A 144,179-nucleotide genomic window follows, 5' to 3' on the forward strand; every position below is an offset into this window, starting at 1 on the left:
TCTTGCTCTATTCCACAGCTTGCCTGGCTGTGACCCCTCCGTTCTGCTTCCCTGGGTCCCTGGAGATGGTAGTTACACGCTTCCTCGCCTAACCATTGGTTGAGATGGAGGAACGCTTTCCTCTTCCTACGTGGCTCACAGCATCATCCTTTATCTTCACTGCAAAAATGGCTATGATTACAGACTTGAGCTGCCATGCCCATTTTCTTTAGAACTCTAAGCGTACTATGTTGTATAAGTCCTCCAAAATGACCGTCACCAGACTGTTTGACAACCAGACATCCAAAGATATGCTGCTAAGAGTTTAAGATCAATGAGTTTAGATGAGAGTTTAAGTTCAATTAGTTGACGGTGGTAAAAACCAAAATACTTCTACAAGATTTAAAAATAAAACAGAATATACTGGGCTTTTTTTTTTCAGGCTTAAATCCATAGGTGCTGATCCAAGGTACTTAAAGTTCACTCCCAGCCCTCATTTTTATTCAGTCACTGCTTTTCTTTCTTTCTTTTCTATTTTTTTTTTTTTTTGGTCATGGGACTTGAAATCTTGGCTTGGGTGCTGTTCCAGAACTCTTCAGCTCAAGGCTAGCACTCTACCACTTGAGCCACAGCACCACTTCTAGTGCTCTGGTGATTCATTGGAGATGAGTCTCATGGACCTTCTTGCCTGGGCTGGCTTTGAACCTCGATCCTCAGATCTCAGCCTCCTGAGTAGCGAGGATTACAGGCGGGAGCCCCTGGCACCGGCTTCAATCACTAGTGTTCCTGGGGAGTGTTGGATTCAAAATCAATGGGTGAAGTGGAATTCTAGTGCGCTGAAAGCGGGTGCTAAATGGGCCTGGTCTACACGGGCAGGGGTGTGGAGCACTGGCTCCAGCCAGATCAAAGGGGGCTGGGGGGCCTTCTGCTCAGCACGACAGCATAGCCCTCAGGTGTGGGCTATCACAGGGTAGCAAGCAGACAGTGTTTCCCCTATTTCAGCATGTACAGCCAAGGGTCTCGTCAAGAGAAGACTCCAGTCAGCAAGTGTGGGTGCGAGGTGGGAATTCTGCGGCTCTCACAACGCCAGGCCGCCCTGCTCCTGGCTCCTGCCCGCCACTCTGCGCGGTCGAGACTAAGTGCAGGGGCCGCGGGGCTTCCCTCGTGGAAGGGCGCTGGAGGCCTGCGCTCTGCCATCGAGTCCTGTGCTGGGCCGCTGCGGGGAAACCTCCCCGTGAGCTCGCATCTACTCCGCGAAGCAGCAGGCCGGGGCAGGAGGAGACGGGCTGGTCTCTTCAGAGCTGTGGCTTGTGAAGCTGTGGTCTTCTCCACTTCCCTTCGTGCACCGTTAGAGGAGATCAGGAGGACGTTCCAGCACACTGCCTTATTCCCAAACCTAAACCCTTGCTCAGTTGTACCTTGCATTCTCTGGGCCGACAGGAGAGTTCTTTTTTTTTAATATCAATGTCCACACGTGTCCTCCACAGTCTTCAAACTCCTCAGATGTGTTTTTCACGGCAAGGAAAGCGCTCATGAATACGGCCACGCCCGTAGGGTCACCTGCGTCTCAAATAAAAACAGCGCTCCTGCTGTTTCCCATTTTCCAGGGAGGCTGCGATGTTCTTTTTTTAATTTTTATTAATTGGACATAAATTTTTTTACAAGGTGTTGTGCAAAGAGGGTGCAGTTACATAGTAGGGCAGTGTGTACATTTCTTGTGATATCTTACGACCTGTTTTTCTATCCCTTGTCTAGGTCAGGTTGACATATATACAATATACAATGTATCAAGAACATATACAGTATTCACAGACTTGGTCTCTACTGTCTCTCCATCTCCCTTTGTTAACAGTCATATATCAGGGAGATCATGCCCCTTTGTTTTCTGTGTTTTAGGCTTGTCTCACTCAACATTATTTGTTCGAGTTCTGACCATTTCCCTGTGAAGAACAATATTTCACCATTCCTAATCACTATGTAGTATTCCATTGTGTATAAGTACCATATTTTTTGGATCCATTCGTCTGTGGAGGGGCATCTGGGTTGTTCCCATATTTTGGCTATTGTGAATTGTGCCGTGATAAACATGGAAGTACAAATGCCTTTTTGATATCTTGGATTTTGCTGTTTAGGATAGATGCCTAGGAGTGGTATGGCTGGGTCATAGGGTAGGTCTATATTGAGCTTTTTGAGAAACCTCCATACTGTTCTCCAAAGTGGTTGTACTAATTTGCACTCCCACCAACAATGGAGAAGGGTTCCTCTTTCCCCACAGCCCCTCCAGCATTTGTTGTTTCCTGAGTTCAGAGTATAGGCCATTCTAACTGGGGTGAGGTGGTATCTCAGCGTTGTTTTTATTTGCATTTCCTTTACTAGCAGGGATGTTGAGCATTTCCTCATATGTTTCTTTGCCATTTTTATATCTTCTCTTGTGAAGTCTCTCTTTAGCTCTTTTGCCCATTTCCTAATAGGTTTATTGGGCTTGGAGGGGCTTAGTTTTTTGAGTTCTCTGTAGATGACCGATATCAGGCCTTTGTCTGTTGCTGTGCTGGTAAATATCCTTTCCCATATGGTTGGCTGTCTTTCTATTTTGGTGGCTATGTCCTTAGCTGTGCAGAAACTTTTTAATTTGTAGTAGTCCCATTTGTCGAGTCTTTCCCCTATTTGTTGTGCCCCTGGGACTCTATTCAGGAAGTTCCTTCCTGTGCCTATAAGTTCTAGTGTCTTTCCTACTCTGTCCTTCAGTAGTTTCAAGGATTCAGGTCTGATGTTGAGGTCCTTGATCCATTTTGAGTTGATCTTGGTGCATGGTGATAGGCTTGGGTCTACTTTGAGTTTTCTGCATATGGCTGCCCAGTTCTCCCAGCACCAGTAGTTGAAGAGGCTATGTTTATTCCATTGTATGTCTTTAGCTCCTTTGTCGAATATCAGTTGGCTGTAAGAGTGCGGTTTTATTTCTGGGTCTTCAATTCTAATCCATTGGTCTTCCGATCTATTTTTATACCAATACCATGCTGTTTTTGTTATGATGGCCTTGTAGTAGAGCTTGAAGTCAGGTATTGTGATATCTCCTGCACTGCTTTTTTTGCCTAGAATTGCTTTGGCTATTCTAGGTTTTTTGCTGTTCCATATGAATTTATGGATTGGTTTCTCTATTTCAGTGAAGAATGTGGCTGGGATTTTGATAGGTATTGCATTGAATTTGTATAACAATTTGGGCAATATGGCCATTTTCACTATATTGATTCTGCCTACCCATGAGCATGGGAGGTCTTTCCATCTCCTTGTGTCTTCTTTGATTTCCCTTATTAGATTTTTGTAGTTTTCATTGAATAGGTCCGTCACGTCCTTGGTTAAGTTGATCCCTAGGTACTTTATTCTTTTTTTGGCTACTGTAAATGGAATTGTTTCCATAATTTCCTTTTCTGTTTGTCTATTGCTGGTGTACAGAAAAGCTGCTGACTTTTGTGGATTGATTTTGTATCCTGCTACTTTGCCAAATTGGTTTATTAGGTGTAGGAGTTTGGGTACTGAGTTTTTTGGGTGCGATGTTCTTTAATGGAGGGCGATCCGTTCATCGGGCCAGTCTCGCACACACGTGTGCACTGCTGCTCTGGTGACAGTAGCTCCAAATCGCACTCGGCAGGGGAAACGGAACCCCTTCTCTCCTGAGCATCCTTCCATTCCCCAGGGGCTCCAGACTCGGGCGGGGCCCAGGCCAGGCCCACTGGGGAGCCTCACCCAATCCCACGCCCGCCTGCTCTTCCCAGGGTCCCGCCTCTCCCCTCCACCAAGTATTTTGACATGTCCCCCTTCTCTCACACGTTCCCCCTACCCAGTAGCTCGAGCTTTCCCCCACAAAATCCTACTCATTTTTCAAAACTCATGGAAAATACACGTTCCTGCTGGAAGTCCTCCTGACTCGGCTACCAGCTCTCCACACAGCTCGCCCTGCCTCGGACCTTCTGCACGATGCCTTCCCCACACGGCTTGCCTGGCTCCTCCTATGCAGTACTGGACATTACATGTGTCTTCATGATCCTTGTAGTTCCCAAAGTGCTTTTTACAGTTCCGCATATGTGCTGAAGAAATGAACAAACGAACGAACGAATGGAAAATAGAGCTGCAGTACTCATCTATGGATTAAAATGCTCAGAAACTGCAGGCATTTAGGGCTGGCTTAGTAGTAGAGGGCTTGCCTAGCATGCATGAAGCCCTGGGTTCGATTCCTCAGCAACACATAAAGAGAAACCGCCAGAAGCGGCGCTGCGGCTCAAGTGGTAGCGTTAGCCCTGAGCAAAAAGCAGCTCAGGGACAGTGCTCAGGCCCTGAGTTCATCAAGCCCCAGCACTGTCCAAAACAAAACAAAACAAAGCAACCTGCAGGCATTTAAAAAACATTTTATTAGTACCATCTACTGTTTAGTTAGGGGAAATTTATTTTTGTTTTGTTTTGTTTTTTTGCCAGTCCTGGGGCTTGAACTCAGGGCCTGAGCACTGTCCCTGGCTTCTTTTTTTTTTTGCTCAAGGCTAGCACTCTACCACTTGAGCCACAGCGCCACTTCCGGCTTTTTCTATATATGTGGTGCTGAGGAATGGAACCCAGGGCTTCATGCACACAAGGCGAGCACTTTACTAGGAAGCCATATTCCTGTGATTCATTATTCTCTTTAGTTTGGAGGGCTAAGGAAAATCTATCTGGTAAGTGGTTTTACTTGGTAGATAGCAAGCTACAGGAAGGAATGGCAGAGAACAGGGAGAACTTGTGACTTACTAGGTCATGATAAATAGTGTAACTAGAAGTCGTTCCAAGTTCGCGTATTATACTGTTAGGAAAGTTACCTGTGTGAAATTTAGAATATACAAAGATATAACACATTTAATATCTTAAAATTACAAAATAGCATGGGCTTCATAGTTTGTTTCTGCCTAGGGTTGGTATTTTAAGAAGTCTGTAGATCCACACATGGCTTGGCGTGGTAGCTCAGGCCTATGGTCCCACTGACTTAGGAGGCAGAGATTGGGGCAGGATGATGTTCACAAGATGCCATCTCAGCCAATGGGCAGGGACGGTGGGGCAGGAACACTGGGAAGCACCAATAGGAGGCCCACAGCCTCGCTGGCTGAGGGCATAAAGCGAGACTCTCTTGACAGTCACCAATGCCAAAGGGTCTGGACGAGTGGCTCAAGAGGTAGAGCACCTGCCCAGGAAGAGGTGTGAGGTCCTGAGTTCAATCCCCAGTATCACAGATGCTGCCTTAGGGATGAACCATGACTGGGCTGGGAAGGTGGCTTAGTGGTAGAGTATTTGCCTAGCATGCATGAAGCCCTGGGTTCCATTCCTCAGTACCACATAGACAAAAAAGCCAGAAGTGGCGCTGTGGCTCAAGTGGTAGAGTGCTAGCCTTGAGCAAAAAGAAGTCAGGGACAGTGCTCAGGCCCTGAGTTCAAGCCCCAGGACTGCCAAAAAGAAAAGGAAAGAAAAGAAAAGACCATGATTATTACAGTTTGGGGACCATTACAAGTGTTCTGTACAAGATATATCATTTTAACATGAAATTGAAAAATCCCAATAATTTATAATCATTGTAGACTTTGTGAACTTTGGTCACACACTGAATTGATTCCCTGTTCCATAAGATAGCATACAGTGATTAGGATAATGACTTGCAGATATTTACCCTTTAGAACACCAAACTGAGCAATAATATTACAACAGTTAAGACTTTTAAAAGACTAAGCTTGAAAAACTTGTTCTAACAAAAATAAATCATCTATGATTGATCCATAGCATTAAAAAACCCCGAATATTAAAACATCATACTCTTCCATAATTTTGATATTAATATCTCTTCTGATCCATTCTATTGCCATAAAGTAAAAACTTTAACTATTTCTGACCAACTATAAGCAATGCTTTTTAAGCCGGAGACAGGCTCTCATTCTATAACCCAGGCTAGCCCCAGACTTGAGATTCTCCTCCTTCAGGCTCCTGAGTGCTGTAATTAGAGACATATACCACTGTGCTCAGCTAATTCAGTAAGATTTCAAAAACTTGCCTGAGGAATCTGTGTTAACTATACAAGGTTTTTATTAGTTTTTCTACCCATGCCAGTTCAAGAAGAAAAACATAGGGTTGTAAATCTCTGAGAAGACTTTCTATAGTGTCCTGTAAGTCCTTCCTTGGGGCTACTAAAGGCCCAAGTTCACAGAGCGTTAAAAGTATTAGACATGATATCCATTATGTACAAGTCAGAGCTTTACTTTTACTTTGGCATAGTATTTTCTACTGCCTTCGCATTCCAATAGTGTTTCAAAAAGACGTTTACCATCACTGAGAAAGTCAAGGGCAGTCTGAGTGTGTTTTAACCTCTAAGTTACATGTTTCAATTCTACTTGAAAAAGTCTTCCTCCAAACACATAAGCACATAGCTTAGTCTGTACATACAAATGGTAAATATTGCCTACTTACCCATTCACTTCTGTGACACATTTGTGGAAAATAACAGAGCCTCACTATAGACTATGATTCTATTTTCAGAGTGATTATGTACAGAATTGCTCATTGTCAAGCTAGAGTCAAACAGCAAACGGAGAGGTCTTGTGATGCAAGTTTCCACCTCCCTTCACTAAAGCTCACATGTGTTTTCTTTATCAATTTAAAAATGCCTGTAATTTAGAAAGATGAAGAACCCTCTTGTGCCTCCAAGGCTCCCAAGGAATGACAAGCTCATGAGAAAGCAAGTGTCATGAGACTCTTCAGTGTAGCCACTGGCTTGCCCTCAGCCTCTTCCACAACAGTGTAACTTAAACAATGGATGAGAGACAAAGAAAATCCAGTGCCAGGTGGCCTGCTAGCATTGTACAAGGCAGCTTTGGGGTGGGGGCGGGGTACACCAATGAACACTGCTTGTTTGGATAGACATGCTTTTATTTTAGAGTTCATCAGAAAAGATGTAACTAGGCAATCAGACTTGTTGCCAAAAGTTATGCTTCCTCAAGTAAAATTTCCATCTTACACAAATTGAAAAGAGCATGTACTTAAAAAACATCAATCCAGTGCAGGTGCTGTTGACAGAAGTGACAAGGGAGGCTTGGGAAGGAAGCTCGGGGGACTGTGCGGCCATGGCTCCGACCAGCTGGACTACCGTAACCAAGTCGCAGCCAGTTCTGGGCATCTCCCCCCCCCCCCCCCCCCCGTAGAGGGTGGCCCAGCCCTGCTCCCGTGCTGCGGTGCACCCTCATGCCCCGCCATCACAAGAGACGACCATCGACAGAAAACACCACCCCGGACACCTCTCCTAAACTAGCCGGGGAAATCAGTGGACCTATTAGCCATTTTAACTTTTTTCTTTTTTTTTGTACCAGTCCTGGAGCTTAAACAGGACCTGGGTGATGTCTCTGAGCTTTTGTGCTCATGGCTACAAGTGAGCCACTTTTGACTTTTTGGTGGCTAATTGGAGATAAGAGTCCCATGGACTTTCCTGCTTGGGCTGGCTTGGAGTTGCGCACCTCAGATATCAGCTTCCTGTGTAGCTATGGTTACAGATGGGAGCCACTGGTGCCCAGCTTGATTTAAAGCACTCATTAAACCTTTGAAAGATTCGAGATAAACTTAAGTTTTGCTTGGCAATATGTATATATATATTGTTGGGTGTGGGGCTTGAACTCTGGGCCAAGGCACTGACTGTCCCTGAGCTCTTCAGCTCAAGGCTAGTGCCCTTCCACTTTAAGCCATAGCACCACTTCTGGTTTTCTGGTGATTAACTGGAAATGTGAGTCTCACCAACTTTCCTGCCTGGGCTGGCTTTGAACTGTGACCCACAGATCTTAGCCTCCTGAGAAGCTAGGATTACAGATGTGAGCCCCTGGTGCCTGGATTGACAATATATTTTTTTAACATAGGAAAGGACACTAGGTACTTTGAATTTTTTTTTTTAACATAGGAAAGGATATCAGGTACTTTGAATTCTCTCACCAATAGCATAGCAAAATGGAGAGAATTTTATGTGTCACTTGTGTTAGTTATTTCCAGGCAAGCACATGGAGGTTGAATGTCTGTGATACAGTCAGATGAAGGATTTAATTAATATCAGTCATTTGTTTAAAGAAAAATATACTTCTATTAGATGGAGAAAAATATAGGTGAATATTGTTTTAAGAAAAGCAGAGGAGGGCAGGGAATGTGGCTTAGCAGTAGAGTGCTTGCCTTGCATGCATGAAGCCCTGGGTTTGATTCCTCAGGACCACATACACAGAAAAAGCTGGAGTGGCGCTGTGGCTCAAGTGGCAGAGTGCTTGTCTTGAGCAAAAAGAAGCCAGGGGCAGTGCATAGGCCCTGAGTTCAATCCCCAGGACTGGAAAAAGAAAAAAAAAAAAAACCAAAATAAACAAAAACAGAAACCAGAGGAATCTGAGCTTTAAGGCCATTTAAAATGGCGGATCAGGCTTCTGGTTTTAATTTCATTGTGAAAATCGAAACTGCATTAATCAGTTATCTTTTTCGGAGGTAATAAACTGAATTCAAAATTAGCACTCTGGTCTTTTATTAAGATATATCAAATTAGTTCTCTTCCTAACGGCGGAAGAATACAAGTTCTAGCCATATCCTGCTTGGTTGCAATGCCCAAAAAAGCATGCAATGGAGAAAACCCTAAGTAATATTTTCTAAAATAATCTTCAGTCAAGCACCAGTGGCTCACACCTGCAATCCTAGCTACTCAGGAGGCTGAGATCTGAGGATCGCAGTTGGAAGCCAGCCTGAAGAAACTCCGTGAGACTCTTATCTCCAATTAACCACCAAAAAAGCCTGAAACAGAGCTGTGGCCCAAGTGGTAGAGCGCCAGCCTCGCGTGAGACGGTCAAGGCCCTGAGTTCAAGCCCCAGGAGTGGCACAGAATGGAAGGAAATGAGCTCCGGGCTGTGTGAAGCACTGCTTGAGCTGCAGATGGTCTTCCCGGGGCCGGCCTCGGCCGCCCTGGCCCCCGGACCATCGCCAGCACCTCGCACCTCACCTCCACGGGGGCGCCCCGAAAAGCAGCTTCTGATGGTGGCAGCCGACGGATCCTGGGGATCCTGGAAACGAGCCCTTTGGGGCATTCACTAAATAAGGACTACTTTGCTTTTCTATCTGGAATATTGCTTTATCTAGTGAGCAAACAAGGGAACAGACACCCACAGGACCAAGCTCCTCTGTCTGTGCGTGTGGGGTGGGGGTGGGGGACCTGCTATGGTCCCCCAGGCCTCCGGGGCGGGAGTGGGGGGGGGGTGGCGCGGGCCTCGCTGGTTTCCTTGCTTTCCATCCCGCGCTCCTGGTGACCGTGAGTGGCGGCCGGGGCGCGGGGCGCGGGGCGCGGGGCGCGCGGCGGGCGGGGTCAGCGCTGGCTCAGCCTCCTCCGGAGGATCGCGGCCAGCCTCTGCCGGGCGTCGCCCTGGGACGGGGCGGAGGCCCGGCCTCGGGGCCGGTGCGCGGGCGGCGGCGGCGGCGGCAGGGCCGGCAGGCCTCCGTGCGGGTGCGGGCCCGGGGTGGCGGGGGTGGTGTCCGAGCTGGGTCTCCGGGGCGGCCTCTCTCCCCGGGCGGCCGCGGCGGAGGCGGAGGCGGGCAGGGAGGTGCTGGGGCCCGGGGGGCCCGGGGGGCCCGGGGGGCCGAGGCCCGGAGGCGGGCTTCCGCGCAGCCTCCTGAGCCCCAGGAGCTGCTCGCGGGCCCGGCCCAGCGCCTCCGTCAGCTCCAGGCGCTCCTCGCACTCCCTGCGCACGGTGTCCTGGAGCAGCGCGTTCTGAAAGACAGGGGAGGGAGGCGGGGGGTCTGCCTCGAGCCGGCCGGGGAGCCCCCCCCCCGTGCCCGGGCGCCCGCCCCGGACCTCTGCCCCACCGCGCCCACCGGCGTGGCGGCCCCAGCCCCGAACCCTCCCCGTCGTCGGGACGCTGGGATCTGGAGTTCGAAGCCAGGCTGGCGAAGCCGGGAAAGGAGGCCCCGGTGGCAGAGCGCCGGCCTTGAGCAGAGGGAAGCCAGGGCACGGAATAACATGAAACGCGGGGTGTGGCCCGGGCCAGCGGGAGGCGAGCCCGGGGCGGCGGGGCGGCGGGGCGGCGGGGTCACCCGCCCAAGCCCGGAGCGGCAGGGCGGCCTCGGGGGCTGTTCGCAGTTATGGAGCGCGGTGTGTTTTCTATACACTCGCGAGCGCCCTTGCCACCGGGCCACCTTCCCAGCCCCCAGCGGGTCATGGCTGTAACTTCACGGTTACAGCACAGGCACACGGTGCGCTCCGAGCGCACCTCTCATCGGGCTTCCGCCTCCCCAGGCTCTGGCACTTTCCATCACCCTGCCTGGCCGTTGGAGATCACCGACACGGGCAAGCTGAGTCACAGGGCGGGGGGGAGAGTGGGTAGGACTCCGCGGAAGTGGTACAATCCGTTATTTGTAAGGCGTTTGCTCGGTGGGCCTGGGTCGTTGGGTGAAGTCACCGTTCCATCCCTGCGTCCGTCAGGCTTCGTAGGGAACGTTGAGCTCGGGGTTGGCCCGGGAGTCCCAGCGGTCGTGTAGGATGTGGACCGCCGAGCTCGGCGGGTCAACAGCTCCAGGTGCTCTCCTCATACCGGAACACACCTGGAGCTGCCGTGCTCCAGGGTTCGCCGGCCGGGAGTGCATATCCGTCAGGTACGGCCAAGGCCATTCCCAAGCGGGAAACCCTTGGTCAGGGGGTTGTGGACTAATCTGCTGTCAGTGGAACTAAGAATCAGGGAAAGCACCTGCTTCTGATAGTTGAGATTCTCGTGCTTATAGACAGAACTTTATTCAGTTTCAAATCTGGAAGTTAGAGGACTACGGAGCAATTCTAGATTAGCACGGCAATTTTCTATAAAACCAGCTGTATGTGGGGGCCAAAGCCTCATCAATTATGTATAGTGTTTCCATACAAAACAATCCACTTGTTTACATATTAAAAACAATCACGGGTTAATTACTTGCTCCGGTTATTATTTTTGGAGTAAATGGAGATTACTGGTGTGTGTGGCTCTTTCTCCACCCCAAATTCTTGTCAGCAAGGTTGGGGGGCCATGCTCAGGGTCAGAGAGGAAGATGACTCAGGTGCTAGGTTAGGTGCTGTGGTGCTTACTGCGCTCAGCTCAGCGGGGCCAGCTGGGCGGCCGAGGTGAGCGCAGCTCTGGGAGCTGGTGCCTGCCTCCAGGGCCCCGCCTCCTGCAGGGCTAGCCGAGTACCAAGCCCGCCCAAGCAGAAAGGTCCATGAGACTCTTATCTCTAATCAAGAAGCAAAAAGCCACAAGGAGCTCAAGTGGTAGAGGAGTGCCAGCCTGAGTAAAAAAATTTTTTAAAAAATCTACTAGTGCCCAGGCGCTGAGTTTAAGCCCCAGGACCAGTACTTAAAAAAAAAAAAAGCAAAATCCACAGGGTACTGTTTTAGTGGTACAGCAAGCTAACGAAGTGTGAGGTGATCAGCTTTAAGTGCTGTCACCGGATTAGTATAAAAATACCTTTGATTAAGAACACTATGAGAAGGGGCTGGGAATATGGCCTAGTGACAAGAGTGCTTGCCTTGTATACATAAAGCCCTGGGTTCGATTCCTCAGCACCACATATACAGGAAAATCCAGAGGTGGCTCAAGCGGCAGAGTGCTAACCTTGAGCAAAAAGAAGCCAGGGACATTGCTCAGGCCCCGAGTTCAAAGCCCAGGACTGGAAAAAAAAAAGAACACTATGAGGAGTTAATTTTACTGGAATATATAAAATAAAAAATGGACAATGATGGGGTGGTTTCATGAAAAGACAGTTTGATACCTCTGAGAGGACAAGAACCCTCATTAAAAAGCAAAAGGAAGGAAGGAAGGAAGGAAGGAAGGAAGGAAGGAAGGAAGGAAGGAAGGAAGGAAGGAAGGAAGGGAGGGAGGGAGGAAGGGAGGGAGGGAGGAAGAAAGGAAGGAAGGCAGGCAGGCAGGCAGGCAAACCCAATCAGCTTACTAAAGGAAACTCAGGCCTCCACGTACAGGAAAGGCGCCTGACAGGAGACACCCACAAGGTAAGTCACTGAAGAACGGCTTGGTCAAGTGGCAGGAGAAAATGCACAGGTGGAGCAGTGACAGACACCCCAGAGAGCAAGCACAAGAGGAGTGCCCTGCAGGAGGACTCCAGGCTCTGCCCTGGGGGGTCCAAATCTATCATGGGGTCCTCACACCACACGGGGGGTGCTGACCGCGCTGTGTGGGCCAGCTGCTCACGCGCTAACCCCTGTTCAAGGCTATTAGCGTTCAGAACAGAGGATTCATTCTCTCTTCTGTTACTTTGTGAATAGGAGGATCCAAAGTTGAGACTTTCATTTTTGTCTGTGCTCACACGGGATGAGCTCTCTGGGGACTCTGATCATGTCTCCCTGCCCCCTGCCACCATTTCGTCCTTCGGTAACATCTAGATTACAGCTCAGTTTTGTCCCCCAGGCAGTTTGCTACTGTTTCTTCCATCTCAGGGTCAGCAATGGACATGAAAAGCTTGACCACTTCAGAAAAGGACTTGTGGACTTGTCAGTAGACAGGAGTGGAGAATTCCATCATATGGGAAATGATTCCTCCGTCACTTGTGGTTAGCTTGTTCTCGGCCATGTACACAAGAGGAAGGCTGAGTGGCACAGGATTCCAGTATGTATGCACTCAACAACATGCAAACACGTGATGGTATAACTTTGAAAGATGAAAGCTTGTTGACAAACATGAGCATAATAAGTGAAACCATAGTACTCTATGTGTTTTAGACAAAACTGTCTTTGGCTGGGGTTCATCATGGCACCATGGAAGTCAAAATTAAACGAGAGGCCTGAGTCTGGAGAGAAAGACTCTGAGGTTTCCCAGGTGGAATGAACGGAGCATGAGGCACGTGTTGGCACAGGGTGACAGAGGTTGTAGGTGCTCAGATCTGCAGTTAGGTTCGGGAGGAGTTTGGCAGCCCCTGATGCTAGAGTTTGACTTTACTCTGAGCACCAGATGGGAGGCATTGGAAGGTCTGTTTCAAGCAGGTGGCTGGTGTGATCCAATCTGCTGGATGGAAAGTTCTCTTTTCCAGCTCTGGGAACGAATGTGGAGCGGGGTGAGGTGGGAGGCAGGAGGACAGTATGGGCCCAGGCTGCCCCAGGGGAGTTCCCATCTGCCCTGCGTCCGGCGTGAGGTGGACCCGAGGCCTCTCGCCCGGCCCCGGGGCCCTTGCACTCCGCACACAGGTGGCGAGCGTCCCCTGTACCTACCTCTGTAACATTTCAGATAAAAGCCACTGTAAACGAGCTTAAAATATGGCCTAATTGCACTCCCACTGAGTAGGTAAATGTCAAAACGAAAATATAAATTAGCTCACCATCTGTTTTACATTTCTAATATTAAGAGATGGCCAATTTTCCCCAATCTCTGCAGAGTCAGAGTGGTTTATTTTTATGTTTGTTTTCATTGTTATCCTTCAAGACAGCTGGGTTGCTCTAAGTTCTGGAAGCAGTGAAAGAAGTACGGGAAGGCTTTGCTGGGTAACCTGATCATTCTGAAGGTGAGACTCCCGCTGTATTTGGCACCGTGTGGGTGGCTGAGCCAGGAGGTGCTCCGTGAAGGAGGCTCGTGCCTGCCCTGCGGCCGTCATCGAGTGGTCAGACTGCAGTTTCCATCCATCCTGACTGGACGGCACCCAGGGGAGTGGGTGGCCAGCCAGCTGGTTGGGGGGCTGTAGGAAAGGCACGAAAAGCAGAAGCACATGGCGGAGTTATTAGTAAGGGGGGCCCAGCTCCCGTTCCAAGGCTGCTTCTGCTCGCTTCGTCTGTTCAGCCTCAAGCTGCCGAAGACATGCACAAGGCACAGTGAGAACCTCGACACGTTTCTGGGAGAGAAGACGGCCAGCATGTTGTTCTTCAAACTGTAATTCTGTGCTTGCAAACATAATGAAGCCAAGTACAGCAGACATAATGAAACAAAAGCTGTAGAAATGGACGCCCAACCCTCTGACTGGGCTACAGTTGGCATTCGTGAGGATTAGCATTACCCAAAGGATCAGGGTTAAGGACTGAGGTTTGAATGAGGCATGAGAATGAGTTAGAATGAATACGAGGGTGAGTTTAGGATTTGAGTTAGGCTTCAGTGTCAGTTAAGGTTAGGGTTGGGGTTAGAATTAGGGGCAGCACTAGGGTAGGGAATAAGATTAGAGTTTATCAGTAGTTTGGGTTGGTGTTAGACATTATGGTCTGGATTAGTTGTAGGTTTAGGTTAGGACTAGGATTAAGGTGAGATTTAGAGTTAGGATTTATATGGGACAAGGATAAGGCGAGAATTAGGCATTAGGCTCAGAGTTACATTAGGTTTAGGCTGTGGGATCTGAGCTTTAGTTTTCAAATTAGAGTTAAGGTTGGATTATCATTAGGAATAAGGTTAGGAGTATCAGAGATTAGGGTGGGAGTTAGATCAGGAACAGGCTTAAGGTTGACCCGTGGTTAGGGTTAAGGGCACAATTAGGTGTTAGTTTGTATCTTTTACTTCTGAGTTCTTCTATTTCTTATTTGTTTCTGTTCTTCAAAAATTAGAAATAATTATCAAGTATTTGGCGATTCTTGACTGTTCAACAGAGAATCCTCAGGATCTGACCTAAAGTTCAGTGTGTACCTGGATAAGGTTTACGGCCGTTCTTCCAGGGTGTGGAGAACGGCTGTGGTGCAGCCATTTCCTGGAGATCACTAAGTGGTCGGTATACATTGAAAGGTCTTTTCTCTTGAGGCAGTTCATTTTCCCAGAGAAGGCACTTCCAGTTTCTTGCTACTGATACATTAGCCTGAGTGATGGCATTCTGAATGGGAGAGTAGAATGGGGGTGCATTTAGTACAGGTGTTAACCCCGGCTCTTGTTGTGTTACACACTTGGCTGTCTTAGGTCCTCCAGCCTGGTGACTCCCAGTCAAGGTTACTGGCGAACCGCCATGCCCTGCCTGAGAGTGGGCGGGGCTGCTGGGGAAGGGAGGCACGTGGGCCTCTGTGTGTCTTTCGCAGTCCTCCTGGCCTTCCTGTGCTGTGTCACATGCTCAGGTTTGCGTCTCTGGGCCCTCACCCTCTCCCTCCACACACATTACTTCTTCAGCTTCGTTACCACTCAGCCATCTTGCTTTCCGTTTTCCAACCTCTTTTTCATCAAGTGTCCACTCCTCTCTTGCTTTCTCTGTCCTTAGAAACGTGTTCAGTTTTGTGAATTTATGGCCATTTCATGGTGATGACATGAAGTAAACCTATGGGTTCCATTTTCCATGTTTACCTGAGAGCATGCTGGGGCTTGAACTCAGCACCTTCATTCTTGCTTAGCTTCTTCCCCTAAGGCTGGTTGCTCTGCTACTTGTAGCTTGCACTTCCAGTGTCCGAGTAGCTTTCACCTTCCGTTAGATAGGCTGCAGAAACTGGAGAGATTAAACTCCTGTTCCTTTCTTCCTGTGTGGGGTTTTGTCTGTTTCCTTTCTCACTTTGCAGCTCAGCCTGTCCTTGAGTCTACTTTAGAGTCTAGTTTAACTTCATACTTGATGTTCCTGCCTCGGCCTCCCAAGTGCTGGGGTTATAAGTGTGTACTACCACCATGCTCCACTCTGTGGTCTTAAAACAGCTTCCTTGGAGCTGTTTTGTTTAGTTTTGAATTTATCCATACTCTTCCTCTGGACCCAGGTCATTGAGAGCAGGGTTATAATTGGGTTATAATTAAGAATCTCTTGATAGGATCCCCAGAAAACACAGACTCCAAGAGCCTGGGGGTTCCATTCGAATTTGGCTGTAAGGATCATACGCTATTTTCAGAGGTAGTACCTTCTCACTTCTGATTCCTTTCTGCTTTTCACCACGTGAGTCTCTTCTGAAGGGAGAGCTTTGCTGGGCATGTTGTTTATGCTTCTACCTCCACTACTCCTGGATTTTCCATTTTCTCCTCCCAGTGACTGCAGCTTTTCCTACCCAACCCTGTTCTGGGGGTTGTAGCAACAATCAGTGCTTGACATTCAGAGCTTTAGCCCCCCTCCTACCCTGGAGAACTCTCTTCTACAATTTAAAACCAAGTCCATCCCTCTTTCCTTGAGAGGGATGAGGACCTCCCTCCTCCAGATTAGTTTATTAATTCATCCTCCTTCTAATGGGAACTTGCTTTCCCCTTGCTTTATTCAGAACCTGAAAAACTTCAAAGAGTATAGATATAGGATGAAAATAAGTAGTGGTTTTCACTTCATGTCTTCTACATATAGCCTCTATTCTTTCTGGTTCGTAAGTCCTCTCACTTTTATTGGCTCATTTCCTATTTTTATGAGCCTGTTCTGGTCTTTGGCATGCCTCATCATTTACTTACATTTTAGTTCCAGTTATTTAATATTAAGGTGATATTTTGGAAACTTCTAATGGAAAATCTAGTGTGGGGGGCTGGGAATGTAGCTTAGCGGTTGAGAGCTTTTCTAGAATGTATAAAGCCCTGGGTTCGATTCCTCAAAACCACATAAACAGAAAAAGCTGGAAGTGACGCTGTGGCTCAAATGGTAGAGTGCTAGCCTTGAGTAAAAGGAAGCTCAGGGACAGTGCTCAGGCCCTGAGTCCAAGCACCAGGACTGGCAAAAAACCCAAACAAACAAAACCTACTGTGCTCCTTCCCTGGGTATGCCTCCAAAGCATATCCATAATTAGCTTTAAAAAAATTACAAGATGACATTTTTCTATATTTAGTGATAATCCACAATTGATTGTACATTGTACGGTTGCTCATTTTATTTTATGGTTATTTTAAATTTTATGTGTGTGGGGGTGTGTGTGTGAATTCATATTGGAGTTTGAACTCCAGGCTTCATGCTTGCTAGTCAAGCCATCGTCCATGTTTGTAGCCCCTTTGCTGGTAGAATCTCATGTTTTTTGTCCAAACCAAGCTTGGACTTCAATCCTCCTATTTACACCTCCCTTTGTGATTGGATGCAGGGATACACACTATCATACCTAGCTTACTGGTTAAGATGAAGGTCTTGGTAGCTTCTTGCCTGGGATGATTTTGAACCCTGATCCTCCTAATCTCCTCCCCTAGTAGCTGTGATCACAGGTGTGAGCCACTGCTCCAGGGCTTGTTCAACTACAAAGTAAGAAGAAAATAAATAATGGAGGCCAGGAGGTGTTGTGGGATAAGCCTGAGGCCACCTTGAAACTTAGAAGCAGAATCTTTTTTTTTTTTTAATGAAAAAATTTTTTTTTTGGCCAGTCCTGGGCCTTGGACTCAGGGACTGAGCACTGCCCCTGGCTTCTTCCCACTCAAGGCTAGCACTCTGCCACCTGAGCCACAGCGCCCCTTCTGGCCATTTTCCATATATGTGGTGCTGGGGAATCAAACCGAGAGCTTCATGTGTAGGAGGCAAGCACTCTTGCCACTAGGCAATATTCCCAGCCCCAGAAGCAGAATCTTGAGAGCTCCGATTTCCCGAAGGAAGACCCATTACCCCACAGAGATGCACATTTGAATCTTGGCTATACCATACTGCACTATCTTAGGAAAATTACTCAGCTTTGTTAAGTCAGTTCCTCACCTGTAACATGCAAATATTTCTAATTGTACAGAGTTGTGTTAGGCATTGTTCTTCATCCAGTGTTTTTCCCCCATTCCCTATTTCATCTTATATTTATAATTCTTTGTAATAGTTTCACTTCATATTTATAATGATGAAACAAATTTTCTATTTTTGTCAGTAATCTAAATATAGCAAGAATATGACATATTTATTGCTAGTATCTCCCATGTATTTCTTCACTGAGATGTCAATAAAACCAACAAAAACATTACTTATCACTAGCATTCAGAATAGCTCCTTTGGGCTGGGAATATGGCCTAGTGGCAAGAGTGCTTGCCTCATATACATGAAGCCCTGGGTTCAATTCCTCAGCACCACATATATAGAAAAGGCCAGAGTGGCGCTGTGGCTCAAGTGGCAGAGTGCTAGCCTTGAGCAAAAAGAAGCCAGGGGCAGTGCTCAGGCCCTGAGTCCAAGGGCCAGGACTAGCAAAAATAAATAAATAAATAAATAAATAAATAAATAAATAAAAATAAAAGACAGAATAGCTCCTTTATCTCTATTCACTACATTGTTATAAACAGGGTCACATTTTATAATCTAAGGTTGGTAATTAAAGAACAAAGTAATTGTTCCACTGTTCCTAAACTGCCTAGCATTTCACAAATAAGAGTTAGGAAAAGAAATGAAAAATCTGTGTGACTAGGACTCTTTACATATTTATGTCTTATTCGCCTTAACATTAAATCTTTGCCAAAGGAACTTTTAGAGCTCAGGTGCATGAATTAAAAAAGAAACATGGACAATATAAAGATAATTTGACTTTTGTAAAAAAAGAAAAAAGCTTTGTTTGCTTGTGTGCCTGTCCTGGGGCTTGAACTCATGGCCTTGGCACTATCCCTGAGCATCTTTGCTCTAGGATAGCATTCTACCACTTGAGCTGGCACCTCTACTTCTGGCTTTTTTTGTTTTTCTTTGGTGGTTGACTTGACATAAGAGTTTCATGGGCTTTCCTGCTGGGGCTGGCTTTGAACTTTAATCCTTGGATCTGAGGCTCCTGAGTGAGAGCCAGCAGTGTCCAGCTTACAGGTCTTAAGTGGTCCTTGGCAACACGGAGCTGGGCACTGAGACAGCATTGGTGTATACAGTTGAACATCCTGGCTTTGTACAAGGCAGGCCAGGTCCACAGAGATTAAATGGTGCCCAGAGAGAGCCAGGATGTGGTTTCCGGTCTCTAACAAACAGCCCAGGACTCTTTCCAGGCCACCACACTGCCTTTCGTGTGTGTGTGTGTGTGTGTGTGTGTGTGTGTGTGTGTGTGTTGTGTGTGTGTGTGTGTGTGCAAAGGGACGATGGTTTGCTCCTTACCTCTTCCTGGGATTGGTTAAACTGCTGCATCAGCTGTGTTTGAGCCAACATCACTCTCTCCAGCTCCTCTGACTTCTGTTTCATTTCCTTCTTCAAGCTTTCTGAAACTCTATCATGACAGTCAATTTGCTTCTTCAAGCGTGATTCAAATTCTGCAACCACATTTTTAAGGGTTTCAATTTCTTTTTGTTTTGACTTAGATTTTTCTGCATATTGCCGGTGGGACTCATGCAGTTTTTCTTCAAGGGTGCTCACTTCCAGCCTCAAGTCTTTTGTAGCACCTGCGATTAAGTCAGATATCTGTAAGACAAATTTCATATTAGTTTGTAGGTCACCGTTTCTAAGTAACTACAGAGCTGTTATGGTTCTTAAGCAATTTGTTTTTAGTAAACCAGTGTGTTTTTCTAACTAGGTGAAAATAAATACTAGGCCATACCCAGGGTTTCAGGGGTTTCTTCTTAAAAGTTAACAGAGAATTTTATTTTTTCACCTAAAATGGAAATTGCATTAATCACTTTAGCACCTTTGGAAACAAACAAATCTCTATGACTATCTTGAGCTGCCAAGAATGGCTCAAGTCTTGTCAAGTAGATCGGGGGCCTGGCCTGTCCTAATTAGGCTGGCTGTGGTATCTCAAAACGCCTGATGTTTGGAGACCTAAGGAGTGTTCTACAGTGAGACTCCACTCATATCATACCAATAAGCTAATTTTCCTGTGGCATCATTGGGTTTCTTTCATGTATGTCCTGGATGGAGGGGACCCAAGCACTTCCTGTTTCCTGAAGAGCCCTGTCAAACAGAATTTTTTTGAAATGATAGAACTATCCTGCACTATCCAACACGGTGGCCACTATCCCTTGATGGCCACTGGCTATATGAAATGATAGCAACCACAGTCTCTGTAAAAATAAAAGCCTGAGGCTGGGAATGTGGCTTAGTGGTAGAGTGCTTGCCTAGCACGCATGAAGCCCTGGGTTCCATTCCTCAGTACCACACAAACAGAAAAAGCTAGACGTGGCACTGCGGCTCAAGAGGTAAAGTGCAAGCCCTGAATTCAAGCCGTAGGACTGGCAATCAATCAATCATCAACCAATCAATCAATAAAAGCCAAAGCCAGGCAGCAGAGGCTTATGCCTGTAATCCTAGCTACTCAGAAAGCTGAGACCAGAGAATTGCAGTTCAAAACCAGCCAGAGCAGGAATCTGTGAGACGTTTATCTCCAATTAACCACCGAAAAATCTTGAAGTGGAACTGTGTTGCAAGTACTAGAGTGCTAGCCTTACGCAAAAGAAGCTCCAGAAACAGTGTTCAGGCCCTGAGTTCAAGCCCCAACATTGGCACAAAAAGGAAAATAAAATAAAAGCCAAAGTTATATCTAATTTCCTTGGTGTAAACACTCCTTCCACGGCTTTGGATGCAACACCACCAGTGACTGGAAAGAGATGCTGGGACAGGCTCTGAAAAGCCATTACCAGCCACTAAGTACTCAAATTGGGAGTTAAGTTGAATGGATTTCGTGGACATACATGCCAGGTATGGATACCATAATGATGTTGCTATACAAGGCAATAGGAGAATACTATGAACATGGGTTGCTTTGCTTGGTTGTACTTCTAGGTAAATGAGAGAGGAAGAAAAGCTTTTCCTCGTGGCATGAAGGGAACATTTCCCTTTTAGAAAAGATTTCTCTTCCTCCTTACAAAACAAAACAAAGAACAGAAGAATAACAGCGTTCGTTCTGATGAAGCTTATCCTTATTATTGATGCTGCAGTTATTGTTGTTACAAATATTAGCATAACAAGAACCTGGTCCGCGAAGGATCTGGAAAACACTTGGAGACCAAAGCTCTGAGGACTTTTTGAGCTTATTACTTAAAAAAGAATTATGTATTCAAAATTTATTTCAAATGTTCAATTTACATAAAGAACAGCTTTTGGGAGAACTCTATTCACCACAGTGAGTCACTTTACAGATTAATATTCTATTATTTCCAGCTAATTCAGGGGGGAAGGTGGCCACTGCGAGGTGAACAGTAGCCCTGGCCCTGGGGGAGGGGCTGTGCAGAGCCGCAAATATGTTTCTAGTTTGGTGTATGTGTGTGTATTTTTTTAAAAAGGAGTCAACGTTTAAAATCCAGGGGATTTTACTTGCAAAATTTGGACTTAGGACTTCTCTTGAGCGATCATATGACCTTGTCTGCACTTCCCTGCCCATGGGATCCTGAACCGAGACTACAGCCAGTCACGAGGGAAGGGGGACAAGGGGAGCTGCAAGTGAGAGGCGAGGACCTGGCTAGGGTCGGCCAGAACTTCAGGTCAGCCAAGGCCCAAGCTATTGCACATGGTCTGCCATCTCATTTGAGAAAAATCACAGATTCAAAGGTAAAATGATCAAGAATGTTAAGGCAGCAGCTGCACAGCATTAAGTTCAAGGCAGGAGGCCTTTCTGACCCGGGGGCCCTGTGCTACTACTCTGGTCATATACTAGGGTAACCGGGTGGTTGGTCCTACTTAATTATTGCTTTCAGTGAACCACGGAAATGGCTGAGCCGTATCTCCTTCACACAAGCACAGGGTATTAGGTTCATCTGATTAACATAGGCACTTAGTGAGTTTATTCAAAATATGGTTTCTCTAGTAAGACTTGACTGATACACATACATATTCTACACTTATCTGCTGGGAAAACATAATAAGCTGAGCATCAAGCACCAGTGGCTCACGCCTGTAATCCTAGCTACTCAAGAGGCAGAGATCTGAAGATCATAGGTCTAAGATAGCCTCATAAGAAAGTCTTTGAGACTCTTATACTCGGATGAAGCCAATAGTGGAACTGTGGCTCATTTGGTAGAGTGCTAGCCTTGAGCACAAAAGCTCAGGGACAGTGCCCTGGCCCTGAGTTCAAGCCCCAGGACTGGCATACATACATACATACACACATACATACACACATACATACATACATACATACATACACACACACACATACACACACACACACACACACACACACACACACCTAGAGACCCACTAATGTCTGGAGTACCACAAGTTTATATCCTAGCACTCAGGAGGCTGAGACCCAAGGTTTGTGAGTTTGAGGCCAGCCTGGGCTACATAGTTAGATGATGTCTCATAAAATAAGCAAACAAAACAGGCAACAACATCATCAGAGAGATTTTAACAGATAGATGTATCATTACATCTACAGAATATTTTTCTTCATTCAAAAAAGGTTTTGAGTCCAGTACTGGTGGCTCATGCCTGCAATTCTAGTTATTCAGGAGGCTGAGATCTGAGGATCACAGCTGAAAGCTAGCCTGGACAGGAAAGTCTGTGAAACTCATCTCCAATTAGCTACCGAAAGCAAGCCTGAAATGGAGGTCTGGCTCAAGGGGTTGAGTGCTAGCCTTGAGCAAAGCTCAGGTACAACACCTAGACCCTGAGGTTCAGGCCTCAGGGTGGGCACCACGAGAGAGAGAGAGAGAGAGAGAGAGAGAGAGAGAGAGAGAGAGAGAGAGAAAGGGAGAGGGGGGAGAGGGAGGGGGAGAGGGAGGAAGGGAGGGAGGGAGGGGGAGAAGAAAGGAAGGAAGGAAGGAAGGAAGGAAGGAAGGAAGGAAAGAAAGAAAAGAAAGAAAGAAAGAAAGGAAGGAAGGAAGGAAGGGAGAAAGAAAGAAAGGAAGGAAGAAGGAAAGAAATGCTTTATTGGGAAATGTAAAACATCTTACCAGCTGGATATTATTATTCTGGATATGAGGTGTTGTCAGATTAGCCATGCTGCTTATTAGTCATTAATTTATGCTGCTCTAAAGGTAAGTTTATTTTAGTAAAAGCAAATAAATCCATTCATAGCTGAATTACACATTTATGTCACTCAACTCCATCACCCATGCTGGAGAATAGCCAAACTTGTTTACCTGTGTGGCTAAATCATGGCTTAACAACCGTGAGGACAGCTACTGGTGATAGATACTGCCATGTTCTTAAGAGGAAATGCCAGCATCTGTAATTCCAAACACATTACATACGATGGACATAACTACAGACCTTTGCCTGCAGTTCTTCTTGTTCTTTCTTATACTTTTTGAGTATTTCCTGGTGCTTTTCCTTTTCAATATCGAGTTCCAGCTTTGCCTCTTCCTTAAAGCGAAGAGCTTGCTCCTGGAATTCAACCAGATGTTGGGCTCGCTCCTTGGCGAGTTCAGCTTCAATCTAAGAATGTCATTAAATACACATTTAAAATTCATTCTCATTCTTGAATTAAAAAATAAACATTAACTGTTTAATTAAACGATTTAAATTTTTTGGTATTAAGAATATTTGACTGTAGAATGCGTGCCAGAAAACTGACTTTGGTCTAAGTATTCCAAGACCTAAAACCTTTATTTATTTATTTGTTTATTAATTGAACACAAATTTTTTTACAAGGTGTTGTGCAAAAAGGGTACAGTTACATAGTAGGGCAGTGTGTACATTTCTTGTGATATCTTACGTCCTGTTTTTCTATCCCTTCTCTAGGTCAGGTAGACATCTATACAATATACAATGTATCAAGAACATATACAGTATTCACAGACTTGGTCTCTACTGTCTCTCCATCTCCCTTTGTTAACAGTCATATATCAGGGAGATCATGCCCCTTTGTCCTAAAACCTTCTTGAATCTGAAAAATCAGTAGAGAAATTGGGACTGTATTACGACAGTTTTCAGAAATACTAAAAGCTGGGTAACTTATATTTAAATGACTAAAAGATTAGTTATCTATACTGTAAACTCAGTCCTCAGCAACAATCCTTAAGCACACACACACACACATTTTGAAGTGGTAGACTAAGTTCAGCTGAAAATTCAGAGGAGATATAAAGTATGAAAGTTGACTTTTCAAATGATGGAAGACACAGATTACCTTTTTAAATGGGACTGAAGCTGGAAAGATGAGTAAAAGATCCCACAGACAGTGACACACACACATCTATAGTTTGACTCAGACAGAATCAGTGGGCAGAAGGGCTTTAGAAATTCCCTGGTTCGACCTTGCACGCTGTGTGAATCATAGGAAGAGTAAACAAGAATTCTGGTTTGAGAAGGAGTGGAGTTCATTAAATCCTGCCTCGGCCGCTTGCTAACCTGGTGATGATGAGTTAGTGACCGCGTGCTCTCTTTGTGGCACTGGGATTAAGTCCCTGGGGCTCAACTAGATCTCCAGAGCTCTCTGTGAGCAGTAAAGGGGGAAAAGCAACTGTGGGTTCAAGTAGGAGCAGGAATGCAGTAGTCAGATAGCAACTCCAGGTACCAACCGCTCAGTCCAGCCCGTGGAGTTCATACAAAAGCTGTCTGCTGTGTACCTCACACCTCTAGATGCTGCAACCCACTCCTCCCCACAGGACTTTCCATCCAAGACAACACTAAGCACTAGGCGGTGTTTCCTTGCCTTGAGCCAACATCTTCCACTATGTGGTTTCCAACCATTGGTTTTTGTCTCTGCCTACTAGAGCAAGGCGGAGAACAAATTTGTGAGCAGGGTGTGGTGGTGTTCAGCTGTAATCCCAGCCTTCAGGAGGCAGAGACTGCCTCCGCTACCCAGCAAGACCTTGTTAGTGACACACAGAGAGGAGGGGAAGGCAAAGGAATTTGGTTTATACTCATCACAAAACGCTATGAAAGGGCCCCAGTCACTGAGCCGCCGCCGAGGACTTAGCTGCCTCCCCCGTGGGCCCCCTCACTTCCAGACGCTCCCCCTCCCCCCATCTCCCGCAGCTGCCTTCCGCAGGCCGTTTCCACCGAGGAAAAGGAATCGTATCCTGTGTCCGCTATCCAGAACCCCCACTCTTTCCACCCCTTTGCTGATGCTGGCGCTGAGCATTATATCCATGTAAGAATTCAACAGAGAAACGGCAGGAAGACCCTGACTACTGTCCAAGGGATCGCGGATGCTTACGATTAAAAGAAACTAGTGAAGGCGTTTAAGAAGAAATTTGCCTGCAATGGTACTGTAACTGAGCATCCACAATATGGAGAGTTCAGCTACTGGGTGATCAGCACAAAAACATATGCCAGTTCCTGGTAGAGATTGGACTGGCTAAGGACGATCAGCTGAAGGTTCATGGGTTTTACCATGTGTCTCATTGAAGCTTAAGTGAGAATTTCCTTGCAATGAATACAAGTTCCCTCCTGTCCCTTGTCACAAGTTTAAAAACCTCACAGCTTGTATAATGTAACCATTTGGGGTCTGCTTTTAACTTGGACTAGTGTAACTCCATGCAATAAACTGAAAAGAACCAAATTTAAAAAAAAAACAACACTATGAAAGCTCTCTCAAGTTAAATTTTGGGGTTGGCTTGATTAAAGGTGACTGATGATCTTTTGCAACATGACAGTTGTTCAGATAAGCTGTTCTCTGACTGCTAAAGACCGAGGAAGCCTTAGGGGTGCTGGCAAAAAGAATATCAGACCCTTGCTTCCACTGGCCTGTGGCGATGATTCCAGAGTGGCCACACATCCCCACCCAGAAGCCTTCCCTTCATTGGAACACCATCAACTACCCACCCAGTCCTCCCAGCTAGCATCCTACCCCACTAGCTTTCATCTTCCCCCACCTATGCTCCACACCTATCCCAAGATGCCTGAGTCCATCCACTTCTCCACCTCTGTCCTCCCACCGCCCCACGTCTGCCCATCAGCAACCCCTGACCAGCCTTCTTACTTCCAAGCTCCAATCTGTGCTACACAATGTTCTCAGTCATTTCTCAGTACATTACTAAAAAGTCTTTTAAATGGGCCACTGCCAGCCCCATGTGACACCTGCGTGTGAAATGACAAACACCCTTTCCTTAGACCAAAACCATCTCATGCCAGGTAGGGGACAAGGTGCCCAGAGGACAGGCTGTGTTCCAGCTCCCTCCGCACGCTGGCCAGGCTCTGCAACCCCAACGCCAGCACGGCCTGCCGGGCTCCTCCAGCCTGACCTCCTCTGCTCTGCCCGTTCATCAGGCTGACCCGCAGCCCTGCTGGGCAGACAGCATGGTTACATAGCATGATTACATGCATGATTTTAAATATGAAATGGTGCCATCGATACTGTGTTAGTCATATACTTATAACATACATTGAAAAACACATATCCACAAGTAACTTCATCCCTGACAAATTTTATATTTTTAATGTTATTACTCTTTGCTTCATTAATAGACTTGCTCTTCCACTTGAAAAGGAATTGGAGGGTTGTTGTTTTTTTCCGGGGAGGGGGGACTCCTTTCAAATTAGGAATTTTCTATTTCTTGAAGTAAACTTTTTTCCCTTGCATTTTCACCACCAATCCAGTAAGTAAGGTTTGTTTTTTTATATAATTTAAAATGAGGCCAATTAGTGCAATTCTAAAATGTTTCTAAACGTAATATCTTGATAATCTATGAAAATGCTTAGTTGGAATTTGTCTCTTGCACTAAAAAGTAACAGTCAAGAAGTGAAGTGGTCATTATGTAAGCAGTCTGGTTACAGAAGATTTTTAATTACAAAATTTTAACTAAACAGTAACAGCATTATGCACTTGGAACCATTTTTCAAGGTTCATCATGCACATTAATTTTCTCTCGTTGCATCCAAGCACTACTTGAAATCAACAAAGATCACTGACAATTAGTAAATATAGTTATTTTAAAATGTGCCATCCTTGTTGCATAGCAACTATTTGGTCCTATTATGTGCTTCTTACATATTCTAAAATAATTAAGCACAGACACAAACTGCCATTCACTTTTTAAATGTTAAAAGCATTTAAGTTATGAAATTTATTCTAATATGTGTATTATATATTTGCAAAGAGAACATTTCAGTCCTACGCAAAGGCACAGTGACCCAAGAAAGAGCCTACAATGTCATATTAGTGATTCTTTTTTCTCACGAGAGGACTTTTAGGGAACTTTTTATTCAGATTCTCAATAGCTGACACAGCTAAGACATAATTATCATTCCCTGGCTTCACTAATCTGAAACTTGATTTACTGCTGGCAAAATGATGACATTTATTAACAAGTCATGTCCTTTCAGCAAACTGAAATGTCCATTTGTATTATAGAAATTATACATGCCAAAAGACATCTGTGATATAATTGATTAGAAAGAACTTCAGAAATATTACAAGTTATTGTTTCATCTTCAATTATCTGAGCATAAAGCATGAACACAAAAGCTTTTATAGGGCCAGATGCTAGCATGAGCTCGATCTACTCTGTATTCGAAACGCAACAATGAACAGGAATACTAGAGTGGGTGATACTGTTCTCAAAGACCTCTTCTCCAGGAAAGAAAACCATAACGGTGTTCATGTGGACATGGGGACTTATAGTCAAGCAAAGGCAGGAAAGGTCACTCTCCTGGTTGAACAGGAAGAGGGTAGGAGTTTGAGATAAGGAGAAACTGTTAAATCTCTATCCAGGTTGAAGCTATCTGAGAAATTTCCAAGTCAAAAGATGGACATTTACAGTATCCTGTGATATATATTCACAAACAAATTTCCAAAAGGTACCTTTAATTTTCAGTCCCTTAAAGAGTAAGCAGGAAAGACTATTCTACTAGACTTTCACCAAGGTATCAAAAAGTCCTAGTAACTGGATGGGTTAAAAGATAAGTCTCTTGTTTTGAATTATTAAGTTGATGGTCTTTTTGAATTCTTAAACATGGATTGACAGGGATGGGGGGAAGAATAAGAACAGACCAGATAACCGAGTGTACTTAAAATGCATAAAAATTAGAATTAAAGCAGCATGGGGCTTAGAGAAGGAAAAGGCCTGAGCTATACAGCAAGGTATAAACTAGGTACAGCAACTTCCCCACATTCTAACATTTTACTTTACAGAGATCATTTTTTATTATAGTTTGCACACTCAAAGGGATAGGTATTGCTTTGCAAACGACTGGTATAGGTATTTTGATGACTAGAAACAGAAATGATGAATTTAGAGCTGACTGAGCCAGCAACAATGACGAAAAGGTCTCCATCTGCTGGATGGCAGAGAGAGAGAGAGAGAGAGAGAGAGAGGATTCCCCAGGGAGATGTCAGTAGAAGGGAGGACACTGCTTGCTGCAGTTACTGAATTTGGGCCTCAAGGGGAAGAATCTGATGATAAGTACGTTGTCTAGCCAAAAGTCTGAATATCAGTTCTAGAGAAAAGTTGGAGAGATAATAAGAAAATATTTGGCTGGGGTTGTAGCTTGGCAGAGCACTTGCCTAGCAGGTACAAGACCCTGGTTCAATACCCAGCACTATAAGAAATAAACAGAAGAGAAAAGCCAGAGCTGGATGTAGATACACACTGGGGACAAGAAGAGTGGGGAAGGCTGTGACTCTGTGTGCTGGACAGGCCTGGTCACTCAGCAGTCCTACAAGTTTGCAGCAGGGAGGAGCTAAATATCACTGAGGCATGACTGGACCTGTGTGTGAGGTCTAGATGGTAGGGAGTAATGATTTTAAAAGTATGACTTGAAGGGCTGGGAATATGGCCTAGTGGTAGAGTGCTTGCTCTGCACACATGAAGCCCTGGGTTCGAGTCCCCAACACCACATATGTAGAAAAAGCCAGAAGTGGCGCCCTGGCTTATGTGGTAGAGTGCTAGCCTTGAGCAGAAAGAAGCCAGGGACAGTGCTCAGGCCCTGAGTTCAAGCCCCAGGACTGGCATAAAAAAGAAGTATGACTTGAGTATTAACAGCCATATTTCTAGTATGACTATATTATGACTGTGTAATATGTATTAAGTATTTGGATATTAAATAACAATTAGTTGTATTTTTTAAATACTACTATTTAAAGTTATTAAAGTAGTAATAATGCATTGTTGAATCTTTGTAGATAATGGCAAGCTAAATGTTCATTTTACCGTTGCAGAGTAAACATGTCAGAAGTTCTTAGCTGATTATTTTCAGTCATTTTTTATTCTCTTACATTATCTCTTTAGAAGTAGAGAGGTATAAGAATTAATAGTCTCTTGCTTTTAAGAATGTAATAAAATGTAAGATTTTGGTGGGAGAAAAGGAAACATCTGAAAGTTAAAATTTCATTTCTCAATGAAATTGATTTTATAAGATTTCAAAATTTGTGTTTATTTTTTATTTCCCACTACATAGCTAATATTAGAATATTTGGTGCTAGAAATTTCAGAAAGAAGCACAAGTGTGCACAGAAGTAAAGGACAGTATGTGAATGGTTCTGGCAAGTGGACCGGAGTCTGGAAAGCAAGGAAGCCAGGTGCCCGGCAAGGCCGCGCTGCCGTTACCTTTTCCCTCCAGTTATCATCGCTCAGCAGCTTCTGTCTAAGGGTTTCCTGCAGCTGCCCAATGCTTTTCTGGTGGGAAAGCAGCATCAATTCCCTGAAAACCATAAACCCAACATATGAGTCAAGACTCGCCCCTAACCCTCTTCTAAACTTGCACTTCCTGGCTCAGAGAACATTCTTGTACACCCTAGCCTGCTTATTCTCACTAGCAATATATATTAGCTACTATATATTATCTTATTGGTTAACAGCAACTTGCAGACATGGGAAGTGGCTTTTTTGGGGGTGACTTTGTCTTAGTTATTACTACGTTATTATTTTTGTATGAAATAATATTAACAAATGTGGAATCACAAATATAAATGATATTGTGGGTTGCGATTCAAAAAAAATGATGACGAAGCCAGGTGCTGGTGGCTCACGCCTGTAATCCTAGCTACTCGTAGGAGGCCAGACTAGGCAGGAAAATCTGTGAGACTCTTATTTCCAATAAACTACCAAAGAGCTGGAAGTAGAGCTGTGGCTCAAAGGGTAGAGTGCCAACCTTGAGCAAAAGAAGCTCAGGGCTCTAAGCCCTGAGTTCAATTACCAAGACCAGCACAAAAAGTAAATTTAAAAAAATTTAAACTTGATGACTAAATTCGAACACTAGACAATCATTTGTTTGTAAAAAAAAACAAAGAAAACAGGTTGGGATACACCCAAGTTCAATGAATATTCAGTGTTGCTAAGTTTTTTTCTTCTACTGATCTCAAATACTGATACAGGGTAATATCAGGAGTTAAATGGAATACAAACTGTAAGAAATTAGGAAAGGGAACAGAAGTAACATTTTCATCTATGTAAAAGGATTAAAAAAAAAACAATAGGGTCTCTCTTGCCTTTACCTCTCAAGGGCTGGGATTACAGGACATAAATGGATCGCTAAGACTAGTATATGTTACTCTAGGTAGAAATAAGGATGAGAGATTCACGAGAACATTTCACAGGGACACTGAAATGAAGACCTTAAATAACACTGGCAGTGGTAAAAGCACGTGCTGCTCAGGTCTTCATCCTCCTTGGAGAGCCTCTGTACTCATTTTCTATGTGAGGATACTTCTCCAGGGCTTATTCCTTCTTCCTGTTCCTGCATTTTCCTTCACCCCTCCATTCCTTTTAATATGAACCCCTTCTCTCTAATTTGATTTCCATTGATAACTGTTTATTGGGCATCACGACCTAATCATGATCTATCAACACCAAGTATTTCACACTTCAAAAACCAAATTTACATTGGGCATGTTAACACCAGCCAGTAATCCTAGACTTCATGAGGCTGACACACATAAATTCCACACCAGCCTAGGCTACCTAGTAAGAATATCTAAAAAAAAAAATCATCTCCTGCAATCTTTCTTTTATACACTGATCGTTTTCAATGGTGAAAACCTTGGGCTTGAAACTTTCAAATCATCTTTGACTTGCCTTTCTCTCTGTACTGTAGTATTCATTCAACAAAAATAGGTCAGAAAACAAGTAACAAGTTAAAAAGACAACTGAAATTATATTGGGTATCTTTTTTAACCATAGTACAATAAAACAAGAAATTAAGAAAACTTTTAAAAGTATACAAAAATACATGGACATTATACCACTCACAAGTGAACAACCAATGGACTAAGGAAGAAATGAAGAAGGAAAAATTTATTTCTTGTAACAAATTAAAACAAAGAATATACCAAAATCTATGAAACACTGTAAAACAGAGTAACAGGATAAACTAATCAATGTCTACATTATAAAAAAAAAAGGATGCCAAATAACCCAATGCTGTATCTCAAGGAACTAAAAACAAATAAAATAAAATACTTAAAAATTGAAAAGAACTTTTTCAAGAAGGTCAAAAAATTGATAAACTCCTAACATCTCATAATAAGAGAAAGAAAGAAAAAATTCAAATAAAATCAGATATGACAAAGATGACATTACAGCTGACCTCACATGAATACAAAGGCTCATCTGAGAATTGGATTTATTTGTGGACATATACATCTCACCAAGATTGAATCATAAAGAAATGGGACACTTGAACAGAACAATTGAAAGTAATCAGATTGAATCAGAAAGAAAAGGTCTCCCATCAAGGAAAAGCTCAGGACCAGATGGCTTCACTGTTGAGTTCTACCCAACATGTAAAGAACTCATACTAATTCTTCCTAAATTATGCCAAAATAAACTGAAGAGGAGGGAACTTTCCCCAATACATTCTACAAGGCCAGCATTATCCTGAACCAAAGCCAGACAAGGACACAAGAAAAATAGAATGCTATAGGCCCATATCCTTAATAAACACAGATTCAAAAACCCTCAACAAACTATTAGCAAGCTGAATCAAATGGCACTTTAAAAAGATCATTTCCCGTGCTGGAGCAGGATTCATCCAAGGGAGCAGGATAATTTGACATATGCAAACCAGTAAACACAGACCACAGCAACAGAAGGGACCAAACCATTAGATTGTCTCAACAGATACAGAAAGGCATTTAGTGGAGTTCAGCATCCCTTCATGATAACACTGAACATATTAGGTATGGGAAGAACTTATATCAACACAATAAAGGATAGATGTATGTACACTGAATGAGAAGCAGCAGAAAACTGTAAAAATCTGGAATAAGACAAGGATCCTGCTAACACATATTTTTTTTTTTAAAATAGCATGGTTAATATGTTAGAGGAAAAAGACTGACTTACATGACGGATGAAATTTAAAAGTAACTAGAATGGGTGATAGTGAAAAGTACAACTGAAATAAAAAAAAAACAGAGAATGTCTTCATGAAATGATTACTCACAGCTGAAGAGTTGAAAGATGAGAACAGAAAATGATAACATAAAATGTGGAAAATATACAAGAAAATTCAAGCATGAGGAACAGAATTAAAAGAAATATCAGTTCATCATTTCAGAAACAGAGGTGTCAGGGTGAGGGAGAAATAGTATTTGGAAAGAATAGTCCAGACTGATGAAAAAAAAACAAAAAACCGCTAACCTGCAAATCTGCAAATCCACGAATTCTGGATTGCAAACTCTGCAATCAAAAAAAAACACAAAAACCCAAGATCAATAAAACCAAATTCCCTACCTAAGCACCTCATTTGTGAAGCTAAAGAGCAACAAAGTTACAGAGATCTTAAAAGCTGACTAAGGTCCTGAAAATTTACTCTTAACAGAAATAAAAGATGGCAAGAACAGAACAGAGTAGAACAGTCCTTTGGGAAAATACAATCTCCTAAAATTAATATTGAACAAAGCTATGTTTCAGAATGAAGCCGGAGCCTCATGTAAAAACACTTCTAGCAGAGACTAGCATGTTGGGTGTGTCTCCCGACAGCTGCGGCGAGGTCCCAGATTGCAATCTCCGCGTCAGGATTTTATGCTCCGCATTTACCATCCAACAATTTCTAAGATTTTTTTTTTCCTTTGCATTTGTTTTTAAAGTGCAGCCTGACAGATCCCTCAGGCGGGGAGCCTCTCCCCTGTCAGGATACTACTCCTGCCACGCCCTCCACTCCCTGGGCTGTTCTCTGCCCCCTCCCTGCCTTTGCAAGCGCCTGATGTCACCCCTGCTTCGGTGCAAGCAAGGCCTGGCTTTGGGAGAGCCGGTACCTCTCAGGGCTTACCCTCACCCTGTCATCGTCCCATGTCTGAGGGCACATGACAATAAACAGAACAGAAGACTATTGTGACAAGCTGAAAGAGACTGTCAAAGAGAGGAAAAGGATTCTTTCCAGCTTTTTCTGTTACTATGTTTTGGCCTCTATCAGTTGTCAGAGGAGGGGAGGTTCCCTGCTGCATCGCCACATGTGTGCACTGTATTCCAATCAATTTCACCCCCTCGAACCCACTCCCTGCGCCCATCTCTCTAAGAAATAGCACCCCCGGCAGGTTCCCCTCGTTTTCAATTGTTGTGAATTTCTTTCCAGCTTTTTGAATGAAGGGGTCAGGCATTTTCGTTTGGCACTTGGCCCCGATAATTACATACTCTGCCTTGTCGATAGGTGAGTGTAAACTCATAGTCTGTGTAAAACATCTTGATTATGTGCAACTGAGGGCTAGCAAAAAGATAGCAGGAAAAAAACTTGACAAAAGCATAGGCTGCCTGTCAGGAGGGTAGCTATAAAAGCTCAAGGCATGTTCTTTGATTCGTGCATTATTCAAAAAGAACTTGATGCTAAGAGGTTAATTTTAGACTTGAGTATGCATAGTAAAATTTCAGAGTAACTACTGAAAGGATAGAAATATTACTACCAGTATTATACTATTGTGTGGACATGTCTTTTTGTTTCTTTTGGGTAAACATGTAGGAGTGACATAGCTGGAGAGGGGCATTTATTTTTTACATACATGTCTTTTCTTTTTTGCTTTATTTTTCATATTTAGTTCACCCCCCCCTCCCCTGGTCCTGCCTGGGCTTGAAACTCAGGGCTTGGGCACTGTCCCTGAGCTTCTTTTTCTCAAGGTAGCACTTTACTGCTTGAGCCACAGATGCACTTCTAGCTTTTTGTAATTTATTGGAGGTAAGAGTCCCATGGACTTCCCTGCCCTCACTGGCTTCAAATCACAATCCTCAGCTCTCAGCCTCCTGAGTAGCTATATTTACAGGAGTGAGCCACCAATGCCCACTTCACACTTAGCTTTTAAAGACACCTGTAAGCCATTTTCCAAAGAAACCACACAAGTTTATATTCTGTTCAGCAGGTGTGAGAGTTCCAGTTCCCCTTATCCTCTCCAACACTTGGTAATGTCCAACTTTTTAATTCAGACACTCTAAAAGTACATAATGATATCTCTTGATCTGCATTTCCCTGATGACTGATAATATTGGGCACATTTTAATGTGCTGATTGGATGTCTATGAAGTTGATTTTAAGTGTCTGCTGAAATCTTTTGCTCATTTTTAAAATCAGGCTGTTTATGTTCCTATGGCTAAATTTTGAAAGTTATTTATAGCTCTGGAAACATGATCTTCATTAGCTATATCTTTGCAAATATACTGTTATAGTCTATGCTTGTCTTTCACTTGTGAACAAGCTTTTCATTGTGATGAGGTCACTCAAATGTCTGATATAACACAAGAACTATGAGTAAATAAATTTATGTTATCTTAAGCAGCTAAATACATGGTCATTTGTAATAACACCAATAGGAAACTAATATAACAACATAACTTCAACTAGATGCACTGTTAGACTTATACTCATAAATCTGATCAGGACAAAGAACAGCAACAAATAGAAATAATGAAGCACTTCAATTAAAGTAGTAGTTACTGTCAAAATGCCCAGATCAGAGAATAGATGTAGCTGGCATGTGTTTATTACAAGTGGGCAGAGCGCAGAGTCCTGGCAATTTGGTGCAATCTATTTCTTCTCCTTTTCTCCCCCTCATCCCTGTTTTGGACTCATTTGATCATGTAAGGCAGATTTCCAATTTGAAAGAAGACCTTACCAATAAGAAATTCAAATGAGAATTTCTAGATTGTGCCTGTGAGTACATTAGAAGTTACCTTTCCTACACAGTAGATGGCCCTGAATATCTGAGATGTCAGTATAATTTTGAAGGGCCCAGGACAAAGCACCACTTTATGTTACTCTTTAGAACAGAAACTAAACTGTTAAGTCTGGTGGATTATGGCAGCTAAAACAGAGCAGGCCAGGGTCAGACAAAGTCAATGAAGTGATTGTTAGTCATCGAGTTTTCAAAGACTTAAGAAGTCTGTTAAGATATTATCACAAGGTAGAAGATATTTTAAGTGAATTGCCAGAATATATGATTTTACATCTGTGATGGTAATTTATTGACCGTATGGGAGGGACTGTGACATTGCTTTGGTTCCTTGCTGGGCCTCTTTTACTGACTCTGATAATGTTTTACTGTACCTGCTTAATGGGACAAGCAGAAAGAATAATTATAAGTGACATTATGAGCTTTCCTCATTTTTTTTTTTTTTTGGCCAGTCCTGGGCCTTGGACTCAGGGCCTGAGCACTGTCCCTGGCTTCTTCCCGCTCAAGGCTAGCACTCTGCCACTTGAGCCACAGCGCCGCTTCTGGCCGTTTTCTGTATATGTGGTGCTGGGGAATCGAACCTAGAGCCTCGTGTATCCGAGGCAGGCACTCTTGCCACTAGGCTATATCCCCAGCCCCCCTCATTTTTTTTTTGTCAGTTGTGGAGCTTGAACTCAGGGCCTGGGTGTTGTCCTGAGCTCTTTTGCTCAAGGCTAGTGCTCTACCACTTGTGCCACAGATCCACTTCTGGCTTCTTGTGGTTAATTGGAGGTAAAGGTTTCATGCCCTTTCCTGCCTGAGCTGGCTTTTGAAATGTGATTCTCAATTCTCAGCCTCCTGAGAGGCCAGGATTATAGGCGTGAGCCACCAATGCCTGGCTACTCTCCTTATTCTTGATTAGCACTGAATTGGACAATGAGTGATGCAGACAGAGATGATTTTATGGGTGAAAAAGATCACCCTGATTCCCAAAGTAAACACTGCATGTGCGCAGTACTTCCATGAAAGTGCTCAAATACCAGTTATTTTTACAAAGCCACTTTGAGACAGTGACAGGAGAAAAAATCTTGTATGGGAAGGAAGTTAAAAGAGAAATGACTATGTGGGATTTTTTTTTGGTTAAAAATTTAGAGGAATTATGAGGAATAAGATTCATTATAAAAGCTCAGTCCATGTTATACCAGTCCATGTTATATCTTTCAGTACCAGTTCTGAGATGCTAATGCTTTGAAATGATAGGAAACAAAACAGCTTTCAGCCTTAAATAGGAATTTTACTCAGAATCAGATAGATTACCACTACATTCTGGGAGTTTGTGCTTTATTCCCAGCTCTGATTTTTTTTTTTTTTTTTTTAGGCAAGTCAGCAGTTCTCTGAGCCTAAAGAAAAGCTAGAAGGAGCTTCATGTTTTCAAATCCTGTAGCCAGTTCCTTAATTAGAATTAAATTCACTTCCTTCAATCCATCCATCTTGCCAATACATCAGTGCTTTCTATGTGCCAAGCACTGTTTTAGACTCAAGGCATACTTGTGGTTCTTTCTGGTCATTCCCTAGAAATGTGTTCACACAATGCCCACATTCTTAGAGGAAACAATGACAGAATAGAGAAAGACTCTCCCAGGTGACATGAGTCACAGTGCTGAGCCAGCCCAAGCTCCCGCAGGCCTGGAGCTCTCTCTGCGCGCCATGTCATGCTGCCTTGTTTTGCACAGACCTCAGAGGGAGCTTCTCTGCAAGCTCATCAAGTTGCTTTTCTATTAGCGTTTTTTGAGTTAACATAATAGGCAAATTAGGATAGACTTGCAATTAAGAGTATTTATTAAAAATGTTTTTAAAAATTGTTAGGCCAAAAAGAAAATGAGAATTTTTTTGCATGCAAAAAAAATCTAGATTTCCTTAATTATAGCTAAAAACATAACTTCAAACAAATGTCAAACCATAATGCCAAAATAACAGATTTAAATCCTGTTCCATGAGTTGTTCTTTTAGAGATGTCTTCACGTTGTCAATCAAAGGGATAATTTTGACTTTGCCACAACCTAAGCCTGCACCGAAAGCTGGGGGTGTGTGATACGATGAGAGGCTGGGGAGGGCGCTGTTCCCAAAGCCCATGATAGACAGCAAACCAGAGGAAGAGGCGATTCTTAGAAGAAAGCAATCTGATTAAGTTTCATTAGTTTAGACAGTACTTGAAGTCCTTCATTTGGTACTGTTCTTCTTTTGTTGGTTTTGTTTTGTTTGCCAGTCCTGGGCCTTGAACTCAGGACCTGAGCACTGTCCCTGGCTTCTTTTTGCTCAAGGCTAGCACTCTACTCCTTGCGCCACAGAGCCATTTCTGGCTTTTTTCTGTATATGTGGTGCTGAGGAATGGAACCCAGGGCTTCGGGTATACGAGGCAAGCTCTCTACCCCTAGGCCATCTTCCCAGCCCCTGGTACTATTCTAAACCAGCCAAACAGCACCCAAGGTGAATGACTGCATGCATTCACCTTCACGCTAAATGCACACAGCAGATAACTTCAAATTCAAGTTACTGAATATCTATAAGGACATAAAAATTAATAAGATATGTGCTTTGAGGGGTGACTAACCTAGAGAATGATGAAGAGGCAAACAGTACACTCTGAGTGTCTGCAGCCTAAAGCACATCAGTATTCACCAGCTGTTATTAATTGCCCATCTTACGTCTAAGGAAAGGGAGTCCTCCAGTGGTTATGTTACCTGGGCTTGACCCTGGTTGGGCTACTCCTCTATTGGCCTAATTTTGTAAGCCACACTATGGGATGGCAGAGCCCTGAATTCTTTTTGTTGTTGTTGTTGTTGTTGTTATGTCTAATATTAGATATAGCTAGCCACTTCTCATTACCTCTGTATTCTTTGATAACATGATAAGCTGCAGTAAAGTAACAAAACACAAAGCATTTTTTTCCTTTAGAACGTGGTTGTCAATGTTTCTATTCTGTTTCCAACATGGAGACACAGCTATTCTTCTGATTTTGCTGAGGCACTAGAGAGAAGACATCTCTCATATTTACTGAGTAAACAGAAGAGTCTCTAGCCATGAAAGGGCAGGGTGGGAGCCTCCTAAACACTCCTAAACACACTTGAGAGAGAGAAGACACAAGTCACACCAAGAAGCTGACCAAACAGTCCTTCAATAAACATGGAGGAAATGACGCTAGCTGTGCAGATGGAAACACGAAGTAGAAGACCCAACATTACACAGCGGGGGTTCTGTCCTGCCTTTGTCAGTTATGTGACCCTGAGCCAGAAGTTTAGCCTTGGTTCACCTGACTGTTCTCGTGTATGACACCAAGAAAATGACACCTGCTCTAGTGCCTTTGTGCAGGTCCAAACACGGAGTGCTGAATTAGTGAAAGTGCTCCCCTTGTCTGGGGGCAGGTCTCTGGACACGAGGCAGGCAAGGCACACCATCACAAGAAAACAAGCCCCTCCTCCTGAAGGCTGCCTGTCCATAGGCTCCCCACGCCACGAGGGACATCTTGCACGGGCCAAGTCAAGACAAGCTAACACAGTGTCTGCCAGTAGCACTATGAGGACTCTGATGACTGTGCAATGTGGGGATGGTGTGAGAAAGCTTGAGACATAGATGGAAAGGTGGGAAGAGAAAAGGAGGAAAAAGGGATTCACCATGTTTACATAGTATCTGGCACATAAAAAATGCTCGGTGAAAAATCCTGTGCCTTTCTTTCATAGATGATATGCAGCTGGTTTGAATCTTTTAGACTCAGGGTCATTATCATGGCATCAGTTAGTAGCCCACATTACAAATATAGAGAGCCCACTCTCAGGGTATTGGCGGGCACAGGGCTGATTGGATAAATAACCCAAAGCAAATGATTGATTGCTTCCTTCTCACTCAACAAATATTCATGTGCTAGGCTCTAGGATATAGTAGAGACCAAGATAGACAAAATCTGAAAGCAGCCTGGAACATGAAAAGAGGAATGTTTATGTCTAAAAGAAATGCTACAACCATATAACTGTGACAAGTACATCTTAATCTTCACTGTGTATCAGATACCACTTCAGTAATTTGAGCACCATCAGATGAGAAAGTAATGTCACACCTGTTTCTGCACAGATGAAAAGATAGAGAGCAAAGGAGCAGGGACAGGATACAAGAAAATGAAGAATGGAAAAAGGAGAGGAAGCAAGAGGGCATTCTGTGGTACAGCCATTTCCTAGTAGCTGACTAAAGCTGCCCTTCTCATATGGTGCTCATAACACAGGAATGACTCTAATCATAAGAAAAATAAAAACAGCTAAACATATTGATTCAAGTGGGAGTGCTGTTTCAGAGTGACCTTGAAGAAAGCCCTACATTTTTCTACTGATGCAACTGAGCTCCAATACATTTATAAAACCCTCTTCCTCAGATTGCAGCCAGAGGCAGACAATAATTCTTCCAGAATTCCTTGATGAAGGGTAAAAAAATATGAAATATCCAAATTATAGTCATGAAATATTAGAACTTGAAAAAGTGATGATAGGAAGAAGAAAAATAAGCAGAACTCATCCCATTCTATCTACACAGAGAATACAAAATAAGCATTCTTGGCCTTACAGAAAAAAATGTTCCTCTAAAATATAATAATTCTGAAAGAATTATTGGTAAGTTTTCAATAATGACTCCTAAATTATCAATAGATGTAAGTAGAACAATCTCTCTTTTTTCGGTGCTGTTACTGGGACTTAGACTCAGGGTCTTGCACTTTCAGATTTTTTTGCTCATAGGTGGTATTCTGCCACTTGAGTCTCTAGTGTAGCATTTTGCTGGTTAATTGGTGGTAAGAGTCTCATGGATTTGTCTGCCTGACCTGCCTTTGAACTCCTGAGTAACTAGGATAGTAGGCATGAGCCACTAGGAGCTAGCTGCTTGGAATAATCATTTAACGAATAACAGATTTTTAAAACCAACAAAACAAACAAAATTTATGTGGTTATCAGATGTGTATTTTAAATAGAAAGGATTAAAAAGGAATGAGTCAAGACATACTAAGTTAATGAGAATTAAAAGAAAGAAAGCAGACTTGAAAAGTTATTAGAAACCTGATTGACTGAATAAAAATATTTTGGAAAAATATTTTGGCCAATATGCTTGTTGACATCACTGAAGGAGGTATCTTTGCTTGTGGCAGATTCTTAAAGTGATGTGCTGAGACAGGAGGAGGAGGGAAGAAAAGTAGGAGCCAAGAAAAAGAAAGAGGGGGCATAAAAAGGATTTCTTCTACCTTTCTATCAAAGATGTGTTTTTCTTTTCTGTTGAAAACTAATAGACTTCAGCAATCACTTGCCAAATGTGTGAATCCAAGTATTCACACGTGGTCTGCCTTCTTTCAATAGAAATCTAATGCCAAATGCAATCTGAATTCCATCTCGGCTGTCACTAACTGTGGTGTTTCAACAAATGATTTGGTCAATGTGGCGTCTGGGTTCATCACTTGAAAATTAGGTGATGAAGTACAGTGGCTGTAGGTGAAATAAATCTTTAACTCTGTGTTATTATAATACACAGGACATTGATGTTTTGAATATATATGGAATACTGAATTAAACATAAAATACTTTTGTAAGACTGCACCTTTCATTTTTCAGGGTTAAAACTTCTTCCTTAGTCTGAGTCAGAAGACCTTTGGTTATCTCTAGTTCATTTTCTGCATGGTTAGTTCGTCTTTTCAGGTCATCTTCTTGATTTTCCTTTGCAGTCAGCTCTTCCTGTAAAGTTTTATACAACTGTTGACAAGACATTAAAGAGTCTTCTTTTTCTTTAAGTAGCCTACTGTGCCTTAAAAAGAAAAGAATAGAAAAATAACTCTGCCAGCATGTATTAGATACTATGTTCTTATATTGTGATTTTATACTTCTATGGAAAGCTCATTTAGACTATAGACTGTAACTGTACTTTTTAAAATGAAAGCTGTTGAGGACATAGATAGATTTGTGATGTTAAATTTTCTGTCCGAGCACAGGCAAAAGCGATGAACAATGCCAAGTCATTGAAAGTTTGAGTTAGGGGTGGCCTATGTAAATAAGAAAATTCAAAAAGTGAAGTGCAAATAGTTGCAGTATATACCGTGACTCAGATATGATAGATTCAAACTTCAGTTTTCTAAGTTCTCTTTGACAGTCATCAGCTTCATTAGATTTAGTCCTAAAATAACAAAAATATGCCAAATTACTTAAAAAGTATGTTTTTCTAAATCACTGCTTTACTCATCCATAGACTTTCTCAGCATCTTAAACTATGATTCCTTTAAAGAAATGAACACTCAATCCACCTCAAAAAAGGCAGTATTAGCTTCCACCACACTTCTCTGTATTTAAATAAAGAATACACTCTAGACAACATTAAAAACAAAACAAAAAATCCTATCTAAAGGTATTGGAAAGTAGCCAAGAGCAGGAAGCTTCTCAAGGAAGCCTGGTCCCTGAGTGAGGTGCTAGCAGAGAACCAGGTTATTTTTTAGATTACTTGAAGCTTGAGGGCAGGTCTTAGTGGGCAGCATGCAGGGGAATGTAAACTCCGGTAGGAAACTCCTGTCTTTCTGGCCCAAACAATGAGGACAGTGTTTGGAGCAGCCACAGCTGCTGGAAAGTGAAAGGTTACCCCTGAATAGAAGGGAATCCATACACACACACACACACACACACACACACACACACACACACGCACACATGCGCGCGTGTGTGTATATATATATATATATGAGGCCCTGAGTTATATATATATATAATGTATATAATATGATATGTAATATAGATATATATGTAATATATAAGAATGAGGCCCCAAGCTATATATTTAATATAATATCTTATAAGTCTGAGTCTCATGCACACTTATATACATACACATTATAATCCTCCTATTTATGCCTCCTTCAAAGCTGGAATTACAGGTGTGCACCACCATGTTTATTCTAAATACAAATTCTGCTGAGTCCTGAATTCCAGGTGCACAGAGAAGATTCCAAGAATCCTAAAGACAAAAGAACTAAACTACTGGGGCTGGGAATGTGGCCTAGTGGTACAGTGCTCGCCTACCATGCATGAAGCCCTGGGTTTGATTCCTCAGCACCACATACACAGAAAAAGCCAGAAGTGGTGCTGTGGCTCAAAAGGTAGAGTGCTAGCTTTGAGCAAAAAGAAGCTAGGGAAACTGCTCAGGTCCTGAGTTCAAGCCCTAGGACAAGCAAAACAAACAAACAAAAATTAACTAAACTACACTGAGCTGCTGTCCTAGAGACAGAGTTTCAAGTTAACCACTTGCTTAAAACCACACTACCCCCAGCCCAATAGTATTTTATAGAAAAATAACAGAACCAGAGTTTCTATAACGTAATATTCACAATGTTTAGAATATGGCAAAAGTTATTTGTCATATAAAGGAAGAAAAATGTGTAACTCATTCTAAAGAGAAAGATGAATTGCACTCGCAATCTGACTTGAATGGAAATGCCTTTGTACACTTCTTAAAATTAAAAATGTATCTTCGCTAGACTTCTTATGAGCTAAACAGAACAAAACTCCTCCATTAAATTTGTTGAAAAATTCAGTGATACTGGCCCAAGTGATGAAACTGAACATCACTAGGCAGGCAGGTGGTTGTCATGTGCTTCTAGATGTGTCACAGCAAGCAAGAAAGACGTGTCATCACTGTGGGAACCCTGAAAGCAACAATCTAAAACATGGCACATTGGCCTAGGGGTTATTTTAAATGAAGGACTCTCCGACAACAGCAGATGCTAGAAGAGACTTTCCCTTTGCTATTCCCTTATCTACTTAAAGACTGGACCTGCCAAAGAAGGAAAACATTGCCCTTGGTCACTTGTGCAAGTTTTCATTAACCAAATCTGGACAGATTTTGTCACAAGCTACAGCAGCATCCAATTCAGTTCACAAAGCGAATCACGTATTAGGACTCTACCATTTGTTCAGAACTCTATCCTCCTGTACTGCAGGGACAATGCCAGAAGGACATCATTCAGTGAACTGCTAAACTGAAATATGGGTATGAGATTCAAGTACATGTAAATTAATGACACTGATGAGTCAACTGTAGTTATATAAAATATGAGGTGGTCATGTTATTTATAACTAATCCTCAAATTGCTCAAGAGAAAAACTTAGTGTGTGTGTTTGAGTGTGAGTATGTACGTGACAAATAAAAGTGCTTTGAGATTGAGCAGCCCCACCATAAATTCCAAGATATGTTTAGACCCATACTTGTTTTCCCCAACCAAAAGCAGGATTTCCTTGTAGTGCTTATTTTACATCTTCAATCATGGCCACATGCTAAGGAGCCTGCCATCCCAAGAACTTCGCTTTCAGAAGGTTAAGACAGTCCTTTCTTTGGTCTACTCTTCACTACCCAATTGTTAGCTTCCCCTTGCTAGGATGGAAGGAACTGGAAAGAACAGAAAGCATGCCTGAGTCTCTTTAAGCTTGACATTCTTTCTTCCTTTCTTTTTTTTTTTCTTTATTGTCAAAGTGAAGTTCAGAGGGGCTACAGTTTCATATGTAAGGGAAGTACATTTCTTATCCAACTTGTTACCTCCTCCCTCATTTTCCCCCGTCTCCCCCTTCCTCAGTTCCCTCCCCACCATGAGTTGTAGAATTGTTTTATACCAAGTGGTTTTGTAAGTATCATCTTTCTTTACTCCCAAAAAGCTTCATCCTTTCTCTTTGACTTCTGTGACTACCCTTTAGATAGGGCTCTGCTGCTGCTGCCAGTTACAGCCAAGGAAATAACATGAAATGACTAATTTGAAAGTCACTGGTGTATGTGTTTCTCTTCTTTCATAAGAAATAGCCATTGTTGAACCATCTCCTGGATAGTTCCACTTTGCTATCTAAAATATAACTCAACACCAACAGATCAAAAGCATTGTTTGTGTGTATGTTAATAGTATAAATACAATTTTCTATAATTAGAATATAGCCCTAGTTCTTCTAAACATAATCTAATTTGAACTTTTGTTCTCTTTTCTAAAGAATTTTACTTATTTTATAATTATCTTTAAGTAGTTGGGACAAAGGAGTTGCCATTTAACAAAGTAATTTATGAACACAATCTATCTTGATCAATCCTCCCACCTACTAAATCTCTTTTGCAACTTTCCCACTTCAGCACAGTAATAACAGTAATACTATACCTTAAACAGTCTTCCTCAATGCAGACCTTACTCCTAATTTACAACTGGAAGAATAGAGCACAAAGTAAGTAACTTGCCTAAGGTGACAGAACTACTAAGCAGTGATTCTGGGAATCTAAATTTGGAGGCTAGGCCTCTCAACTGAAAACCTCAGGCTCTGTGGCTGTTCCTGTTCCTTTCCAGCCTCCTTCCCCATACAAAATCCTGGCTGGCACCCACTTGCATGAAGCACGGTTTCTGCTCACTATCCTTCATTTCCAGTCTGTTCTCTAAGCAGCAGCCACCTGAAGCTGAGAGCACAGATCACTTTCTTGCCTGAAAACCCTTCCCAACTTCCTGTTGCTCTCCTCCCGACACACTGGTGGAGGAAACCTTGACCACAACCTTAGTGTTCAGCAACACACTTAGTAGTTTAGTGTTGAGGCTGGCAGTGCTAAAACCAAGGTGTCACCAGGGCTATTTCTTCAAGAGGCAGGGAGGCTTTCCTTGCACCTTGAAGCTAGTAGAGATCATTTGTTTCTTAACTGCAGCTCCTCCTCTCTGCCAATGACACCATTCTGTCCTCTTCTTCCGTCCTCACATCTGCTTCCATGATTTAACCCCTTGACGCCCTCCTGTTAGGACCTTAGGGTTAGCACTGGGGACACCTGCACAATCCAGGAAAATTCCCCCATCTGAAAGTCCTTCATTTAATCCCATCATCAAGTGCCCTGTGCCATATAAGGAACCTACCGACAGATCTTGGGCACCAGGACATTCAAATCTTTGGGGCACCCTTATTCTGTCTATTATAGCTGGGCTCACACCTCTTTAACTTGTAAAACTCCTTACCAAGAATGTGGAGCCTGTCCTTGATCTCCCTTCTTTCAGATGTTGGCATCTTAGCATGGCTAGCTCTGGGCTGTCGCTCAGATGTTGAAGGTCATCTGCTCAGGGATGTCATTTGCTCATTCTACCAAAAGTCTGGACTTTCTGCTGACCGTTCACCTTCTACTGTTGCTAGTTTTGACTTTGCAGCTCTTAGTATTACCTAAAAGTACCCAAGTAGCTCTGTGGGAGTTTGCCACTCCAATATCCAGTGCATGGACACAGCAATGCTGGCACACAATGGGCTACGTTTGTTTGAATGAGTCAAGCAAAGCTGGCCTATTCAAGTTAGGCTCGTGTGACCAGCAGAGCTACCGTTAACACTGGAATGGCACTAGACCACCTGTGTGTGCCAGACAAAAAAAAAGCCTCTAAGTGAAAAGACACAAGAAGAAAACCAAAACATTGATATTTACATCTCAATAACAGAGAATGTTTCAAGTCCATATCTCACGTGTGCGTGTGTGTAAGCGCACACATACACACACTGTGGAAATGATATACGTGTATATAATTTCATATCTACATGAAAGCAATAAGTACATTTCATATTCTCTATATATGTATATACATACATGTAAAATCAATAAAATTGCATTTCACAGCCTTGATGGCTTTTACTTTTTCCTAAATTGGAATTTTACATGCATAAACAGCTTCATCAGGAACTTTTCAGAGCATCACTAATGCTCTGCCACTGAGCAACCACTCTTGGCTTACTAGTTTTCCTTCTGGCCCCGAGTCCCCATTATCATCTGCTCTCAGGCTTTTACTGGGCCTAAGTTCACTGCAGGTCTGGTCCCCTTACCAGTGATTCCTTTAGGAGACGGTATATGAAGAGTTCTAACCAAGAGATGTAAGAGAGGGCTGCTTGGTGGCCCTGGGCTATTTTTTAAAATTAATTAATGAATTGATTTTTGCTAGTCCTGGGCCTTGGACTCAGGGCCTGAGCACTGTCCCTGGCTTCTTTTTGCTCAAAGCTAACACTCTGCCACTTGAGCCACAGCGCCACTTTTGGCTGTTTCCTATATATGTGGTGCTGAGGAATCGAACCCAGGGTTTCATATATATGAGGCAAGCACTCTTACCATTAGGCCATATTCCCAGCCCCTGGGCTATTTTTTTTTTTTTAGTGTCTCACTTGTCCCACATCTGAGAGGCCCCATTACATATGGCACTTGGAACTAAGGTCATTCCTGGCCACAAGGGACCTAGCTTTGGGCTGAAGCTAGTGCTGAAGTAAGCAGGCTGGAGACACAAAGAGCACCAAGATGGTACTGCTAATCAGGATCAACTTAACCCTGACATTTGCAGCTCAAAGCATCCTAATTGATAAAGATTTCTGTTTGCACTTGCATAACAATGTTTTTATAAGCCATAGGAATTATTTCTTAAAACCTCAGAGGAAAACAAAAAGTCTCACCCATTTATAATCTGCCTTTTCCCCTTATGTTAAAATCCACACCAAATTTATGCTCAAATATTTAGATACTATATAGTTTTATGAAGAAAAGTCTCTAGCACAGGGCTATTCTCAGTGGCTCCATCCTTCATAACTCACACTTTATAAAAATGGGCACTCCTTCCATTTTTTAACTTTTAGAAAGGTCATGTATGGGTCAGAAGTACTAGCTTTATAACAACAGTACCAGCATTTCTATGGTTATATGGTGAGTTCTAGCAAGGAATTAGCTTGATGGACACCAGTGAGTCAGTGTCTCTCTTCCTCAGCTCCATTCTACCTCAACTAATCATTTCTCACAACTCTTTTCATAGAATGTTACAAATACCCACAAAAGCAGGCGCTAACATTAAGTGGGGTGTCTCACAAAGGATTCCGCACAAGCCTACTCTGGAAAAAGCCAATTTATGTAAAAAACAAAAAAACAGCAAGCTTCATTTCTTTTTCCAGTAAGCCTATTTCTATGTCCATCATGTCCCCTAACTTTGCAAGTACTCCCACCCCTATATTCTGTGTTTGCTGTGACTATGAGTTCCTCCTTCATCATGTCTTGATCCTCTAGGAGCAGGTGTTACCCAGGAGATGTGGCCTGATGGGGCAGCTTTCCCCATGAGAAATCCGTGGTCAAAACCTTTCCTGATGATATGTTAGGAGAGAAGGAAATACCAATTTAAAAAAACTGTATCCATGGTTCTTATCTCGCAGAAACTTCCTTTGCAGAAACTTCCTTTGTGCAATTACTTAAAGATAATGAAAATGTAATGTGAAAGCATTTTGCTACAAATAACCTAAGTATATATTAACTGGATGTGGTATTTTTGGAATTTTTTCTTCCTTATGTTGTTGGGTATTTGATTAAATAGATTGTTCTTAGGAATAGCCATGATCAAAACAAATACTTGGTTGCTAAGCATCCTAAATATTTGCATTTCTTATGAGGCCCATCCTTCTAAAATACAGGAACTGAAAACCAGAGCTACTAGATGATGTATCACAAAGTAAAAGAATTTGCTTTTTCAAATGTACATTCTACTTTAGTATTATAATTGTAGCTATATTATGTTTATGGTATAATTTCTGAAATAGAGTTAATTTTTAACAGAAATCATGCTCTGAGTTTTTTATAAGGTCTTTTTCTTCCATTTACTTTCCAATATTGTATTTCTCACTTAAATGATACATAAAGCTGCTCATTATTTCTAAGGAACTAAATCTATTTTAAACCTAAAATTGGTAGTTTCAAGAAACAACTTCAGTATTGTTTCTTGTGGACAGACAATAAAGAAATAAAAGGAAAAAAGTCCAGAGAGTATTTCGTGTTAATTTTACTACATTTGAAACACAAGACATAGTCTCCTATATAGGGAGTTCAGTTTCCATATATGATCCTACCCAAAAGGTTGTGAATCAATTGGTAAGTTTCTCAAGGAGAGAATAGTTAAATGTATTTATGGGTTCTTCAACATATAATCTAAGCCAGCAGAGAAGCAAAGGAAAGTGATCATAAATTGTGATCTACCAATTGACTCACTGCCAAGAGAACCCAGGCATGTCCTGGGATTTTCCTAAATAAATGTTATGACATCATCAGGGCAATGCTGTTTACACATCACCAACCTACATGAGCATTTCTTTGTGCTTGTCCAACTCCATCACTGTCCTCTGCAGTTTCAGCCCAAGTGCCTCCACTTGACACTGTAAATCTGGAATGACATAACATATCCATCTCATCATTACAGTTCCACTGTCCAGATAGTCATGAATTACTCCATATTCTAAATGTGACTCCAATCCTGCCTGTATGGCCATATGGAACTTACATATCAACCGCTCATCCCTGCCCACCCTAAGACCCCACCGATTAATGAGACTTGATTTGTTGACCTCTTCTTTCCCCTACTAGCATGCTAATTTGCAAACAGCTCATATGCTAAGTTTTACTAATGTTTCAAAAGAAACTCATGTAGCTGAACAGATAGGCACATCTTTCTTTGCTTTTTTTTCTTTCTCTCCCTCCCCCCCCCACTCTCTTTTCCTGCAGTAATGGGGCTTGAACTCAGGGATTTGTGCTTGCTAGGCCAGCACTCTACTACTGAGCTACACCTCCAGCACTTTTACAGATGTATTTTTGATTTTACATATATATATATATATATATCACTTTTGAAATACTTGATTGCCTGAGCTTACCTTTGTGGTCCAGAAGCAAGGAACACTGATGAGACCCCCAGGTAGAATGGAAATAGATAAATCACCTGCTAGATTCATGGGCAAAAATTCACTAACTCTTGGTAGCATGTAAAAGGCATTTTGATGGCATTTAAAGCTAAAATAATACTGTCCAAAAATGGATTCCCAAATCCTGAACTAGGAACTATAGGCAGAATTTGAAGAAGATGATTCAAGAAAGTTTGCCTAATGTGGGGAGAATATATGGTTTGACTTACCTAAGTTCTGCCATCAGGAGCTGCTCAGAACTGAGATCTGAATCCCAGTCCCTGTGAAGGACAGCCCAACTGTCCTCTTTTGGAGAATAACTTCAGGTAAAAAAGAAACTTACAAGATGATTTTCAGAAAAAATAATTTAAAACACAAGAATTACAAAAACTGTTGCATCCCTCTCAAGTGTTTTAACTCTAAATATATACATTAGTTTTTATTTTATTATTAATTGTATGTGGTGTGTGTGTGTGTGTGTGTGTGTGTGTGTGTGTGTGTGTGTGCATGTGTGCTGCTCCTAGGGCTTGAACTCAGGACTTGAGTGCTCTTCCTGAGGTGTTTTTTTTTTTTGCTCAAGACTAGTTGGCTAGAGCTCTACCACTTCCGTCACAGCTCTAAACTTCTGGCTTTTTTTTTCTTTGGTAGTTTATTATAGATAAGTCTCTCATGGACCTTCCTGCCCTAGCTAGTTTTGAACCACAGTACTCAGATCTCAGCCTCCTAGGGAGCTAGGATTACAGGCGTAAGCCACCAGCACCCAGCTCTTAATAACATAGTTTACACTAAACTTTAAAATGTTTATGAAGCCACACAAATATACAAACGTGTGTATAAGTCTTTGATTTGCCTTCTTTGTTTTACAAAGAGCAAGTTCTTTAAATCAGAAAATAAACTCATCTGAAATAAACGTTCTGATTAGAATTTACTGGACATTTGTGCAAATCTTTATGCTTATGCATTCACATACACTAGTTTTAACTATTTTAATCCATAAAAATTATGTTTTAAGCTGGGTGCCCAAGGCTCATGCCTTTAATCCTAGCTACTCAGGAGGCTGAGATCTGAAGATCGAGATTCCAAGTCAGCCAGGGCAGAAAAGTCCTCATGAGACTCTTGTCTCTAATTAACCACTCAAAACCCAGAAATGGTGCCGTGGTGCAAAGTGGTAGAACCCTAGCCTTGAGCAAAAGAGCTCAGGGACAGTGTCCAGGCCCTGAATTCAAGTCTCACAAATGGCAAAAAAAAAATATGTTTCATGATGTATGATATACTTTGAAATATGGACACAGTGTAGCGTAACTACATGAATCTCTTAACATATGTTTTAGCCTAATTCTTACCGTTTTTTTTTTTTTTAGGTATTCAGGAATATAAATTGTCATGGTGAACACTATAGTTATTAAACACTCCATCTTTCTAAATAAGATATCTGTATTCTTTCTCTTAATGTCTGTATTCTTGACCATCATTTCTCACATTCACTGCCATGTACATGCCGTGCTAATGGCCCCATTCTTCAGATGAGAAAAACATGGCACCCTTGCCTAGTGCCTTACTGTCAGTCAGCGTCTAGCTGACAAAGTTAGACTTCTGAGTCCATGTTCAGGACAAGTTCCAGTGATGGACTTCCTAAATCGATCATATCTGTAGGATACATATTTTCCACTTATCTAGTGACATCATTATGTGGGAGATAAGAGAAACCAAGCTAGACACAGAGAAGAATCTTTCCATAAGGGCAGTGCTGTGAGCGTTCTGTCAGGGTTGCTCTGTTGCTGAGCTCCAGTGGACTGTGGAGGGTTCTCATGCGGGACCAGCCTGAAGGCTGGGGACGCAGTGGGGAGGAGGGCACTGGTTACTGGCAGCATACTGTGTTCCAGGGCACTCCACACTATGCCTGTTCCTGAGCCATTTCATTTCTTAGTTACTGCTCCCGTGACTGGCACGTACAACATTGATTTTTACAGATCAGACTCTAAGGATCACAATTAATATATCAAAGTTCACACAGCTAGTTCAACTCAACTCAGTGTCTACCTGATCCCAAAGTCTTTTTCTTTCATGCTGACTCTGAACCAAAAAGGCTGGAACAAGTATCAAGGGAACATGATATTTGCCCATAAAGGTGTAGTTGGCACAGCCACGGGTCAGGTATCACATTGCCAGAATCTCCAAAGACAGATAAGGGTTGTTATTTTGAATAAATGATGTTGCAACCTGGTAGAATTTCTAACTCCAAAGGGTGGATGAGATTTTATGTTTTTGAAAGTTGAAAGTTCATAGGAGAGGCTAGGTTAGCAAGGGAGGGATGGTAAATGAGGATGAATAGGGCTGAAGTCGTTTGTTTGCGTATATAGAAATAGAACCATGAAACCTACTGAAATTGTAAGAACCAGAGACTGGGTGAGGGAGAGTGACCAGGCAGGGAGGTTGATTGGAATGCATTGTATAATACATGTGTGCAGACATGTCATAACAGAACCCCCTGCCCTTTTAAGACTAATGTACTCTAATAAAAAAAAGCAATATAAATAATGCAAGATATTAAGCCACATGTGGTGGCACTGTGACTAATTTTATGAGGCTGACATCAGAGAGACAATCATGCCTTTCTATTAAGTGTCCCTGGGTGCTTTTGTCAGTGTACAACTGGATGAAGCTTGGATCGGAGCCTGAGAGATAAATTTCATGCCATTACTTCTAAATGGAGCTATAGCTAAAAAAAAAAAAAAAAAAGAATTATCTTAAAAATAAACCCCAAAGAATTAGTGTCTGATACATGAATTTTATGCAATTAATTCTCAATTATGAGAGAGTTAGTAGACTAGTAGACAGAAAAATAGCAACTAATTCAAGGCTAATATTTATAATATTAAAAACCAGTGTTTTGGCCTAGTTTCTGTCTTATTTTCAGATCAAGTAACTGAAAAGGAAGTTTTAACTTCTAACATGTTCTGTTTTTCCTCCTTCTATGTGAATTCAGTTATATATAAATTTTTTCCCAAAATTGCACCTTATTTTTTTGAAAACAGGGCTTTTGTTCTTTAAAAAATAAAGATACTTAAAGCTGCTCTTATAATGTTTCCATATATGGAAAAATCTTACATTTTTCACCCAAGCTATGTTTAATAAATGTATTTTAATGTTCATGTAAATAGTTCATGTTTAATTGTGATATCAATTGTAAAAGCTTAAGTCATCCTCAGTCTTGGAGCTAGTATAAAGACTGCACACACAGTAAATTGGAACTGTCCAATTAAATTCAACTAACGTAATTTGGGCATAATAAAACCTGTGATGTGTATGTAAAAAAAAAAAAAGAGTGTTTTGAATTTTTTTTTTTTTTTTGCCAGTCCTGGGCCTTGGACTCAGGGCCTGAGCACTGTCCCTGGCTTCTTTTTTGCTCAAGGCTAGCACTCTGCCACTTGAGTCACAGTGCCACTTCTGGCCATTTTCTGTATATGTGGTGCTGGGGAAATCGAATCCAGGGCTTCAAGTATACAAGGCAAGCGCTCTTGCCACTAGGCCATATCCCCAGCCCCGAGTGTTTTGAATTTTGAGCTAGGTATGCTGGGACACTCTTATAATCCCCCCAAACTCAGGAGGCTAAGACAGAAAGATCCTTAATTTGAAGCCAGCCTGGGATATAGAGCAAGACCCTGTCTCAAAACAAACAAATGGAAACATAAAAGCATTCTGAGGCTCACATTTGAATATGCTTATGCATCTTAGTTCTAGAACTTACTAGGTTCAGAGCAAAATGAGTGGTGCCACTATTCCCTGACTTCTAGCGTTTCTCTCCACTGTCTGCCTAAATCTCCCGTTCTTCCTCTATTTCAGAGTAAACAGAGAGCTCAGCCTGTAATGCACAGTGGCTAAACAGTGAGAAGCCACATCCCCAAGAGCATGTACCTTACAGCAACTAAGTCTAAAAAACGGGAAAGTACATGTTTCATAAAAAAAAAGAAAAAAACCAAAGAACCAAGAGCTTCCAAAGACTGTCATATGGAATAAACAGAAATTAGAAATATAAGTAATGTTAATAAATAAATCATTTTGTAAAAGCAAAGAAGATATTACAGAATTGAAAAAGATTCATTATGACCGATCCATAAGTTAAAAAGCTCCTAGTATATAATTAAGATCTGAGTAACGTGTTTTCATGGCTGTTTCTTTTTTAGTTGTATTTTCTGTTATGAAATGCTAAGCATTACTGTTCCAACCCCCCAAGGCAGCATCGACACAGGCCATCTCCTTGCAGCTCTGAGAGAGGCATGGCATGGGTTTACTGCAGGTTCTGATAGACTAGAGGCGCCTTTTTGTTTCCAGTAGCAGAGTGCCCAGTTCCTGTCCTTAATAAAGAAAGGAACACAGGATAAGCGGCCGAGAGATTAAGCCACCTGCACGAAACAGCTCCTTCAGTTTCTCAGGCAAGAAGTTCCTAAATAAGTGTATTGTTCTGTTTGTTTAAATAAATTCAACTTCAATTTTCTGTCATTCAGCATGACATTGGATTATGAGCAAAGGCCCTGAAAGCCTGCAAAAAGAAAGGAAGCACTGGCTTTAAACACCATGCAGATGTAAGGCGGACCCATGGAAACAATCCAGAATTTACAACAGCACATTCTACTGTGATATGACTGCATTCTTTGCAGTTATTAAATAAGAAGCAAATGATTTTAAATGAACTAAATAACAAGGAGCTCTTAGCCTCTCTTCATTTGAAGCCAGCTGCTTGCTGGATAGCTTTACACAGGCGTCAGATTTGGGGTAATTAGTCTTTTAAGAGAATTCCGTTATTCTGAACAGTTCCAGAAACTACAAATACAAAAGGTGTTCAAAGTTAACCATTTTATAGGAAGATATAAAAATTTAAAAGTCACTTGGAGGGCATATTAAGTTAATATAATGTTTGGGAAAGAGTAAATATAACCTTTATGATAGAAAGATAGTTTAGACTCAAAGATTCCTGATAAAGATAATACTAAAAAATGAACATAATCTGACCCAAGGTGCCATCAGGAGGAAAACGAACCCAGGTTTCAGAACAGCGGGCACAAGTGATACACTCAGATATCCAGGTTATGTTTTAAAAATGCAATGCTAAATTTAAAATTCAATAAGAAATGTTTACATGGCAGAGATAGCTAAACACAGGAGAATCAAGTCTCGACTCTGTAACACACTCTACGCTCACTGAAGGGAGGTGGGCAGGGGGGCCAAAGCCCGGCTTCAGATGCAGGCTCTGCGTGCCCGTGCAGCCTGCGTCCTGGTCTCCCTGTGGGTGGGGCGGTGGGTGGGGCAGGCCCCCGCTGGGCAGACTCCTGGGAGCGCTTGATGGCCTCGGGTATGGAAAGGGGTAGATGGGTGGTAGGCACATAGGAAGTGCTTCCTAAATGCCAATCCGCAGTGGGATCGCCTCTTAGGAAATTCATTTTTAGAGTTTATGTTAACAGAATTTCGATTCACATCTGCTTTGAAACATATATTCTTGAAGTGTGTCTAATATTTTCTGCACTGTGCCCAGAAGGAACTGAAATAACATTTAGCGATTGTAACAAGCTGCATGTTAGAGCAGGTGTCAACGTAGAGCTAAAAAGTTGATATTTAGTACATCTGTACTTAAGTGGAAACTAGGAAGTTTTGTGGGGTGGGGCAGCACCGTCTGGGATATGCAGTGAATTAGAACAAATTAAGAAGACAATCAGAACTCCTCTCTCTCTCTCTCTCTTTCGTCCTGGGCCTTGGACTTAACACCTAGCCACTTCCAGCCTTTTCTGTTTACTTGGTGCTGAGGAATGGAACCCAGGGCTTCATCCATGCTAGGCAAGCACTCTACTGCTAAGCCGTTTCCAGCCCCAATCAGAATACTTTAAAATTCATAAATAGATTACATACTATTAAGGACCAATATGTTTTTCAATTGAGCAATTCTTTTGCTATCTTTAAGTAGTTGTACAAAGGAGCTGCCACTCAACAAAGCAGCTTATGAACAGAGTGCATCTTGATCAATGAAGGACCACTACTTTCACTCCAAAATTGTTCCTGTAAAAATGGACTTAAATTTAGTATATTCACATACATATGTATACATAATTCTGAACATTAAACCGGCCTTATATTACAGGAATATAATTATGATTTACAGAGTTTACAACATTTGACAAATTTCATAGATAAGGGTAAGAATTGTATAGTTTACCTTCATGACTAAAGTAACTAAAGGAATTCTATGAATGGAAACTCCTCTGTACAACTACTTAAAGACAAAAAAAATCAAAATAATTTCTAATGCTTTTATACTAAACACACATGTGGTTTGCTGTCACACCTTGAAAATGAAGTTCAAGTTGGAGGTGTGGCTCACATGGTAGAATGCCTGGCTAGGAAGTATGAGGCTGTGAGTTCAAGCCCCATTTCTTTTTTTTTTCTTTATAAATGCATGTATTTATTTTTTTAAGTTTTTATTATCAAACTGAATTACAGAGAGGACTACCAAAAAATAAAGTGAAATACAATTTAATATTCTGTACTTATATAGCTTTTCAGATGCTACTCCATTCTGCTGTTCATCCTCTTAGCATGTGAGGTTAGAAATGAAAGATACCTTGTTTCCATTTTATAAGCAAAGTAATTGAGTCAGAGAGATTCATAACTTGTCCAAGGGCCTGGAAAGCATAAACAGTACCAGAAACAGAACTATTACTCTCAAAAGTTTTTTTCCCAGTGAATCACATCCCACTGAGTCACATCTTGACTATTGTTTACTTTGTTAGAGCTACAGCACAGATAAAACTCCCAAACATTAAGCTAATGGACAAAAGACCACATATACATGGTTCTATTTGTGTGAAGTGCCCAGAGGAGGCAGACCTATAGAGACAAAGTAGATTGGTGGTGTTAGGGAATGCATAAGGGTGATAAAAATATAGAAATACTATAAAGTTAGATCAAGGTATATGCCCTTTAAAAACTGCTGAAATTTATAATGCTGGTTGTTTTTTTAAAAAATCAGTAAGGATCTTAAAATAATGCATGCAAAATAATTAGATGAAAATATCTGTATATTATTAATAAGGCCAAACAGCTTACTGAAAGAAAATAGGCTAACAGGTTTTTTTTTTCATTTGAGGCTTGGTCAAATACATTTAAGGAGATTAATGCTGAAATAATTTATCTGAACTCTGTCTTCTAATATTTGTGACTACTGACAAAAAGCAAAGGACACTTCATCCTAACAGGTAGAAGGGAAATCACTTTAGTGGACTGATTTGTGGGTCATGATGACCTCTGAGAGGAGTATTATCAATTGGGATAAATTGTACATTTTGGAAGTAATATTAGTGTGAGATAAACATAAAATTACCAAAATTATATAAACAAATCTTTTAAAAGGGAGCTAAGATGGTAGTCTTCAAATTTTTATTTCATGTCTACTTTTCTGTAAGAGATTAAGTTTTACCATCAAGGATTAGAAGGACATGGACAACCCATTATTTGCTCTTCTACCACTATTAAATTATGTAAGATGGAATTAGCACATATTTAAATGGTTAGTCTCTATACATTTAAAAAGCTACACAAAGAGAAGATATGGGAGAAATAAATCAAAAGCCTTTAGTGTGCAACATAATGATCATCATAGTTTTTATGCTATATTATTGATTCATAGTTGAAATTATTCAATGGTATTTAAGAAGGAAAAGGGAACACAATGTACAAGTCTCTGCATTTATTTAATTTTGAAAGCAGGGGCACAGAATCGGACTTAGAATCATGACACAGCAAAGTAGAGCCCAGAGCAAAGCCTTCCAGCCTTAGTCTAACACATGGGTTTCCTGAAAGTCAGACCCCAGCCAGATTCAGCCCACTTCTTCATAAGGTAGCTCCACATTGTTACAAGGCTCTCTTGAGGTGAGGTTATTTGTTAAAACCTGCCTCCTTAAGCCTTTACACTTCTTGTTCGGGAGGCCGGCTGGGGAGGAGCAGGCTAAGCTCACTCCTTCTCTGCATGGAGGCCCATTAGGAAGTGGGGCCACCTATTCTAATGAACATCTCTGATGTCCAGTCCCCTGAAAAATCCCTAAAGAAATGGTTTCCAGATTCCAAAATGCCAAGCTCCATTGGGAAAAGTTATTAAATAACACACACACACACACACACACACACACACACACACACGGCTTCAGCTAGAAACGCCGTATCAAAAGCAATGGAGCAATGAATTCCTTTAATCTGGGCTTTGTCGTGGTTAAGGCGTAGTCTACCTTTGTTTCTCAATAGCTGTATAACCTGAAACAGGCCACTTAACTTTGCTAAAGCTGAATTTCTTCACTAGTATGGAGAGGGTAATACATGTTTTCTACTTCCAGGGCGATTTGAGAATTAAATGAGAACATGAATGTCAGTTCTTAGCACAGTGCCTGGCAATGAGATGTCAACAACTTGTGCATGTGACTTGGTGGGGAAGGGAGTGAACACTTCAACAGGACGGCCTAGGCACAGAGCTGGCTTCAGCACTTTCTAGCTTGGAGAAATTTGCAAGGATTCTCAAGCAGAGAATTTTACTTTACTTCATATTTCGAAGGAACTGTCCCAAGAGTTGGTTGTGTATTCAGCATAAAGCAATGCTGTTCATTCCCATTGGTTAACACTGAACCACGCCATACCCACGTTCACAAAGTAAACAAGCCTCACGGTTCCTTTCTTTTCATCTCTTTGTTTGGTTTTGATAATAGTGTTTCTCTGTTCTTATAGAAGGACTTAAGAAATGAATCCCAATTTCTGGTTATTATACAAATACTGTGTAAGATTACAATTTTCTTTTCTTTTCTTTTCTTTTTTGCTCAAGGCTAGCACTCTGCCACTTGAGCCACAGCGCCACCTCTGGCTGTTTTCTATATATGTGGTGCTGGGGAATCGAACCCAGGGCTAAGCACCTTGCCACTAGGCCATATTCCCAGCCCTAAAATTACAATTTTCTATTCCTTGAAAGTTGGACAGTATTGGCCTATAATTTACAAAGCTTTCACAAAGACCTAAACACAAATTTCAATTTTTTCATTTAGAAAAACACAGGATTAACAAAAAAGTTAGTATTCATCTTAAGAAGAAAATACAGGGGAAAAGCTCCAGCACCGTGAATTTGATGGTGATTTTGGGGGGTATAACATCAAAAGCACAGGTAGCCAAAGCAAAATGAAAGCAAAGGAAGTGTGGCAAACTTTAAAATGTCTGTGTATGGGAAGAGACAATAGCTGGAGTGAAAGGGCCACCTGGCGACAGGAGGTTCACATACCTGATCCAGTCCTTATGAGAAACTTCCATAACCAAACAACGAAAGTCAAATAACTGCATTGTGAAAATGAGCAAAGGATTTGAACACACCATGCTCTAAGGAAGTTATACAAATGACCAACAGAAAATACTGCTGGTGAAGCTGTAAAGAAACTGGAACCTCTGCACACACATGGGTGGGAATGTAAAATGACATGGCCCCTAGGGCAACAGTGGATTTGCATGCCCATGTTTATCTCAGCATTATTTGCAACAGTCAAAGGTAGGAACAGTCGACATGTTCAGTGACACTGGAATGGGTAGCCAACATTAATCAACCTGGACTATGTCATGCTAAGTGAAAGAAAGAGAGAGAGAGAGAGAGAGAGAGAGAGAGAGAGAGAGAGAGAGAGAGCCATCAGTCACCAAACAACCTTGCTTAAACACACAACCTACAGACACAGCTAATCTATCACCAAGAATCTTGCTTACATGTAGACTCTAAAGACATCAAACTCAGAAGCAGAATGTAGGAAGGTGGCTACCCAGAGCTGGAGAGAAGAAATCAGTGTTTAATTGGCATAAAGTTTCATCTTTGCAAGATGAAAAAGTTATGTTTCTTACAGAAATTGTAAATATACATGAAAAATTACATTTAAAAGCATATAGAAAGCCAGGCAAGGGTGGCTCATGCCTGTCATCCTAGCTATTAGGAGGCTGAGATCTGAGAATCACAGTTCAAAGCCAGCCTGGGCAGAACAATCCCCTTGAAACTCTTATCTCCAATTAACCACTCAGAAACTAGAAGTGGCTCAAAGTGGTACAGCACTAGCCTTGAGCACAAAGAGGCTCAGGGACAGTGCCCAGAATAAGTTCAAGCCCCATGACTGACAAAAAAAGCATATAGAACACCATACTTACTAGTTTCACATTCAACATTAGGTTTTTAAAGCTTAATCACTTTGCTCATAAAATTTAACTTTTAGAAGTGCAATGTTTAGGGCTGGGAATATGGTCTAGTGGCAAGAATGCTTGCCTCGTATACATGAAGCCCTGAGTTCAATTCCTCAGTACCACATATATAGAAAACGGCCAGAAGTGGCGCTGTGGCTCAAGTGGCAGAGTGCTAGCCTTGAGCAAAAAGAAGCCAGGGACAGTGCTCAGGCCTTGAGTCCAAGGTCCAGGATTGGCAGGAAAAAAAAAAGAAGTGCAATGTTTAAAATGAAAAAAATTATTTCCCTTACATAAGAGTATCAGTTGAATTTTCCTTTAGCATACTAGGCCAGGGTGGTGGTAGAGTTGAGGGAGGCTGTATACCAAAGGAAATCCCACTTTGCTTCTAAAGTCCTTGCTTTGAATTTGAGATGTCTTTAATATCTCCACCCATTTCAGCCTTAAGGCTTAAGACAGCCAAATCAGAAAGGGTGATAGCAAACCTCCACCACAGACACTGAGATCACTTGAGAGATATTTGCAAGGCAAATCAATTAGAACAAGACTTCCTTATGATTGTAAGAAAAAAGTTAGACATTTCCTTTTATGACTATTGCTAACAAGAGGAATAAATAAATAAATTATCTTTACCTAGTACTTGCTTTTGCAAATCATAGCATCTGGCTTGCAAATTGACCTCCTGTTGTCTAGATGTCTGAATCTGCTGAGACCTTAGTATGGCTGCATCTGATAACAGTTTGAGATTTTTCATTTCTTCTTCAAGGCATACCTTATTTCTCTGGGATGCTGTCAAACTTCTGTTTAACGTATCTATTTCTGTAAAGAAAATTCAAAGTTTACAAATGAGCAATAATGAATCCTAAAACATTCTGGAGAAATGTCTTCTTTTAGAAAATAAATTCATGAGCGATATCTTTTCAGATTATGACACCTAACCAAAAGGTTAAATTGGAGTTCAATAGTGATTCTCAAAAGGAAAAAGAGAAAGAGACAGAGACAGAGAGAGATGGGGGGAGGGCTGTATTGTTAAACAAAGCATGAAACATTTTAATGATTGTAATACTAAATTCCAATGCTGCTTTGTTTTGTTTTGGTTTTAGACAGGTCCAGCTGTATATTCCTGGCTAGAATGGAGCTTGCAGTTGTCCGATCCTCCTGCCTCCACTCCTGAGGACTGTTAGAGGCACATGCCACCAGACTCAGAAGACTGAAAAACATACTATCTATGCAATGCTCTGAATTTTATTGAAAAAACATTGCTTTCTTGGCAACATGATTCAGACAAGCAAATTTAAATGTGCTAGCATAGGTTGGCTCAGTAACTCTTCTAGACAGCCACAAGGAATCATTCTACAGAAACTGTGAAGAAAGATGGTATGGATGGGGGTGGGGGTGGGGAAGAGAGGATTAGGAAGCTGTATCTAAAATGAATCAATTTAAGGTCAGAAAGTATTTGTTAAGATAATGTAACAGTTCTAATAACACTCTGCCTCTCAAAATGAGAGCCTATCAATTACTTGTCATTACTCTGTCTACTAAAGCTTAATACTTCTTAAGCTTAATATCTTAGATTTAAGTGTGCTTATTTTATAAAAAAATTGAAAAAAATACATGGAATATTAACTCCATCAGAATAGTTATCATCCCTGCTGCCATAAACCATCATGGAAAGCTAAGAACATAATACAATAAGTAATAATAGTATAAGATTTATATAACCACAGTGTGTTGAATACATGAGGATGTCTTCTATGTGAAAATCCAGACAGTGTGATTTTTTTTAAGCGTTTACTTGGCATCTTCTTCTTTGCTTAGTTCCACCTGGGCTGCAGGATGGGTTCAAATATGTTTGGCTTTCTTAAGAGATTGTCTTGGTTTATTGATCTTGGGGCTTCCATGGCAGAGACTATGGCTACATGGACCAGGAAAGACCAGAAGTAGAAGGATAGGACAGACCTAGAGGCAGATGCAATATGGCTAGCCAATGATCATAGGAAAAATAAAGCAGTGAGCAAGACCACAGCCCAGAAATGAACACCCTAAGGGACCGTGATGAGCTGGATGAACAATGTGGTCCAAGGAAAATGTGGCATGATCATAGACTTGTGGCTTGAGAATAGAGCCTGGCAACTTTTCACCTTGTTTTTATTCAAATTAGGAAACCTATAGAAATACATTGGCAAGGTCTAAGGGTTCTAAGGTCTAGGGTTCTAAGTTAGTCCGATGCTTATTTTATGTGGGGATCCCATTCCCGTAAGAATAGCCAATCTACTTCTAAAAATGCATGACTACACATCCATTTCTCAGAAGGTGATTAACAACATACTAGCATACAAAGTTTTAAAAGAAGATGGGGACTGAGGGTATAGCTCATGGTAGAGTACTCGCCTAGCATATGCAAGGCCATAAGTTCAACCCTAGTACTACAGAAACAAAGCACACACATACATATGACACAGTTAACAAAAGTGAAGTGTTTTAGTTGTTCTCATATTCCAAGTCTTCCTGAGCATTTTTGTAGCCTTAGAGGTAGCTTATTATGGTGGAATAAACTGTACCATGTGATAACTGTACGTGTCTATGCTTAAGTCACAATGACACTGCAAGGGAACACACACTGTCACCTACTTATCATTTGCCAGAATGACTCTGCTTAGGTTAGTAAGCTGACTCTGTTAGTGAACACTACTGTCTAAAATAAGTCCTAGTGTCGATGTGACTTTTTATCTGACATTAAAAGAACAAGACTGTAATATAAATACATTTGTAAAATATATTCCATTCTCACATATTCATGAAGTACAGCACAATTTCAAAGAGAATAGGGGCTACAATATTTCCAGCACGGACCCCAGCAGAGGAAGTTCTGGAGGTGAAACTTTTCATACCCTGGTGTCAAAATCCAATCCTGCACTCGCCTTCATACAGTCAACTACTTGTATCCAAGTGTGAAGTTTGGAAATGATGAACCCCACCAGCTCAGCACTACCTCATGAAGAAGCTCCTCCTGTCCCAGATGCATGGTCTATCAAGGCTCAAATGCTGCCCCTTCACAGAAACCTTTGCTAGCTGATATGGATGTGGCCATGGTCTTCCTGGAACTCACACCAGTTTACCCATTTGAACTGCACTAATCACACATAAATGTCATCTACTATAGGCTAGGCTATACATTATTTCAGGGCACCGGAAGTTGCTTATTCCTTTTCTATTGCCTCCATAATTTCTACCATGATGTCCTAGAATAGGAGCTAAGTAAACCTGTTCTGTGTCTAAATAAAGGCTGTTGAGTAAAGCTTCTACATAGTTTCTAATACATCACTAGTTACACATCCAAAAGGAAGAAATATTTGGAACAGGATATCAAATAAGCCTATTTTTTTTTTTTTGGGCCAGTCCTGGGCCTTGAACTCAGGGCCAGAGCACTGCCCCTGTCACTCTGCCACTTGAGCCACAGCACCACTTCTGGCCATTTTCTGTATATGTGGTGCTGGGGAATGGAACACAGGGCTTCACGTATACGAGGCGAGCACTCTACCACTAGGCCCTGTTCCCAGCCCCCAAGCCTCTTTTTGTGTGTGCTGGTATTAGAGATTGAACTCAGGGCCTCAAGCTGTCACATGATTTTTCAGTCAAAGCTGGTGCTCTACCACTTGAGTCACATCTCCACTTCTGTTTGTTTTTGTTGTTAGCTAATTGGAAATAAGAGTCTCACAGACGTCTATGGCCCAGGCTGGCCTTAAGATATAGAATATTTTCTTAAACTTCCAATTTTTGAATGGGCATGTTTATGTATTTATGAGAACTGCTAGGGGTAGAATGTGCTCCAAGTGATCAAAGAAGCTCTAAATGGCAAGCTTCTGCGCCTGTCAAGTTTTGCATGTACTTACACGTTTGTACCCTCACCCCCTGGGGGTCTGATTGTGCTCACAGTACTAAGGAGAAAAACACTCTGAAGATAATAAAACTTCAAGCCCACACACCCATCTGTCATGTTCTCTAAGCTCTCATTGGTGAACTGAACACGATTCATGTGCATACATTTCCATCTCTAAGCTTCTGACTCATCTACAGCAATCAGAAATTGGTCTCTTCGGGCTGGCTACCCTTTCCAGGGATGAGCCATATTTTTCTATTTCTTTCATACAGTAATTTTGGATTGTCTTTTGGTCATCACTGACATTTTGTTATAGAAACTAGGTAACTATTACATTTCTTCAGAGAAATGTTGATTTTTTTTGTCTTGTTTTACTAAGCATTTCTTAGAGCTAACTTCAAATTGTATGATGTGTCTCCCCCAAGGAAAGTATCTGCTAAAATATCAACTGTTAGTTTTCTGTGAATTGCATAAACTCTTCCTTATATGCAGGTACTTCAGGAATAAGCCAGACATTTGGACTATATACAAAACTTAAGCTCTGCCTCTCTGAGGATCTTTTCTCCAGATAATCCCTAATGTCATGGCTGCCTCGTCTCTGTCCTTTAGTCCTCAGGTCCCAAAGAATACATATTTCTACCAGATGTTTTGTTTCTGTGCATGGAGGAAAAGGGAATTTACATTTCTTCTCCTTCTTTCAATATCTAAAGCAGTTATAATAGAATATTATTAGAGTTTTAAGTCATAGTGAAAGTAAGCAAAAAGAGAATTCCCATATACTTCTTGTCCTTGCACACATGCATACACATATACACATACACACGCATATATAAACACATCTCCTGAACTACAGTGATGTTTCCTATTAACTTATTTGATAAACCAGTAGTGACACATTATTATTATTATTACCCAGAATTCACAATTTCAAGTTCACTTTTGGTATTGTGTATTCTGTGAGTTTTGACAAATGCATCATAACATGTGTGCACCACTGGACTGCCTCAGACTTCTGACAACCACTAACCTATTTACTGACCCAGGGCTTTTCCTTTTCCAGAAGACTGTGTAGTCATAACAACACAGTTTGTAACCTTTTCAGATGGCATCTTTCACTTATTAATAAGACTTGTTTCAATTTTTGACATTCCCTCCTCAGTGTGTTTGATTTTGTTATTTGCCAGTGTTTATAGTTATTTGTTGTCTATAATTAGTTATTATCTGTTGGAGGCCAATCTAATATGACTACTTAGTCATTAAGAGAAAAACATTTTAAAAACTCAAATTGGTTCCTTTAACAGGGAAATCAGACTTCTGACCATTGCTCAACATAGACGTATTATGACTTACCTTGGAGCAGCTGAAAATTACTGCATTTCAGGGTGACTAAATGTTAATGTTCATCTCTTATACCAACCACAAATAGTTTTAGAAAGTGAGTCTCAAGTCCCACCAAATATGAGGCATTATTTCTTTACTTAAAATACTCTTTTTTTTTTTTTTACAAAAAAGAACAATTATGTTTAAAGGCACATAACAAACCTGCCAAGGCTGCTTCACTTATGGATTTAATTTGTAGAGAAACTTCTCCTTTCAATGAAGTCCAGATTTGAAAATTATCACATATTTCATTTTTAATACTGCTTAGTTCTCTTTTGGTAAAAGTAAATAATGAAAGAGTCTTATTCCAGAAATATTTATACTCCGATAATTTTTGACTGCAATGAAAAATTAGAATTTTTAAAATAAAGTAAGCATAAGACATATTTATTCAAACGGTTTTAAACTAATCATATAATCTACTGTCTAAATGAGGACAACTTTGAAAAGGAAATGTGTTGTTCATGCTATAATAGGACAACAGATATAAACCAGAAATATGTTGGTTGGTTGGGTGTATAAGCATGTCAACTCAGTTCCATTTTGTACTATGTTAATTACAAAAATATAATTACCTTCATTTACATTTATCCTATTAACTTTTAAAATTCACCAGCAAATGCTTATAGAAAAAAATTGGGTTAGTGCAAAATTTAGACCAAATGTAGAAAATTTGGTCAGAGAATAAATGAGAATCTATTTGGTGACAACATTCTTCTATGTACCATGACTCCACAAACAGTACTACCTGAGCTAGCACTTTTGCTTCATCACATACCACAGTTCAAAATAAACTCATTTTTATCATCTTATTTTATTACTTCAGATATTCCGCTTATCATTTCCTTCATTGCTGAACAAGATACAGACATGGAAGTATTCAGTACAAAGATGACTGCGACCAGAAGAGTGTAATTGCTTGGTCAATATTTATGTCTCTGATGAGATGAAGATCTATTGGGTAGAGACATCTTTCTTGTGCCTCATAATCTCTTTAGTATCTACCACAGTGCATGTGATCAACAAATAATTAACCGACAAATAAACCGACAAATAATGGGGAAGTGGAAAGAGCTAGGGAAAATACACTGGATAGCACTAACATTTAAGGGGCGGGGGGGGGGGGGCGGGGGGAGGAAACCTAGGAAGGAACTGGTTCTAGTGAGTTAGAAGAAAACCCAAAGGAATAATATCAGAAAAGGCAGCAGACTTTAAGAAGAAAGTAGTAGGAAAGGTTTAAGACCTCAGACAAAGGCTGAACAGAGTCCATTGTAGCTGGTGTTAAGCAGACCTTTGGAGACCTCAGAGAAGCATTAGGTGGGAAAGGGCTCAGCAGGAAAGCAGACATGAGACAACAGTCCATTTGTGCTACCAACAATTAAAAATGTGGACAGAAGAAGAAGCAGAGAAAGAGGACCCGGGTGGGAATTACTGAGTGTGTGCATAGCTGAGCCAGCAGTGTGAGTGAACAGAAGCCAGAAATAAAAGAGAAAGGGGATCACTTCGTGTGCAAAGTCCTAGAAATCTAGGACAGATATACACAGAGGATAAAAGAGCCCTATTTTCCAGAAAGAAGGATGTTGTGACTCTGCGTGGCCAGTAGGGTCTTCCTGAGTGAGAAGACCCCAGGGGATAATTTATCAGGATACAAAGCAGAGGAAGAGGATGCGGACCATTTGTGAGGACAAGAAGCTAGAATGTGGAGTCAAAGTGTTTGGGGTGCGGCTGATAAAGCTGCAGATTTAGGAGTCAGGGCCTACAGGAATGTTTGACAGAAAGGAAAACTCACACGTGGGTATAGATGCCTCTGCAGGGAGAAAGGCAACAGACAGAAAATTCAAGCTTTATTAGCTGAGAGTAGATTCATGTTATGTGGAGACTCAATCAATACAATTTCTTGAAGAAAAAAATACAAAAATGATAACTATAAAATAGGTAAAAAGTGTGTAATTACTTATGGAATGAGAAAAATCACCACATATAGAAATTTACAAGTTAATAAAATTCTCTAGAACCATAAAATATAGGAATATAATTTTTAGATACATGCTCCCTAAATCTTCTCTACAAATGAGAAGCACTGTAGAATTCTTCTGCTTGTGTGGAAGGTTATACAGCCCTTTAATTTAACACAGCAAGAGACTTTTCAAAAAATCAACAGCTTAGGGGCTGGGAATGTGGCTTAATGGTAGAGTGCTGGCCTATCATGCATGAAGCCCTGGGTTTGATTCCTTGGTACCACATCACATAAACAGAAAAAGCTGGAAATGGCACTGTGGCTCAAATGGTAGAATACTAGCTTTGAGCAAAAGAAACTCAGGTTGTTTATTTGTTTTGTTTTTGTTGCCAGTCTTGGGGCTTGAACTCAGTGCCTGAGCACTGTCTCTGGCTTCTTTGTGCTCAAGGCTAGCACTCTACCTCTTGAGCCACAGTGCCACTTCTGGCTTTTTTCTATATATGTGGTGCTGAGGAATCAAACCCAGGGCTTCACATATACGAGGCAAGCACTTTACCACTAGGCCATATTCCCAGCCCCAAAAGAAACTCAGGAACCATGCCCAGGCCCTAAATTCAAGCCCCAGGACTGGTTAAAAAAAAAAAAAAAAAAGCTTAGGGCTGGGAATATGACCTAATGGCAAGAGTTCTTGCCTCATATACATGAAGCCCTAGGTTTGATTCCCCAGCACCACATATACAGAAAACGACCAAAAGTGGCACTGTGGCTCAAGTGGTAGAGTGCTAGCCTTGAGCAAAAAGAAGCCAGGGACAGTGCTCAGGCCCTGAGTCCAAGGTCCAGGACTGGCAAAAACAAACAAACAAACAAAAAACAAAAAAAAAACAATGCTTAGTAGATAGTATAAATATTCAGTGTTGTCAGATCTAGATAAATCCTTATTTTTTATACATCATTATTATAAGATTTTTGGCATTTCAGTTTTTCTTAGAAAGTATTTTTTTTTTTTTTGGCCAGTCCTGGGCCTTGGACTCAGGGCCTGAGCACTGTCCCTGGCTTCTTCCCTCTCAAGGCTAGCACTCTGCCACTTGAGCCACAGCGCCGCTTCTGGCCATTTTCTGTATATGTGGTGCTGGGGAATCGAACCTAGGGCCTCGTGTATCCGAGGCAGGCACTCTTGCCACTAGGCTATATCCCCAGCCCCTCTTAGAAAGTATTTTAAATATGAAACAAATGGGCAAGTTTCTTTTAAATATCACCCTTGAAGTAATATTTTATAATTTTTATATTAAATGGTGTCATTTTTTGTAAAATTAGTAGGAAACAGATTTTTCTCCAAAGTATTCAAATAATTAACTCCTCTTCATTGGATTACCAAATACTTCAAGAACTTTATTGTGGGCTTATCTCTTATATTGTTTGTTTTTTACCCATCCTGGGTCTTGAACTCAGGGTCTAGGCACCATTCCTGAGCCTCTTTGTGCTAAAAGCTAGTGCTCTGCCACTTGAGCCACAGCATCACTTCTAGTTTTTTTGATTAGTTTATTGGCGATAAGTCTCAGGGGACTTTTCTGCTTGGGCTGGCTTTAAACAGAGATCCTCAAATCTCAGCCTCCTGAGTAGCTAGGATTACAGGCATGAGCCACCAGCACTTGGCTCTTACATTGTTTGAGTATACAGAAATGCCACAACAAAACCCCTTTGTATAAACTAACGCATTCAAGTAAAAATGAAAAAAAAATCTGAGAAAAAGAAAACAATTATTATTAGTGAATTTGCTTGATATAATTAAAATACTGTTAAAATTTGCTTTATTTATGTTTTAATCTATCAAATTTTAAAATATAGAACACGTCACAAATTTGTGTGTCATCCTTGAACAGGGGTCATGATCATTTTCTCTGCATTGGTCCAGTTTTAGTATATGTGCTGCCGAAGCGAGCAGTGCTTCTTGTATTTTTAAACCGTTTGCTTTTATTCATTAATAAAATTCACAGTTCATGCCTGTAATCTGAGCTCATCTGGAAGGTGAGATCTGAGGATCATGGTTCAAAGCCAGCTTGGTCAGAAAGTCTGTGACTCTCTTTTCTCCAAATTAAACACCAAAATAAAATCCAAAAGTGCAGCTGTGGGCTGGGAATGTGGAAGCCCTGGGTTCGATTCCTCAGCACCACATAAACAGAAGAAGCCGGAAGTGGCGCAGTAGCTCAAGAGGTTGAGTGCAAGAATTGAGCAAAAAGAAGCCAGGGGCAGTGCTCAGGCCCTGAGTCCAAGCCCCAGGACTGGCAACAACAACAAAGTGCAGCTATGGGTCAAGTAGTAGGCAGGGCTAACCTTGAGCAAAAAAGCTCAGAGACAGTGTCCAGGCCTGGAGTTCAAGCCCCAGGATGAGAAATAAATTTTTTTCATACACATTCAAATGTTTAATCTGTGATTTCTTTGTTTATTACAGAAAAGCTATTCTAAATTGTCTTTCCAAATGCCAACCGAGTGGTGCATTCCCAAGTCAACTTTGCCTCATTAAGACTCTCCCAAGCCTGTAACTCGCCTGCTGACCTCGTCAGTGGGACAGAGGGGAAATGAGACTGGAAAGACGATTCTTAAACAGTTAGAAACAAACCACCTCCTTTCACCAGGGGCCTGTCCGGAACTGTGGAAGGACGTCTTGAGGAGGGGTTCTGAGAGGTGAGCACCATGTCATTCACTGTAAATCTGTCTGAATTGATAACTTACTTTGGAGAGTATGAAGCAAATCACCAGCTGAGGAGAGAAGAGCAGGGCCGGAGAGCCCAGCTGTCACGTGGGGCCTCACAGAGCCCTCGACTAACAACTTGGAAGTAGGCTGAGTACTGATGTCTTTAAGTGTAAATACAAACATATGAGTAGAGGTAAAAGGACTTGGAACACTAGAAAACTCTGCTGTGTATAAGCCTGCACTATGTAGAAAAACTAAACAATACACACAAAAACTAATAAACAAGTTCATCAAAATTGTAGGGTGTAATGGGGCTGGGGATATGGCCTAGTGGCAAGAGTGCTTGCCTCCTATACATGAGGCCCTGGGTTCGATTCCCCAGCACCACATATACAGAAAACGGCCAGAAGTGGCGCTGTGGCTCAAGTGGTAGAGTGCTAGCCTTGAACAAAAAGAAGCCAGGGACAGGGCTCAGGCCCTGAGTCCAAGCCCCAGGACTGGCCAAAAAAAAATATTTAAAAAATTGTAGGGTGTAAGATCCATATGCAGAAAGAAAAATTTTATTTCTTAATATTACCAATAACCAATTCCCACTACAAGATTAGGAAACCACTGTCATTCATGATAACATAAGAATAACAGAACACTTAGAAACAAATTTAATAAAGGAAGTGAAAAAAACCTAACACATTTTCAAGAGAATTAACTGTCTCCACAGGAAGATATAGCACATTCACAAATTAGAAGCTTCCATGCTTCTTTCACATCCCAGGTTGATAACAGATCCAACACTGTACCTATTAAAATCTCAGCAATGAATCTGGAGGTTTTGACAAGCTGATCCTAAAATGCATGTAGAAATTCAAGGGACCCATAATGCCCAATAATCTTAGAAACAAAGAAGAAAGCTAGAGGATTACATTCTTGGATTTTAAATTTTACAAAAACTTACAGTACTCAAGACAAAAGATGCCAGGTTAATGAAATAGGAAAGTGTCCAGGGATACTCCCTTCTACCCATGGTGAACTGATTCTAGGTGAAAGTGTGAAAATACCTTCAATGGGGAAAAAAGTCTTTTTAACATGTTGCAACATTGACTATCCTCATAAAATAAGATGAACTTAGATTCTTACCATACTCATACACAAAAATTAACTCAAATGGATCACAACAAAACTTTTATTTCCTTCTTATCAAAGTGCTGTACAGAGGGGTTACAGTTTCATATGTAAGGCAGTGCATACATTTCTTATCCAACTTGTCAACTTATTAACAACAAAACTTTTTGAAGAAACTATAGGAAAGAAATCATTGTGATTTTGGCTTGGGTCATTTTAAATATATCACTGATGCACAATTCATAAGAGAAAATGGATTAACTATATTTCATCAAATATAGTAGAAGTACATTGTTTACATTCATAAAAGTAGAACAATGAAATTATTTTAACATTGAAATCATTTTAAAAAGAGGGAAGAGGGTCAGAGAGAGTGATAGAGGGAGGGGTACATTGTCCACATGTTCGGAAATGCTACAATCACCCCCACCTCTTGTAAATTCTTGATGTATGAAAATAAGAAAAAGCCATTGAGAAAATGATGCAAAATGCAACTACAAATCACACTTCTATAGAAGACTTTTACCCAGGACTTTTTACCAGTGCACCATTTCCTATGAGAGAATGGTTGCCTAGTATGTATGAGACGCTGGGATCAATCCCCAGCACAGCCCAAAACAGTGACCAAACTAGAATATAAAATAAAAGCAAACTTTAGATAGGCACAAGTCTCTTCAAGAACATAGAATATGGCAATTGACATGAAATAACATGAGCAGGATGAACTCTATCCATTTTATAACATCTTATAGCAACTGTAATTATATGAACCACTACACATGCTTAAAATCTAGTCAATTCTCCATCCACAGTGGGATTAATGAGCAAACAGTTGGGATTTCCTTAACAGGCTTAGGCCAAAACTATTGCAGGGACTAAATATTAAAGAAAGCTTGCTTTTATAACAAAGCCTCTCCCATAATATTGGCATTCAGCCATTCATGAGAATTGCTATGGTTTTAGTGTTTGTTTCCAGAATCCATGTGTTGGAACCTTAATTGTCAAAGTAAAAAACAAGAACAAAACAAAAACGAATGGTCTTCATTAAAATAGGAGAATTAAGGCCACCAAGGTGCTATTATCCCACCAGATTTCTGGAAAAAGACCAACGAACAAAAGTGGACATCTGGATGGCTGTGGTGGCACACACTTGTAATCCCAGCCACTTGGGAGGAGGAGATCAAAAGGCAAAAAGTTAGTGAGAGGGCTGGGAATATAGCCTAGTGGTAGAGTGCTTCCCTCGTACACATGAAGCCCTGGGTTCCATTCCTCAGCACCACATATATAGAAAATGGCCAGAAGTGGCGCTGTGGCTCAAGTGGCAGAGTGCTAGCCTTGAGCAAAAAGAAGCCAGCGGCAGTGCTCAGGCCCTGAGTCCAAGGCCCAGGACTGGCAAAAAAAAAAAAAAAAAAAAAAAAAAAAGAAAGAAAAAAAAAGAAGAAGGAGGAGGAAAACTCTAGGAATCAGAATTAAAATCCTAAAAAAGTTAGTGAGACCCTATGTCAATGAAGAAGCTGGGTTTGGTGGCATATAGCAGTGGTCCCTGTAACAGGGAGGCACAGGTAGGGAGGAAGACAGTCTGAGACCAGCCCTCACCAAACATCTGAGAACTTACCTGAAAAATAACTGAAGTAAAAAGGCTGGGGGTGTGGTGCAAGTGATAGAGTGCCGGTCTAGCAAGCCCAGGATCTGAGTTCAAACCTCAGCACCACCAAAATAAGGTGATTTGTAGTGTAAACAGACTTTATTAACTCATTTATTCATTTATTAAGTTTCAGCTATATGCAAGGCATTTATGAAGTATCGATGTTTAGTATGTTATCATCAGATAATACATTTAAAAAATTAGCCCAGAGAATGTTTTGAAAAATGTTTCTGGTAATAATAACTGGAAGATCAAAAACAAGCATTCAGAATACTCACCAGCAATTAAATGTTTTTTGTTTTTTCTGCATCAGTACTGTTTACTAAATTGGTTTAACATTTCCTTTTACTAAGAGCTAAAAGTTACTCAAATCCAAAGAAACCACAAATATTCTGAATATATTCAAAACCATTTTAGGGAGTAAATGAACTTTCTATTCACATGAGAACACTAGATTACATGAGAGCAGAATTAACACTTCTTACGTTGGAGATTGCTACATTTAGACGGTTGTCATTGTCATTAGAAAACTTTTCATCACTGGACAATGGCTCTGGAGATCAATACACGAGGAAGTTGAAACTGTTCCTATTGTTTTAATCATATATTCATATCATATTATCATTCTATTGTTTTATCATATCAGATAAATAGAAATCATATTACTAAAATGTGTGAATGTTTATAAAGCTAGCATTAAATTCATCTTTTCAGTCTTTTGCCATTTTCAGTTCTTTAAAGGCAATCTTACCTGAAGAATTGTGATTGTCTTTGTTTAGTCTTTAACTCACATTCCAAACGGCTAAATTCTTTCTGTACTTCCTGAAATTCACTTTGTTGATTTTTTAACTGCATGCTTACATCTTGAATTCTAAAAACATAAACAACATCTAAAATTAGACATTCACTGATGAATATTATTTTAAAGTTAAAATCCAGTTTAAATAAAAAAGTAAAAAAAAAACTATGCACATTTACATATGCATGTCTTGTATATAAGTTTATCTGATTTGGGAGAGGAAGGGGGAAGCACAGAGGTGGTGGGCCCAAGGGTGAACCAACTCAGCAGTGGAACCCACTAGACACTAGGTTGGAAATTAACTGTACATCTTGGGGGGAGAGAAGTTGGGTGGGGAAAAACTGGGAGGGAATGAGGGAGGGAGTGACATTGTTCAAAAGGAAATGTATTCATTACCTGACTTACTTAACTGTAACCCTGCTGTACATTACCTATATACAGTTTTTTAAATGTCAAATATTACAGGAAAGGTTTTAAGAAAAAAAATAGTAGTCATTTGTCTTTATCCCAATTCCTACTGCCAAAGGCAACTGCTTTCAACATTTCCTTGTTTCTCTAAATATTCCTATCAATGTGACTAAACACGTTTATTCTGCTTTCCCTTAATATCTCACTTTAGTTATTTTCTAATGAAATACAAATGAGTTAAGATCTGGTTCTACAACACATAATCATGACTTGAACATGATCGTACACACGTAATGTCATATAAAAACAGATAACCAGTCCAATGCTGAGATGACAGCTTTATAATGTATCAGGACCCTTCCAATGCTCTGAGCTTCCATCTTTGGAGTACACTTTATTCCACAAGATGGAAGGGAAGCTCCAAGCATCACATTGACATTTAGACTTGTAGCGAGAGAACAATGGCCCCCTCCATGCCTTTTGTTCAATCTCCTGGAGGTTCTACTGAATACTTTTGTTGAATTTAGGCCATAGGTCATACCTCACTGCATAGAGACAATTCTCTAATGTACCTGTAATGTGCATCTAAATTTAGACATTCTCTGACAAATATTATGGTAAAGTTAAAATATACTTTAAATAAAAAAGTTTTTTAAAAAAAACTATGCGTACTTACATATACTATTATCTAATGGCACTAGAAAAAAAGTTTGGAGAGGAAAACACCAAATAGTAATTGTCTTTGGGGAGGAAAAAGAACTGACAAGAGAAAAAGGCAAAAAAAAAAAAAATGCTAGAGGAAAGTGAAACTTTTACTTGGTATTGTTTTGTTCAGATTTTTACAATGAGCAAGCAGACATAAATGTTAAAGTACAAGTATTATATAATTTTTGCTTAAGTAATAAATATATGTAACTTAAATGTCTTTTTTTTTCCTTTCCTTTTTTCTTTGGTTTATTCCCTCCTGTCATTGCTTTTTATTTCTGTACCCCTTGTCTCATACACAGGTTTATCTGATTTGGGGAGAGAATGAAGTCCTAAGTTCAATGCATATCCTACAAAATTAAGGAAGTTGAAGAAGGGGTGGAGTTGGAGGGGTGGGGGATGATGGAAGGGGTGACATTGATCAAGATGCGTTGTACTCACAAACGGACACAAATTGAAACTCCTTTGTACAGCTACTTACATATAATAAAAATGAAATTTTAAAAAGTGTGGGCATATTTAAAAATTATACCATATTGGTTTATTGCTGTTGGTTTATTAAGAAAAGAAAGATTTATTGTAGCTCACGGTTCAGAACTGTCAGTCCATGATGACAGAACAGGAGATGGCAGAGCAGCGCAGTTTACCTCCTCAGGAACAGAAGGGGAGGCTACAGAAAAGGCCACCAGTGACCTAATTTCTCCCACTAGGCCCCACCTCCAGTCTTTCACCACCTCCCAATAATATCATATTATGAACCTGTCATGGGACTAGGCCTCTCACTGGGTCAGAGCTCCAGACCCAACTGTCTCTGGAAAGCATCACAGACACATCCAGAGATGTGCTTTACTAATCCCCTAGGCATCTCTCTACTTAGTTAAGTTGCAGTGACGATTAAGCCCTCTTCGTGTCAACTTGACACTCAAACTTGTTTCCTTAAACATCCCACCCTTACCCCCCAAAAGGCCGTATCTGTCTTATAATGAGAAATGTATCTGATCCGTATTCAAGAGTCCCCATAATCAACGGTTCCAACACTGAATCTAGAATGAAATCCAAGTTCAGAGTCTTTACTGAGACGCAAGGCACTCTCTAAGCTGTGAGCCCCTGTAAAGTAAAACACAAAGAACAGGTACAAACTCCTGAGATACAATGGCAGAGTAAACCATGTTCCCATTCCCAGAGGGAGCAGTGGGAGAACGGTGGAGCGGATGGAGCCAGAGCAAGACTTAAACCCACTAGGCTAAAAACAGAATGCTGTAGCTCTGTCCAGCCCTCGGGCACAGCGGGGAGGGGGGCCAGTGGGAAGCCTCACCTCTGCGGCCCTGCCCCTGCAAGTCTCTCTCCTTGGCTGGCTCCACTTACTGCCTGAGGCTTCAGGCCTCACCAACTCGGGGCTGCCAGGATCAGCCCTACAGTTTTTGTCCAGTGCTTGCCCCAAACCACAGCCCTAGCATAGGTAAGAAGGACAAAACTAACTAAAGACAAGAAAATGAAAACGGAAACTTACAGATCAAGAAGTGTGACTTGAAGCAGTGTATTTTCAAGTGAGTATACATGTATGTATTTAAATTTTTGGAAAGAAAATGGGAGCAACTTTTGTCAGTGCTAAAATAGGATTACTATAAAGAATCTGAATTGGGAGGGCTGGTCAAGAGGACTTTAAGGTTTCTTTCTACAACAACTAGATTATTTATGTAATGTAAATTATGTAAATAATTTGTTTGACCTGAAACTCTAGAATTAGATTTTTACATAGCTTTTTAAAAAATTATCTTAATTTAGTTGTACAAGAGGGTTTCAATTCAATGTGTCCGTTTGTGAGGATAATGCCTCTTGATCAATGCCACCCCTTCATCTTTCTCCCCATCCCTCCCAAGCCCACCCATCCCCTCAAGTTACCCGGTTCCATTGTCACCCATGTACAGTGGATATTATGACTGGTAAATGTGTGTGTGTGCGCGCGCAAGTGCGTGCTGGTCTTGGGGCCTGAACTCAGGACCTGGGCACTGCCTCTGAGCTTCTTTTGCTCCAGTCTAGCACTGGACCCATAGTGCTGCTTCTGGCTTTTTCTGAGTAGTTTGTTGGAGATGAGTCTCACTGCCTTTTCTGTCCTTCCGATTTGAATTAAGATCCTTAGATTTCAGCCTCCTGAGAAGCTAGGATTATAGGTGTAAACCACCAGCACCTGGCATGAAGTTAAGTAAAGGGTTTTGAAAAAAAAAGCATACAATCTCTTTACGTGTGTATAGGCATATCTCAAGTTTATCAATGGGAAAATATCTAGAAATATTAGGAAGACATTTAAGTTTATCTAGTATGCTGCAGGATGACAGAATTTGGTGTTGCTTTGTAGGACTGAGGGTTAAACCCAGAGCCTAGTGAGTGCTTGGCAAGCATTCTACCACTTGAGCTATGCCCCAGCCCAAGATTAGTTAAAAGGGTGTTTTCAACATCCCTTAACAAAAGCCTACTTCAAGTATTAAGATTCTCTTGGAAAAGAACTCTCAGCAGCTTGTGTTTTTACAAAACATTTTCCAAGGTCATTTCTTGGCAAATATTCTTCAAATGAATGCTACACATGAATAATTCTCGAGCCCCCTGACTGGGTACCTTCAGAAATCTGGTCACATTAGTTCACTCTGCTGTGGCAGTGCACATTCACTTACTTCCCACAAATCAAACCAACAGGTTCAAACATACATACAGACACGAATGAATGTTCACTCTTACTGTATATATCAACTTTTTGAAGTAATTCACAAGATACTAGCATACAGTACATTCTGTGCAAGCATGTATTTCTCCTGAGCAGTCATAATTCTGCAGAGAGTTTGAACACTATGTTGATGTGAGGACATGATGTTATCTAGTCAGAGAGTGTTCCTGGAGCTGGAGACTAACAGCGTGTTCTAGTGGAGAGTGTCCTCACTGGGAGTTAGGGGAGTTAGATGAGATGGAGACTAACAGCGTGTTCTAGTGGAGAGCGTCCTCACTGGGAGTTAGGAGAGTTAGATGACTGGTATTATAAGCTTCTTGCCAATGCAACCCAGAGAACAAACACATTCATCACGCTTATCTACCTCCCAGGTTCTCTAAGTCAACCCGACTGTGTGAGAACCACTCTACTATAACACAAATGAGAGAATGGTATTAGAGTTGTTCCTTAATTATTCTCATTTAGACTACTTACTAATATTCTAAAGGAATTCTACTAAGATTCTAAAGGAAAATGATTTAAAAGTGCCTTTTTAATTAATCTTTTGTCTGTTATCAACCACATCAGACAACACAAAAAGAAACCTGATCACACCACTGAGGGTTTTAATCATCTGTGCTCTGCACACATTTTGTCATACTCTTAGGTCTGAAGATTAATTTGTTTTTTAGTTCTTCAGGTTGGTTTCACAGCAATTCAAGATGTCAAGAGGAAGTTCAGAGACTGAAAAAATGAGGTTGGGGATCCTCGGGATAATGTCCAATCCAAGTCTTATAAGCAAAGGCATCTAAATATCAAGGTGAAAATTAGGAGCAACAAAGAGATCAACCAAACCAAGCCAGTGCCTCCATCCTGGAGGAACTAATTTCAGAAACTGACAAATGCCTGCCCATTAGGAGAAGTGACTCCTCTAACTGCTCCTCTGGAATGAACCACCACAGAATACTTACAGGAAGTGAAATTACTTTTCAGAAAGTAGGAGTGAAGGGTCGAGAGTCTGGGTATTTGTAGGTAAGTCATTTAGGATTCAATAAAACTAGGAAGAACTCTTATTTTGTGAGAAGTCAGAAGCACTGTGTGAGGCCCTAGAGGCATAAAACAAACCATGTTACCTGGTATCAGGAGCAAGACAACTTCTACAATGCCAACAGGACAATGCACTGGACTGTGACGGCATTAGAATGTGAGGACACACAATAGCAATGATACTTAAAACAATTATCTGTAAGTAGAAATATTGTTGAGGGTTATTCTAGATATTTGAAAAGGTTATTGTGACACTCATATCTTTCTATCAAATTCTTAGTTGCTAAAATACATCTGTTAAGGTAGTTTTAATTTTATACCATTCATTAACCTATATGTATTGAAAAGTATTCAATAAAGGTTAGAAAAAAGGCTTTTTCCCTACCACTAAACTGAATCAGTACTGCTTTTTTAAAAAAATGTAATTTTACTGTTAATATTAAGGTGTTGTACAGAGGGGTTACAATTTTGTAAGTCAGGTAATGAGTATATTTCTTTTTTTGGACAATGTCATCCCTTCATTTGCTTTTCCCTAAGTATTGCCTTTGAAATAAATTTCATTTATTTTCATCTCATTTGAGCTTTATTTGATTGTTCATTTATTTTCTATCATCTCTTTAATGTGCAAGTAGCCTATTAAAAATAATTGATCTTTCTCTGGCTAAAAATAACTCTTCAAGTTTATAAATGCAAAAGATAAATTCTTTTTTTTTTTTTTTTGGCCAGTCCTGGGCCTTGGACTCAGGGCCTGAGCACTGTCCCTGGCTTCTTCCCGCTCAAGGCTAGCACTCCGCCACTTGAGCCACAGCGCCGCTTCTGGCCGTTTTCTGTATATGTGGTGCTGGGGAATCGAACCTAGGGCCTCGTGTATCCGAGGCAGGCACTCTTGCCACTAGGCTATATCCCCAGCCCAAAAGATAAATTCTTAACCCTGGTCTAATTTTAAAAGGAAACACATATGATCCTGCATTACAGGATTGATGCATAATTTCACAAAAATTGAGGCAAAACAGTTTAACATATATTCTTATGTCAACGGGATGGAAGATGATTTAGAGAACTGAAATTGCTACCATCATTCAGAAGCTAGTTACACTACATATCTGTAGATGCTATATCTGCAGGTTCAACCAGACTTAGATAAAAAATATCCGGGGTGGTTAAAGGTAGAGTAGAAAAGGGGATGGGATTATATCTGCATCAAAATGAACATATATTCAGTATTTCCTAAACAATATAAAACTACTTCCACAGCACTTGATATTAGGTATTATAATATTATGATATTAGGGTAATATGATATTAGGTATTATAATATAGAGAAGGTTTAAACTATACTGGGAAGCAATGACTGATGACCCATGCATGCCTGTAATCCTCTCAAGAGGCCAAGATCTGAAAAAATGTGGTTTGAAGCCACCAGAGACAGACAAATCAGAGATTCTTATCATTAATTAACCAGTAAAATGCCAGACTGGAGACACGCTCAAGTAGCAGAATGCCAGCTATCAGTAAAAAAGCCAAGCGAAAGTGAGAGGTCTGGAGTTGAAGCCACAGTACTAAAACAACACACACATACATTCAGTATACAGGAGAGAGTTGGGGGGGTAGTTATAGGGAACACAATGTTCCTTTTATATAAGGCACTTGAGCATGCACCGATTTTGGTGTCTAGACAGGGGAGTCCTGTAACCAGTTCTCCATGGATACAAAGGGATGATCATATTCTTAATAAAAGCACATTGTATATTTTTCAATGCAGACTTATATGTTTTACTTCCTTATTTGTTCTTTTCTGGTTTTAGTAACACAATATTCTTCAACTGATTAATTCTGAAGGATGAAAAGGCATATAAAATGTTGGATATTCTTCTTCTTCCCCCTTATTCTTCTTTTTATTATCTTTAAGTACTTATACAAAGGAGTTGCCACTCAACAAAGCAATTTGTGCCTCTTGATCAATGTCACCCCTTTCAACATTCACACTTGGATATTCTTTTTCATGTAATGGTTACCTATTATTTTGTTTGCTGTTTATTCAAGAAACTGACTCTGTACTCTTTTGATTCCAGCCAATCATATGACTGCCACTGAAGTTTTGTTCTAGGAACCAATCCAGTAGGTGAGTGTATTAAACGCATACCCCAAACAATCCACCAGAGCTCTACTCTACGATTTTTCTCTTTGGGACTAGAGAAAACAGCAGCTAGTCCCTTTCAACAAACAGTAACCACAGGCAGTAAAACTTAGGAAGTCTGGGTAACTCCCTCCTTTAGGTGGTGATTCAGAAATGATGGAAAGTCCTTCAGTGACTCAGGTTAGGAAGGGAAATTAAACAGAAGATCCCCACAGTACAGGATGGTTAGGAAGGTAAAGGGAGAGGAGCGAGAGGCAAGTAAGCAACTCTGTGTGGCCCAGAAATCTGAAAAACTTTCTAATTAATAAGTCTCGGGCTGGGGATATGGCCTAGTGGCAAGAGTGCTTGCCTTGTATACATGAGGGCCCTGGGTTCAATTCCCTAGCACCACATATACAGAAAATGGCCAGAAGTGGCGCTGTGGCTCAAGAGGCAGAGTGCTAGCCGTGAGCAAAAAGAAGCCAGGGACAGTGCTCAGGCCCTGAGTCCAAGCCCCAGGACTGGCCAAAAAAAGAAGTCTCAAGACACTGGAAGCAGGCAAGAAGAAGGGACGGGAAAGAAAAGAAGGGAGAATGTTGTTTAATAGTAATGGAACAAAGTAAAAAGTTTACTAGAAAAATAATTATTTTCTTAATATATTTAACCAAGAAAATACAAATTACTACAGCTACTTCCTAATCAAAGCTTGACTTATAATGACATTTAAAAAAAGCCCAAAGAAAATTTCAACACAAATTATTATGTTCATTTCATCCTTCAAAAAATGTAGTAGTTATTCAAAATTTAAATTATTGCAAGTCATATATTTTGAAAAAACTCAATTATTAATTATTAAATCATATGGCCAAAATACTCTTGAAAGAAGTTAAGGAATCTATTTTACTTTCAGTCTGTTTTCTATTGGTGTCTTAGGAAGTACTGTCTAATCTCAATCCCATAACCTTGCACTGAAAGTCACCTGCTTAGTGGTGACTTCCATAAGGAAGTGTCATGTGAACATTTAGATCACAGAACAATGCTGCTGCAGTCACAAATTAATTTTTAGTGGATGTGGATGAGGTTCATAAACATCACTTCAGTTACGGGACTGGCTGGGAGCACCAAACTCACATTGTTTCATAAAAGGTTCTTTGATGGCCAGAGTGCAGAGATGACCTGGAATGAAGACTTGCCTCATTCTGCTGTGCCCCATTTAGCAGTCGCCTCATTTAGTTGGGGTTTGAACATGTGGCCTTTGACTTTCAGAGTGTTTTTTTAAAAAGAGCACCAGAAAACTTTCAGAAATTTTACATTAAGATACTGACTGATACATGCATGTATATGGTGAAATCTACAAATATGTACAATTCAAATCATTTAAAATAAAATGTGATCGCAAAAATATATAAAATATTTTTAAAAATCCAGATTGCTTGCGTGTCTCTGAATCTTAATGTGCGAAAATGGAGCCAGGTAACTCAGGGGGTTGGGTGGTGTTGGGATGGATGGGAGGGGATGGTGAAAGGAGTGACACTCATCAAGATGCATTATACTCATAAATGCACATATTGAATTGAAGCCCCTTTGTACAACTACTTAAACAAAATAAATAAATGAAATAACAATTAAGTAATTCTCAAATGGTCCACATGCACCTTACATAAATCCTCGCTTCCCCTCAGGGAGCAATTGCTGCATTTAAGAAAGATACATTTTCCGGTTTGCTCTAAGTCCTACTCTGCTTATTTCCCTTACTCATTCTGGATTCCTTACAGGCACTTGAGATTGCCACTTCATCTAATTCTTCAAAGCACTGGCTGTAATTTAGATGTTTTAACAATCCACTTAAAACTCATCTAAAATAGTGTGTCTTTGAAAATTAAAGGGAAACTGCCTGCTGCTCACTGGAGGGATTCTTGAGAATAAATTTAAATTTTTATTTTGCATATTTAAAAATATAGAGAGAAGCCAGGTGTCAATGGCTCATGCCCATATCCTAGCAACTCAAGAGACCGAGATCTGAGGGTCTCATTCAAAGCCAGCCCAGGCAGGAAAGTCTGTGAGACTTTCACCTCTAACTAATAATCAAAAAGGCCAGGAGTAGAATTGAGTATCAAGTGGTAGAGCACTAGTCCTGAGCAAGAGAGCTTAGGGACAGCACAAAAAGGCCCAGGATTGGCGCGTGTGCGCACGCGCACACACACACACACACACTCAGGACACAAGGACAGAGCATGAATCCTCCAGACTTTTCAGCAGCCCTGGGTGAGGGGTAAGCTGCTGAATGCCTACCCATAGCTACTTGTCCTCACAGCTGACAAGAAGGAGCTTCTATGCCTCCTTCTATTAAGCAAAAAACAGTAACAGCACACCATCAATGGCCACAGCACCAACTATGCAAATGCTTCACAGATGCTTTTGCATTCAGAAAGTCCAGACTGGACTCAGAGTCTCAACTCTCCCACCTCTGTCTTCTGAGTGTGAGGATCTGTGGGCCTGTGCCCCAACACCTGATTCTAGGATTTTAACATGATGCAGGAGGGATGCTGACGTAACATGCAGACCAAAGCACCATGCTGATGTGTATAGTGCATCTTCAAAGCCAGGTAGAAATAGAATATCCCAAACAAAATTTAACTATAGAACGCTGTCTCCTTGTATATGATTTTTATGCCAAGAAGTCCACGCTATACTTCAAGTATATATACTTGAAAGTATATATATATATATATATATATATATATATACTATGTATATATACTTCAAGATATATTTCATAGTAAAAATCAAACTCAAGAAGGTTTTCTTTATGCTATTCCTCCAGAAGGGACTTGAAGACAGAGAATACACACACACACACACACACACACACACACACACACACACACACACTTCTCTTTCTAAAGAACAGAACCTAAAACCTCCCTTGACAGCAAAGGTATAATTAGATTTCCAGAGCCCTAAAGAAGAGATTCTCTTATATACCCTGACTTGACAAAGCTCCAGTATTCCACAAAGCACTCCATTGAGAAACAGAAGCCAGCTAAAGAAGATCTCTTGGAAGTTTCTGGATGGCTCCTTCATTGCACACAGGAAGCTATCCAGTAGTAAGCCTGAGGCATTTCAAACTAGCTGACCATTAAATTGCATTAAATCTTCGTCATAATTCTTTTCACCGGAATTTCATCTGAATCATACATTTATTCACTCATCAAAAATTTCCATTAATACAGAAGACTGGTTGGTTGAGCACAGCACTAATAGTGAGTAGTCACACCAAGAGTGCACAAAGCTCATGTGAGCACAGAGGATTCAGTCAAGGGAACTGAGTGGTAAAGAATGATTTTAAGGACATAAAGTCAGTAATTCCAGAAGGGCCTTGGCTGAAGTGTGAGAGGAGAAAGCACATTCTGGTTAATTCTTAGAGGTTCACATGACAGTGTGTGTACTATGTTATACAATTTATGCCTTTTCCTCAGTGTTATGGAAGACTTAAAGATCCATAAGCCCAAGAATATCTGTGCCATAGTGGAATTTCTGCCTCCATGAATTCATCCATCTACATCTTTCCCGAGTCTTCTTCAGCACCTTGTCTTTCGGGCCTGATGGCAAAGCTTAGAATGTATAGAAGAAGGCTGGGGGTTCCATCCTCAGCATTTTAGGGGGAGAGAGAGTCAAAGAGAGAAAGGCTAGGTGGCTGACTTTTGCTTGAATTGTTTTGAAAGCACAGTTTACAGATGTTCTTGGTTGTAGTGCTTGAAGCAGGCTGCCCACAAACTATAGCCATGCACTTCCATCCTCACACCTTCTTTGAGAAACTCTGGGTTCAATCGCCCCTGTCCAGTGTCGATGTCAGTTCTTTCCCGTTGCCGATTTCCTTCTCCTCTAACACATGGGCTTATTTCTAGGTTTCCTTGTGGTCTTGCTCTCTATTGGCTTCTCTACTTGAGCCTAGATCGCTGATATTCTCCCTTCAAACCAGGCCCAGTCTTGCAATTCCGTTTCCCTGACGTCGCAGAGTGGTAAGACTTTTTGATTCACCTGAAGCAGTCCTGCCGTCTGTTGGACCGTAAGGGTAGGGAGAGTAGAAAACTATGCTTGCTTAGTAGTAATAGCTACAACTGAGAAGGCCAAAGATGTTTCTCTCAGAGCTGTCCTAGCCAATTCCCGGTGGGTAGAGGGATCGTTATCAGCCCTGTTTCACAGACAGTGATGCAATGGCAGAGATAAGCAAGCAGGCTGAGGAAATGAAGCCACCCAGCCAGCAAGTGACTTTGTGAGACCTGAGCCCAGGCAGCAGACTCTTACATGCATGTGGCTGGGCTATACTTTGTTCTGACCTTTTAGCTTGGATATTTATGCACATACCATTTAAAAAGATAGATTTGAAGTTATATACTGTACTTGGGAGTCTGTCCTGAGAAAAGGAACTGGAAAGAGCATTATCAAAAAAAGAAGCTTAAAACCACAAATGCAATAGCATAAAGCAAAGTTATGTAAATGCTGAAATACATGTTTTTTAGAATTTCTTCATGCAAAACCCAGGGCTTCACAGAGGGAAGGGAACCCTCTCTTTGCTGGGCATACGACATTTTCATCATCAGTTGCAATTAGTTTGTCTTTCAGCATGGTAAGGATCTGGCATCTTTTCTATTAGCCTCCTAAGAGAAAAATCCAAGTGCTTGCCAGACCACTTCACAGTCTAGCTTCCATAGCAAATTGCTTTCATCTCCTGCCTCCAAACTAATTTCAGATTTGTGTTAAAAAAAAAAAAAAAGCAAGGCATTAAGGGAAGGAGGAAATGGGACACGCTGCAAGACTGTGGCCTCTGTTTTATTTTGCACATTTACTACAACAACCAAAACATGTTTTAAATTATGTGACACCATTTATGCTTAGCAGAGTTCTTGCTATCAGTCCCTCTAGAAGTTTCCTTTTAGAAGCTTTGCGGTCTTCATTGCCAAAAGAGCAGAAAATACTACACTGGAACACACATGACACAGTAGATAGCTGCCTTCTACTTAGTGACAATTGTGAGTTTTAATTCAGCCAACTCCTTTCCTTTAAAACACAATAAGGGGTAAACAAATGCAGCAGTGATCTCACTAGACACTAAGTTGAAATTATATAACTATACACTATGCTGATCTGTACAATTTGTAGGGGAGAGGTGCCAGAAGGAAAAACTGGGAGAAAAGGAGGAAAGAGGTAACACTGTTCAAAAAGATATGTATTCATTATCTGACTATGTAAGGGTAACTCCTCTGTAGATCACCTTTACCATAACAAAAGAGAGGAAAAAATAATAGGAAATTGAGCAAATGCAACCTATTCTCCTAGAGATAAGCAAATGAGTGAATATAATATCTGGCCAAAGAAAACAAGATAATAAAGAAATAAACAAGAGATAAAGAAATCTGTGATTTAGCTTTTAACAACTGAAAAAAAAACTTGAAGATGATCTAAGAGCAAAAGAACAGAGGGAGAGATGAAAACACTCATAGGCAAAAGAAAGGGAACAAGGAGAATTCTGAATTCAAAACATCAACCTGATGAACAATCCTAAATATGAAGTCGTGTTCCCTGAAAAGAAAATCTATTAAATAATACATTTGTTTTAATAATTGTTCCCTGTAAAAAATAAAGTGTTTATTCACCATTGTGTCATAAACATTTTGAGCCTTTTAAACAGAGTCCCAAAGAAGAAGACAAAATTTTTTTGAAAATGTTTTTTAAAATGGATAATCACTGCAAAGTAAAATTTCCTGTTCTCAATTTGAGTATCTCACATTTAAATCTCACATTTAAATATGCATTTCCCTGCTTCTTTCCTCCCTGACACACCCTACCCCCACTAACTTGTACAAAGGGCCAAGCTAAACCCCCCTCCCCACCTTCCTGAGGTGGCATTCCACAAGCACCTCCTGCTTGGCAGGAGGTCAAACATATCCTTCCACTTCTGAGGACAGTGATAAAACTCAGGAATAATCATATGCAGGTGACCACTGATAGCAAAATGCAATTGGCATTATAACTGATTGATACACTTTCTAATGTCATTGTTATCTACCTGGAACCACGTTGGGGCAACGCAAGAAATACCTTTCAGAGCAGTCTTCTAAATATTTACCTGAGTACAAACATCAGTAGATGCAGCATGATGAGGCTGTGTGCAGAGAGAAGAACTGAACAGCCTTGAGGGTTCTTAAAAGCTGGTGTCATGATGCAAGTTATGACAGAGAGCCGCCTATACACACACATGCATCAGTGTTCATAGAAAACAGAGGGGAAGGCAAGAAATACAGTTTCCATTTGTTGACAATGAAATCATTTAAAATGCAGAATAATCCAGAAGCTTCAGTTCCTTCCAAGAGTATATAAATAATCTTATTTTGCATATGGGTAAAATCAAAATGAAATGTGACGAAGAACTTGAGCTCATCACGCCATGTTTCAATCATTTATAAAATTAACACGCATCCACCACGTGACCATTGTCATGCTAGATCCTGTGGGTAACCCAAAGGGAAACTAAAGACAGTTTCTGTTCTTAAAGACTCTGGCACATTAAAAAAGGATGACTTAATAAACACCAACAAAAAGGCAAATCAAGGAAGCATACACTCAACTGCTAAACTGTTTTAAAATGTAAGTGCTACAAGATATCACATAGTTGTAAACTGAGGTTGTGAACAGAGGCAGCAATGAAAACAGAGGATTAAAAGGTTATAATAACCACAAGGAAAGAAATGAAATGAGTATTTTGAGGGAGGGGACATGGGTATATGGTAGTAAATGATTATGGATTCTTCTTCATACTAACTCATATCTATGTCAAAATTATAATCTCTTGACATATAAAGATGAGTTGCAGGCACTAGTGACACACACCTGTAATCCTAACTGCAAAGGAGGCTAAGATATAAAGACAGCAATTCAAAGTCCCTGTAGGTAGTACAACTCTATGTACAAGTCTGTATAACTCTACGGCCAATTAACCACCAAAAGGCTGAACTGGAAGCATATTCCAAGTGGTAGAGTATCAGCCATGAACAAGAAATCTGAACAAGAGTGTGAAGCTCTGAGCTCAAGCCTTGGGACTGTCACACACACACACACACACACACACACACACACTTAGGTATAAGTCCTAGTAGACTTTCAGTTTGAACCAATTGCACATATTTTTATCAGTACTGATAGCACCCACTTTTATTCTCAATAAGTTCCAAAATTGGACTATAAATTTTGTGGTCATCTTATTTACAATGAGCTTATCTCCGTAGAGAATTATACTATCTGGTATCCTTTCATTTAATATATACCATCCAAAAGGACAGTTTCCAAGTTATATCCTTAATTCTTTTATAAAGATACTTGGTTTTCCAGACAGTAATATAGAACAGATTGACCCAAACGTTTATGAGTCTCCTTAAATTATGAGAGTCCAAAGGTTGTTCTCTCAAGGGATTTCATTTTTAGAACTAAATTGAACCTATAATTCAGAGTCTTCCTTAATGAAATGTTACCGTCAAGCCTCAATTAACAGTATCATTATCAATCAACATTCATCACATACCTGTCACGTACAGGACAATGTTCAGGGTGAAAAGAGTTAGGTGTGAGAGAAAAATGAAAGACATGACCTCTTTTCCAGTAGTTTATTATATAATATATATATATATATATATATACTGTTTATTGTACATCCACCCATCAATCAATCACCTACTAATCCATGATCACAGAACAGCACATATTAGGTACAAATGAATGATTTAGGCAGTAAAGTGTATGGATCAGGGCTCCCATCTGACTACACATAACAGAAACCAGAACACAGTTCATCGATCGCTTAGCAGCCAATTATTCTAATATACCTAGATAGATACTTCAGGTCTGGTAGCAGGGAACCAAGAAGCTTAGTGACTTAGGTTCCTTCCATCTTTCTTGGTGTGTCAGCCTTGTTTTCACGGTAGCCTTACCATTGCAAAATGGCTGGTCTCGCTCTCTCTTTCTCTCTCTCGCTCTCTCTCTCTCTCGCTCTCGCTCTTGCTCTCTCTCGCTCTCGCTCTCTCTCCTCAACTCTGAACCTGGGGAAGAACTCGCTCTCTCTCCTCAACTCTGAACCTGGGGAAGAAGGATGAAGCAACTGAAGCAACAAGAAGGAGAGGTAAATACAAACTTTCTCAGAAATCCCTAGCAGATTTTTATTTTCACCTCATTTGACAAAATTTTCCCAGGAAAATCACCCTTAATTGCAAAGGAGGCTGGGGAAGTGGGTTGTCTGGCCTTTTCAGCTATTACAGGGAAAGCTCAGGTGTGCTGCCCACAAAATCAGACAATGGGGAATTATTCAAACATAGGAAACCATCACATGCTTTTCATATCTGCTCATAAATAAGTCAATTCAGTATGTCTTTTGGAGCATTATTAAATGCTAGACAACTGTGTTAGGTGCTAGGCATAGATGAAAGCAAAGAAGACTGATTTTCATGGAACTTAAAATACAGCCAGGAATGTAAATGGCAAACAAATAGTTATATTTAACACCACATGAAAGGACAAAGAATGTCATGGAAACCCACCAGGGCTGGCCAAATGACTTCTCTAGGGTCTGTCATCTCAGCCAAACCTATAAACCCAGATAGAGAAAAGGTGGGAGAGGGAAGCAAGTTGCAGGCAGAAGATACAATGCATTTAAAGGGCCAGCGAAGATCAAATGGTTACCTCTTAGGAACTAAAGAGAAATCTGAGGTGACTGCAACAAAGAGGGAGGCTAGGAGGATATTGGGCCAGAAGTCACAAGGCTCTCATAGCACAGAGGGGATTTTGTACTTTATTCTAAAGACAATAGGAACTTGAAGCAGGAAAAAACATGGAATACAATGATTGATAAAGCACTTGGATGGGATCATATGGGTCATAAGATGGGTTCGAAATGGGCATCGGGTCATATAGGGAGACTGTAGTAATGTCCAAAAGGAGAATGAGCAGATGTGGCTGTATGGATCCAAGAGATAAGTCATGAGCAAGATGGCCAAATAGGAAGAATCAAGCTGAGACCCAGGATGGCTAATAACCATAATTACAATTTGTTTGTAAGTAATCTCAAATTTTATTAAAGTTAAATAGCTATAAACCTCTTATAACTGCATCTAATATTCCCAATAACCCTGAACATTGACAGTGCACTTATTAGTCTTACCTTCGGCCTGGAAAACTGAGGCAAAGAGTCTAGCACTTCAATAACTTTCCCAAGTCCTCACTACTCAGTGTACAGCAGGGGACAGAGAGGTCAGGAGAGGATAATGAGCATCAACAATGCTTATAGGAGACCACATCCTCCCAACCCCTAAAACCCAGAGGACATAGGAGTGCTTTAGATAGAAGTAAAAAAAAACAACAAAGAACTAGAGACTGTTTTGATTCTGTGGTGCTAAGTAACTGGTAACCTGAATCACAATATTCTCTGTGAAATGAGCTGCATGGACACATGTTACAGTGAACTGAAAGACGAGAAAATGAAGGCATTGGTTCCAATTTATTTAATCAGGCTGACACAGAAAGGAAGAAAAGCTTAAATTGTAGCTAGAAGAAGCCTCAGACTGGATGAAGGTTTGTTTGGAGAGTTCTGAAGAAATGCAGGACCTAAGAACATGCGCAGTCCCTTGGTTTTATCCCTCATAGCTGGTACACTACCACTTGAACCACACCTCCAGCCTTGGTTTCTTGGGTTTTATCCAAACTTATCTTCTCCTTCACCTGTTAATTTTAGTGTGTCATTTTAAATCACTTTATATCAATTTTTGAAAGGTAGATCTAGTAAATAAAAGTCATAATTAATATATCGAGTTCTGCTTTCTCCATAATCTATTCCTCAATGCAGAAATCATAGGCAGTTTAAAAATTGTGCTAGGTAGTAAAAAATTCCAGCTGCACTATAATTCCTTTTGGTGAGCTGAGATGGGGTATTTCTTAAACTCAAGGACTTGCTTGGGCTACCAATCATTAGGTGTTGAAGGTAGGTGGCAATGTGACAGCACCTCATGAAAACATGGGCAAGGGAAAGAAGACAAGCTCCAGAAAACTCCTCCAGGCACTGAGGAGTGGAGGGACCACTCCCACCATGTAGCTTTTCTTTCTGACCATTCTTTTATTTAATACAAAGTTACTTTTAATTAATTAAATATCTTCAAATAATCTTACAAGAGAGCTTCAATTCAAGATGGCCATTTATTCCCTGACCATTCTACAGATGAAGAAATCAAGGCACAAAGACACAGGAGTCTAGGACTAAATTGTACACAGCATATCAATACACGCTGCTTCTCATTGATTCTTACAATGAGTTAGATTAAGCCTAATAAAATTCTGTTAATTGTCATAATCATAACTAATAACAAGAATGGAAAACTCAAGGTGGAAGGATGACTTCAAAGAATAATAATGGATTGAAACTCTACCTTGCTGATTAAAAAGTTGGGGTGAGTGCCTTTAAAAAGACAAGGCAGAAGAAATGTATCTTATTTTGGTAACCATGTTGCTATAGCAACAGCATAATGATAGAAAGGCTTTCAAAGTTATACAGCAATAAAAGATATGTATACATAAGTCTATCAATACTGCTGAATAAATATTAATCCCTACTACCTTGTGTGATCTAGTAACAAGGAAACGCAGGGAAACACTATTTATACCAATCATAAAACCACCCGTCAAGTTCTATTTACTGTTTGCCTGTGTCCACGGAGAGGAGGGATATAAGAAAACAGTACTCCATAACTAAGGACTTTGTTCTGGAGCACAACCTGGGGTTGCTGTGGGGGAAAAATGAAGATAAAGGACTAGCTGGTCTTAAAACTACATGATAGGGATAAAAAGTTCCTCAGAGTTCAAGTGATGCACAGTACTAACCTCAATATAACAAATTATCTAGAATAAAAATATGGAATCAACTTTGGGTTTAAGCTATTTATGTATAGCCCTGTGTCTACTGGAGCCATTTTTTCAGCAACCTGAAATAGAACACCTGCTTTTCTACAATGGTACCAACCTCACTATTACCAACCTCACTTCCATCAGTAACAGTTTTCATTTTACTGCAAAGAATCTCACTTTGCTCTAAAAGGGGATCCCAAGGGGATTGTGAGGCTTTGAGAAGTCCCCAGAGGTCTGAAACAGTTCCTTCCAAAGCAGGCTTGCCCCATGAGGATGATAGTTCTATATCAGTCCTTTGTTCAGTAAACTTTAGATGACTCGGAATTTAATTCTCTCATCAGTTTTAACATAAGCTACTCCCATGCACATGAGAAGAGTGCTGAATCCAAAAGCAGAAAAAACCAAAAGCTTGGGCGATAAGTGTACATAAGAGCCACTAAGTGGGAATGTCTTACTGTGTGCATTTTTGTTTTTCCCCAGTACTTAGGGGTTTTAATTCAGGGACCAGGCACTTGCTAGGCAGATGCTCTACCATGTGAGCCAAGCTACCACCAGTGCCTTTTCCCACTGGTTACTGTGTGTGTGTGTGTGTGTGTGTGTGTGCGCTCACACGCATGCTGGTCCTGGGCTTGAACTCGCCTGGGCACTGTCCCTAGCTTCTTTTTGACTCAAGGCTAAAACTCTACCCCTTGAGCCATAACTCCACTTCTGGTTGTTGTTTTTTTTTTTGTTGTTGTTGTTTGTTTGTTTCTGTTTTGAGTAGCTTATTAAAGAGTCTTGTGGACTTTCCTGCCTAAGTCAGCTTTGAACTGTGATCCTCAGATCTCAGCCTCCTGAGTAGCCAGGATTGATTACAGGTGTGAGCCACCAGTATCCAGCTCTGTTGGCTACTTTTGATGCAGGGTCTCAATTTATGCACAGCAGGACTGGGCTACAATCCTCCTTATTTGTGCTTTCCCTGGGTCAGGAGGGACGAAGGTTCATGCCACTGTGTCTAGTCATGCCTCACCAAAGAAGATATAAAGAGGACAAGCACATGGAAAGACACTCAGCATCATGTGGAATTATTAATTGTAGAATTAAAACAACAATAGGATGCTACAACTACAGACCTTGAATAGCACAATTAACCTGAATAATTTAATGTTTCTGTTGAAAAGTTATACCATAAAACAAAGAATATGTACAAGTTGCTTGGGATATTTCTAAAAACTTACTATTAATTAAATTCTTTAAAGTTCTCCCAAAGAACTTAAAGAGTTGTTTCCTCTATCCATAGAAGAATACAAAAGATGTAAATAAAAGGATAGCTAAAATGCCATCTATTTAGAAATTTTAAAACATACTTCTAAGTATTCCTTAGAAGGGATACAATTGTGTCAAATGCTGAAAAGTGGGGAAAAAAAGACAAAGTATTTCTTTAAAAAGAAAAACTGAACTTTCATCTTATTACTCAGTAAATGAAAACAAAATTCTATCATGCAAAGGCATTGCCAACACAACAAACTTGTCACCTCAGAAAAACATGATAGTTTAAACAGCATTTATTTGAAAGAAACTGAAAACAAATTAATCAAGACTTCAATTCAAGCAACTAGCAAGAAAACTAAAAAATTTTAAAGATAAGAAACAAACAAATGTAAATAGGGTAATAACAAAATAGAAAGGAAACAGATTTGATTATTGAAACCAAATCTGGTTATCTAGAAGGGCCAACAAAATAGACAATCTGTTATTCTCCTTGGCAAAAAGTTCCTCCCCTTCTCTCCCTCCCTCCTCTTCCTCTGGCTCTTCCTCAAGCACAAACGATCCTCTCAAGGAAAAGAGAAAGAATGAGAACCAACACAGAAGATGAACTGTCAAATAAGGAGAAACACATATTACTAAATAACAAGAAATCTGAAATGACAAGTGATATTCTTAATTTCATAGGAAAATATCATTTTATGAAACTAGTAAACTTTGAAATCAAGGAGTAAAAATCCACAAATAAAAGTCATACTTAGAGAGGAAAGAAAATGGATCACCAGACATTTTCTATGAAGGAGATCTACCAAAGCTGCAAGAAACAGCAACTCCAATGTTATTCGGATTGCCTGCTGCACATAAAAGGTGGAAGGCTTCTTAACTTACTATAATAGAGTGGCATAAGCCAGACTTGGAATTTATTTATTTAAGCGGTACTGGGAATTGAACGCAGGGCCTTGACAAGAACTCTTAATTCTTAAGCTACCCCCCTAGAAAGCCAATTTTTAAACTATTAAAAAAAAAAAACCTGCCTATCAGCTTCACCAGAGAACCCAGGTACAAATATCTATGCTAAAATACTCTCAAGTTAATCTAGCATTTTGTTAGAAGAACTATGCTTTTCATAAGTCATTTTCCCTCTCACCACTACTATGGGTGATTAGTGTTGTACAAAAAAGGCATTTATGTCTTAATAATCATGTGTGCCTTTTAACCTTTAATTTATAGTACATCATAATGCTTTTCTACGTCATTGAAACTCATATAAATATTTATATCCAATGAAGGACTCACAGGAAAATAGCACCTTGTGTTGAGGGGAGTCAGACGGACTCCATCTTCACTAATCTCCCCCCGCCCCTGAGCCTCAGGGTTGGGACTGTGCCCTGTCTGCTCAGAATCCAGGAAAGGTCCCCTTTGCTGTGATAAGATTGTGTAAACTGCTTGACCACAACTGCTTGCCCACCTGAGTTATAAAACGTTCAAGGTTAAACCTGTGCATCTTCCATCAAGGAGCAGCCCCCATGTGTAAGCATATCCGCCTGAATCATGTAGGGACTTGCCAAATTCCTGCCAATTCTAACTAGAATGATAGGTTGGTTCAAACAGATACTGTGTGGCAGACTGTAACTCCATTGGCCACCTGCGTGTGACCTGGCACGCTCTGTAAGTGTTGTAACCTCATTGGCCACCTGCATGTGGCAGGCTTGACCATGTGGTGTTTGCCTTTATAACCCCAACCTGAGAGCAGCTCATGGTCGCAGTTTCAGCTCCTAGGTCTGGGCTGCGACCCTGGTCAGTCATTTCACTTTTTACTTCCCCAATAAATCCACCTTTTTCATCTTTTTATTTGAGACTGTCTCTGAGTGGTGGACTCTTGGAGGAACAGGGAATCCCCTCCCTCGAACCTCATAAGACATAGCATTTAGCGCTTTGATAAAAATCATGATAAAGTTAAACACATACACAAAATTCTGAAATACATGACATGATTGAAATGGTTTCAAACTAAAACTGTTCATTATAACTTCCTGTTAGAAAACGTGTAATATTTATTATATTAGCACATTGAAAGAGAACAATCATACAATCACACTAATGACAAAGCCTTTATTTATCACAAGTCAGTCCACTTGGCAATGAAGCTAGCTGAGATTGGTTTGGGAAGGGGATGGAGAGGATGAGGGAGAGTGACAAAGTGTGACGCTGATGCAATAGCACAAACTTTGGGGCCCAGAACCAAACAAGAAACTAGAAGGTGGCACTGCAAATTTGAGGAGAAATGAAGTACCTGATGAAAAATAACCAGAGATTTGGAAAGTAACAATAAACATGAAATGTAAGGTAGAGTTCTACCTTATATTATACACAAAAATAAATTGCAAATATATTGAAAATCTAACTCTGAAGTAATACTGTAACTGTGAAACGTATTTATTTCTACTTCACTGACTATTCCCCATTCTTATAATAGCAGTCAAATTTTTCTTTAGTAAATAGGTTTCCTTTGTTGAATAAACTCTGCTCAGAATTGTTCATCAAGGCTCTCTGCTTTATAAGACTAAAGAAGTAGGACTTGAGTCGTCATGTAATCAAAAGAAGCCATTAAGACTCTTCTAAGACTTCAGTCTTAGAGGGAAGGATAAAGAAACAAAGGGGAGCTAATTCACTCCGAGTCTCCGCACAGGTCCTAGCAAGAGCTGCTTCCTGTCCTTAGCTAAGTCTTTCAATGAGCACTGCCAAGAAATTCCTTTTGGTGTCAAGGTTATTATTAGAGTAAGTTTCTGTTGTTTACAAACAAAAGAACATGATGAAGAACCCTATCTGGCCAGAATTTGACATAAGATTAGTAATTTACAAGGGGGAGAGTGGTAAAAAAGAAATTAATAAAGTCTAGAGGCATGGCTCAAGCACTAGGTGCTAAGTTCAAACCCCAGTATTGCCAGAAATAAAATAAACAAGGTAAAAACAAAAAACAAAAAAACAAGCAACCATTAGAAAACACTAAGATATGAAGTAGAAAGTTAATATCATATTAAGAACTCCTATAAATAAAACAAATAATAACCCAATAAAAAACAAAAATAGGACCTTAAGTAAGCAAATAGAAAAGTGAGTAGGATATATATACATATATACATGCATATGTATATATATTGATATTGATATGGGAAGAAGTATATTGTCTAATAAATATGAAAAAGTGTTTAGCTTCACTGGCAAAAACAACAAATAACTATGAGATAACATTTTTTTTCACTTAAGCGATTCAGAAAACTTAAGAGTATGACAATATTAACAAAATGTAGAAATATAGCCACTTCAAAAACTACTGGCCAAATGTAATGGATACATCTTCTCAATGGATAGTTGATATAATACTCATCAACACTCTTAAGTTGGCATATGATTTCTTTCAGCAACCTCACTTCTACAAACAACGTAGGAGAAACATGTCAAATGAATATAAATACAACTCCTCTATGCTTTGAAGTAATATAAATGCTGAGTTAAAGCTCCACAGCTGACAAAAAGAAAAATAAATACTGGAAAGAGCAACAGCAAGGTATGCTGTATCAGTTATAATATGGGACACGGTGGTGCAGTCAAGGGCAGGGTGAAAACTGGACAATCTCTAGAACATATGACTAAGTGGAACAAGTAACAGAACAAGGCATTCATGCCCAAACATCTATAATAAATAGACCATACCTTATGTCTATTATAAAGGCAAAAGACACAATAAAAGATTTTTAAAGATATACCAAACCACGAAGAGCTGTTTTACCTCCAGTGAAAATGCAATCAGCACGCCATCTAGGGTTGTCCTCATTTGTCATTCTGTATGCTTTTCATACTTCCTGTGCTTGTGTGTAACTTGTAGAACATAAATTGTTTTTGTCTTTTTGTGCTGGTAGTGAGACTTGAACTCAGAGCCTTGTGCTCTTGCTCAGCTTTTTCATTCACAGCTGAGTTCTACCACTTGAGCTATGCCTCCAATCCAGCATTTTTGCTGGTGAAGTGGAGATAAAAGTCTCTTGGATTTGTCTGTCCAGGCTGTCTTCAAACCATGATCCTCAGCCCCCTGAATAGCTAGGATTATAGGCATGAGGCACTGGCATTGGGCTTAGAATACAAAACATTATGTGAGCAACACTGAAAAGGAATTCCTAATAGGCAGAAACCCTCTAAATTAACATCTTTAAACTGAATATTTCAAAATTTAAAAATTTCTTGACTCAAATGCTGTATCTTATTATTCCGATTTGAAATTGAAGAAACATTAACATAAGGTTCCTAGTAAAGATCTAAGAAATATGTGATTTAATTGATAATGTAATGATATATTTTATATGATAAATTATATAAATAAATTATACAATAACCTATATGTAAATTACAATATATTATAAATATCTATGTGTATATTATCAAAAAATTTTATAGAAGTACTTAGTCTTCAGGGGTTAAAAAGTACTTTCACAAAGATATGAATTTCACTAGACTCATTATTAAGGGTTGCTTAACATCAATTGTAGATACTTTTAAATCAAGAAACTTTCATTCATTAGAAAAAGAATAAGCCATAAAACATAAGGAGCAGTCACATTAATTCCCACACAAGGGAATTAAAGTGGGCTGGGAATATGGCGTAGTGGCAAGAGAGCTTGCCTCGTATACATGAGGCCCTGGGTTCGATTCCCCAGCACCACATATACAGAAAACGGCCAGAAGTGGCGCTGTGGCTCAAGTGGCAGAGTGCTAGCCTTGAACAAAAGGAAGCCAGGGACAGTGCTCAGGCCCTGAGTCCAAGGCCCAGGGCTGGCCAAAAAAAAAAAAAAAAAGAAAAAAAAAAGGGAATTAAAGTATCTTAGGCAGATTGTACAGTATCAGGAACTCATTTTAAAAATTTATTCCAATTTCTCTAGGTGCCGTTGGCTTATGCCTGTAATCTTAGTTACTCAGGAGGCTGGGATCTGAGGATCACAGTTCAAAGCCAGTCCAGGCAGGAAAGTCCCTGAAACTCTTATCTCTAATTAACTACCAAAAGTCTGGAAGTGAAGCTGTGACTCAAGTGGTAGAGCACTAGCCTTGAGCAAAAAAAGCTCAGGGACAGAGCCTAGGCCCAAGACTGGCAGCAGCAGCAGCAGCAGCAGCAGAAACAACAACAAAATGATTCCAACTTCAATTATTTAGAATTCTATAGTTATTTTAATGTTTTGCTATCCTTTTCAAAATACGAAAACCTGGCTGGGGATATAGCCTAGTGGCAAGAGTGCCTGCCTCGGATACACGAGGCCCTAGGTTCGATTCCCCAGCACCACATATACAGAAAACGGCCAGAAGCGGCGCTGTGGCTCAAGTGGCAGAGTGCTAGCCTTGAGCGGGAAGAAGCCAGGGACAGTGCTCAGGCCCTGAGTCCAAGCCCCAGGACTGGCCAAAAAAAAAAAAAAAAAAATACGAAAACCTTATTATGTGTATATGTATATATATGCATATATATGTATATACTTAGCCAATCATTTTCTAATTATTTGGAAGCCTCAAAAGGAAACTATAAATTATATTGATAGTTACACTTAAGACACCTAATTATGAGCAAATGGATTCAATTAAAAAAATGTATGCTTGATATAGGAACATTCTAGAAAACATTCAAAATCTATTGTCCGTCCTTTTCTTTCAAACTAAATCAAAGAGTAAAGAGAAAATCATCCTCTAACCTTTCAGTTTTGGATTCACTGTCAATTTTATACTGGGCAAGGTCTTGACTGAGAGACTGGAGCTTTTCTTGAAGTCTCTTTTCCCGGTCTACACTTCCTTGATAAAATTCCACCTCCTTCTCCATTGCTTTCAATCTTTCCTCCATAGCCTTAAATTCGTGCAAAATCAGATAGCTGACTCCGCAGTACTTGCAAACTTTCTCTTCAGGAGACATCTAGGAAATAGAATAGACATTTGCTGAGATACTACTTTGAATTCAGCTGAAGGTATTACTAAAGCCCACACTGGTCAGGTGAGGTCCAGGTCCAGAGCGCTGTGCCACAGGTAAGAGCCTGAATCTGCATGTTTACCATGCTGACTCAGACACAAAAATCTTCCAACTAGGAAAGCTTCTTTCAGAGCAATATTTCTCCATGGTATCCCTCAGAGAGATTTACACTTCAAATAGGTTCCATAAAATCCAGTAAAAAAAAAAAAAAAGGTACAAACATCTTTACAATTGTTGTACTAAGATGAGTTTTCCACAGAGCTGGAAGGAATCTTCCCCTGAGCGCCTGGACATGCCTTTTGGCTCTTTTCAGATCTTATTTTTCTCATTTACAAAATTATGGCATTGAACCAAATGAACTTGAAGTTCTTCACTTCCAACATTTTATGAATTTTACAGGATATAGCATTCTGTCATACATCTACAAATAGGAAAATTATTTTGAACATAATCTCTTCTCCCTAGATCAGATCTTTCCCTCTATTGGGTGCCATGTCACTTATAGACTGACATGGAGACTACTGGCATTCAATACCCACATGAAATGTGAGACTAAATATTGAGATTAAACCTCTAAATCAGTGCCTATGGCTTTAATCATTTATGTTATATTTAATCTACCATGTGTACATTGGCCAAATCCTCTTACTTCCTTCAGATTAAGTGTGCCTGGGGCTCTGCCAGCAAAAGACCAGGGAAAAATGGAATTTCAGGAGTCAGGAAAGAAATGGCTATTTTTTTTTTTTCTGTGTCAAGTAAAAATCGCCTCAAGTAGCCTCTGCTTCTTTTGCTTTGCACAGAGGGTAAGAGACAGCTTCATGAAATATTTGCTCCAGGAACCAAACTGCATCAACCGTTGGATTACTTAAGAAATATTTATTTATTTATTTATTTATTTATTTATTTATTTATTTTTATTTGTTTTTTGTTGCCAGTCCTGGGGCTTGAACTCAGGGCCTGAGCACTGTCCCTGGCTTCTTTTTGCTCAAGGCTCGCACTCTGCCACTTGAGCCACAGCGTCACTTCTGGCCGTTTTCTATATATGTGGTGCTGGGGAATCGAACCCGGGGCTTCATGACTACGAGTCAAGCCCTCTTGCCACTAGGCCACATCCCCAGCCCCTATTTATTTATTTTTAAAGGACAGGATCTTTGAATTCACAATCCTTCTGCCTCTGTCTACCAAGTGTTAGAATTACAGATATACATTAACAGTACCTGGCTAAGGACTTAACTCTTTTTTTTGCGAGTCCTGGGCTTTGGACTCAGGGCCTGAGCACTGTCCCTGGCTTCTTTTTGCTCAAGGCTAGCACTCTGTCATTTGAGCCACACCACCACTTTTGGCCGTTTTCTATATATGTGGGCGCTGGAGAACTGAACCCAGGGCTTCATGTATACGAAGCAAGCACTCTTTGCCACTAGGCCATATTCCAAGCCCAGGATTTTACTCTTTTTCCTTTGTTTTGGTAATTCAGGAGGTTGGGACTCAGGGCCTACATGCATGCTAGGTGGACACTTTGCTACTTCAGCTACACTCTCATCTCTTTTTGCCGTGTTTTCTAAGTAAGGTCTCATGTTATGTCCCATGGACTGGGATTCTTCTATTTATGCTTCCTTATAGCTAGGATGACACTCAGAATTTATTGGTTAAAATGGGATTTCAACCACATAGTCTAGACAGTGAGCTTCCCAATCTTTGTCTCCTGAGTAGCTAATATTACAAACACAAGCCAATGTATCTGACCAGGAGTTCTTTTTCCTTTTCCTCTTTCTTTCTTTCTTTTTTTTTTTTGGTTGGTCAGGGTCTGGGCACTGTCCTTGAGCTCTTTTTTGCTCTAGGCCTAGTGCTTTAACATTCTGAGCCACAGCTCTACTTCTGATTTTCTGGTGGTTAACTGGAGATAAGAGTCTCATGGACTTTCCTGCCCCTGCTGGCTTTGAGCCACAATCCTTAGATTTCAGCCTCCTTCCTAGCTAGGATTACAGGAGCATGCCATGGGCTCCCAGCTCTTTCTTTATTCTTTTTCTCTCTCTCTCTCTCCTTCCCTCTCTTTTTCCCTCCCTCCCTTCCTTCCCTTTCTTTATTCTTCCTTTATTTCTTCTTCCTTTTCTTTTCTCTCTTCCTTACTTTCTTTATTCTCCTTTCTTTCTTTCTTTCTTTCTTTCTTTCTTTCTTTCTTTCTTTCTTTCTTTCTTTTCTTTCTCTCTCTCCCTCCCTTCCTTCCCTTTCTTTATCCTTCCTTTATTTCTTCTTCCTTCCTTTTCTTTTCTCTCTCCCTTACTTTCTTTATTCTCCTCTCTCTCTTCTCTCTTCTCTTTCTCTCTCTCTCTCTCGCCCATCCTGGGGCTTGAACTCAGGGCCTGTCTGTGAGCTTTTTTGCTCAAGGCGAGTGCTCTAGCCTTGTTAATCACAGTTCCAATTCTGGCCTTTAGGTGGCTTAATGGAGACAAAAGTCTTTCTTGTCTGGGCTGGCTTTAAACTATCCTCAGATCTCAGTCTCCTGAGTATCTAGGATTACAGGCACATGTCTAGCTTTATTCTTATTTATTCTTAATGCAACCCTCCCTTGATACTATAGAAGCTGCTCCAGTAAAGGCACCACTATATCTGCCATTACACAAGTATTGATTGGAAGAAACTAATAACAAATTTCATAGTAATAAACGTATCAAATTAAAAACCATAACACAAAGCATGAATGGCCATATTGATCCTGTAATTGCTGATGATACCCAAATATACAGATTTATAAACCATCAGGTTAAGATAACCTGGTTCAAACCTAGCAGGCTGCCCAACAACCTTTTTCTTTTTTTTTTTTTGGCCAGTCCTGGGGCTTGGACTCAGGGCCTGAGCACTGCCCCTGACTTCTTTTTGCTCAAGGCTAGCACTCTGCCAACTTGAGCCACAGCACCACTTTCAGCTTTTTCTATATATGTGGTGCTGAGGAATGGAACCCAGGGCTTCGTGCATGCGAGGCAAGCGCTCCACCACTAAGCCACATTCCCAGCCTGCCCAGCAACTTTTTCAACATCCCCAAAGATGGGAAAGTACTTTGCAAGGCAGCCCGTCCCATCCTCTGCCAGTTTTCTCTCAGGAAATTTTTTCTCATGCCTACCTCAATCTGCCTCCCAGAGCAGCCCAAGCCCTGGTGTCTCTCACATAAAGACTTTCCTGATATTTGAAGACAGTTCTCAGGAACATTCTGTGTTTTCACTTGTCCATAAAATTCCTCCAGTTGTTTTTCAGGGTTTTGAATTTATTTCTCATTTTTGATCATTTGTTCTGATCTGGTTCCAGCTTGTGCATGCTTCAAAGGATGATGGGTAGATATGCATAGCTCAGTGTGTTTGGACTTACTAAAACAGAACAAAAGTGGCCTCAAAGTTTCCTTAGTGAAGCATGTCATCAGTCCTGTTATTAGGGACTGGCGCTTGCTAGGCCCTAATACAACCTTTGAATACACAGTTCTTTAAAATTTTTAGAACATTTATGCTGCTATTTTATATATTGTAACTGGCTTTTATGTTAAATAATGCCTCTGCTTAAAATACAACAATAGCTCTTCCTGTAAGAGGCCTGTGGTGACCTGTAAAAATGGATTGCTACTCTTTGACCCAGAAACCCCCACAAAATCATGCAAGTCAAAAGGTTCAAATCCTTGTGTTCACTTTAATAACACCCAAGAAACAGCTCAAGTCATCAAAGGTTTGCGTATCCAAAAAGCTACCTAGTATCTGAAAGATGTCACTTCAAAGAAACAAGGTGTGCCATTCTGGCATGACACTGGTGGAGTTGGCAGGTGTGCCCAAGAGGAACAGTGGGACTGGACATAAAGGTTGGTGGTTCATAACGGGTGTGGGGTTTCTGCTGCACATGCTTTAGAATGCAGGGGGTCATGCTGAACTGAAGGGTTTAGATACAGACTCTGATCATGAAATATATGCAGGTGAACAAAACACCCAAGAAGTGTGTACCCCTGAACTTACAGAGCTCATGGTCAGACTGACACAAAAACAGAAATACTACATTGAAAACGTTCATAGTATTAAACCGAAGGCACCTCCTTCTGAGAATCCACTCTCCATAGCCCTGGCTGCTCTGTTTGGACACGTGACTGACCACCCATTAGCCATAACCATGGTTGATGGATGAACCAGAATTAAACCTTGGACCCAGAATAGAGTTCTAAGCTGGGATGAGGCAACTTATCCCGTAAACATGGAGGAACCAAGCATGAGGTGGCCTCTACAGCACATGTAAGAGCAAAGGTCATGGGCAGGGTAGAGAGTAAGCCATGTAACTGGAATGAGAGAAAAATGAGCAAGCACAGCTGAAACAGAAGGTGAGTCAAAGACACTGGCTCCAGAGAGAAAGAGAAAAATTGGAAGCCATCACTGTCCTTTGGAATCAGCCCTATCTTCTTTTAGTTCTCTTTCTTCTCCCTTCAGATACTTCTTCCTGGAATTTAGTACTTCCCATTATGCTGTGAGCATTTGGCTCTTCAGATCCAAGGACAGAACTGTGAATGTAAATACACATCTTATATCACATAGACTCAAATTCTTGTGGTTATCATCTGTATAATACCATATCATGTAAGACAGATACACATATATAGACATCTCAGATTTAGCCTTAGTCATTGACCTTGACATCCAAAAGACCCTAAGCAGTGTGTGTGTGTGTGTGTGTGTGTGTGTGTTTCAAATTTGATCTTTGTGGGTCATTTTATCCAACAGTCTTTGATTTTGAAACAATCTTTTTTGTTTGGTTTGTTTGTTGTTGTTTTTGTTGCTGTTGTTTTGCCAGTCCTGGGCCTTGGACTCAGGGCCTGAGCACTGTCCCTGGTTTCTCTTTGCTCAAGGCTAGCACACTGCCACTTGAGCCACAGTGCCACTTCTGGCCATTTTCTATATATGTGGTGCTGAGAAACTGAACCCAGGGCTCTTGCCACTAGGCCATGTTCCTAGCCCCTTCAAACAATCTTGACAGTGACAAAACATCATTCTGTGGGGTACCACACTGGTTGATAATGGTCCCTTAGTCAGTACATGTCAGGTACATATGATTATGAAAGTACCCAGATATCCAGTTATCAGCACAGAGAGCCTAGTTATTCATACTTTCCTCAGTTACTTATGACAAACATAATTAATTTTCTTCAGAAAGTACAGATATTCTATTCCTAATTTAATTCCTAGATTCACTAACTACAAAAAATGAAATAGGGAGGCTCATATGCTGCTTCTGAATGACCATAAAATTGGTCCAAGAGTTGTCTTTTTGTTGATATACTTTATAAAGTACTCTGCAGTCTTTTCAGGAAGTAAAATTAAGCTCAGTTGTAATTCATAGGCATCTTCCTCCTACATGGAACGGCATGTGTGCATCCCCCACTCTGGACCAGCTCTCAGTAACAATGAGGGGCTCTGTGATCCCATCCAAAGATGCTATCAGTCCTCAGGAAAATAACTCACTCAGGACAAGAAACCTGCACTAACTCAGAGCAGATGAGATTTTCCTCAGCCTCTTTGCCCATCTTGAGTTTTGGTTCCTCTCTGTCAATTTGAAAATTATATTGCTTACTCCAAGGCATTCATCCTTAACCTCTACTAATTAATCACAGTTCATGGCCTGTTCTGGGCAAACTGTCCTACCCCTAAAGACAACTCCTGATGAGTACAGTATATTTGCAGCCCTATATACAAAATGGAAATATATAAACTCCATATTGTGAAAACTGTTAGAATAAATAACATTCATCATAGCAATGAAAGGAAGAAAAGCTGAAATAAGCAAACCAATATATTTTATAGATTTCCTAGAAGCCCAGAAAAGCATGATAGTCATGGTTACTTAGGAAGGAAAATAATACGATCACAAAATAAAAGGCCCACTAACTCTCTAGACACCAACTACAACGTGAGTCTCTCAAGGAGCTGTACTAACAAGCTTATATTACCCAAATTTTTACTGCTTTTAAATTGTAAATAATTTTCTGTAACAAAATTGCATCAGAAGGAAAAAGTAATAACCTTTTCAAATTCTTTGTGTCTGTAGAAGGCTACTTAGGATATTTCTGTGAAACTTGAGAAGATATAAAATACTGTCATTGTGCTTCCAAATGAAGCAAGTAGAAGGTTATCTGGTTTCTTGTGAAACATAATGTGTGCTTCATTCTTCTAGCTTGCTCTTACAGAAGGTAAAATGACGCCATGCTTTCATCCTTGACAAAAGGGCCATCAGCAGCAGGATGCTGTGCTGTCTGCAATATCTACTTTGGGGGAACAAACACAGTCTATTAAGAAATATAGGACAACTTAAAAATAAATTATAAAACAAACTTCCCAAAGGTACTGTTTGTACTATTAAAAATTACAATGACTCGCATTAAAGTCATGCAAACTTTTATACATTTGATATTACAATGATTAACATTAAAATCAAGTGGACTTATAATGCATTCGATCTGGATTTACATCCCTGTTGGAACTCCTGGTTGCCCTTTGATTGTGAAGGCACTCAGTGCTCTTCTGCTACCATCTGAGGCCTCTCTTTGTATCTAACACACAAATATTCCACAAAGTTAAGAGTAACAACAACAAAAAATATAATATTAAGAGGCTGTTTCATTGCTTTTGTTCATTTTTGTGTGCTGGTCCTGGAGCTTGAACTCAGAGCCTGGGTGTTCTCTTGAGATGTTTTTGCTCGGGGCTAGTGCTCTACCACTTGAGCCACAGCTACAGTTCTATCTTTTTAAGAGTCTCATGGACTTTCCTGCCCTGGCTGGCTTCTAACTGAAATCCTCAGATCTCAGCCTCCTGAGTAACTAGGATTACAGGTATGATCCAACCGCACTAACTTTGTGTTTTCTTTTGTTTTGTTTCATTTTGGTGCAGTGCTGAGGATTGAACCCATAGCCTGGTACATGCTAGACAAGTGACACTTGAGCCATGCCGCCTCCAGACCAAAAAGGTTTTACATATTTCAAACAGCCTTTACCCAAAACAGTGAGTGTCTAACCCCCAAATTTCATTCAAATTGGCAGAGACTTTTTGAGAAAGGAGAGTGAAACCTAGAACCATTAGTCATGCAGCCAGTCAACTATTTCACAAGACTTGCTCTACTGCCCTTTAAAAATCAATTTGAAGGCTCTGTCTAGTGTGGTGATTCACACCTCTAATCCCAGATACTTGGGAGACAGAGATCAAGAGGATTGTGGAGAATCGAGAGGATTTGTCCAGCTTGAGCAAAAATCAGGGAGGCCTATCTCAACAAACAAGCTTGATATGTTCATTTGTATCTGAAATCCAGCTATGCAGAAGACATAGTAGGAGGACTATAGTCCTTCTGCTTGCCCTAGCAAAAACAATATATAAAAAATAACTAAGGTGAAAAGGACTAGAGTATAGCTTGAAAGGCAAAATATGTAGATATAGGCATAGATTTAACAAAAGCCTGTACCAGATTCATATGCTGAAAACTACAAAGTGCTGATGAAATAAGCTGAAGAAGATCTGAATAAATACAAAGACACACTATATTTATGGTTTAGAAGATTCAGGGGAGTAAAGATATTAATTTTCCCTAAACTGACATATTAGACAATTCAGTTCCTTCTATAATCCTAGTGAGATGTTTCATGGCTATAGACAAGATTCTTCTCAAATTTATATGGAAAGCCAAAGGAGCTAGAAAAGTTAAAGCAATAAAACAGGATGAGTCAATCTCCCTAATTTCCAGACATACTATATTTCTACTCTACACTCGTGAACACTGTATGATAGTACCAATGGAAGGAACAACACATAAAACAATGGGATAGAATAGACAAGCTAGAAAATGGAGCTCACACAACTGAATAGTCATGGGTTAAGAAAAGAAAAAAAGGACCTAAACCTAAACCTCACACATTCTATGAATGTATATCCAAAATGGATTATAGTTTTAAATGTAAAACATAGAAGTAGGTTTTTTATTAGGAAAAATAAAAAAATCTTCATGTTCTAACTTTAATCAAAGACTTCTTATACTTGAAGCCTACAATGTGATCCATCAGTGGGAAATTTGAAAAGCTGGACTCTTCTTTACTTTGTAAAAAAAAAAAAGTAAGAAGAAAAAATTTTTTTAAAGCTATAGACTAGGGAAAACGTTAATCCCTATCTGTATGTGTGTGTGTGTGTTGCCAGTAGCTAGATATCTATCTATAAAGAATATATATATACATATATATATTTCTCAAAACTTAAGTTTTAAAAAGTCCAACTGGAAAATGAGCAGAAGACTTGAAGAGACATTTTTCCCAAGGCGACATACAGATAACAAATAAGCATAAGAGAGATATCCAACATGGCTAGTCATGGGGAGCATGAAAAGCAAAGCCACGGAGTATCTCCTACCCATGAAGGACAACTTCTGCTAGTAAAGATATGGTGGATTGAGTGCTTCTGCGTTGTATGGAAGGAGGCAGCCCAGCCACTCCAAACAACAGAGTGTTCTTTTAAACACTGAGCATGTAACTACACACAACCTAGCCATTCAACTCTTGGGTGTTTATCCTAGGAAAATGAAAAGGTATGTTCACATAAATGGATGTTTATAGCAGCTACTTACATAATTGCCCAGATGCCCTTCAAGAATTGAATAATTAAAGAAACTGGTACATTCTTACCATGGAATTGTACTCAGCAATAAAAATAAACTATTGGAACAAAGAGTGAAAAAAGCTAACCCCAAGGGGTCACACAGGGCATGATTTCCTTTCTATAATATTCGTGAAATAACAGAATTACTGGAGACCAGAGCAGTGGAGGCCAGGGGTCACTGACTGGAGGGAGAGAGGAGGGACGACTGAAGGTGAGGTGAATGTGGTTGTAAAAGTCAACGTGAGGAAACATTGCTCTGTATTTTGATTTTATTGACTATCAATACCCTGACATGACTTTACTTGTACCAAATGCAACCCATTAAAGAAATCTGGGAATAGGATACATGGGACCTCTCCATATTGTTGCTTACAATTGCTTGTGTATCTACAATTACTTCAAAATAGGAAGTTTGCCTTTAAACAAGAAAAAAATAAATCTGGGGTTAAAATTCCAAAGATTAATTCACAAGGAATTTTAATTTAATAATATCAGAGGCTTACAATACATAAATTATACAAAATCCATGTTTCACACTTCTTTTTTTAATTTTTTTAAGTTTTTATTATCAAACTGAGTTACAGAGAGGTTACAGTTTCATACATTAGACATTGGATACATTTCTTGTACTGTTTGTTACCTTGTCTCTCATTCCCCCTCCCCCCTCCTCCTTTCCCTTCCCCCCCCCATGAGTTGTTCAGTTCATTTACACCAAACAGTTTTGCAAGTAATGCTTTTGTAGTTGTTGGTCTTTTTTTACCCTGTCTCTCAATTTTGGTATTCCCTTTCAATTTCCTAGTTCTAATATCAGTATACACGGTTTCCAATATACTCAGATAAGATACAGAGAAAGTGTAGGTACAACCTCAGGAAGGGTCATCAGCAATAATAGAAGCTACAGTTACACATGGCACATTGAAAGTAGTTACAACTGTGATATAACAATCGTTTCCATAACATGAAGTTCATTTCACTTAGCATCATCTTATGTGTTCATAAGGGTATAGCTATTGGGCTCTTGTGATCCTCTGCTGTGACTTGCCTAAACCTGTGCTAATTATTCCCAATAAGGGAGACCATAGAGTCCATGTTTCTTTGGGTCTGGCTCACTTCACTTAGTATAACTTTTTCCAAGTCCTTCCATTTCCTTACAAATGGGGCAATGTCATTCTTTCTGATAGAGGCATAAAATTCCATTGTGTATATGTACCACATTTTCCTGATCCATTCGTCTACTGAGGGGCATCTGGGTTGGTTCCAGATTCTAGCTATGACAAATTGTGCTGCGATGAACATTGTTGTGCTGGAGGCTTTAGTGTGATTTTGTTTATCGTCTTTTGGATAGATACCCAAAAGTGGGGCTGCTATGTCATAGTGGAGTTCTATGTTTAGCCTTCTGAGGAATCTCCATACCACTTGCCAGCATGGCTGAACCAGTTTACATTCCCACCAGCAATGAAGTAGGGTTCCCTTTTGGCCACATCCCCTCCAACAATTGTTATTGTTAGTTTTCTTGATATAGAACATTCTTACTGGGGTAAGATGGAATCTCAATGTTGTTTTGATTTGCATTTCTTTTATGGCCAGTGATGTAGAGCACTTTTTCATATGTCTCTTGGCCATTCTCATTTCCTCATCAGAGAAGTCTCTTTTTAAATCTTTAGCCCACTTGATAAGGGGGCTATTGGTTCTTTGCGGTTTTGTTTTGGAGGAAGGTAATTTTTTTAGTTCTGCATATGTGTTTCACACTTCTGAACTGTATTTCCTCTAATACCTTTGGAAACCTAATATACCAGGAGACTTCACCTAAGTAAGTCAGTCCTATGAGCTTCTATGACCAGTCAACAGAAGTATATTTGACTATAAAATTGACAAATGCAAATTTTTAATATTTGGAAAAAAAACATGTTTCCAACAAACTATTTAAGATCACAGGACTGGCAAAAAAAAACCTGTAACTGTTTAAACACACACACACACACACACACACACACATACACACACACAATTTATCACTACTTTCCAGGAGGCTAGGCCTAATATTCGATGGCCATGACCATTTTCTTTTTTCCTTTTTCTCACATAAAATCTCAACCTAGCCACAGTGGCCCAAAATGACCTGGAAAATTAAGTTTATTTTTTCTGGCAACAACAACGTGTGCTTGGAAATATAAAACTGTTATTCTGAATAAATTTGAAAGTTCCAAAGTACTACAATTACTTTAGTGAAACAGGACAAAATGAGCTGTTACTGCTTTGGAAAGGGACTGATGTCCCAGAAAGAACAGCGTGCTCTCCGACCCTGCCTCACCACTTCTGGCTTAAATAAACAACTCTGGTCTCTATTTTGCTTTTACCCTGTGCTAATAAAAAATCTTCTGCAGCCAAGGTCCTCTAACAAGTCTTCATTTTGTCACCATTAAAAAAAAAAAAAAACAGGAGATCAACCCTGCTTGGGCAAGGTAACTGGTTTTCCACTAGTTTGTGGCTGTTGTTAGACCTCCTCTTAAGTTCCCTAGCAGAACAGTTTAAGGAAATTTGCTCACTGGCTCTCTTTAAAAAGATGACTCCAGTGGGCTGGGGCTATGGCCTAGTGGCAAGAGTGCTTGCCTTGTATACATGAGGCCCTGGGTTCAATTCCCCAGCACCACATATACAGAAAATGGCCAGAAGTGGCGCTGTGGCTCAAGTGGCAGAGTGCTAGCCTTGAGCAAAAAGAAGCCAGGGACAGTGTTCAGGCCCTGAGTCCAAGCCCCAGGACTGGCCAAAAAAAAAAAAGATGACTCCATATGTCTGTAAAATGGATTGCTATTCATGAGTGGAAAAGACAGAGTTATTACTTGGTTAATCTGTAAGTGCTGTTCCAATTTTGAACTGTGGTATCCCTAAATCCACAGTGTGTGGCATTCTGCTTGCAGAATACTGGATGAAAATTCTAGAAACACTGCTGGTTATATGAGATCAGAGGGCAGGAACCAGCTCAGCCAAGAGAAAGTGCAGACACAAAGATACAGTGTAAGTACACACAGAATAAAATGTGGAGTTCAGAAGGAGATAAGAGGGGCAAGTGTGTCCTGTGGGCCTCTAGCACATTTTTCTGCCACGTAAGGAGATTAGAAGTTTAAGATGTGCACTGTGCTCAGTCAGAAACAGGGAAAAAGCAAAATGACCCAGAGAAAGGAAGTCATACTATCTTATCCCTTCCCCACACAAGGTCGGCTCTGAACAGGAGATCAGGGAAAAGGGATTTAACAATCTGGGCCTTCTAAGAGGCTACTCATTTTTCTCTGCACTGACTTTGGGAGTCATCTTCTTCACCTCCTCATATTCCAAAATTCCTCTATCTGCAACTATTCATTTTGCCGTTAAGTTCAGTGTAGCAATCGTGTTCACGTTCTAATGTATTCACCATCCATTACCACATGGAGAAAGTATGGAAGGAAAGGAGAAGCCCCTCCCCTGTCCTCTGATGTCCATATTGATCCTCTTGTCTGCACACAGAAATGAAAAGGAACCACAGCAGGAGAGAACTCTGGGGAGATGAGACAGCACACAAAGCAACGTGAAAAATTAACAGAAGAACAAGATAGAAGAAGAAGAAAAGGCTTTGAAAGAGCGATCACTTAACACTGATGTACCTGCCTCCCGTCTTTTTCTCTTAAAGAAATGGAGCACATTTTCCAAGTCATTATGAAAATAAAGATCCTTCTTTTCTTCATCAGAAATGGAAGGGGTTCTGCTAATTCTCCCTTGTGTGAATGCCAGCAAACATAAGCATTTATGATTTCAGAAACTTCATATTTGGGAATACATGCACATATATTCACACATGGCGGTATCATGCTGATAGGATCCAAGTCTAAACACAAACTTCACTTATGTTTGATATTTTTTTATATATGCCTTATACAAATAGCCCAAATATAATTTTACACAATAGTCAAACAATGCATCAAGCCAAGTTTTGTGGTCAGTGTGAATTTTCATGTCATATCATATCATATTGACATTGAAAAGTGTTCCAGATTTCTCAGCATTTTAGATGTCAGATTTGGGATGCTCAACCTATATATCCAAACAGTTAACATGATTCTGTAATTTATGCAGTGGATGAAAGAGATACACTGCCCAATCACTAGGCAATTAAACAGTGCAAACTACAGACAAAGTAGATAAACACAAAAAGGAAGGTATACATGAAAAACCTTCTAACTGCTTCTCGAAAAGCTGTGAGATGCCTACAAATATTGTAGCTGTTTTATAACAACGCACCTAGAAAAGTGTACAACATGAAACAGACAAGCCAAGTGTTTTGAAGAAGTGCACATAACCTAGATCTGAGAAAGCACAAAGCTGCTTTTCTAAACACAGGCAAGACAAGGCTACAACCAGCAAAGTAGTCCAGTGATTAGGCAGCACCAGGGCGTGGAGGAGAATTGGGGAGTCTTTCTGGTGTGCTCATTTGTCTGCACTGCCTGTCTGAACAGCTTCCAACCATTCCTGTTTATAACTCTGAACTACTGTAGTGTGAAGAAATACTTGGTTTTAAACAATTTACTTCTAAATACCTCAGACATGAGAAAACCACTCTACAGCTGCATAAATGGCCTTATCAAAATAAATACATGATTTATGTACTCAAAACATTGAAGCAAGCCGGGCACTGGCAGTTCACACCTGTAATCCTAGATAATCAGGAGGCTGAGATCCAAGGATTATGGATGGAAGCAAGACAGGGCAGGAAAGTCCGTGAGACTCTTAACTCCAATAAACTACTCAGAAAAAGCTGGAAGTGGTGCTGTGGCTTAAGTGGTAGAGTCCTAACCTTGAGCAAAAGAAGCTCAGGTACAGCACCCAGGCCCAGAGTTCAAGCCCCAGGACCTCCAGCAAAATAAATAAATAAATACACAAAAAATAAAAAAAAATCACAGAAGTAGTTCAAATCCTCTAGTGTAGCCAGCTTTTTTAAAAACCAGGAAGCCCAAAGTTCCTTTGGCCTAGGACAACTTGACCTCTGTCTATAGAAATTTCCAGTTCCAGCTCTACCGCCACCTAAAGCTGTCCCTTGACCTTCCTGGCATCTAGGGTCCTTCCTCACTTCTCCATTCTCACAACAGACACCATCTCATCCACAGTCTTGTGGAGACCTTTTATGTCCTGGCAGGTCACTGGGATCTGAAATACAGGTATTATTTCTTGGGCATTTCTTTCCTTTTGCCTTGTTTCTTTTCATCTGTATCATCATTCATATTTCATTTCATCTGTACATAGGCTAACACATAGAAGGAACTCAGGTGAGGCTGAAAGAAAACCATTCTATCTCTAATACATATGAGCACCATTTCTGAGGTAAGTAAAAGCAGAGCTAAGCTCTCTCTGTGCTCATTATTTTGCATTTAACATTTATTTTAAGGTAAAGAGATTTACATATGCTGATTTAAAATACCTTTTCTGCCATATACAAGGCCACCTGCATATACACATAAACAAGCTGACTGAAGTGTGGTACGTGCAGGGGAGGATTCCAATGGTGGAACTTCTTTGAAATTAACATGCAGTTTAACAAAATGAATACCAGGAAGCTGAAACAGTGTACTCAGGAGAGGGAAGACCTGGTCAAGAGGAAGAGGAATGGAGAAAGGAAAAGTGGGCAAATAAGAGTCATAATACTCAACGTACATATATGAAAATGGAACCAGGTAACTTGAGGGCATTTGTTGGGTGGGGAGAGATTGGGAGAGGAGGAGGAAGGGTTGGTCAGGATGCATTGTACTCATAAACTGACAGGTTGAACTGAAACCCTTTTGTACAAGTAGTAAAAACATCTTTTCTGACAACTAGACTTTCCTTACAATTCCTGCCAGGTTGAAGTTTACATAAATCTGGAGGCAGTATGAATAGGCATCAAGGTAAATCAATGACATGAAAAAAGCTATTAAGCAGCTCAACGCAATATGCGCAGTGGACAAAGCCCGTCTGAAAGCTGACTGTAATTTTCAATTAAAATGCAGTGCCCTGGTGGTTCATTAAGAATTGCCTATAGGCAGAATGTGGCTCAGTGCTCACAGTACATGTGTAAGACCTTGAGTTCCTTCCTCCTATCTCAAATTACAACGAATTGACGGTACTTTCACTGAAAAACCTGGATGGTTAATGACAACTAAGGTTTGATATTTTAACTCACAATTCAAGTCAATCATCCTCAAAGAGATATTTTAACAATTGTTCATATATGTTACCATCTATGAATTCTTCACAATGAAGATTCTGCACCGTGAATTAATTTCTACCATTCTGCTCCTTGTAATTATGCATTCATTGCAGAGTCTGTGGTCAAAATAAATATGAAGTCTCTAAATTCACTCTTGTACACTTAGACTTATCTAACTGCTGCAGTGGCCCTGGTGCATTGCTGCAGTCATGCAATATGATCTCTTACCTTTTGGATTTCTTCAGGTAAAGCATGCATGGGAATGTGACGGTCCATAACTCCCAAAAATATTCAGAGCTCCAACACAAAATATTCTAAAAACATTGAGGACATTGTTCAGAATTGAAATAAGAAAATTCAATTACGATGATCTATAAGCTCTTAGCATTTGAGGAGGAAAAGTGCTAAGGTGTATAACACGTTCATCAACTCAGTGTGAGAGGGCTCCATGTGGGTTTCCTCAGTTATTAAGCCAGTAGAAAAGGAAAGACTTATACAGAGATTGATGAATTATATGCAGTATTTCCTATGTTGTTAGAACTGTACTAAGAAATAGTAATTTCTATGGTGGTTTGCTATTTTTAAAAATAACTGTAAAATTCTAAACAAACTCAAATGCTTCTGATCTTTAAAAAAAAAAAATCAACATAAGTTGGGGGCCAGTGGCTCACACCTGTAACCCTAGCTACTCAGGAAGCTGAGATCTGAGGGTCACAGTTTGAAGCCACCCAAGGCAGGGAAATCCACTGTGACTTTTAGCTCCAATAAACTACTCAGAAAAGGCCAGAAATAACACTATGGCCTAAGTAGTAGAACACTAGCTGTAAGAAAAAGAAGCTCAAGAACAGCACCCAGGCCCTGAGTTCAAGCACCTGCAAGAAAGAACGAAAGAAAGACAGACAGACAGGAAGAAAGAAAGAAAGAAAGAAAGAAAGAAAGAAAGAAAGAAAGAAAGAAAGAAAGAAAGAAAGAAAGAAAGAACAAACACGTTAGCCAGGCATGGGTGGCTCACACATGTAATCCAAGCTACTCAGGAGGCTGAAATCAGAGGACTCCAGTTCAAAGCCGGCGTAGGCAGGAAAGTCTATGAGAGTCTGACTTCCAATTAACCAATAAAAAGCTGAAAATGGAGGTGTGGCTCAAGTGGCAGAGCTCCAGCCTTGAGCAGAAAAGCTCAAGGACAGCATTCAGGCCTTAAGTTCAAGCCCTAAACACACACACACACACACACACACACACTTTAATCCTGAAAAGCTGTAAGAAAGAAGAACAAAATGGAGTAGTCTGATAGATGGTCAGAGCAATTGTGGTACCCATCCTATTTTAAATGAAGTATAAAGTTACCAGATCAAATGTAACATGCAAGCAATAAACTTGAGTCATTAAAACATGAGAAACAAAGTGTCAATTTTATCTAAAATGAACATCTATATATTTCTATGTGGATAATTTAAACAGATTTTCCTTTTCTAATGAAAATAATTCAGCATAAAAGTGTATCACTACCTTCATAAGCCACAAAGGATAGCTATAGTCCAAGTAGTTTGTTTGCATGTAGGAAAACAGAACTTGTTGAAATTAGGAAAACAAAACATGTTGAAATTGTTTTAAGGGGGAGGACATAAGGAGAATGATAGAGGGGGTGAGGTTATTGAGACATAGCTATAGAGTAGAAATGTTGCAATGAAACCCCCCCCTTGTATAATTAATGCAGGCTTAAAAAGAAAAAAAGCAAGCCTTCCCTGTAGGAGGAGGAGATAGAAGAAACAGTGAGATTTAAAAAAAAAAAGGAGAGAGAGAGAGAGAGAGAGAAAAAAAACAGGCTGTGGGTGTGGCTTCAGTGGTAAAGGGCCTGCCTAGCAATTGTGAGGCCTTGAGTTCAAATTCAGTGCTATAAAAAAAAATCCCTCTCAAATATGAGAAGAGTAGCCAGCTAGCCTAACTCAAGAGTGAGGGGTGCTTACATGTATGTAAGAAGCAGGGGAGCAGCAAATTCAGTGAACACAGGCACGCAATTTCACAGCCCGAAAGAGGCTGGAACATCTTGAGTTTAAGTTACAGCCACAGAGCAGTCTTCAAGATTGAGGAAAATAAAGTGAACTCTTTCAGGTGAGGGTGAAGAGTTGGTGAAGGCCTCCTGAAGTTGGTCAGGGCAGGATTTGGACATGTAAAGCCGCAAGTAACAGTGGCGTGATTTTTGTAAATTGTGCAAACCACTGTGAAAGAAAGGATTCCTAATCTTGTGTTAGCACAAATACTTCTCATGTCAATGACTTAAAGCAAAACAAAACAAACCCATAAGACAAAGTATGTTTGGCAAACTTAACTGAGGTCAACCATGGCGTTTAAGTTAACTATGTCAAATAGGCCCAAGTGACCAAGTACCTAATAGGATGTTTGGAGACTATCACAGTCATGTGGCAAGAGACCAGAGGCTCACTATTCTCATTTGTGCAATCTTAGAGGCCTCACCTTCCAAAAGATAAATGGTAACAGTTTCAACTCCATTTGTACTATAATTTTTCTCAAAAACTAGCTACATTTCCTAAATTTAGTACTTTTCTAAAATTAACCAACTAAAATTCCTTTTATTGTCCACAAACATATTTGAAAGCATGCATCTGGGTGACAATATAAACACAGGCACTAGCCAGCTTTCATTTATTGGACTAGATTCACAATGAAGGTACTAAATACCTTCATTAGGGCAGTACTGGGATCTGAATGTAGAGCCTGATGCTCCCTGGGCTGGCACTCTACGATAGGCCATGCCTGAGAATTGCTTTGGGCTGGTTATATTGGTTGATGGGAGTCTCGCTGACTTTGTTCAGGATTGGTTTGGAATCACAGTTCCCTGGATATCAGCCTTCGGAGTAGCTAGGATTACAGGCATGACACACCAGCTATCTAGCTGGCCGGTTCTCCTTACTGAGGAAAAAGTTAAAATATTAAAAATTAAAATGTTCTGCCAAGCCAGAAAACTTCCAAAAATACAAAAATGATTTGTTGAGAGTAAGCATTTTGCTGGACCATTCAATCTGCTAACAAGTTTACAAAACCCATCCTTCGAACACGGGGGAAGGGGGGGGTGCATCCATGTATGTATGTATGTTTCATGAAAATTGAAAACTTGTCAAATAAGAGAACTTAACAGTTTGTTCATGATCCACAGTTCATCTTAAGTTCATGTGATTAGGGCAGGCATCTAAACTAGCTGTCTTGCTCCTAAGGAATGCATGAAGATGGTTAAGTACCTAAACTACCTCCCAAAGGAGATAGGCTCTGTCTACTGGTAGTGGGTCTACAACTCAGGGCGAGTGCTCTAACCACCTGAGACACACAATTCCACTTCCCGCTCTTGCTAGATAGTTGTAGATAAGAATCTTATGGTCTTTCCAGCCTGCACTGGCTTTGAACCTTGATACTCAAATCTCTGCTTCCAGGGTACTACTGTAGCGAGATTACAGGTGTAAGCCACCAGTTTACCCAGCTTGATACAATCTTTCTTGGTGTTTACTTTTTAAGAAATAGCTTTCAGGTCTTTAAAAAAAAAACAACAACACACCACAACACAACTTTCTAGTCTTTATGAAGACTCACGTGACAGACACATGGAAGGAATATTCAGAAACTTGTAATACTTTTAAGAAAGCAGAGCTTTCCCTTTTGACAGAGGCAACCGTGGGCCTGGATTTACTGCTCTCCATCCGCTCCCAGTCCCTCCGGTTCGCCCCAGTGCACTCGTGCAGATGCCCGTGGGTAAGCGCAGGGTGGTCGCTGCAGTGATTCACGTCTCCGCCTCGCAGAAGAGGCCTTGACGGTTCACTTCCGGCCCCTACACCAGGGTCGGCCTTCAGGCGCACCCCCAAGGGCCATCACCGCCCCCCCCCCCCAGGCACGGGGGTTGGGGAGGGAGGCCGGGAGGCGGGAGTGGGAAGCCCAATGACCTTCCCAGTGTAGCGGAAACCAACTTCCCCCTTGCTAACGCGTGCTGTGGGGTGGGGCGGGGGAGGCCCGGAGGCCGCGGGGAGCGCGTGGGCCCGGAGGCCGTGGGGGGGGCCCGGAGGCCGCGGGGAGCGCGGGGGTAGGGGGCGGGCCGCGCGTCCCCGCGGCCCCCGGGCCCCCAGGGCCTCGCCGGGCGCCCCGCCCCGGAACCGCCGCCCGGGGAGCCGGAGCTGGGGGGGGCTGAGGGAAGCCACGGCCTGTCTCACCTACACCTCCCGTCGGCGGGCGCGAAACGGCTGGGTCCGTCTCCCGGGCGACGGCGCCGCGCGCGTGTCTGGCGTCAGCGCGCGGTGACGTCACGGCCCACGCCGCTCCCCCGACGCGGAAGCGGAGCTCCCCCGCGGGCCCTCCCCCCGGAGACCAGCGCGCCCGCGCGGCCGGAAGTGGGCGGGCGGCGGCGGCGGCGCGGGTCGCGGCCGGGCTGTGCGTGACGCCCTTGGAGGGCGCTGTGACGGGGACGGTGACGGTGGCGGGAGCCGGGGTGGGGGGGGGGAACCCGTGGGGACCCCGTGTGCGGAGGAGCCCGCCCTGGGCCCAGGAACCCACGCACGTCCAGGCTGCCCGCGGCCCCCGCGCCTTCGGCCTCCACACTGGGGAACTGAGACCTGAGGTTCGCGGTTCGCGGGGAGATGGGGGAAGACCGACGCCCGCACCGGGCTGGGCGAGGAGGCCCCAGCGCCCCCACGTTGATGGAAAGGACAGCGTGACGTCCCACCCTTCGGGGCACCGGAGGAGAGATGTACCCCCACGCCTGTCACGGGCCTGAAGGGGATGTGTCATTCGGGGAAGACTGGCCACGAGGAAAGGACTGAAGAGAAAAACGGATAAAAATGAATAGGTCGACGACTGTCACCCAAGAGGTCGAGCACGGCGTGCCGAGAACTTTCCCCGTTGTTCCTCCTCCTCGTGTTCCTGTGCAGAACAGCGAGTGTAGCCCTGTTCTCCTCTCATAACAATGGGTGTTTAGGTAAGACACACACACACAGCTCAGCCATGTACATGGAGTGCGTACCTGAAGCAACAAGATCGCCGTGTTCCAAGGCTCGCTTTGCCAGGACAGTCTGGTTCTTCAAGCAGCCACAGCAGCATTGTGTTCTCAGGCAAGCCGAGATGATGATGTAGCCCATTACACACCCAGACTAGATAGTGTGTGGGTATGTATATACATACATGTATAGGGCCTTTCACACATATGTGTGCGCCTCTTGGTCATAATAAAGAATACGAGATGAAATCAAACACAAGAAAACAAATGTTACAACCAAGGAACACAGTAAATACAAGGTGCTTGGGGGTACTCTTTAACACTGGAGTGACACACCCAGTCCTTGGTTCTGAAACAGGGTCTCACTAACTCTTCCCTCGCCGGCCTTGAAATCCTCCTGCCTCTGCTTCCCCAAGGGGCTGGCTGGAATTACAGATGTGTACCACCATATTCTGCTCAAGATCACTAATTTTACAGCAAACTCGGGGGCTCTAGAAACGATAGCCCCAACATTATTTTCTTCCTGTGAACTCACCACAACCACACAGCACAATTCTGTCTTCTCGAACATTTGAACAAAATAGTTACAAACAGGCCCCCAAGGTTGGAAACCACAGCCTCAGTTGCTGTTTCTGGGTTCCACCCAACACCAAGTGCAGAATTTTTTAAAGCTGAGCTTTACTAGACTTTTCCTATTTGCGTGACACTTTATACGCAAAGTGTCATTTAACTACTCGTAAAAATATAGATCCTGCTTCTTGTTTACATTCGACCAAATGATGAGAAACACGAGAATGGCCCAATATGTGATATATATGGAAATGTAGGACAATATGGGGGCTCAGCCATGTGCCTGGCCTCCGCGAGAGCCTAAGTAGAAGCACCTGGGCCTCACAGAGCGTGAGCTGACTCTGCCAGTCAGCCAGTCCCCAGGGGCACCAGCCTACTGCGAATTAAAAACATGTGCATATGCCCCCAAAGCAGTGACTTATGAAAGCTTAACTTTGCTTTCAATTTCCTTTCTTCCTGAACCACTTCCAGTTTTCCAACAAGTTCAGCTGCAGTGTGCCACTTTGTCTGACTCATTCCAACACATTTTGTTCACAACCAAAATACAGATTTTTTAAAGCTCCTATCAATGTTTAATGTCTTATCAAGGTGCTACATGTATTTGAACTCCCAAATAAATGTGCTGTGGAGGCTAGTTTGACCACAAAAAACTATTTGTAGCTGGACACTAGTGGTTCATACCTGTAATCCTAGTTATTCAGGGCCTGAGATCTGAGGCTCACAGTTTGAAGCCAGATTGGGCAGAAAAGCCCACCAGACTGAGCAGCAAGAAGCAGAAAATGGAGGTGTAGTTCCAGTGGTAGAGTGGCAGCCATGAGTGAAAAAGCGAAGAAACCCCAGGCCCTGAGTTCAAACCCAAGTACACACACACACCACCAGCAGCAACTGCTTCAGGATAATTGGAAAACCATAATTCTTGTGGCTGTTGTAGTATATTTTGTTTTTCAATATGTATTAGTAACATAACATCCAAAATGAACACTGTTAAAATATAGTATTACAAACACTTTAGCATTCTAAGTAGCAGTGTAAATGTATATTTCAATCGTTATTTCTATTAATGTGTATCAGAATACAAGCATACCTAACAGAATGAGCAAGGGCTGCTAAATAGCTTGAGGAAAGGGCCACAGACTTCATTGAGAACCTAATACAGATTTTGAAGCCCTAGAAAGCCAGGGAGAGGCTCTGCGCTTGGAATCTACACGTCCTGACCCTTGTTCCATTCCCTTTTCGGTCACCACACATGAAGGGACAGTGTGGGGGGGGGGGGACCGAGGATCAGTTTCTCCCCTTCAAAGAATTCCAGGAAATGGCTGTCTTTGGCTCACCTCTAGTTGCATGCCAATCCTTTGACCAAAGCAGACAGGCCATGAGTCACCTACACAGGATGACACCTGTCTCTCATTCTGTCTCCGGAGGAGGAGAGGCAGAAGCAGTGTCACGAGAAGCGCAGTCCTGGGCCTTAGAAGAAAGACAGGGTGTGCTGAGCAAAGAAACATCCCCTAAGTTCACCTGTGTGAGGACTGAGCCAGGCAGCCTAGGAACATCTGAATTGTGAAGCTCGCCTCTCCCTTCCCCGCCCCTCGAGTGTGAGGAGGAGGACCTGTATTTCTAAAAAGGGTTAATACTCGAATTTGTGGTGAGAATCCCAACCCTGGGGACTTGCCTTCTATATGTTCCCTGTAAAACAAAAACGAACTGCGCGTCATTAGCCATGCAAGGTAACTTGCCTAAGTGGTGATGAGGGAAAAGCGATCCCCTAAACCAAAGCCCGTTCAATGAGCAGAATGCGAATGAACGTGCAGCTTCCCAAGCCTTCGTGCTAGGCCGTCCGGTGGTTTCTGTTTCGTCTTCCCAGCTTGATTTATTTGCAAAGCTACAAACATTCAGACTAAGTAAAGGCGGATAACGAAGCGGAAAAACACTTGTGGCTGGAAGCAGTCTTGAGAAGGGCGTGGGCTCGAGGGCTGACGTGAGAATCCCGTAGCTCATCGGGGGGGGGGGAGGCGGGGGGACCGCTTCACCCCAGCCCCGGGCCTGGTCTCCCCGCCCCCCGGGCCCGCGGCCATCCGGACCCCCGGCTTCTTTCTCGCTGAGGCCTCAGCGCAGGTAGCGTGACCGCCCCGCCCGCCCCCGCGGGGCTGTGGCGCGGAGCCCGGCGCCGCCCTGCAGCACCTGCGCCTCCCGCGGGGCGACGGCTGCCTCCTGCACGAGATGCGTGCGGCCGCCGGCTCCCGGGTCACGCAAGCCCGGGCCGCGCCGGCCCCGCCCCCGGGGCGCCGGCCCCGCCCCCGGAGCGCCGGCCCCGCCCCCACCGCCTGCTTTGGCGCGCCTGGCCCCGCCTCCCGCCCCCCTCGGCCCCGCCCCCGCCGGCCTCGGAGCGCTCGGCCCCGCCCCATCTTCCCAGGCCCCGCCCCCTCCGCCTGTTTCCCTGCGCGCTCGTCGCTCCCCGCCCCGCCTCCAGCCGCCCTCGCGTGCCTTCTCCGCCGCCTAATCTGGGGAGGAATCCGGGAATCTGCCCGGCCCCGACCCCGGCTCCGACGTTAGGCGAAGGGTGATGCCCTCGTCTAAAGCCGGAATGTTTGTCTCGCCTGTGCTGGGCCTGCGGCTCGCGGGAGGAGGGGAAGCCAGTGGGGAAGGGAGGAGCCGGCCTCGCCCCCAACCCTTACTCCGGGGCAGGTCTCCTGGCGCGGGGCAGCGGCCGGGGCGGCCCGGGACCAGAGACCAGGGACCCCGGGGAGGCTCGGGAGAGGCGGACCGACGGGACCAGAGACCAGGGACCCGGGGAGGGGCGGACCGACGGGACCAGGGACCAGGGACCCCGGGGAGGCTCGGGAGAGGCGGACCGACGGGACCAGAGACCAGGGACCCGGGGAGGGGCGGACCGACGGGACCAGGGACCAGGGACCCCGGGAGGCGCGGGAGGGGCGGACTGACGGGACCAGGGACCCCGGGGAGGCGCGGGAGGGGCGGACCGACGGGACCAGGGACCCCGGGGAGGCGCGGACAGACGGGACCAGGGACCCCGGGGAGGCGCGCCCCGACGCCGGGACTCCGGGCCGGCCGGAGGGGCGGGCCGGGCTGGGCCGGGCTCCGGCAGTCCGGGTGTGGGGCGGCCGTCTGGGGGCGGGGCGGGGCGCGGGCGGCGGGCGCCTCCGCACGCTACGCGCGTGCAGGCGAGGCGAGAGGAAGCGCGTGTCGTGCGGAGCCCCGATGAGATCAGCTTGAGTAACCGCGGCGGGCCCCGGGCTGGGAAGGGCTGCGTGTCACGCAGCCGCGGCCCGCGGGGTGCATGCTTGGCCCAGGCGCCCTCCACTTCCATCCTCCGTGCTCCGGTGCACGCTCGCCCCGGGCGCCCTCCACCCCCGTGCGCCGGTGCACGCTCGCCCCGGGTGCCCTCCACCCCCGTGCGCCGGTGCACACTCAGCCCGGGAGCCCTCCACCCCCGTGCGCCACTGCGCTCTGGGCCTCCACCCGGGGCACCGGAGTAGGCTCGGCCTGGGCGCCCGGCCCCCGGGTACGCTCGACCCGGACCCCCCCCCCCCCCCGTGCGCACTCGTCCCCGGCGACCCCAGGCCCCTATGCACGCTTGGCCCGGTGCACCCTCCCTCCCCCCCACACCCCCCCCCCCCGCAGCACGCTCAGCCCGGGTGGCCTTGCTTCCCCGTACGCCCAGGGAGGCGGGGGGGGGGGGGGGGGCGGGGGTGCCCGCCCTTTCCGGGCCGTGGCCTCTGGGGACGGATGGGGGCTGGGGACCCCGGGGAAGAAAACCGTGCAAAATCTCACTTGCAGGGGGAGCTGAATGCTCTTAGCTAATCGGCTTTGGAGACGCGTACTGAATATCAGCCTTGTGAACCAGCCAGGCCTGATTCCGTGCCCAGTGGGTAACTTTAAAAACCACTGTGCCATGGAACTCAAAGGTCATGAAAACGGGCCTGTAGCCGGTGGTGTTCAACCAGCTGTGCGCACGTGAGACTTAATTTACCCGCTCAGGTCTGGAGGCGTGCTTTGGCAAGAGGAATAAATAGGAATTCAGTAGAATCGGTACCATAAGACTGCTTAAAAAGGACAAACGAACTTGAAAAAAAACCTGCAGCCTTTAACATGAGGAAAACATTACCTTCATCTTTTCACCATCTTGAACATCTTGTATCAACTCAACAACTACATGGCGGAAATTTCTAATTAGACGGGGGGGGGGAAAAGACGCACACATTAAACTATGCCAGCAAATTAAAAAAAAATAAGCCATGTTTAGACACATGGATAACTTGTGTAACGTGGGGAAAATCATATATCTAAAGTTCTGGTGCTTTATTTTACTGGGCGTGTATGGGATTCATTAGTGGTTATGTCGTCATTAAACAATTAGGAACGATCGTCAGGTGCAGAAAAATCTCTGCCCTGCCTTTTGTGGGAATTCTTTGTTGTAATGCTCCTAGGATGTGAATTCAGGAAAGTATGGAGCCTCTCGCCTAGCAAAGCTACACCATACTCGTGTGTGTGTGCGTGCACACATGTGCACTAGCACACACTGGGCCTGCGGGCTGCCCCTTAGCTTTTTGCATTCAAGGCTAGCATTCTTGAGCCACACTCCCGGCTTTTTGCCGGCTCACTGGAGCCAAGAGGCTCACAGATTTGTCTGCTGGGGCTGGCTTCTAACCCTGCTCCTCAGATCCCAGCTAAGGATTGTAGGCGTGAGCCACCAGAACGTGGCTGCAAATTCCTCTTTTGACCCAAGGAAGGCATGGGTGAGTTCATGTGCCAGCAGTACTCTCCAACGGTTAGAGCTTGAACTCAAGTGAGGGTGGGAGGTAAGCAGCCTTCCACTGGTCATGAGTGTAACCCTCCTGTTCTCCAGGGAAGGTTTACTCCATGCCCGCCCCTCTGGGAGGGGCTGTCCTTACAAGTGCTTTGAGATCTTTGGAGACAGACTAGTATGTTCACTTGCCGCAACCAATACACCGGTGCTACAACAGCCTATGCATACAATTACAGAAGTCATTGAGCTACTTATTGTTTTTTCTTTTCATTTGTACAGGGGTTTTCCCCGTGTTGACATCTAGTATAGGAGGTTACAATCTTGACACAAAACCTTTAGTTTATAGCAGCCTGGTAACATTCAAACTGTTTCATGATCTGCAAGAGAGATCTTAAATAATCAGTTTTATTCTTTACTAATGATGCATGTGAGCAATATCATTATATATTTTGATTATACGTGTATATTGCTACACTATTGACTAGTATTTGTGGTGGGGGCAGTAGCTGGGAGCTGAGATGTCCTATGAAGTGCTGAAGAGAAAACAACTTCTGATGACTTTCCCTAACTTGATATATGGAATCTTGAGGACAAGAGAACCCCTTGGTATAAATTTTCTGTTGCTGATTGACAGAAGTCCTAGGATTAGAACTTTCATCAACACATTCTGAGACATAGGAGACTCACTGCATGTTGGACTTGGGTCTAGCTATTGGGCATAGCGCAGGGAGCAGACAAAGCCACTTACTTAAAAGATTAAATGGTTTTACTCTCTGAATGCAGATCACCGGTGTGTTGCATGCATCTCTATAGATGTAAAATCCTGTTTGGCAGCTGGTGGTTCTAGATATTGAGATCTGGAGGAGGCTAAGATCCAGAGCATTGAGGTTTGAAACCAGCCCAGGCAGAAGGGCCTTTGTGACCACATCTCCAAAATAAGTGGCAAAAAGCTGGGCTGGAGGCATGGTTCAAGTGGTAGACTGTCAGCCAAACAAGCCGATCAAAATCAAGGCATAGAGTTCAAACCCCTGATACTTGGGGTGGGGTGTGGTGTGGTGAGGAGAACCCTTGAGAAAGGAAGGAAGTCACAAGAGAAGAGCTTTCTGGAAAGGGTATTTAGGCAGTTTTAACTAGAAGTAGAAGGCAGGTGCGCATCCTTAATCTCTTTTCTAAAAAGAACCCTAAAGCAAAAGCACCTGATAGATACCGTTTTTCCTCCTTTGAGTTACTGCTCTCTGCCACCGCATTGAGGCTAGGCCCACCTGTGTGCCAGTCGTTTAGACGGCCACGGCAGAGGAACAGCTCGTGGAGGAGATGGGTAGCACTGAGCTCCAGTCCTAGCTTCATCTGCCAGAATGTGCTTTGCAGCCATGTTAAGATGGGGTGTCCTTTTCTAATTGCGACACAAGCACCATGGACCTGCTGATGCTCTCTCTTCTGCCGGGGTTCTCAGGCAATGACTCCTGTGGACGTGTGTTTTCCCGTTGTACTTAACAGCAAGTTGGAGGATGGAGAGAAGGCTGAAGAAGCGAAGCCCTGTCATCTTCCAAAGTGACAAATTACACTCTCGGGGCATAAACGTCAGCCCAGGCAGGATGATTTCAAGTGAAGTGTTGTGCATAATAGGAGATCCATGCTAGCCAGGTGCTGGTGCTCATGCCTGTAATCTTAGCTACTCAGGAGGCTTGAGATCTGAGGATCAAGGTTCAAAGCCAGACCAGGCAGGAAAGTCTCTGATCTCCAATAAACTACATGGAAAAAGCTGGAAGTGGGGGCTGGGAGTACAGCCAAGTGGGAAAGTGCTTGCCTCGTATACATGAAGCCCTGGGTTCGATTCCTCAGCACCACATACACAGAAAAATCCGGAAGTGGCGCTGTGGCTCAAGTGGCAGTGTGCTAGCCTTGAGCAAAAAGAAGCCAGGGACAGTGCTCGGGCCCTGAGTTCAAGCCCCAGGACTGGCAAACAAAACAAAACAAAAAGCTGGAAGTGGTGCTGTGACACAAGTGGTAGAGCACTAGCCTTGAGCAAAAGGAGGCTCAAAAACAGTGCCCAGGTCCTGAGTTCAAGCCCCAGGTCTAAAAAAAAAAAAAGCTGTTGCTAGAGGTAACAGCTTGCCTTTTGAATTTTAGCCAAATGGAAGAACCTTTACTCACAAGTGTGTGATGCACCTGGGTCGTGCGATAGAGTCAGACAGGGTGATCCACCTTCCAGCCAGCCTCATTGGTGCGATTTGATATCAGATGATGTGACACAGGATGTAAGTCCTGCCAAACCCCGGGGGGAGCGGCCTTGGGTTTGAAACATTTCCCCTTTCCCACTACTACCTTCTCTGTAGTCTGTTGACATTCCTTCTTGGTACAAACAGTGAGTAGAGGGACTGTGCATGAGGCTGCAGTGACCTGGTTAGTCCAAACAGGACCTGGCGAGCTAACCGGTTTTGAAATCCCCGGTGGATGAGCTGCACCCATCTCCACCTTGAATCTACTGCTTCCGAGGGGGGGATTATTGCTTCACCATCACAGAGTTAATTAGGTCTTTGTGTGATTTGGTGATCATAAAATGAGAGAGCTTAAATGTAACTGATTAAAATGTGCAAATGCATGCATAATATAAATATTTAAAGCAAACTTGGAGTTCATGTCAAAAATGAGCATTAAAAAGGATGGGCCTTGGTTGACACCCTTTAGCTCGTGCTTTCTAGTGTGAGTCAAGTACTCCGTGTTGTAATTTAAATGTGGGCCTAGAGCAGATCACCCCACCACTCTACACAATTACAATTTCACATCTCAAGTACAGATTTCCATCGCGTTTTTAAATTAATTAAGGGCTAGGATTTACCAAAAAAAAAAAAAAAAAAAAAAAAAAAAAAAAAAAAAAAAAGCATCTTCTAAATGCTACTCTCAATTTTATGAGGTTTTGTTTTTCTTTCAAAAATGTCTACTTGTTTGCTCTTTTTTTGAGATGGTTTTGCTATGGAGCCTAAGCTAGCCTGGAACTTTGTAGCCAGGTCTGACCTCTGCTTAATCATCCTTCTGCTTCTGCCTCTCATGGGCTGGGACTACAGGCATGTGCACCAAGCCATGCCTGTCAGTTTCTGTGGTTTCAAAGTAGGAAAACAGATTTAAAGAGCTCAACTTTAGTCTGTCAGCCCTGTATCTACCAAAAATAAGAGACTGAAAGCAACTGTGGAACAATACCCAAACAAGATACTTTATAAACAGGACTTACTGCTACAGACCGGTAATCTTAGGAAAATGGAGGAGAAAGGAAGCAACAGGCCAGACTCAATTCTCAACAGGTGAGTACTGTTTATTGAGAAGTAGTGAGGGGAAGCAACCTTCTCCTGGGATTGGAGGTGGTAGTCTTTTGCTGTTCCTCAATAAACAGTCCTTGCCTTTTGAGACCGAGTCCGGCCTTTTCGTTTTCCCATTTTTCCTAATAGGTAATAAACAAGTGAACTAGCATGCAATAGATTGCAGTTTGGGTGAATCAGTGAATAAATATGAGAGAAAACTCATCAGTACCAACATCCAAGAATTGTACTTCCCGGGCTCTTTGGATGGATGGATGAATGGGTGGATGGATGGGTAGGTAGGTGGGGTGGATAGGTGAATGGGTGGGTGGGTGGGTGGATGGGTAGATGGGTGGATGTTCTGCCTAACTCTAAATGGTTTATAAGCAATCAGGAAACAGGAAGTGTTTCAGAAGGGAGACTATCTGTGGTCGGAGGGGTTGGGCTGTGTCTACACCACAGGAAACAGCTTCCTCACCTTGAGGCTAGGACTGCAAAGGTATCATTTACTCAGCATGGGTTTCTGTTGGAAACTTGAAAAGGCTCTCTGGAATGTTGCATGAATCCAGACTTGCCTTAGGAATGCCACAAGTGATCCAGCCTAAGTATAGAAATTGATGTGCTTTGTAAAAATAGCAAGCAAGATCGTGGTTATCTGGGAATCAAATTCCTTTTTAATCATTCCAGACAGAACTAATGAAACTAGAAGGAACCATCCTTGACTTTTGAGTTTCCTTCTAAATGAATTCGCTTTTGGCTCTTGGAGAAGAGTTTAAATGCAGTTCCTGTCTGACAGGAAAGTCAGACACAGAGGAGATTGTCTTTTAGACTCCAGACTGAACCAGCCACTCATCAGGACAACCGAATCTACTGGCTTCATTCACCCAGTGCAGGATGTTTTACTTTGCTTTTGTGAGATCTTTTTTTTTTTTAAGTATTTGTTCCTTCATTGACAAATACAAATAAGAATTTGTATTTACTAATGAAAAAGCTTTGAATTCTACTATTTTGTGCATACTTGTTTCTGGAATGTGCGGTGAGCAATGGGTTTCTGGTCATCTGTAGCAAATATCCAATAAGGTGACACAAAGGCATCTCTCAAACTTCTCAGGACCACGCTAGGTGATTGGTTAGCTTTATGTATTATTGTCTGAGCCTGTTTTCTCATCTCTGCTATGACAATGGTTGAAGACTGGTTTTCTTTTGGCTAAGTGTGTGGAATAGTCTGCTTTCTGACACATTCTGTTGATGCCTGACAAAACTGAATTTGCTCCCTAAAAATCCCAAAATTTTCAAGTGAAAAGGCATTTTATCATCCAAAATGAAAAATTTTAAAAAAGAAATGATAAAGAGCCAGGCACTGGTAGCTCACACCTGTAGCCCTACCTATTCAGGAGGCTGAGCGCGAAGAATCAAGGTTTGAAGCCAGCCTAAGCAAGAAAGTCCATGAGACTCTTATCTCCAATTAACTGTCAAAAAGCCAGAAGTGGAGACATGGCTCATGTGGTACAGCACTAAGCCTTGAGTGAAAAACCTAAGGGACCGCTCTCAGGCCCTGAGTTCAAGCCCCAGTACCAACATCAAAGAAAGGAAAGGCAGGAATGCTAACAGTATTATCAAAACTAACCAATATATTTGGAGTAGATATTAATTAATCCTAACATTATTGGAGAATTATACACACGCTGCTAGTCTAAGTGGATTGTTCTTACTGAATATTGGAATTCAATACCCAAAGCTAGATGCTAATGCTGGCAATAAATCCTTTTCTCTCTCTTTTTTTTAAGCAGAAAACCACACAAATTTATCAAACTTGCTGAGTCTCCGGTTATAAAATTAAATCACTGGAGCCCGGAAGAAATTTAAATACTATCAAGATCAACTTCCTTGGGCTGGACAATGACAGGCTCACACCTATAGTCCCAGCTATGAGGAGGCAGAAATTGAGAGGACTGCAATTTGAAGTCAGCTGGCCAAACAGTTAAGCCCTATCTCAACCAAGAGGCTGTATGTAGTGGATAGTTCTATAATCCCAGCCATGCAGAAGGCCTAGACAGAGGATTAAGGCTGGCCTGGGGTTGGGTGCTGAAGCCCTATCTGAAAAATAACTAACTCAAAATAGGGCTGGAGGAGGAGCTCAAGAGATAGCATGTCTGCCTGGCACAGCAGACATGGAGCTCAAATCCCAGTACTACCCTCCCCCAACAAAATTCCTTATTTTATGGATGCAGAAACAAAATTCAGAGAGTGGGGCGTGCACACACACACACACACACACACACACACACACACACACATACACACACCCCAGAAGGAGAGCTGCCTTTAATCAAATGGTGATTTGGTAGTAGGCCCTAGGAGCCCCCCTTTACGAAGCCATTTGGTGGTTAGCTAGCTACTAGGTGGGAGCAGGGTAGAACTCCCCATTCCTAGCGTCTTGCAGCTCCTCACTACTGACTTAGCACCTGTGTCTAGACAGAAGAGCATGAATAATCCAGTCCCTCCTCTCCCCTTCCCCTCTGGCCTTTCCTTCCGTGGGGGTGGAGAGAGCTGGGGCTGTGTTGGGCTCTTCTCTTCTGGGGCTCACAGGGCAGGAGGCGTCTTGTGATGGAGTCAAGCCACCACAAGGTTGGATTATCAACGGTCGGAAGCCCACGCGGACACCAGCTACCACACCAAGCAGTCACCACGGCCGTGTGGAAGTGAGCACCACAGCGCCAGGGCACCGTGCTACCCGAGGCACGGAGAACCATTGGCATCTACCCAGACGCAGCTGGCGCCTCGCGCTGCTCCCTCCTGGCCGCAGCTCCTGGGGAACACACACATCCTGGCACGGTGGCTGAGGCAGCTGAGAGCCCAGGATCTCGCTTCAGAGCCAGGCGAGGCGAGAAGGTACCCTTAGACTCTTCTCCCCAATTAGCCACCACAAAGCCACACGTGGGACTTTGGCTCAAGTGGGTAGAGCACCAGCTAAAAGAAAGCTAAGGGACAGTGCCCAGGCCCTGAGTTCAAGTCCCAGGACTCCCTCCCTCCAAAATAATTTGCTTTAAATTAATATTAACAACACCTTCGCAGCTTTGGCCCCATTTCCACAGTTCTTAACAAGAGACAAAACAAATGAAAAGTACAGGAAAATGGTAGAATCAGTCTATTTCAAATAAGTCTCCGTAGTTCTGAGAAATTTTGTCCCTCCAAACAACATAAAGGATGGCTTTAATGTTCAAGTCTAGTGTTCTACCACTGGAGCCACAGCTCCACTTTCAGCTTTCTGCTGGTTAGTTGGGGATAAGAATTTCACTGGGGGGGAAGGGGGGGGCCTGGGAATATGGCCTAGTGGTAGAGTGCTTGCCTCGTATACATGAAGCCCTGGATTCGATTCCTCAGCACCACGTATATAGAAAATGGCCAGAAGTGGCGCTGTGGCTCAAGTGACAGAGTGCTAGCCTTGAGCAAAAAGAAGCCAGGGACAGTGCTCAGGCCCTGAGTCCAAGCCCAAGACTGGCAAAAAATAAGTAAATAAAGAAATAATAAAAGAAAAATAGTACTGGGGCATGGTTCAGGTTAGGTTCTCTGATTGGCAAGGTCAAGACCCTGACTTCAAACTCTTGTACTAATAAAAAAAGAAAAAAAGAATCTCACGGGCTTTTCTGCTAGGACTGGCCTTGAACTTCAACCCTCACATCTCAGCCTCCTGTGTAGCTAGGATTATAGATACAAATCACCAGCACCCAACTAGATGGTTCTTAAAACTTTTAAATCAGATGGACTTAGCCTCCTCCACTAGTATATATATATATATATATATATATATATATATATATATATATACTATATATATAATTATACTACATATGCTAGTATATATACTTATACTATATATACACTTATGCTATATATATACTTATACTATATATACTAGTATATATACTAGTATATACATATATACTAGTATATGCATATACACATATTCTATATATACTTATATATAATAGTATATATACTTATACTATATACACTTATGCTATATATATACTTATACTATATATACTAGTATATATACTTATATACTAGTATATACATATATACTAGTATATACATATACACGTATTCTATATATACTTATACTATATATATATACTAATAGAGAGGGCTAAGTTCATCTGGTTTAAAAGTTTTAAGAACCATCTAATTGAGTGCTGGTGATTCGTGTCTATAATCCTAGCTACTCAGGAGGCTGAGATATGTATACATATACATAAACTGTTGGGCATTTTCTCCACAAAATAGATGACTGAAAGACGTGGGAAGCAGTGAATGTGAGACCCACACTTACGAGAGGGCCAGGCCTTGAGCTGACGGCCCGCACATGGCTTTAACCAGGGCTTTACCCCAGTCCTGTCACCCCACACAGTTAGACTACGGAGACTAGCGCAGCTGAGAGAATGACAGGTTAAGCAGTTTAAAGATGACCACGCTTTGTTTTACGTCCAAAGGCCCAGGTGAGCAGTGCAAATGAGGAAGGTGGATGAAGACAAGCACAGCTTCCCATGGCTTGCTTTGTTTCCCCAGACACAGCATGTACTTGGTGGTCTTGTAACCTGAAGACAGTGAGATGTCAGGGGAACCCAGAAATGTGGGCTCCTGCTCTTCCATAACTCTAGCCACAAAAGCAACAGAAACATGCGCTACCAAATAAGGCAAAAATGTAGTTACTCAGCAAGCAGTGCATCCCGGCTACTGTCCAGGCTCCAGACCTTGAAACGTCAGTGGTGCCAGTCTGGGGCCAGCTCGCCTTTATCTCCACCTGCAGCAAGGCTTAGGAGTTTTCCTCCTCTTTGTGCACACAGACCTGGCCTTGGTCTGCCACAAACATATTTAGCCTTTATGTTCACGGACCAACTCTTGGCTTCCTCCTGAAGTGATGCAGGCTAAAGGACATTGGTGTTAATTCTGTCCAGCTAACTCCATGGGTTTTCCCTCATGCTAGTCACTTCCCCTGTCTCTATGCTGATTACTCTTGATTGCAAAAGCCCAGCTCCTCAATGCTTGCTGATTCTCTTTGTCCTGAAGAACTATTTCTTCTGTGAAACAATTTGTCCCTTGCACACTCGTGCCTCTCATCATTTCCTCTTCATTCCAAACATTCATTCTCCCTACTTCCTTCATCGCCACCGGCCTCCTATTACTGACTCCTGCAGTAGTCTTACAGCCTTCATATTTCTGGACACAAAGGATTTGACTGTTCTTAAAGTAACCCCCACGTCGCTGGGCATTTGGTCCTCTGGAACATAGCCAATAATGAATATGACCACCAGTGACTAATATGACTGCCCCTAACTGTCTGTGCTGTGAGTCTCAGCAGGAGAAACGAATTCTTCCTCACAAGCCCAGGTTTGTTGCTGTCTGTGGAAGCACATTAAAAAGAGAACAACCTTTCCTCTTTCTCTCAGTTTCACTTCTTTTGCATGGGTTCCTAGGGATTGAACACTAGGTTAATGCTCTACACCCAGCTACATCCCCAGCCCTGGGCTTCCTGAGACAGGGTCTCACTATAGCCCAGGCTACCCCAGTCTCCCAGTATCTTCTTCCCTCTGCTTCCCAATGACCAGGATGATAGTAATATATACTCCTGTAAGTAATGGATAATCCTATAAGAATTCTGTTACAATTTTTTTCTTCCATTTCTCAGTCTCCCATCTTCCAGTTATTTATAGAGTCCAAAGATACTGATAATGCCTTGAATAGCAAAGGGGAAAATGGGTTATGGAGCAGAGTTGAAGCTCACCTCCTATTCATATGAATGAAGATTTCGCACCAACGAGAAAGCAAGTTTTGTCACAAATCACTAACACACCAGAGCCATTTGTTATTGCACCATGACTTAGTTTGAATAATACAGTTATACATTCCAGAAAACAGCAGGAAAACAGCAGTGGAAGTGTTGTTTGTGGGGGGGGAGGGAGGCATTGCACAGGGTTTGATTCTCCCTGTGGCTCGGATCTGAGGAGTCACTGACAATGTAACTTCCTCTGCTCTCATTTCTCCCTCCATATAATTTCCACACAAGACTTCAAGGGGTCCATGATGAAACCTACCCTGCGAGAACAATACTATCTGCATTTTACACACAAAGAAACAAAGACAGGGAGAATCAAATAACTTATCGCATTGAAGAAGTTAGTAAGTAATAGAATGGGAGGTAAATCCAATCCATCTAATGGAATCCACTGAGAAACTGTCCGGAACGCTCCTGGGATGTGTGCTTTGAAGGTGCTGCTCCCTGGAGCTCTTCACAACAGCTCATCCATGGAATTTGTCTAGGTGCACAACAATGAATGAATAGAGTACTTGCCTAGCAAGTGTGAGACCCTGGGTTCAAATGCCAGGACTGGAAATACAGATGTGGTATATACATACAATATAGTAGTATTCGCTATAAGAAGGAACTAAACTATGTCATTTGCAAGAAAATAGATAGAAAGATGATCATGTTGAGTGAACTAAGTCAAGCCCAGAAAGACAAATACGACATGTTTTCTCTCATATGTGAAATCTAGACCAGAAAAACAACAACATACTTTTGAGGAGGGGGAACCACCAGGAGGGAGAAAGGAGAAAGGACAAGGACAAGGTGATGGTGTGTGTGTGTGTGTGTGTGTGTGTGTGTGTGTGAAAACATCTGAAGTATATAATGTATATACAGCAAACATCAAAAATCTCCTTTGGATGTGTCAACCTTCAGTCAGTTGTGATTTTGCTTTCCTAAATGAGGCCGTTGGGGCAAACATGAATAAAAGAAGGTGTCTGAAATACCTCCTCCAGGAGTTTCTCTAAGGTGGAATGTGTCTCTGAGTCATTTCCTCTTGACATGGTCTTCTTTTTCCTCCCAACTCCTCCCCTGATGCCGATAGGACTGTCTGGAGCTGTCTGGCTTCCCACCGAGAGGCTGCCGGACCTCAGCAAGGTCAACGTGGCCTTGGCCATCTCTTTCTTTTGTGCCTTCATTTACAATGGACTTGAATTCCAAGTCCACCATTCTCACTTTTTAACTTCTTTGCTACCTGTTTGAAGTCTTGATTTCCCTATCTGCATAATACCACTGCACATTTGGCTGGCTGAGGATGAACTAAACAATGGGTGCACGATGTCCAGTCGCTGACGATTGTTGAATGAAGCAACTCGATTGCTTCGGTGCTGATCATAGATCCTGTTACAGGTCTGTTTGCATAGCAATCTGTGCACTGCAGAGCTAGCAGCCGGTTTTGTACTTTATAGAATTACTCACAGTTCATCCACAATGGTAACTGAAACTTGAACTGTGTGATTGAAGGAATGGTGTTATTTAGTTAAATTGTGGTAAGTGAAATTCATGCATATCAGAATTGTGCAAAAGAAAGCATCTTATGTTAAGTGACCTGTCTTTTGCTTTTAGTTTGTGTCAGTGGAAATACGTTCTCACGGTGGGAAGCAATCTCACCCATGATAATTGAATTGGGTTAAACATGAAAGGTTGATAAAGTAATACATCAAATACAGTGTTAAACATGCACTTTAACAGAGCGTACACAAAGCTAACAAATGTCTACTAAATCACAAAGATGAATACACCTCAATTACAGCATTGGAGGCCCAAACTACAATGACCTCTGCTTTTTGTCCTTCCTTTTTCTTTCTCTTCTATTGAAATTCAGCTCAAATTAAATGCTATACTTTATAGCTACCCGGAATCTATCTTTTTTTTTTCCCTACCATTACTAGCATTTGAACTCAGAGTCTTGAGTTCTCTCTTGGCCTTTTCTGCTTACAGTTGCTGCTTTTCCACTTGAACTCTGCACCCTGGCTTTTTGCTGGTTGATTGGAGCTAAGAATCTCAAGATTTGTTTGCCCAGGTTGGCTTCAAACCTAGTCCTTAGATCTCAAGCCTCCTGAGTAGCTAGAATTACAGGCGTGAATTCAGTGCCTGGTAAGACTTAACTTTGACAGGTATTTCTCGGGATTGGAGATGTAACTCAGAGGTAGAACACTTGCCTAGCATGTGTGAGGCCCAGGTACCATCACTAGCAGAGCAAGCAACTCTCAACTCCCATTTCTCTGTCACCCTACTATTCCTTTAACCTGCCATCTCCCCATCCTCACACCCGCAGATGTTTCTAGTCAAAATCGTGAGGTGAAGGGGTAGATAGAAAGGTGTTTTTCTCATGTTTGGACTTGTATTGCTCGAATTCTTCATGATGAGGGTTTGATAAACATGCTTACAAAAACCAACAGTACTTTCCCCACAAAACCAAACCAAAAATAAAAATAAAAATAAAACTCTTTTGTTTTGAATAGTGGAAAAATTCTGCTAGAATTTTCCTGAATGGGCTAATGAATGTTCTCAGAATTTTCTTAGAAAGGCAGAATGTAGCATTGGGAATGGCAAAAATGGTCATTGTTTTTCCTCTTGATAATCATTTTCTGGTGCTGAGAGAAACTGACCAGGCCAGGCATGGGTGTAATACAAACTGAGATCCACTAGATTGACGGTCAAGGCCAGCCTGGTCAGAAACGTCCTGGAGACTTCATGTTCAAGATCACCAGTAAAAATGCTGGGCTGCAGATACGGCTCAAGGGGTCGAGTGCCAGTCAAGCAAGTTTGAGGCCCCAAGTTCGAACCTCAGTACCAGCAAAAGGGAGAAATAAAGAATAACAAGAGACAGAAATTGATAATAGACAAAACAACTAAATGAATTTTCTTAGTATCATCTGCTCTGTGCTATATGAAGACAATCATTCCTCTATATTTATGAAGTTATCAAATTTTATTTTTGTGGAAGATACAGCTAATACTTTGTTATGGTTAAAATAAAGAGCTAATCTGTTTTGTCTTTCTTCCCCATGGTTTTACCCCTGATGTCACTGTAACTGGCTTGGGCACACTGGGTATTGTATGTACGTTTATTAGAACTAGGGAAGGGGAACGCCAAAATGGAGAGAGAAAGGGTAAAAAGGCAAACCAATGCAACAGCAATACTTACAAGACAATATGGTATAAGCCAACTGTACAACTTGGGGGAAGGGGAGTAAAAAATGAAGGAGGAAGTAACAAGTTTGATTTAAAAAAAAATGTACTCACTGCCTTATGGATGAAACTGTAACCCCTCTGTACATTACTTTGACAATAAATAAATAAATTTTGAAAAAAGCTAATGTACAAGTCTACCTGAGGAAAGGATTGGCAAAGTGTGTGCACATTATACTTCAATAAACATTTTTCTTTTTGATGAGCATTCATTGATTAAGTGGGCATAGGGGAAGATTTCTGGTGACATTTCCACATGTTTTCAATGTACTTCAATCAATCTCACCCCCTCTGTCACTCCCCCTTGTCCCCTTATTCTGCTTCCTAAAACAAGATCAGCAGGTTTCATGGCTCATACATGCAAACAATCTACTTCAATCATGTCCATCCTCATTCATCCAACAAAGCCTGTTTCTCTTTCCCCACCCCCAAACTTCTACTGATCAACAGCTCTCACTGAGGTTCTTATGCTTTGAAAGAATTCTTTTAACACATCGCTTTCCAAATACGCTGTTTTGCTTTCTGAGTCATCTAGTTGTTTTCTTATTGGGAGAAGGTGGGGTTACCTGGCAAAGCCTGAGAGGTGGAATCCTGGGAACAGCCTGACTTGTCTCCCATCTTTGTACAACGCAAGCTTAGGCTAGACTAGAGGTGGCTAAGCATCAGCCCTGGGTTGGAGACCCCCCCACGGGTGTGTGTTACCAGCTCTTTGTGGACTCGCATTGGTTGGTAATGGGACATTTTGGAAAGCCTGCATTTGTGCCTGGCAGGAAGCTCACCGGGGAGGAAGGAGCTGTCCCTTAGCATTGGGCGTGGGACACAGGACGCATGGCTCACCGGCCTGGGAGCTCTGGGCTGCATTTGTGCATGCATTGACTCTGTCAGATTGAAGTAGAAGACACTGCGCCTGTTACCTCTGAGGTCGCTTCCAACTCTGAGTCTGGATAATTTTTTTTTTTTTTAATCTTCCTACTCAGACTAAAAGTTTTTGAAGGACACTGTCTGGTCCCTTTCCTTTGTTTGTGTGTAAAGCTGGGGAATAAAATTTATTTATTGAACATTAAATTTAGTTATGTCCATAAATATGCAGTAAAAATCAAATACCACCCAATAAAATATTTATGACAGCTGTTTAGTTGGCTTTTATAAAGAAAGACGTCCTGACATCAAAATAGAATTAAAATAATAATATACCGCTTGTGTGCTATGGACTCTGGGCAGATATGGAAGGTTCATCTGAGCAACAGAAAAGTAATGAAGTTCCTGAATTCTTTATAGGTTGCCCCTCCTGGCTGTTCATTGCATTTCTGCAGGCATGAAAAGAGCAGAATGTGCTCTCGGGTTAAAAAGTCCTCCTATTTGTCCTCCCAATTCGTTACCATGTGTTCAGGAGCTGAGACATGCAGCACTGTCCTTCATCACGACACCAATAACTACCTTGGTGTGTTTCTGCGGAGGCACAAAATATTTGGCATGGCTCAGGACCACGGTATTTAATAAGTCCCATTATTCTTACGGGCAATCACTTAGTGACATTAAAAGTAAAGCACATTATGCCAAAAATATGTCCCATAGATTAACAGCTAAAAGATCCCATACCCAAGCTCTGCCATTTCTGCTCCACCCAAGTGAAGGGCAGTACGAGTCCTCAGCTGAGGGCAGATTAACCTGCGGTGGTGGCAGAGCTGAGCTGATTTCTTCTTTACCTTTTTGTTTGTAAAGAACGCCACTGCCAGTAATTCCAGCTACACTAGGAGGCTGAGATCTGAAGACCACAGTTCAAACCCAGCCTGGGTAGGGCAGTCTGTGACACTCTTCTGTCCAACTAGCCACAAAAAGCTAGCAGTGTGCGCACAGGAGCATACTCACACACATACACGCGGAATACTCAGGTGATATAAGCATTTCACCTGAGAAAAGATTGTGCTCCTCAACACACCTCCGACCGTGACAAGGAGCAGCTGACAAAGTGATGTTTGTAGGAAAACATCACATATTTGGAATATTTTACAGGACTTTACAGGTCCCGGCCATCCCAGAGGACCACGCGGAGAAAATCACAGACAAGAGAAGAAGGTTCATAAGGAGGTTTAACTGGACTGGGGGCAGGAAGGAAGTGTTTAGGGATAGTGGACTGGTTGGGAGTAACCAGTCAGAGGCACACACACACACACACACACACACACACACACACACACACACACACACAAATAGCAAGTAACAAAGGCAAGGACGCAAGTTCCTGTCCAGATGGAAAAAGGACAGGTATGGACATTAGGTCAAGGGAATCAGCAATTGAGGGTGTTTGGAGTCAACTGATCTCTAGTTCAGCTCCGCTGGTCACTCATCAAAGGGGGAACAGTCTAAAATGCTTCAGGAAAGCTGCTCAAGTTTGAGTGCAATCTTACAAATTTGGAATATTTTACAGGACTTATATAACTTCTATGAGCACTCCTTTTTTGTGGGAACTTGAATGACTAAGACTTGAAAACAATTAGAAACATACAGCTCTTTAAAAAGTTAAAAGATAAGCTAAGCAGATTTGAAATGTTTTTCATCTCTAAATTTTATTATGTATGTATGTATGTATGTTTCCAGTCCTTGAACTCAGGGCCTTGTACTCTTGCTTGGCCTTTTGCTCAAACCTGTTGCTCTACCATGTGAGCCATACCTCCACTTCTGGCATTTTGCTGGCTCACTGGAGATAAGAATCTCTGGCTGCCTTTGAACTCCAGTCCTCAGATCTCAGACCCTGGTGTAGCTAGGATTTCAGTCATGGAGACATCAGTACCTAGCATCACCCCAAATTTCAAAATCATTTGTACAGGAACTGATTGGAAATGGACACTTAGGCAAGGTGAGAAAAAAAAAATATCCTAGCAAGTAAATAAGTAGAGTAAATAATATTTGAAATGGAACATTTAACTTACCAAGAAAATAATTTGTGTAAAACACTTGAATGTGTCTTATTTACAAAATTCTCTATTCAAAGTGCAGGCAAGACCAGCATTTCTTAGAGAGGCTAATCGTTTATATATCTGTTCACTAAACCTGAGCTTGAATTGCTGGTACCTGTTCATTATTTTTCTATACTTTCATTTCCTTTGAAATGATCCTGTTGACATAAGTAGTACATTTTTCTGTATGTGTTTATATTTGATGTTTGAACTATTTTTTATCTTCCATTGATGTTTAAACTATTGCAAATTACATAGTTTGTATGTTAAAGAAATCTAGTAGTGGAGTAGAAAGCGTTTCTATAAACTGTGTGACCTTCATCTTGCTGAGCCTGGCTTTCCTCCTTTATAGTGGGAGACTGATTGCTCCATTGATAAGCAAGGTCCACTTTATCATCTGCCTTCCCAACAAATTCTGACGATCCCACGCGGTGCATTCCGTATTTCCACCGGGACCTAAGACACGGGTAGCTCAGAGAATCCAGAAACTTGCTCAAGACCACACATCCTGGGGACGCATTCTTGGCTCCTTTTCTGCTTGTAAACTGTGAGCAGTGCGCAGCTCCGTCACCGAAGCGATCTTATAACGGGAGCATAAAAGCTCCTTTGAACTCCCCACTGAGCCCCACACATTCATGAAAAACCAGACATTTCTGCCTCCATTTTGTACTGGTGCCCTTTTTGCCCTGAGCCATTCTCTCTTGCAATCCTTTTGTAGCCATCTTGAATCTAGGAAGGAATAGACAGGAGACCAGAGCACCTCCAGGCGTGAGTGACTCTTAACCATAGCAAACCCCCACCCGAGCAGGGCCTTGCTAATGGCTGCCGCCACCTGGGAGCACAGAAGCTCGCGTGTGACTGACATTGCGTGGCCTTGCAGACCTCTCCTCCCAGCCCCTCACTTCTTCCTGCTCTATTTGGATCTACAGCTCATGTCTGAACTCTGTAGATGGCTGGAAATGGGCAGCTATGTAGTCTTCCCGGGGCTGTCCCTGCCACAAGAACCAGTGCCCTTCCTCTGTCCTTCACTGGGTCTCTTTATGCGGCCAGTAGGGGCCAGTGAGTGAACAGGGCATGTGGAATCTCGGGAGTTGGGGCTTGGGGTCCAGCCCGAGCTTGGATTTCCATTTTAGAAATCAACTGGCAACGTCAAAGGTCATTCCTGACAGGTGACCACACTTCCGAGGCTGGCTGGGAACAGCCTCCCTGTTTTGAGCTCGTGCCAACACAGGGAGCCTGAGTCACCACCGCCCGGGCCACTCCCCACATGCTGACTCCTGAGAATTCCTGTCTCCTTACTCCCCGTGGGTTCCCAGCTCCTGGCATCTCTGACTGGTGTTCTCATCTGCCTAACTCAATGGCTGTCTTCCATTCTCTTACTCAGGGATTCCTAGCGAGCTCAGCAAGGCATGTGGCACCGTTACAGAAGGGCAAGGAATCATTTGGCTGGTGGTTGGCCTTAGAAATGTTGTACATCAAGACCCTCCAACCTGCCGAGGGGATGAAACCCTGCAGGCAGGGGGGTTCCCGACAAGGTTTTGATCTCCCTGGGTTTTTCTCCACCAGCAGGCCATGGAGGAGAGCTGGGCTGGTCTTGGTAGTCGGGTGGGGGTGATGGACCACCATGCTGGCCACAGTGGTGGGTGACAGAGAGATTTTTTTTTTTCCCAACCACAAGGAAGTTCACCCAGAATAACCTTGTGTGGGTAGGGGATTGTATTCTATCCTCTGACCTTTTGGCCTTACTAATGTTTCATACCGTGTCAGGATCTCGTAGGAGTATTAAAATTAAAATGCACGCGTGCTTCTTTAATGTTGAAAACAGGCCGTTTGGGAGGGATGGAGGGAATAAGGAAAGGGGTGGCGTCCAGCAAGATGCATTGTGCTTACAAAGTGACATGGTAAATGGTGATCCATTTGTACAACTACTTAAAGGTAGTAGAAATAGAACTCAAAAAAAAAATGAACACATCCACCATCAGGTTTCAAGCCAACTTATGGCTTTTAACAGTTACCACAAGTTCTCCAACAAATGCTTTTAACTGTTGGGTTCAGATCAGTTTCTCAATTTGGAGAATTCTGAATCTAGTACTCTCAGTAGTCTAACTGTAAGCTCCCAGGTGGGTTGTAATTGCCTTCTGGAAGAGGACAGTATCAGGCTTGTCTGGTTGAGCAGTTGAAGATTTCAGAAATGCCAGGTACCAGTAGCTTATGCCTTGTAATCCTAGCTACCCAGAAGGCTGAGATCTGAAGATTGCAGTTTGAAGCCAGCCTGGGCAAGAAAGCCTGTGAGACTCTTATCTCCAATTAACCATCAAAAAAGCTGGAAGAGGAGCTGTGGCTCAAGGGGCAAAGCATTAGCCAGAGTGGGGAGGGGGGAAGCTAAGGGGCAGCGCTCAGGGCTAGCATAAAAAAAATTCAGAAGAAGAAATATAGTTCTGAAGGGCACTCTATATCCACACTTCTAGATCACAGAGCTGGCCTGCCGGGTAGCAGGTGTTTGGGAAGCCAAAGAAATCTCCATGTTCTTTTTTTGGGGGCCAGTCCTGGGCCTTGGACTCAGGGCCTGAGCACTGTCCCTGGCTTCTTTTTGCTCAAGGCTAGCACTCTGCCACTTGAGCCACAGCTCCACTTCTGGCCTTGTCTATATATGTGGTACTGAGGAATCAAATCCAGGGCTTCATGCATGCTAGGCAAGCACTCTACCACTAGGCCACATTCCCAGCCCAGTATCTCCATGTTCTGCAGAAGAACCTTGTGATGGCTTAGCATAGACATGAAGGACCTGGGGACAAAGCTGGGCAGGGTGCTGCACCAAATTCCCGGAGCTTGTGAAAGGCGTAGGCTTTTCTGGAAGCCTCTGGCCGGAGGCTCTCTGCCATTTCCTCCTCGATCTATAAAATGGAAGAATGCAACTCTGACTTCTACCAGTCTTCCTTCCCCAAGGGGCCAGACACTCCCGAGTTCTGCACTATAAAACTTGCACATCCTTTACTCCAGGTGTGGTAAGAAGCACAAAATGATCATAATTACTGGGCGTGACTTTGTTTGCTGTGCATCACCTCTTCCCTTCCACGTCCGCACTGAATCTGCACGTCTGTTTCCAAGCAAAGGTGACTGGGAATCAGAGGCGACTGAGGCTGAAAGGCCAAGTGGGAGCCTGTCTTCTCGGGCTCATCTTACTAATCACTGCAAGGCTACAATCTTGGCACTGTGAGCTGGCAGCCTGACCCCACGTCAATGTGGTATCCTGGATCATCAGGGTGTTTCCCACATGCCCAGACCCGCAGTGGTCTCTTCCTGCGCTCCTCTGACGTCATCGGCCTGCGCCACGGGTACCATCCAATATGGTGGCCAAGGAGGTCACAGCGCCTAAGAGAGGTAGCCCTTAGAATTGTGAAATACACACCCAACGTTTCTGGCTTTGAACCCTGATCTTCATCTCATCCCTTTGAGTAGCAAGGGTTATAGAGAGAGAGGCCTGGCTTCTTGTTATTTTTTTCAAATTAATACATATAGGAAATAAAAATTAATACATGTGAAAGACTGAAATTTTATAGGTGGTATACATACACAAATTCGGTTGTTGCAAGCCACATCATCAGCGACAACAAGTGCTGCCAAGACGTGTTGCCATCTGCACGCAGGTGCTCCCAGTTGTTGTGTGAAGTGAAACAAGCCAGGTCCATTGCCGTATCATCTCCCTTCTATATGGGATCTAAAGAAGTCGATACAGCGATGTCGAGTGGCCTGGCAATGACCAGCGGCAGTTCTGAAGACAGTGCACAGGGCAAGGGGAGGAATGAAAGATTGTGCTGGACTCCAGAAAGAGAGCCCATCAACCTGAGCCTCATCCCAGAAAAGCGCACGAAGATGCACACTTACAGATGTGCCTTTCGTTTCAAGCTCTTGAGCATCCCCCGAAGCCCATCTGTGAATGCCAGATTAGCAATTTCTGAATCAGGCTTTAGGAGCAGACAGGTGTGGGCTAGTATCGCTCATCACTGGGGTGGCTCTAGGCGAATGCCTGCCTTCTCCCATCCCATGCTCACATCTGCAGGAGGGGGAGGGAGGGAACCAAGGGAAGGACGCTGCCGCCCCTCCCCCCACCCCCCACCCCCCACCCCCCACCACGAGGGCACCGTAGAACATTAGTGGATTAGCGCTCTTCTTTTCTCATCTTGCCTTGTGTTCAGTGATGGCTAAAGAGGGGAAGCTGGAGGACAGAGTCTTTACATTTGAATCCTCTTTTATGACTCAGGGTCTTCCATTCCATAGCAGCTCCAGTGATCAAAAATGATGTATGAGCTTTCTGGGGTGATCTGACTTTCAGAACTGAGAACACATCTGCCCACACTTGAAGACCTCCTAGATGGCGGTGCCGTGTTTTTCTGTGGTTTCGAAAAACACTTGTGTCTCTAAATCTTATACTGAGGTTTCTGTTTCAGGAGGAGATTATCTTGTTTGCTTTAGAGTCTTGTCTTGATAGGAGACCTTTCTTTCAAGTAATCTGACGTGATCAATCTCCAGTAAGAACATGTAAACTTTGGGATAAAAGTAACCTTAGTCAGGTGCTGGTGGCTCATGCCTATAATCTCAGGAAGCTGAGATCTGAGGATGAAGGTTCAAAGCCAGCCTGGGGCAGAAAAGTCCATGAGACTCTTATCTCCAATTCACCAGCAAATAAGACAGAAATGGAGCAGTGGCTCCAATGGAGAAGTGCTAGCCATGGGCAAAAAAACTCAGGGCCAGCCCGGGGGCCCTGAGTTCAAATTCCTATACTGGCAGACACACACAAAAAAGTAACCTTAAAGGAATCAGAACGTGGGTGATGAAAGCCAAATGCTACACTATTCCTCTATCACTTGTCCTTTGAATGCCAAAGTGTAGAGCAATCCATCCTCTAAATCATCAAGTTAGAGGTGAAGTGAGTCACCAGCTACCAGGAGGGGAGAGCATCCCAGACTTGGAATGATTTTATGGACTTCTCTTTCTACTCACAAAAGCAAGTATGGATGGTATTTATGTATGTCTGTATTGCTGGGCATTTTCCAAATGCCTCTTAGAGAACATTACACAGGAAATTGATGCCACGGGCAAATACTCATCCTCCTATCTTCTCTCACAAAACAAGTACAGATTTGCCATGGCGAGACTGGCTTCCTGCGGTATGCTGTTGCTTATTGAATGTTACACTGGATGGGGGCAGGGAGAAAGTACAGTGTCACTTTACATTTAGAACGCGTGGAAGATGACCAAAATGCACAGACAAAGCTTCCTTCGGGAGAGCATTGAAATACAGAACTCAGTGCTTTATGAAAATCACAAAATTCAAAGGCTAATGGTTGCTCTCCAGGTCTATGGGTGAAAGTTAGCGTGTCTCAGCGAGCCTCTCAGATTGGGCTTACACAACATGGCATCCCCTTTGCCATAGCAAAAGCCTGCAGGCACCCGGCTGCTTTTCGTCGAACAGCATCTTCTCCCGGCCTCTTCTCACAGGTGGTCTTTGGTTAGTCATCGTCTGCTCCTTCCCCTCCCCTCTTCCTTTCCTCTCCCTCATCCTCTCCCTCCTCCTTCTCCCTCCACTTCCTCTCCCCACTCGCTTCCTTGTCAGCCCAGAAACTCTTCTGGGATCCATGAATTTCTGGAAAAACTGAACCTGCCTCCAGCCCCAGGAATGAAGAATGTGACTTAGGGTAGACATTCAGTGTCAAGCCAGACGTACTCAGAAAGGATGGGGAACCTGAGCTGCTCCTTGCAGACAAGGTACATCTTGAGGCCTTTTCTGGGAAAGTCAATAAGCTCCATCTCCCCACGCAAGAATAGTAGAAGAGCACTTGGCCATCAGGGAGATGGTCTTGGGTGGAGAAGGGAATCAAGCGCTATGGCCAGATACACTGGGTACTCAAGAGGTGAAGGTCACAAGGATCTTGATGTGATTGAAGCTATGTGGGAAGCACAAATAGGAGGACTGAAGACCAGGTTGGCACAAGCAAAAACATAAGAGAAGAGGGCATGGCTCAAGTGCCAGAGCACCTGGCTAGCAAGCCGAAGACCCTGAGTCTAAACACCAGAACAGCCAAAGAAAACATAACAAACCTCAAACACTGTGGAGGGCAGAGTAAAGAGAGCGAAAGAAACCAGGCCGCAAATGTCAACACATTATATTGTATCAAGCTTTGCTTGAAGATCTACTTGTACACCGTTAAGTATAAATAAACTCAATAAATTATTGAATATTCAATATTAATATAGCTTTTAACTGCTATACCTGTCCATTGGGAAAGATTATGTATATGTGTGTGTACACCCACACACACATACACACACACCAGTCCTGGAGCTTGAACTCAGAACATAGGTGCTCTCTCACTTGGGCCTCTACTTCTGGCTTTTCTGGTGGTTAA

General features: G+C 42.0%; 2 protein-coding genes and 1 non-coding gene across 3 annotated transcripts; all 3 read right to left on the minus strand.

Moving 5' to 3' along the window:
- Positions 1–9,352: 9,352 nt before the first annotated feature.
- Positions 9,353–116,419, minus strand: Lekr1 (leucine, glutamate and lysine rich 1). The gene is made up of 13 exons (XM_048345859.1): positions 116,348–116,419; positions 112,365–112,450; positions 97,009–97,223; positions 72,075–72,194; positions 64,073–64,248; positions 59,284–59,469; positions 47,825–47,906; positions 40,793–40,870; positions 40,301–40,504; positions 29,148–29,241; positions 22,927–23,091; positions 18,880–19,179; positions 9,353–9,754 (listed from the first exon to the last, which is right to left on the minus strand). Exons 2-13 carry the CDS (start codon positions 112,410–112,412, stop codon positions 9,353–9,355), a joined length of 2,070 nt encoding a protein of 689 aa, XP_048201816.1. The 5' UTR covers positions 112,413–112,450; positions 116,348–116,419.
- Positions 67,703–67,809, minus strand: LOC125352148. The gene has a single exon (XR_007211139.1). It is a non-coding gene; the product is annotated as a U6 spliceosomal RNA (small nuclear RNA).
- A 3,945-nt stretch (positions 116,420–120,364) lies between the features above and the next one.
- Positions 120,365–121,021, minus strand: LOC125351141 (proline-rich protein HaeIII subfamily 1-like). Its single transcript, XM_048345860.1, has one exon. The coding sequence runs from the start codon at positions 121,019–121,021 to the stop codon at positions 120,365–120,367; it is 657 nt and encodes a 218-aa protein (XP_048201817.1).
- Positions 121,022–144,179: the final 23,158 nt, after the last annotated feature.

The sequence above is a fragment of the Perognathus longimembris genome, chromosome 5 (assembly GCF_023159225.1).
Source record: "Perognathus longimembris pacificus isolate PPM17 chromosome 5, ASM2315922v1, whole genome shotgun sequence".
Lineage (NCBI taxonomy): Eukaryota > Metazoa > Chordata > Mammalia > Rodentia > Heteromyidae > Perognathus > Perognathus longimembris.

Bases quoted from the DNA above. Each gene is read 5' to 3' on its own strand.
- LOC125351141 (XM_048345860.1), bottom strand. From the start codon at position 121,021: ATGGAAGTGGAGGGCGCCTGGGCCAAGCATGCACCCCGCGGGCCGCGG.
- Lekr1 (XM_048345859.1), bottom strand. From the start codon at position 112,412: ATGGACCGTCACATTCCCATGCATGCTTTACCTGAAGAAATCCAAAAG. The intron at 23,092-29,147 runs GTAACGGCAGCG...TGACATTCTTAG, and splicing joins ATGATAACTGGAGGGAAAAG to ATTGAAGCTGAACTCGCCAA. The intron at 19,180-22,926 runs GTCTGTAGTTAT...TTTGTCTTACAG, and splicing joins AAGAAGAACTGCAGGCAAAG to ATATCTGACTTAATCGCAGG.